Source organism: Phyllobates terribilis, unplaced genomic scaffold (genome assembly GCF_046119375.1).
Source record: "Phyllobates terribilis strain yellow unplaced genomic scaffold, ASM4611937v1 Scaffold_13__5_contigs__length_258822181, whole genome shotgun sequence".
Lineage (NCBI taxonomy): Eukaryota > Metazoa > Chordata > Amphibia > Anura > Dendrobatidae > Phyllobates > Phyllobates terribilis.
Window position 1 is genome coordinate 242,321,445 of NW_027362773.1, and position 128,541 is coordinate 242,449,985.

At 43.7% G+C, this 128,541-nt stretch overlaps 2 protein-coding genes across 3 annotated transcripts; one reads left to right on the forward strand and one right to left on the reverse strand.

Moving 5' to 3' along the window:
• Positions 1–48,907: 48,907 nt before the first annotated feature.
• On the reverse strand, positions 48,908–93,754 carry NOD2 (nucleotide binding oligomerization domain containing 2). Its single transcript, XM_073659357.1, has 12 exons — positions 93,452–93,754; positions 73,552–74,065; positions 71,383–71,491; positions 65,150–66,947; positions 60,795–60,878; positions 57,130–57,213; positions 56,116–56,199; positions 55,937–56,020; positions 54,045–54,128; positions 52,490–52,573; positions 51,727–51,810; positions 48,908–50,525 (listed from the first exon to the last, which is right to left on the reverse strand). Exons 2-12 carry the CDS (start codon positions 74,008–74,010, stop codon positions 50,450–50,452), a joined length of 3,030 nt encoding a protein of 1,009 aa, XP_073515458.1. The 5' UTR covers positions 74,011–74,065; positions 93,452–93,754; the 3' UTR covers positions 48,908–50,449.
• A 1,846-nt stretch (positions 93,755–95,600) lies between these two features.
• SNX20 (sorting nexin 20) lies at positions 95,601–113,837 on the forward strand. Of its 2 annotated transcripts, none has more exons than XM_073659358.1 (4): positions 95,601–95,759; positions 100,396–100,689; positions 102,500–102,648; positions 105,855–113,837. In XM_073659358.1, exons 1-4 carry the CDS (start codon positions 95,750–95,752, stop codon positions 106,533–106,535), a joined length of 1,134 nt encoding a protein of 377 aa, XP_073515459.1. In that variant the 5' UTR covers positions 95,601–95,749; the 3' UTR covers positions 106,536–113,837. The 2 variants fall into 2 exon arrangements, with proteins under 2 accessions (XP_073515459.1, XP_073515460.1); XM_073659359.1 differs by lacking the exon at positions 95,601–95,759 and adding an exon at positions 100,176–100,298.
• Positions 113,838–128,541: the final 14,704 nt, after the last annotated feature.

The following is a 128,541-nucleotide window of genomic DNA, read 5'->3' on the forward strand; positions in this document are numbered from 1 at the left end:
GGTCTCTTTCCTGAGAGGGGAGCGACTTCGCCCCAACCTCCATCGGTTCTCCGCCGTCAGAACAGATTTTCTGGGGACTAGGACCTGGCATTACATGAGTCTTTACCTCATTCTGTCTAAATCTCAGTCTCCTATCCACACGAACAGCTAATTGCATGGCATCCTGCAGAGTCTCAGGTGCGGGGAATGCAATTAGCAAATCCTTAACCCTTTCACTCAGACCAGCAAGAAATAGACATTTCAGAGCTGAATCATTCCATTTAACTTCTGAGGCCCATCTTCTGAAGTGTGTGAAATCATTTTCAACATCACCTGACCCCTGATTCAAACGCCTGAGTTCTGCCTCAGCAGATGAGATTCGATCAGGATCGTCATATAATAGCCCCATAGAAGAAATAAATTCTTCTACAGACCTTAAACATGGATCATTAGGTTGGAGAGAAAAGGCCCACCCCTGTGGTTCTTTGCACAAAAGTGACATAATAAAACCAATGCGCTGTGATTCATTCCCAAAGGACATTGGTCTCAAACGAAAATATAACAAACAAGCATTTTTAAAGGAAAAAAAATCTTGCTGTTTACCATAAAAAACACCAGGCAGTCCTACCTTGGGTTCCACAAAATGCGCTTCAGAACAGCTACTCACGTGTTTCTGGAACTTGGCTACCTCCAGAGACAATCCCTGCAGGCATTGAGCCAAATCCTGGACGGAAACCATACTGATCCCCGAATTTCTTTTCTTTTAGTTTTTTTTGGAGCTGGACTTACTGTTATGATCTGCAACATGTACTAAGTAAAGATAAGGGAAACTGTCCCTACGTTAAAACTAAGCTGAATCCCTACGATGTAGCGGGCTGCCTGTTCCTAGCGAACAGACCCGCCTAAGTCCTCGGCTAGTTTGAACGAAGACCTATAGCATAAGGGGAGGGGTCCCTAAGAGAACTAAGGACTGGGACAAAAATGGAACACCTCCTAAACAGAGAAGTTGTTGCAGAACACAAAAAGACAAACAGACAAAAAAAGTACTAGAGGTCCCAGAAGGACAAAACGAACTGACAGAGAAAGGCACAGATGCACCTGGCTAGAGAAACAGTCAAACACTGAAGTCCAGCACAGTCAAAAGGGCGGAGCTGGAATACAAAAGGCAGATGGTCACGTGACCGCAAAACACAAGATGGAAAAAACAAACAGGAGGGTTCTAACACATTTATGGGGGAAATATATCCCTAAAGGTGGTCAACCCTTTTTAAGGGGTTGTCCACTACTGCACAATGCACTCTTAAAAGCTACAGTACCCCAAATAAAAAAGAAAATGTGTAAGGGGTCCAGGACAACTGATTGTCAGGGGAGATGTCGATCGGGCATTTCCAAAATCAGACTGCCGACAGCTTTTTTCTGCCGGAGATAAACCACCAGCAAAGATGTCAGCTGTCGTCTTTCTCATAGTGAACACAGGAGCACTCAACCGAATGAATGTTCAAATGGCCAAATGATCGGCAGAACCATCAGTTGACTGACAGCCATCTAATGTGTATGGTTGTCTTTTGCCATGTTTGGTTATACTTGCTTGGATCCACATGGTATAATGCTAAATAATTGTTTTGTATTGTAGAGCACTATGGAATTGAATGGAATCTGTCAGCCAGTTGAATCCCTTTTAACCGTTCTTATGCTCATACATGTCATTGAAAGATAAATACATGGATATTTTTTTATTTACTACCTATTGTGTTATGTAGCGCTGCTGCAGGCGTCCCTGCGTGGTATCCCCTTCCCCCTCCATGCAGGGACACCGACTTATTCACTGCACCTGTCCTCAGAGCGGTCCCCCAGCGTGCTCCTGCCTTCTGTCACTTCCTGTATGCCCATCGCACTGTGTCTCTGCGGTGCCCCTGGTGCGCACGTGCTCCCCTGCTCTTAAAGGGGCGGCGCACACATGGTAAATGCCCCCAGCTAACAGATTGGAGGCATTTAGTAATGTGTTTCACCTGCAAGGTGTCTCCCAGCTTATAGCTGGGAGGAATCTTGTATATAAGGTACCCTATCCTATAGTTATGTTAGGTTTTTTATGTGCAATTGTATGTTACTAGGTCCCTGTTCCTAGTCTGTTAAACTTATCCTGTATCCTGAGTCCCTTAGTTCTGTCTAGTTTGCCTGTGTTCCCATGACCGCTTCAGCAGTGTCCATATCCTAAGACCGTATCTGCAGGACCTGTCTGCCACCCTGTGGGCTGAATACCCAGGTCTGAACTCTGAACCTGTCCCAGTGGCCGTCCTGTCTGCACAGTCTGAACCTGTCCCAGTGGCCGTCCTGTCTGCACAGTCTGAACCTGTCCCAGTGGCCGTCCTATCTGCATACTCTGAATCTGTCCCAGTTGCCGTCCTGTCTCTGCACAGTCTGAACCTGTTCCATTGGCCATCCTGTCTCTGCACAGTCTGAACCTGTCCCATTGGCCGTCCTGTCTCTGCACAGTCTGAACCTGTCCCAGTGGCCGTCCTGTCTGCACGGTCTGAACCTGTCCCAGTGGCCATCCTGTCTGCACGGTCTGAACCTGTCCCAGTTGCCGTCCTGTCTGCATACTCTGAACCTGTCCCAGTGGCCGTCCTGCCTTATTGAGAATCTGAAGTATTGTCTTTGCCTGTTGGGGTCAGCAGCTACTGTCGGACGCCTCCCTGGAGTGGCACCTGGCAGCTACCAGCCGCACAAGCCTGACCTCACCACTAGAGGCTCCAGTGAACACCAAGGTAGCTGCTTAGTTATGCCCCCTCCAGGGTAAGTCCGGTCTGTGGTACAGTGGGACCATGAACCACTTGCGTCACCTAGGAGTGTAACACGTTATTTCAGAGAAATCCACGATTTTTCAATATGGAAATGAGGCGTTAGATGCCTCATCCCGCCCAGAGCACCTAACGGAAGTCGGTCTTCCAAGGTCATTTACATCCTTAATGCCTGCCTCCCTTTTATTAATTGATAGCTGAGCAGGAGATCTCCCAGTGACTCTACACCCAAAGGTGTAAGTTGATGCGAGCAGGCTCGAGATTTCCTGACCGACATCAGCTATCAATCAACCTAGAGAGACAGGAGCCGAGGATATAAATGACCTGGGGAGGCAGACTGTTGTTAGGTGCTCTGGGTGGTATGAAGCACCTACCACCTCATTTGCATGTTGATATAATAGTGGATTTCTATGGAATATTGCAATGGACGGCAAATAGAAAGGTATCTCTGAAGATCTTTCAATGACCTACATGAGCATGGGGTTAAAATTGCTGGGATCTGTCAAAGCAGATGTACAGGACAGTGTAAAATCTTTTCAAAGACACTTATTTTTGTCCCTGTCTGTTGCTCCCTTACTGTGAAATTTGTCTTTTACTCATATAAAAATGATCAAATTAGCCTCGCAAGTGCACTAAAAGCCGCATCAGTGCACTAAAGTCTGTATAAGTGCACTAAAGGCCGTATCAGTGCACTAAAGTCTGTATCAGTGCACTAAAGGCCGTGTCAGTGCACTAAAGTCTGTATCAGAGCACTAAAGGCCATATCAGTGCATTAAAGTCTGTATAAGTGCACTAAAGACCATATCAGTGCACTAAAGTCTGTATAAGTGCACTAAAGGCCATATCAGTGCATTAAAGTCTGTATAAGTGCACTAAAGGCCGTATCAGTGCACTAAAGTCTGTATAAGTGTACTAAAGGCCATATCAGTGCACTAAAGTCTGTATAAGTGTACTAAAGGCCGTATCAGTGCACTAAAGGCCGTATCAGTGCACTAAAGTCTGTATAAGTGCACTAAAGGCCGTATCAGTGCACTAAAGTCTGTATCAGTGCATTAAAGGCCGTATCAGTGCACTAAAGTCTGTATAAGTGCACTAAAGGCCATATCAGTGCATTAAAGTCTGTATAAGCGCACTAAAGGCCGTATCAGTGCACTAAAGTCTGTATAAGTGCACTAAAGGCTGTATCAGTACACTAAAGGCCGTATCAGTGCACTAAAGTCTGTATAAGTGCACTAAAGGCCGTATCAGTGCACTAAAGGCCGTATCAGTGCACTAAAGTCTGTATAAGTGCACTAAAGGCCGTATCAGTGCATTTGCATTCTCCGTTCCTTTTCACTCCTCCCCGCCGGCCCCACTTCTTGATTGATAATAGAGACAGAGGCTCTGCTGGACAATTTCACTTCTACCCTCCACTGTCAATCAAAAAGTATAGGACGGCTCCGACAGGGAGAAAAGGAGCTGAGGTCTTGATTCTTGTTTGACAATGTAGACAGAGGTTCTGCTGCACAATGTCACTTTTGCCTCCACTGTCAATCAAAAAGTGTAGGATGGCGCCGGCAGGGAGAAGTGAAAAAGAGCTGAGATCTGCAAGTGCACTCATATGCCCACCAGTGAACTTGCAAAGCTAATTTGCATTTGAATAAAAGACAAATTTCCCAACAAGGGAGCACCAGATAGTGACAAAACAAGTACTATTGGAAAGGTTCTACACTCCCCTCGCCTGCAGTACCTTTTCTAACCTAGAACAAATGTTACCGTCAGATTCCCTTTAAGGGCTTTTTTAAAAATATATAATAATATTAATACCAGAAGAGTACACATAAGTAGAAGCAGCTACATTTAGAAACATTTGGTTCATCATCCAATATCATATGTCAGTCGTCTTAAAAAGAAAATTCTGGTATCACATTGGAATTCTTAGGACATTTCTGAACCGGTGATGTCAGCATATAAACAATTCCTGAACAAATGTCTGGAATCACTTGTGAGATCGCAGGTTATTGCTATATATGGGATTTTAGGCAGGCATCAAGTGACTAAGAATTAAGTCACCGGCTAACAAACAATAGGAGACCCTAATCGACATAGGACTGCACCCAACCCATCAGAGACTGAGCGCTTCCCTTCTGACATGTTATGCATTTTCTGCATCATAGATTGAATTGCATTTATACTGAGGAATACATTTCAAACAGAATGAATCACATCCATCAGAAACAACATTTTCCCAAATGAACAAGAGGTTCTTAGTAACATTTTGATTACAATTGTGTAAGTCCACTGCTGTGGTTTATTTAGCTTTACAAGTCACGCCAGAATGGCTTGATAATAGAGATGATCGAATTCTTTGAACTGAAAATTCACCAGATTTGGTTAATGTTTCCAAACAAAAATTGATTTACAGCGAATTTCTACAATTGTCCTGAAAATGTGGACTCTTAGGACTTTATCCAGTCCCTTTCAAGCACTTGATACACAGCCTTAGTAATGTCAAAGTGGGTAAACGGATGGATTGGTAACCATTCTTCACTGCTGTTTTGTCACTTTCTTCAATATATTCAGAGTTTTTTTGGCCTTTTCCCCCTATTGCTAAGCTGAGAGCTGTGATATACTCTCACTAAATAGATTCACCTGAAAATGATTGCTGTGCTACATTCCCTGCCTTGACTTTTATACAGGCTATGATAGGCTGTGCTATACTACAATATGTAATGAGCTACACTATGTGATTTTCAATACTGTGTAATGGTTGTGCTATACTATATGATGTGATAGCTGCAAGGCATTATGGGGAAGCCCGCCCAGTCGCATCCAAGGTCATGCAGACCTTCTCTGGCTGATGCAATCTTCTGCATTGTATAAAATAGCCACAAGCATTTTTGGTGAATCACAAATACTTTGAGTTCCTAAAAATTCCCTAAAACTAATTTGATTAGCATCAAATCCATTTACTCACCTCTACTTTATGATTCTCTTTGAACATTTTTTTCGCCTTATAATAAATTGAACCTTATCTGATTTGTTAAGTACAAACAGGGGTGCAGATCCCCCTTTTTGGGCTGTGCATTATGTTTCTATTGCTTTCCACGGGCAGGTGTGCGAAGAGTCAGGACCTAGTCCTGCTCTGCTCTCATCTATATTGAGGTCTGCTGACACATAGTGAGGTTTAATACTAGACAAAAGACCGTCCTGATTAGGGTCACCTTGTCGTGGTGGGATGGCTTTTATGCTTTCTACGGGCAGGTGTGTGAATAGTCAGGACCTGGTCCTGCTCTTCTCTCATCTATATTGAGGCCTGCTGACACATAGAGAGGTTTAATACTAGAAATAAGACCGTCTCGATTGGGGTCACCCTGTCGCGGTGGGATGGCTTTTATGCTTTTTTGATCAAATTAGTGTTAACTAAGTACCCTATATTATTTACATGTACTATTACTATTTATTTATTTACTTAGTACAGGGTATTTGCTCATTTTGTTTTTTTATCTTGGGTCCTGCCTGTTAAATGGCCACAGTGTGAATGTGTGCCTACACATTGCACGTACACCAACATATGTTCCAGCTCATTTCTTTGGCATAGTTACAAATTGTTTGTAGCATCAAAATGGAACCACCATATTATTAATACCAATTTATTAGAAAATAAAGGAGAAAACTTGCTTTATATATTTTAAATTCTGCACCAGCTACATCTACACTGGTCCATGTCATTTCAGGGTTAGAGGTGTTAGGTATTGGAAGGAGAGTATGATAAAATAAAATACACATTCTCCATAAATCTGTAATTTCACATTTTTCCAATCTGTTTTTTTTATATACTTTACAGTGAAAAAAAATTGTGATATAATATTACTGATAATATTCCTATTTTCTACAAATTTTATAGCAAATTCCAGCTAAGATAAAGAATACGTTGGTGATCAAGAAAAGAGCTGAAAATCGTTCTCAAGTGACAGTAGAGGTACAATCACTACAAATGCCTGTGTCCCATGAATGATTCATGATCTATTTTCTTTTCTTCTGGATCTCTGGTTTCACTGACTAATGAAATATAAATGGCAATGCCCGTGTCCAGATCTAAATATGACATTAGAGGCTTCGTCTCGTCCGAGGCCAGTGCAGTACAACAGAACGTTCTGCATGGCAGAATCTGCTGACAGATATTAGCTGCTAGCCTATTGTATTTCTTTTTATGAGGTAATTGAAAACAAATAATTGTTGTTAAGCAGAAGTTATAATTATTAGGATTTTCTAAGACTTTGAATTGTCAATTTTCTAAAAATTTAGACGCGGGCTCTGGCGCTGAGCCCGCATCTTTACCGGCACATAACAACAGATCTGATCAGCTGTCATGTGCCCCTTACAGCCACGGGAGGAATCGCGATCCACCTGCGGCTGTTAAAGTGTTAAATGCCGCTCTCAATCTCAGTCAGACAGCAGCATTTAACATGGCCATGCCGGAAGCGCTTCACTACTCCCGGCCATCATATGATCGCGATGGATTAGCATGACAACCTAGGGTCTGCAGGAGACCCCTGTGGTTGTCATAGCCAATCTGCTTTGAGCGCTGCCCCGTGGCCGCCGCTCATAGCTGATGAGCATTTCTGCAACACATAGCAAGGCTGAAGCCCTGCTGTATGTAGCACAAGCGATCAGACAATCGCAGCTTCTAGTCTCCCATAGAGACTATTGAAGCAATAAAAAGCGTAAAAAAATGTTTTTAAAAATATAAAAAAATGTAAAAAATAAAAGTTAAAATCACCCCCCTTTTGCCCCATTCAAAATAAAACAATAGAAAATAAATAGCAAATACACATATTTGGTATTGTCGCATTCAGAATCGCCCGATCTATCAATATAAAAAAGGATTTAGTTCGATCGGTAAACGCCGCAACGAGAAACAAAATCAAAGCGCCAGAATTACGAGTTTTTGGTCGCCGCAACTTTAATATAAAATGCAATAACGGGCAATCAAACCATCGTTTCTAACCCAAAATGGTATAAATAAAAACGTCAGCTCAGCGCGCAAAAAATAAGCCCTCACCCAGCTCCATATCCCGAAAAATTGTGACGTTACGGGCCTCGGAAAATGGCTCCATTTTTTGGGGTTTTTACAAGCTTTAGATTTTTTTTTCACCACTTAACTGAAAAAAAGAACCTATACATGTTTGGTGTCTACAAACTCGTAATGACCTGGAGAATCATAATGGCAGGGCAGTTTTAGGATTTAGTGAACATGGTAAAAAATAAAATAAAATAATGTGGAATCTCACTGCACTTGGAATTTTTTTTACAGTTTTCCAGCACATTACATGGTAAAATCAATGGTGTTGTTCAAAACTACAAGTCGTCCTGCAAAAAACAAGCCCTCACATGGCTATATTGACGAAAAAAATTAAAAAATGATGGCTCTTGGAAAAAGGGGAGCAAAAAAGCGGAAAATGGCCCAGGGGTGAAGGGGTTAAAATAAAAAATGTTGTGAACACAGAAGAAGCCATGACTTTTTGACATGGCCACGTCAGCATATAGCTCATTTCAGCCAGCCCACGACAATTTGAAACATATTTAGAGCAGCAGTAAAGCTCACAAAAAATAGCGAAAAGAAACTTGTATTTCGGTTATTTCAGCCCTGACAGTAAACTTCAAATTTTTGTTAGCAACAATAACATTTTTCATTGTAAAAATTGTAAAATTTATTTTCAACGGCACAAAGACAGTATGGCCTATGAAGAATAAATCGTTTTAAATGGGTTGTCCGGTCTTCTGATAAAAGTCTGCAGTTATTCTATGCGACTGCATGCTTCTGAATCCTTACAGCGTACACCGCACTTGTATTCAATCATATTGAATGAGGCTGCGCACGTCTAGTCAGAATATAACCTGAAGTATGCACTTGCTGTAAGGACTGTGAAGTCTGTAGTCCATTGCAGACTTTTGTCGTAGGAGTAGACAACTCCTTTAACAAACCATTCCAAAAAAAAAAAACTTTGGGGATGAGCAAGTGTTTGGTTGTTGCTTGGAAAATGAAGAAGCAATAGCTTTTTAACTTGCCTTCCAAAAATTATCCCTTTTTGTTGATCAGCAACAGGTTGGTTGTTTGGAAAATGAAGAAGCAATGGCTTTTTAACATGCCTTCCAAAAATAATCCCTTTTTGTTGATCAGCAACAGGTTGGTTGTTTGGAAAATGAAGAAGCAATAGCTTTTTAAAATGCCTTCCAAAAATAATCCCTTTTTGTTGATCAGCAACAGGTTGGTTGTTTGGAAAATAAAGAAGCAATGACTTTTATAAAGCCATCCAGAAAATACCCCTTTTTTGAGAGCAATATCAAGTTTCTAATACAGTATTTACCCTATGAAGGGTAGAATTCCCAGCAGCAGTATAGTATACATATAAAACTTAATGGCAGGCATAGGGCCAGCACTGGCAGAAGCAGCACAGAATAGAAATAACTGATGGGTAGGCAGGAGATGCCCAGCTGTGTAAGGGATTCAGCACTTGGAGCAGTGGAACAGTATAGTATAGTATAGTATACCATAGTATAGTATAGTATAGTATAGTAGAACATAATAGATAGGCAGGCAGATGCTATTGCCAATCTAATCATTGGCATCAGCTGTAGGTGAATGAAAGTTGGCAATGATCCATGCCTGATTCATTTATTCACACTTGCAGAGAACAGTAAGGTCTGCTTGAGCATGACAAAGCCACCATCCACCCTGAATATTTCCTACATAGGAGGCTGGGCAAGATATTTTTACCCATGGCAAGCTGGGCAAGTTTGTGCCACTTGTCCAATATGTTTAGCCATAAATGCATGTGATCAGGGCTCAGGGTATTTTCCAAAGAAAGGATACAGCCCATGCATGACTGAACCTGGCTGTTGAGATAGTGCATCTCTGTTTTCTCAATGCGTCAGGTTGGCGCAATGACAGATAAAACATCTGATCCATCATTTCATTTGTAGTGTAATCGCTGCTGCCTCAGCTACTTGTTGTAGCCCTAGCAATGGCACAGGCTGTGGAGTGTTGGCGCTGCGGAGAGGTCTCTCCTTGTTAGACATGCATTCGGTAGGTGTCGGCCAAAGCCGTCGATATCGGCAGGTTCGGCCAACCTAAGTCGTATGGCCAGCTTAAAAGGACAAGCCCTTACCGCACATCATAGGAAATGGATTTTTCCTCTCCTAGCAGGGATGTGACCATAAGGGCTTTGGATACCTTATTGTCACTGGACAACCCCTTTAACCTAGGCTACTGAACCAGAACCAATGTATCACTGCCTCGAAAGAAAACCATGAGTGGAATACAATCTCATACTTGTCTGAGCAGTGTGGCTGCTCAGTAGCTCAATGTCCAGGGACCTGTGTGGCTGCTGCATGGACCTTTGCACATACAGTACAGACCAAAAGTTTGAACACACCTTCTCATTTAAAGATTTTTCTGTATTTTCATGACTATGAAAATTGTACATTCACACTGAAGGCATCACAACTATGAATTAACACATGTGGAATTATATACTTAACAAAAAAGTGTGAAATAACTGAAAATATGTCTTATATTCTAGGTTCTTCAAAGTAGCCACCTTTTGCTTTGATGACTGCTTTGCACACTCTTGGCATTCTCTTGATGAGCTTCAAGAGGTAGTCACCGGAAATGGTCTTCCAACAATCTTGAAGGAGTTCCCAGAGATGCTTAGCACTTGTTGGCCCTTTTGCCTTCACTCTGATGTGTTAATTCATAGTTTTGATGCCTTCAGTGTGAATGTACAATTTTCAAAGTCATGAAAATACAGAAAAATCTTTAAATGAGAAGGTGTGTCTAAGCTTTTGGTCTGTACTGTATGACTAAAGGCAGATACTGTATAGGTATGCCAAGAGGTGTGCTGTGCTTTGCGAGTAGACCCAAGATAAGCCAGAATGAGAGATGAAGATTTATGTCTTCTTGTTACATTTTGATCATTTTATCCTGATATTTGTTCTCCACTCAGATAACGTTTAGCATGTATATAGGCATTTGACCTGTCAGCAAAAGGATTTGTATTATGCATCCATTCTCATTGTTGGTAACAAATATCAGTTTTAGGGGCAAACATCTACCCCAAGGGGCCACGCGAATGTGACGTTTGCACTAACACAAGTTCAGGGGCTAGGGATGGTAGGTCCAGCCATGGTAAAAGGAGAGGAGCTGCGATTGGACAGTCTTTGCATGTATTAGAACTTTCAATGAATAAGTTTAGACTTCCAATACTTTTCCAATACTTCCTTTTGATCTAGTCAAGGAAGAAGACTATCCTCCTGACAGCTCTATTCTCATGACTAGTCAATAGCATAGATAACAGGGCCTACCTTTCAAGGTTATATTTAAGGTTGTCATGCCATGTTCTTCATGAAGAGAAATGTATGTCAATCTTGTTTCTATTGACTTATTGCAATGTGAAAAATTTGGTGAAAGGTTCTCTTTAAAGAAGTTTTCCTAAAGTTGCCAGTTATAGAGTTATCCTTTAACCTTAGGACGAGGAATACCTTGTTTATCGCTCGGTGTTCAACATTTGGGACCCACAGTGATTTCAAGAACAAGGCTCCAGAACCCATGACTGAAGATGCGCAAGCTCAGTCTCCTCTCCATTTACTGCCTTGGGACCAGAAAAAGCCTAGCACAGCGAATGGATATTTTTTTTTGCACTCCCATTTTCAAGGGAGCAGAGGCCAAACATGTGCACCTCTGACCCATTTGTTCTTGAGGTTCAGGAGCCCTGAGCTTGGGATTGCTGTGGTTTCAGTAGTTGGACCCTTGGCAGTTAGCAAGTTATTTTCTATGCTATGGATAGGGGGTAACTTGTGATTTGGGGAAAAAATCTTTAAAGAGTAACTATACTTTCAAGTAACTCTTCAGAATAAGTTGTCCTGTGTGTGTACATTAGGAATAATACAATATCTGGTCATTGTATGACTTGTATCCTGCATTTTTACCAATTTTTCCTTCTCTGCTACCTCTTAATTTCCAGTTGACTCAGAGCTGTTGGGAGGAGACAAGATATCTGCCATACACATTACACAGAGATAGATTTGTGCTCTTCATTCCTTTGTTAGTGCACAGACAAAAGCAGCAAAATGGTGAACAATATACTCCAGCACTAAGCTATGTGGATGTGAATCAAGCTCTGATGTGAAGTAAAAGACTTGTTAGCATGCTCAGCACCATCTTTTTGTGTTTCCTCTGCCTGTTTCTGCTCCCTGCTCCTCATCACTCCCCTCTACATAGAGTTTAATGGGCTCTGTAACCTGACACCTCACTGTGATGACAGTCAGACAAATTTTAGCTGTTTTTTTTAAGAGTGGATAATAAGTTCAAGAGGAAGGGAAGAAGTGGCTGTTAAGTGGAAAAGGAAACAGATTTCTCTGATACGTTTCTTACAGTCACTTTTACTGATTGATTTATGCCAAGTTTGTTGAAAGCACAGTTCCCATTTGAGCAAATACAGGGAAGAACTATGATAAAAGTGCAACTGCAGGGCTAAAAGAAAAGAAGACATGACACGTGTTCAGTTTACAGCAAAGCAGAACAATGGGCATACTATTGTGTTTCCAAATATACCATTATATGTGGGTGTGTATGTCATGCAAAGAGCAGGAAACACAACAGTTCAAACATTATTATCTCTCGCAATTGTCCGTGGGCAGAACATATTAAACGAAACCTTATGAAATCTTTATAGTTTTCCGGAGCTCATTCTTATATATAATATATTTATTTATTTTAGTCTCACACAGTAAATATAGAAGTGCAAAAAGAAATCAGGGAAACTATAAAGATTTCATAAGTTTTTTTTTTAAATGTTATGACATGGACAATTGTGAGAGATAATAATCTTTGAACTGTTGTGTCGCCTGTTCTATGCTTGAAACTGTATCTCTTATTTAACTTTCACAATAATCTCTCGTGTTTGCTCTTGAGGAATAATACTGTCACTGACCGTTATCTGACTTGCATCCTGCATTCCTACTAGATTTCACCTCTATGGGCTCTAATTCTTATTTAATCTGTCTCTGAGCTAGTAGGTAGAGATTCGGTACTATGATGCTTCCCATACACTGTGTGGACATGACGACCTCTGCTATCCTGTTTATATGTAACAGATGTTCAGCAGCAGCATGGAGATCATTATATAGCAGTACTCAGCATTGCAGCTGTGACTCCAGCACTGGGGCGAGGTGAAACACATAAATGGGTTTTCAATTTATAATTTTTAAATGCCTATTTGCTTGTTTGCACGGCCTGACTGGCCATCTGGTAATTCTGGCAATTGCTAGATGGGCTGGTACCTACACTGGGCTGCTGTGTCGCTTGGTGTCTCCTGGTATCTTCCGCTGCGTAGGGATCAATGCCGCACCACTTCTCCCACGAGACATCCTTTTCTTCACATTCATGTTATACATGTGAAGATGAAAGAGGAGATGACGCCTCAGCCAGTCAGTATGATCATTACCTACTGCCAGCAGGAACCCTCCCCCAATCCAACTGGTGAGAAGGACTTTTTCCCGGTGTGCGGGAGGACGTATTAGGTGAAACGCTTGTCCTATGATCTGTCCAGTAGCTCGTGCCTCTGATCTGCTGCTCCCATCTTGCTACACATGATCTTCAGCGTGCGAGCCATGGTGCATGATGTCACTGCCATGTTCCTCCAGTCAGGGGCACACCAACGTCATCTGCCAGCCTCTGATTGGCCAGCAGTGTATATTACAGCGATATGTCCACCCCTGCCATTACTGATCCCTGTGGCACCCCACTGTTAACTATGACCCAATCTGAGTGTGTTCCATTATAACCAATTGTTAACCCAGTTACACATATTTCCCCTGGTCCCATTGCACTCATTTTATCTACTAACCTTTTGTGTTGCACCGTATCAAATGCCTTTGAAAAGTCCAAATAGACAACATCCACTGTTTCCCTGGTCCAGTCTAGATCTTATCTCCTCATAGAAGCTGATCAGATTACTTTGAAGGACAGATCCCTCATAAACATATGTCGATATTGGGAAATTACGTTATTCTTATTGAGAAACTCCAGGATAACATCTTAGAAACCCTGAAAGATGTTGCCCACTGGAGAGGTTATACTTACCAGCCTATAAATTCCAGGCTCAGATGTTGTCCCCTTCTTGAACATTGGTAGCACATTTGCTATGCGGCTGTAACGCTGGTGGGTGAATTTGTAACGCTGGTGGATGTGGACCACTGTGCCACGGGCCGGGCTTACCCTGGAAGGGCATTACAAGGTGTCTACTACCAGAGGAGGACAGGTTGGGCTCTTGGTATGGTTTTTAGAGATGCAGTTGTGACTTCTTTTCTCTATTTTTGCACAATAAAGTATTGCTTATAGGCCACGGCCCCACTATCAGTATTTGGTCAGTATTCGTTCAGTATTTTTTCTCAGGAGTGGGAGCCAAAAGAAAGTGTGGAACAATCAGAGAAAAGGTATAAAAGAAACAAGTCACCAATTCTGCATTTATCACCCACTCCTGGTTTTGGCTCCCACTCCTGAGAAAAAATACTGACCAAATACTGATAGTGGGGCCGTGGCCTTAATAGAAGATTCTGATGCTGTACCAGTTTTTTGCTTCTGCCTACCTCTGGTCGCATTTCAAGTCTCCGTGCATGGATTTTATGGCCGAGCTGACTTTTTTCTGCCTTTTTGATTATATACATGTTATCCACTTTGCTGGAACTGTAATATTAGCCTAGGTGAGTGCTCCTCATACTCAGATACAGCAGCTGGTTGTAAGTGAGGTGAGGATAAAGAGGCGGTTATCATAAAAGTGATTATATGTTGCACAGTCTTTCCTGGGGAGGGTGAGGAAAGTACAATTTTTTTTTTTAAAATGGCAACGGGGGACAGGGTTTTTTGAAACCGGAAAACTCCTTTAATGCTGGTAACCTCTGCTGCTTCGTTGCAACTCACACTGTCAGATCAGTCAGTAAGGATTTAGGGCACTTTTACATGGTGATTGTGATGATACAGAGTAAAATCTTAATAAGATTGACGTTTAGATTTGTTAAGTCAAGAGAATACACTACTGTGTTTAAATTACATTATTGTGGTTAAATTGTCTTGTACATGTTTTTGTATTTCTAAAGGTCAGACCAGTATTTGTCTAACCCTGATTGCGGTCTCCTCTTGGAAACAATGTTGTTAGCTAATATGCTAATTGTACTAAAAGTCAGCTATTTACAACAGCCCCTGTGATACCAACTATGTAAATAGATTAGCTCAATAATAACTGAGCCCTGCACCTTTACCTCTTACCTGTGCCTGATGACCTCACACAGATGTAAATATAAACAGGGATGTCTGTAGTGCTGGAGACAGAATGAGTCTTGGGACAGAGATTCAGAAAAGACTTTACAATGAGAATGAGAGACATCCTTCAAGAAAGTAGATGGATTGCATGGCATCCAAAGAGACACAGATTTGTATTCTACATGATTCTAGCCTAAGGGTATGGCCCTGACTGGAAAGATTCGGATCTGCTCCATTGACCATCAGAGAGACATGAATAGTGTTGAGCCACCCCCGTAGTGTTCGAGTTCGGTTCGGTTCGTCGAACACCCTTGTGTTCGCCGAACTGTTTGTTGAACTGTTCGTCGAACACCTTTGAACACCGTTAAAACCAATGGCAGGCAAACAAAAACACATAGAAACACAAAGAAAACACCTTCAAAGGTGTCCAAAAGCTGACAAACTGCTCAGAAGACATAACTAACACATGGAAACTTGACAAGTACATATAGTCATGCGAAAAGAAAAGAGGTGGAGGAGTAAAAGGAGGGGGAGACACAGATATAGGCATGTCGTGCCCTTCTAAAATCCAAAAAGTGAGAAGCCGACACGGCCAGTCCGTTCCTGCCCGTGCCACCTCCGTGTCGCCGGGTTTGTGCCAGAGCCGCGGTGGACCCTGACGGCCAGCCCCCCTCTCCCAATACTGGTGCCTGTCCGCTGGTGGGTCGAGCGAGCCCCCCTGTGGTGGAGGCAGCGCTAAGCTTTTTAATTTAAATTGTCTCTCTAATTTGAATGAATACACTTTAAATCCTTTTACAAGGATCTATTGAAGGGCAAGTCTCATGCCAGCAGCCGCGTAATTCCAGCTCCAGTAGCGTCCACTAAAGCTGCTGCAGTTAAAAAGCTTTTATAAGGATCGAGCTCGGCTGTCCACCGCAAGGCGTCCTACCGCCAGTCCCAGCCCCTATGCCTTGGGGTGCCTCCTGATGCTCTTCACTGAGTATCCCGTGGTCCCGAAGCATTTTCTTTGAAAAAATTAAGTGTCCAAACTACAGGTGGTGTAGCTTGCTTAACAGCCGGGATAATCCGCTGACTAGCAGACACTGCTACTAGGCACAAAGTATTTCCTGGGCTAAATGCAGTTAAAAATTTGTAATTAGATACTCTCGTTGGATGCTGAGAAAGCATTCCATAGAGTCTCCTGGCACGCCATATATTATTCTCTTAAAAAGCTTGGGGTAGGGGTCTAGGGGACCCTTTTATAGCCAAAATCACGGCCCTGTATCGCAATACGTCACCTAGGCTGAAGATAAATGGAACTGTAGCACCCCGAGGGCTCGGTTGCTACAGAGGTATTGCACCTCACCCAGAGGTGTGATATCTCACTCTCAGGTAAGGATGGAGTGTGGATCAGGACCCGACACCTGCATGCATTACACCACATTGCCGTGGGGCAGGGCGACCAATATGCCCCTGAGATGGGCACGACAGTCCTTTTCCCTGGCTGGAGTGGGGGGAGGGAACACTGAGGAAGGGGAACCCTGTAGTGCAGGAGCAGGGAGGAAGCAGTTCCTGGGTGCATTGAGAAGGGAGTATAAAAGGTGGGCACCATCTTAGTTCAGTGCAGAGAAGTCTGAGCAGAAGTGACAGGGAGCAGGGGCTCTGCATGAGCTCTGCTCCGGAGGCGGGCCTAGTAACAGAGGCCCAGGCCTGGAAGAGGGAGAAGGAAGGAAGAGGAGCGGAGAAGGCTCCAGGAACGAGGAACGAAGGGATCCCAGGGGTGTGGACGGGCGAGTCGCCACCGCACGCCCGAATCCACCTGCGTGGAGGGGTCAGGCCCGGGGGCGTACATAGGAATCATGGGGCCCCATAGCAGAAGCTTTAATTGCCCCCCCCCCCCCCAAAAAAAATGTAAATAATTGTCGGGGTCACCAAAGATCAGATCTCACAACTTTCCATCCTTTACATAGTAATTTTCCTCCTGCTGACGTCCTAGATCTCTCTTTCATTGCCCCCATAAAGTGTGATGCCAATAAAAGGGCCCCCCAAACACAGTATGAAACCCCCATGGTGAATTCCCCCACATGCACAGTATAATGACCCTACTGTACCCCACCTCAACTCCCAGGGTAAAGTATGCTGACCTCAACACAGTATGATCCCCCAACTGTTTGCCGCTAGAGAGGATGGTACATAATAAGGGAGCGTGTTATACATAATAAAAGAGGAAACTATATAACTAAGGATGGCACTATACATAAGTGAGTACATTATATACTAAGGGATTGTGCTATACATAATAAGTGAGTGCACTATATACTAAGGGACTGTGCTATACATAATAAGTGAGTACACTATATACTAAAGGACTGTGCTATACATAATAAGGCTACATTCCTGTATCCGTGTGCAGTGTCGGTGTGCTGCCCTGTTTTACTGACGCATTGAGCTCGTCCTATTCTTATCCTCAAAATCTGATCAGAACAGGACATTCTCTGACCCTCTTAGATCTCATTCTCAGATCCGTGATTTTCATGGATGTGTGAATGAATCTATAAACCTGTACGAGTCTGTGGACCATCCGATAAAAAGATCTGGCAGCACACGGACATTTCACACAAATGTGAGAATGTGGCTTAAAGGATTTTATAAATAACATTATCACTCCAAGTCACACAGTGCAGATACAGAATAATATTTACATCCAGGCACTTACCGCTAACGTCTCATCTGATCAGAGCCGGTTTCTGCTGCTTCTTCTCCATCTGGTCAGACCTTCATGTCCACATCTCCCAGCCACGACTCGTCTTGTCACGATGATCTCCAGCCTAGAAAATAACAAGGTCACATATTGTATGCATACATGTGTCTCCCCCACTCTGCGTCCTCAACTACAGATATGTAACCCCCCCCAATTAATATACTATTAGCCACTTAGTAATCAAAATATAAAGTGATAAGCAGCACTGTGCCCCCCATTAACCATAATCTGCACCGGCCAGTCTCTGTGACTCTCCCCAATTAACTGTAAGGCTATGTGCACATGGAAAATATACAAGGCTTTACAGTACAAGCAAAGTGAAACCCCCATAATTGCTCTCTCCAAGCACCCCCATCATTGCTCTCTCCCAGCACCCTCGTCATTGCTCTCTTCCAGCACCCCCGTCATTGCTCTCTCTCACCACCTCCATCATTGCTCTCTCTCAGCACCCGCATCATTACTCTCTCCCAGCACCCCCGTCATTGCTCTGTCCCAGCACCCCCATCGTTGCTCTGTCCCAGCACCTCCATCGTTGCTCTGTCCCAGCACCCTCATCGTTGCTCTCTCCCAGCACCCCATCATTGCTCTCTCTCAGCACCCGCATCATTGCTGTGTCCCATCACCCCCATCATTGCTCTCTCCCAGTGTGGCGCCCCGAGGGCTCGGTTACCACAGGGGTATTGCACCTCCACCAGAGGTGTGATATTCCACTCCCAGGTAAGGATGGAGTGTGGACCAGGGCTCAGTTAGCTGCATACACACACTCACCCCATTTCCGGGGGACAGCTCGACGGTGCTCCCATTTATGCAGGCACAACTGACCATGTCCCTGGCTGGAGTGGGGAGGGGGGAGAGAACCTAGTGATGTAGGAGCAGAAGGGGACGGTTTCTGGAGCATAGTAAGGAGCTCATTGGGTGCAGGTCACCTGAGCTCAGACACAGAGAAGCAGATAAAAGGTGGGAGCCATCTTTAGAGTGGGGTTCAGTTCAGTCAGTGAGTTCAGAAGGAAGAGAGAGCTGACAGGGAGCCGAGGCTCAGCCTGAGCTCAGCTCCACGAGGCAGGCCTGGAGAGAAGGCTGGGGCCAGAGAAGAGAAGAAAGAGAAGGCAGGAAAGAGGAGAGACAGAGGAGTAGAAAGGCTCCAGAAACAAGAAGGCAGAAGGGACCCTAAGAGAGCAGAACGGACAGCAACCGTTGCAAACCCGCGTTATATCGGGTGAAGGGTCAGGCTGTGGAAGGGTACCGGATTCCCAAGTTGGTGGAGGTAAATTATCCCTCAGCCAAGAACCGGAGGTCGTGATCATTTATTGGTGCGACCCCCCGCCAAACCTGCTAGGAAGGCACCATATAGGATAGCGGGAAGCGGAGGCCAACGCTTACCCGGCACGGTCCGCGGTAGCTGGACAGAAGTTTGGTCACTGGTGGGGCACGAGAGTCCAGAGAAAGGACAGAAGGGGGTCCTGTGCCATACTCCTGAACTGCCTGGGGGTTGACCGAGCTCCTCACCTGGTGGACGCAGCACGACTTGGGCAGTCATTGATGACAGAAGTGACTTGGATAACAACTGTGAGTAAAAACCCTGGACTGCACCATTGAACTCAGTGTGATCTTTGCTGCGCCTGCACCATCACCCCCAGCATCCACCTACACTGCCCTGAGGCTACATTCTTCCCGTGGGGAGTTATCCTATCCCTGTGCTGCACACCAACACCAGCCTCAGCAGTCTGACCGCAATCCACGGGTGGCGTAGTCGGACATTCAAAACACTGATAAATGGACTGCCACAATTTGGTCTGACCACCCTGAGCCACGGGATCGGGTTGCCACTACTACCCCCAGCATCGTACAGAAGCCCGGTTCCGGGTACCCCACGGCCCAGGGGGCGAGTCACTAGCCCCCATCATTGCTCTGTCCCAGCACCCCCATCATTGCTCTGTCCCAGCACCTCCATCATTGCTTCTCCCAGCACTCCCATCATTGCTCTCTCCCAGCACCCCCATCATTGCGCTCTCCCAGCACCCCCATCATTTCCTCTCAGCACCCCCATCATTTCTCTGTCCCAGCACCTCCATCTTTGCTCTCTCCCAGCCCCAAATCATTGCTCTCTCCCAGCCCCCCACCATTGCTCTGTCCCAGCACCCCCATCATTGCTCTCCCCTTCCCCACCATTGCTCTCCCCAGCTCTATCAGCCCCATTATTGCTCTTCCCAGCCCCATCATTCCTGTCCCCAGCCCCATTATTGCTCTTCCCAGCCCCATCAGCCCCATTATTGCTCTTCCCAGCCCCATCATTCCTCTCCCCAGCCCCATCAGCCCCATTATTGCTCTCACCAGCCCCATCATCCCATCATTCCTCTCCCCAGCTCCATCAACTCCATTATTCCTCTCCCCAGCCCCATCAGCCCCATTATTGCTCACCTCACCCCACCATCCCATCATTGCTCTCCTCAGCCCCACCATCCCCATCATTGCTCTCCCCAGACCCATCATTGCTCTGCCTAGTCCCATCATCCCATTATTCCTCTCCCCAGCTCCATCAACCCCATTATTCCTCTCCCCAGCCCCATTATTGCTCTTCCCAGCCCCATGAATCCCATTATTCCTATCCCAAGCCCCATCATTCCTCTCGCCAGCCTCATCAGCCCCATTATTGCTCTCCCCAGCCCCATCAACCCCATTATTCCTCTCCCAGCCCCATCAGCCCCATTATTGCTCTCCCCAGCCCCATCAACCCCATTATTCCTCTCCCCAGCCCCATCAACCCCATTATTCCTCTCCCCAGCCCCATCAGCCCTCTCCCCAGGCCCAATATTTCTCTCCCCAGCCCCATCATAGCTCTCCCCAGTCCCATCAGCCCCATTATTGCTCTTCCCAGTCCCATCATTCCTCTCCCCAGCCCCACCATCCCCACCATTGCTCTCCCCCCACCTCCCCTCCCCAGCATTTCAGTAAAAAAAAAATAAAAAAAAAACAACAACAACTTACCTCAGCTCGCTCCCCTGCAGCAGCATCCTCCTGGTTGCCGGCAGCTTTCTTCCTGACCCAGGCGTGCGCTGCATGATGACGTCATCAAGCTGCGCGCGCCTGGGTCAGGGAGGAAGCAGAGGACGAACCCTCCAGCTCCGCTGCTATTCTCCTCCTGACCGCAGCGGAGCTGCAGGGATCGCTCCCTGACCGCCGCGTGCAGGAAGCAGCTGCACCTTGCGGGCCCCTTGGTGCAGCTGCATTGTGGAGACCCAGCGTAGCTGCACCGGCGGCGGTATGTCCACCCCTGGACTGCTATGGGGCCCCCCGGCTCACGGGCCCCATAGCAGTCGCGTGGTCTGCCGCCATTGGCGGTACGCCACTGGTCAGGCCAAAGAGGGAGACCGGTCCCCGAAACTAGTGGAGGCGGGAAACGACCCTCAGCTAGAAACCGGAGGCTGTGACATTTTATATGGCGCAGCCCCTCGCTACACCCGCTAGGAGGGCAGCACATAGGGTCAGGGAAACTGGCGCCAAGTTAACCAAGAGGAGGCCCGAGGCAGCCGGACAGAAGGGTTGGTAAGAAAGGCCAGATAAAGGACACACAAAGGGGGTCCTGTGAAGCGCTCCAAAGTTATCTGGGAGTTGTCTGAGCCCCTCACCTGGTGAGCACAGTATGACGTGGGCAGCCGTTACCTGCCGAAGTGGTCTGGATTATAAGAACTGTGAGTAAAGGCCCTGGACTGCATCACTGACTCCGTGTCGTTACTGCTGCTGCCCTGCACCATCACCCCCATCCTCCGCATACACTGCCCTGAGGCTATACTCCTCCCGTGGGGAGTTATGCTACGCTCTGCTGCACCCACAACACCAGCCTCAGCGGTCTGCCCTGCAGCGGCGGTGCAGTCTGACCGCAATCCACGGGTGGCGTAGTCGGACATTTAAACATCAAAACCACATAAATAGTTCCGCCACTGGTTTGACCGCCCTGAGCCACGGAACCGGGTCGCCGCCACGGAGACTACAACCACCAGCATCCACCAAAAAGGGTCCGGCTCCGGATGTCCCAAGGCCCAGGGGGCGCGTCAGAACATTTTCATCACCTTTCATAATCACCAATGGGACAAGGCAGGGATGTCCTCTGTCCCCTCTCTTATACATCCTAGTGACGGAGCACCTGCTCTCATCAATTCGCCATAACCCCAATATTAGGTGGATTGAGGTGGGAGGCACTGAGTACAAGTGCTCTCTATTTGCTGATGATGTCCTAGTATATATCACTCAATCACATATATCCATCCCTGCTGTTATGGCTGAAATAGATCACTTTGTTACATGGTCAAATTTTAAAATCAATACAGCGAAGTCTGAGGCCCTCGATGTCTCCCTCCCCAAATCCATACAGGATTCCATCCAGTCCAACTTTCCCTTTGCCTGGCCCTCACAGGGTATCAAATTCTTAGGAATTCCTATTCATAGAGACCTCTCCCGTCTATGTTATCTTAATTTTGGGCCCTTTATTGAACAACTCCATACAGACCACGGTTGTCAAGTTAGAACTGTAAGATTCACTACGTGAACCACTGGTGTTTTGTGGAAAAGCACTTGTATACTGTGTTCCAAATTATTATGCAAAAAGTGTTTAGGAGTGATAAGGGAAGAATTTGTTTGTTTGTCAGTTAAACTCATTGATGGTGATGTGTGTCAGGGCTCTTTATATCACTGTAAGCAATTGCAGACACCTGTGCTAATTAGTTTGGCAGGTGTGTCCAATGAACGGCAGGACTACTTAAGAAGGCTGTCCCACATTATTAAGCAGCCTACATTTTCTGCCAAAATGGGAAAGAAAAAGGATGTGTCGGCTGCTGAGAAGCAACAAATTGTGGAGTGTTTAGGTCAAGGCATGACTACAATCAACATTGTGCGATGATCAGGATGAAGTGTTTTGGCAATCAAGAAGTATGTAGCTGATTCACAGTACACACGTGTGCGTGCTGATAAGGGCAAATTGAGGACTCTTTCCTACAGGCAATTACGTCAGGTTAAAAGAGCAGCGGCAAAAAAGCCTTGTCATTGCAGCAGACAAGTTTTTAAAGCTGCTGGTGCCTCCAACGTCCCCCGAACAACAAGATGCAGGGTCCTTCAGAGGTTTGCAGCTGTGCGTAAGCCATCCTGTCGACCTCCTCTATCCACTGCACACAAGCAGAAACGGCTCCAGTGGGCCAAACAATACATGAAGACTGACTTCAAAACTGTTTTGTTCACGGATGAGTGCCATGCAACGCTCGATGGTCCAGATGGATGGAGTGGAGGATGGCTGGTTGATGGACACCCCACGCAAACACGGCTACAGCGCCAACAAGGAGGAGGTGGAGTAATGTTTTGGGCTGGAATCATGGGGAGAGAGATTGTCGGCCCCTTTAGGATCCCTGAAGGGGTAAAGATGAACTCCATAATGTATGTGGAGTTTCTCAAACAGCACTTCCTGCCATGGTTCAAGAAGAAGAACCGTGTATTCCACAGCAACATCATTTTCATGCATGATAATGCACCGTCTCATGCTGCACATAACACATCTGCATCTCTGGCTGATATGGGCATAAAAGGGGACAAACTTATGGTGTGACCCCCATGCTCCCCTGACCTCTACCCCATTCAGAACCTCTGGAGCATCATCAAAAGGAGAGTCTATGATGGCGGGAGGCAGTTCACATCTAAGCAACAGCTCTAGGAGGGTATTCTGTCCTCATGCAAAACAATTGAAGCAGAAACCATCCAAAACCTGACAAATTCAATGGATGAGAGAGTTCAGAAGCTCCTTTCGAACAAGGGGTCCTATGTGCAAATGTAACATAACCTAGAATAAAGTTTTGAGTTGAAAACTGTTTGATTTCAGTTTCTAATAACCTGCTAATGCTTATAATTTCAAAAATGACCATTTTTTTGGTCTTTATTAAAATGAAAAGGTTGATCGAAGAGTGTGGGGGATCTAAGAGTGTGGCAACCCAGTAGTCAGGATTACTTCGAATTCTGACAATCTGAGGGTCATGTTGCAGGTAGTGCAGAAAGAAGGCACTTATGTGTCTTGCGCATCTCGGAGCCCCAAAATTATTTTCCAGGCTAGATGCAGCTAAAAATTATTATTAATTTTAAATCTGGTGGAGCTTAGTATAGATGGCCTAATAGAATCAGTACTGCACACTGCTACAAAGCCCAAATTATTTTACAGCCAAGATACAGATAAACATGATTAGTAATTTGAAAGCTTAAAATGGTTGGTGAGGTGATTTTAACCAATCATCAAGCTTTTACTCTCCCCAGGATGACACAGGGGTAGAAAAGTCGTTTCAGATCCATGATTTGTTCATCTTTATGAACGTGAGTCTGTCTACATTATCAGTGGAGAGCCGCGTGCGCTTATCTGTCAGCACACCACCAGCAGCGCTGAACACACGTTCAGACAGAACGCTGGATTCGGGGCATGACAAGATCTCCAAGGCGTAAGTGGCGAGCTCCGGCCATTTATCCAGATTGGAAGCCCAAAAAGAGCAAGGGTCCAGTGACACAGTCATGGCTTCAATGTTTACTTGGAGATACTCCTGTACCATCGTCTCTAGGCGTTGACTATGTGTCAGACTTCTTGTCTCCTGTGGCCTTGCAAAGGATGGGCTAAAAAAGTGGTGAAATGATTCCGCAAAATTGATGTTACCAGCAGATACTGTGTTTCTGTTACGGTTTGAGTGCTGAACACTCGACAGTCCCACGGTTGGCAAGTTGGAACTGTGAGATTCACTACGTGCACCACTGGTGTTTTGTGGAAAAGCACATGTAAGATTCTGCAACAGTCTCTGCTGATACTCCTGCATGCGTGCATCCCTTTCTATGGCAGGAATAATTTCTGCAAATTTACTTTTGTACCGGGGATCTAACAGTGTGTCAACCCAGTAGTCAGGATTATTTCTAATTCTCACAATTTGAGGGTCATGTTGCAGGTAGTACAGCAAGAAGGCACTCATGTGTCTTGCGCATCCAGGAGCACCAAGTCCCTGTTGTGTTGGTGGCGAGGTAACAATCATGCTTCCTTCCTCTGTCCTCTCCCCCCAACCTCGCACAACAGAAATGTGATCAAGGTCTCCCTCATCTGATGAGTCTTCCATCAGTTCGTCCTCCACTTCTTTCTGGGCTCCTGCACCTTCCTCACTAGTTTGGCTGCTACCATGCGCCCTGGTAAAACCATCTCCCCCACCCTCACATTCCTGCCGCCTTGGTGCTGCCGACCTTCTGGACCTTGCAGATGTTAGCCCTTCCGCATACAACTCCTCCTCCTCTACTTCCTCCACCTCCTCTTGTGCCACCACCTGACTCCGAATTCTGTTTAACACGTGCTCCAGCATGTAAATCACCGGAATAGTCATGCTGATAATGGCATCGTCAGCACTAAACATCTTCCTCGCCATTTCAAAACTGTGCAGAAGGGTGCATAGGTCCCTGATCTGAGACCACTCCTCCATCGTGATTTGCCCCACCTCTGGATCTCGTTGGCCCAGGCTATACGTCAGAACGTATTGCACCAGGGCTTGTCGGTGCTGCCACAGTCGCTGCAACATGTGCAGAGTTGAATTCCACCGGGTAGGCACATCGCATTTTAGCCGGTGAAGTGGCAGACCCAACGACTTCTGTAGAGATGTAATTCGCTGAGCTGCGGGATGCGAACGGCGGAAGTGAGCACACAGCGACTGTGCCCTCTGCAGAAGGCCATCTAGTCTGGGATAGTGGGCTAAAAATTGCTGGACAACCAGGTTCAACACATGAGCCATACAAGGCACGTGTGTGACATTGCCCCGGCGAAGGGCCGCACCCAGGTTTGCAGCATTGTCGCACACGGCCTTCCCTGGTTTCAGGTCCAGTGGAGACAACCATTCATGAAATTGGTTCTCCAGAGCTGACCACAACTCCTCAGCTGTGTGACTCACATTTCCCAGACATTTCAAAGTAAAAACCGCCTGATGACGTTGAGCCCTACTGCCAGCATAGTAAGGAGGTGTGCTGGATCCCTTCTGCGCAGTTAGAAAGCTTGTGGCATGACCAGACAGGCTTTGGGTGCAGGTGGAGGACCGAGAGGAGGTCGAGGAGGCAGAAGCAGTGGAGGAACTTTGAGATAAAGAGGATTGACGCACAACTCGTGGGGACGGCAAGACTTGGACAGCAGCCCCTTGTCCTGCTGTCACCATAGTTACCGAGTGCCCAGTCAGCGACATGTAACGCCCCTGTCCATGCCTACTCGTCCAAGTGTCTGTGGTGAAATGCACCCTGTCACATACAGAGTTTCTCAAAGAAGCGGTGATGTTGTGTGCGACATGCTGGTGGAGCGCAGGCACACCTTTCTTTGAGAAGTAGTGCCGACTGGGCATCTGGTACTGGGGCACTGCGACAGACATAAGGTCTCGAAAATCCTCTGCCAAGAGCTTGCAGATGGTGAAATTCAACCTCTTAGCTTTCTCATGGCTAGGAGGAAATGGTCTTTTACTTGTCAACATCTGAGGGACCGAGGGCTGGCTGTTGTGCTTAGACGGGGTTGATAAGGGTGTCCCCGGCAAACTGCCGGTCTGTGAGGAAGATGCAGGCGGACATGTTAGGTTGCCTTGATCCAAAGGTGGTGCTATCGATGTCGGACAGCGCTCAACACCAGCTGGTGTTACCACCTCCAAAGAAAATGATGACCTGCCAATCACGCTGGCTGTTGCGGGTAAAGAGGTGACAGGTCTGCGTCCCAAAACAGGTGTGACTCCTGTGCCCCCAGTCACAGAGGATGAAGAGGCCGCAGATGCACAAGATGGGGCAGATGGCGCTTGGCCCGACCGGCTAGGCCGCATTGTAGCACAGTGAGCTTCCCACTGCAACTTATGCTTCATGTTCATGTGCCGGTTCATGCATGAAGTACTCAAACTATGTATTTTTTGGCCTCTACTTAGCTTTTGTTGACAAATGTTACAGATAACACGAGTTGGGTCATCTTTATCGATCTGAAAAAATGCCCAGGCTATGCAAGGCTTAGCACCCATGCGACGTGAAGAGCCACCACGACTTGTAGTCAGAGGCAGAGTTGTGTTTGAGGATGCAGTTGTTGACGTGCTTCCAGTACTACGTCTCCGTCCAGGAAGGCGCAACCTGACCTCGTCGTCACTAGCATCCTCCTCCACCTCCTCTGCTGACCTCATCTCTTGGCTGACTGTGGGTTGACAGTAAGTGGGATCTCCAACCTCATCATCATCACGCTGTGTGTTATCACACCCGTCCTCCTCAGAGCCAACCTGTTCCTGCCCTGACAAAAAACTAAAGTTGTCGCTCCAATCAGGTATTTGAGTCTCATCATCGTCTTCCTCATTGTCTCCACCAACAGGAGTTACAGTTTGGGAATGAGGGTCTACATTATGGTCAGAACCTTCTGCGTCTGGTCCTGGATCCGACTCATAAAGATTCTGGGCATCAGTGCAGATCATTTCCTCGTCTGGATTCACAGAAGCGCTGGAGTCGACCTCTGATTCCCAGGCTATAGTATGAGTAAACAGATCTGCAGACTCAACCATCTGTTCTACCTCATACTCAGACGGGCAGCTGGAGATTTGGGAGCTGTGAGGAAGCAAGTGCGATTGGGGTGACACCTTTGAGGACTGGAGTATTTGTGATGTTGAAGTTGATGTGGAGGAGAGCCCACTTAAAGGAGCACTTGATATCCGTTGAAGCACCTGCTGATTTTGTGCCTCATCTGGAATTTGTAGCGATTGGCGTGGCCGTAAGAAAGGGATCTTATCACATTGTCCGCTAAAAGAAGTAGACATTTTAGTTTGGCTGGAAGATGGTCTTTCTTCTGCAGATGTTACTGTTGCTTTAACACCTACCCCACGGACACAACCTTTTTTCCCCTTCCCAACACGCCTATTCCCCTTTCCACCAGCAGCAGGCCTTTTTCCACTCATTTTGATGGTTAACTAATTCACAACTCTGGAGTTGTTTGCACAAAAAAACAATGGATGGGAACCGAGCAGAGCTGAGTGGCCAAACTGTGGTATTAGGCCAAAACTATCGTCTGGGTTAGATGCAGAAAAAAATTATTTTGAATTTGCAACCTGATGGAGGTCAGTATAGATGGACTAATAGAACAAGTCCCACACACTGCTAGAAGGCCAAATATTTTTTCAGAGTTAGATGCAGAAAAAAATTATTTTTAATTTGCAACCTAATGGAGGTCAGTATAGATGGACTAATAGAACAAGTCCCACACACTGCTAGAAGGGCAAATATATTTTCAGAGCTAGATGCAGATAAAAAATATTTTTAATTTGCAACCTGATGGAGGTCAGTATAGATGGACTAATAGAACAAGTCCCACACACTGCTAGAAGCCCAAATATTTTTTCAGAGCTAGATGCAGATAAAAAAAATGTTTAATTTGCAACCTGATGGAGGTCAGTATAGATGGACCAATAGAACAAGTCCCACACACTGCTAGAAGGCCAAATATTTTTTCAGAGCTAGATGCAGAAAAAAATTATATACAATTTGCAACCTGATGGAGGTCGGTATAGATGGACTAATAGACCAAGTCCCACACACTGCTAGAAGCCAAATATTTTTTCAGAGCTAGATGCAGAAAAAAATTATATTCAATTTGCAACCTGATGGAGGTCAGTATAGATGGACTAATAGACCAAGTCCCACACACTGCTAGAAGCCCAAATATTTTTTCACAGCTAGATGCAGAAAAAAATTATATTCAATTTGCAACCTGATGGAGGTCAGTATAGATGGACTAATAGAACAAGTCCCACACACTGCTAGAAGCCCAAATATTTTTTCAGAGCTAGATGCAGATACAAATTATTTTTAATTTGCAACCTGATGGAGGTCAGTATAGATGGACTAATAGAACAAGTCCCACACACTGCTAGAAGGCCAAATATTTTTTCAGAACTAGATGCAGAAAAAAATTATATTCAATTTGCAACCTGATGGAGGTCAGTATAGATGGACTAATAGAACAAGTCCCACACACTGCTAGAAGCCCAAATATTTTTTCAGAGCTAGATGCAGAAAAAAATTATATTCAATTTGCAACCTGATGGAGGTCAGTATAGATGGACTAATAGAACAAGTCCCACACACTGCTAGAAGCCCAAATATTTTTTCAGAGCTAGATGCAGATAAAAATTATTTTTAATTTGCAACCTGATGGAGGTCAGTATAGATGGACTAATAGAACAAGTCCCACACACTGCTAGAAGCCCAAATATTTTTTCAGAGCTAGATGCAGATAAAAATTATTTTTAATTTGCAACCTGATGGAGGTCAGTATAGATGGACTAATAGAACAAGTCCCACACACTGCTAGAAGGCCAAATATTTTTTCAGAGCTAGATGCAGAAAAAAATTATATTCAATTTGCAACCTGATGGAGGTCAGTATAGATGGACTAATAGACCAAGTCCCACACACTGCTAGAAGCCCAAAAATTTTTTATGAGCTAGATGCAGAAAAAAATTATATTCAATTTGCAACCTGATGGAGGTCAGTATAGATGGACTAATAGAACAAGTCCCACACACTGCTTGAAGCCCAAATATTTTTTCAGAGCTAGATGCAGATAAAAATAATTTTTAATTTGCAACCTGATGGAGGTCAGTATAGATGGACTAATAGAACAAGTCCCACACACTGCTAGAAGCCCAAATATTTTTTCAGAGCTAGATGCAGATAAAAATTATTTTTAATTTGCAACCTGATGGAGGTCAGTATAGATGGACTAATAGAACAAGTCTCACACACTGCTAGAAGCCCAAATATTTTTTCAGAGCTAGATGCAGATAAAAATAATTTTTAATTTGCAACCTGATGGAGGTCAGTATAGATGGACTAATAGAACAAGTCCCACACACTGCTAGAAGGCCAAATATTTTTTCAGAGCTAGATGCAGATAAAAAATATTTTTAATTTGCAACCTGATGGAGGTCAGTATAGATGGACTAATAGAACAAGTCCCACACACTGCTAGAAGCCCAAATATTTTTTCACAGCTAGATGCAGAAAAAAATTATATACAATTTGCAACCTGATGGAGGTCGGTATAGATGGACTAATAGACCAAGTCCCACACACTGCTAGAAGCCAAATATTTTTTCAGATCTAGATGCAGAAAAAAATTATATTCAATTTGCAACCTGATGGAGGTCAGTGTAGATGGACTAATAGACCAAGTCCCAGACACTGCTAGAAGCCCAAATATTTTTTCACAGCTAGATGCAGAAAAAAATTATATTCAATTTGCAACCTGATGGAGGTCAGTATAGATGGACTAATAGAACAAGTCCCACACACTGCTAGAAGCCCAAATATTTTTTCAGAGCTAGATGCAGATACAAATTATTTTTAATTTGCAACCTGATGGAGGTCAGTATAGATGGACTAATAGAACAAGTCCCACACACTGCTAGAAGGCCAAATATTTTTTCAGAACTAGATGCAGAAAAAAATTATATTCAATTTGCAACCTGATGGAGGTCAGTATAGATGGACTAATAGAAAAAGTCCCACACACTGCTAGAAGCCCAAATATTTTTTCAGAGCTAGATGCAGAAAAAAATTATATTCAATTTGCAACCTGATGGAGGTCAGTATAGATGGACTAATAGAACAAGTCCCACACACTGCTAGAAGCCCAAATATTTTTTCAGAGCTAGATGCAGATAAAAATTATTTTTAATTTGCAACCTGATGGAGGTCAGTATAGATGGACTAATAGAACAAGTCCCACACACTGCTAGAAGGCCAAATATTTTTTCAGAGCTAGATGCAGAAAAAAATTATATTCAATTTGCAACCTGATGGAGGTCAGTATAGATGGACTAATAGACCAAGTCCCACACACTGCTAGAAGCCCAAAATTTTTTTATGACCTAGATGCAGAAAAAAATTATATTCAATTTGCAACCTGATGGAGGTCAGTATAGATGGACTAATAGAACAAGTCCCACACACTGCTAGAAGCCCAAATATTTTTTCAGAGCTAGATGCAGATAAAAATAATTTTTAATTTGCAACCTGATGGAGGTCAGTATAGATGGACTAATAGAACAAGTCCCACACACTGCTAGAAGGCCAAATATTTTTTCAGAGCTAGATGCAGAAAAAAATTATATTCAATTTGCAACCTGATGGAGGTCAGTATAGATGGACTAATAGACCAAGTCCCACACACTGCTAGAAGCCGAAATATTTTTTCAGTGCTAGATGCAGAAAAAAATTATATTCAATTTGCAACCTGATGGAGGTCAGTATAGATGGACAAATAGACCAAGTCCCACACACTGCTAGAAGCCCAAATATTTTTTCAGAGCTAGATGCAGATAAAAATTATTTTTAATTTTCAACCTGATGGAGGTCAGTATAGATGGTCTAATAGACCAAGTCCCACACACTGCTAGAAGCCCAAATGTTTTTCAGAGCTAGATGCAGAAAAAAATTATATTCAATTTGCAACCTGATGGAGGTCAGTATAAATGGACTAATAGAACAAGTCCCACACACTGCTAGAAGCCCAAATATTTTTTCAGAGCTAGATGCAGAAAAAAATTATATTCAATTTGCAGCCTGATGGAGGTCAGTATAGATGGACTAATAGACCAAGTCTCACACACTGCTAGAAGACCAAATATTTTTTCAGAGCTAGATGCAGAAAAAAATTATATTCAATTTGCAACCTGATGGAGGTCAGTATAGATGGACTAATAGACCAAGTCCCACACACTGCTAGAAGCCCAAATATTTTTTCAGAGCTAGATGCAGAAAAAAATTATATTCAATTTGCAACCTGATGGAGGTCAGTATAAATGGACTAATAGAACAAGTCCCACACACTGCTAGAAGGCCAAATATTTTTTCAGAGCTAGATGCAGCTAAAAATTATTTTTAATTTGCAACCTGATGGAGGTCAGTATAGATGGACTAATACAACAAGTCCCACACACTGCTAGAAGGGCAAATATTTTTTCAGAGCTAGATGCAGACAAAAAAATATTTTTAATTTGCAACCTGATGGAGGTCAGTATAGATGGACTAATAGAACAAGTCCCACACACTGCTAGAAGCCCAAATATTTTTTCAGAGCTAGATGCAGAAAAAAATTATATTCAATTTGCAACCTGATGGAGGTCAGTATAGATGGACTAATAGACCAAGTCCCACACACTTCTAGAAGCCCAAATATTTTTTCAGAGCTAGATGCAGATAAAAATTATTTTTAATTTGCAACCTGATGGAGGTCAGTATAGATGGTCTAATAGAACAAGTCCCACACACTGCTAGAAGCCCAAATATTTTTTCAGAGCTAGATGCAGAAAAAAATTATATTAAATTTGCAACCTGATGGAGGTCAGTATAGATGGACTAATAGACCAAGTCCCACACACTGCTAGAAGCCCAAATATTTTTTCAGAGCTAGATGCAGAAAAAAATTATATTCAATTTGCAACCTGATGGAGGTCAGTATAGATGGACTAATAGACCAAGTCCCACACACTGCTAGAAGCCAAAATATTTTTTCAGAGCTAGATGCAGAAAAAAATTATATTCAATTTGCAACCTGATGGAGGTCAGTATAGATGGACTAATAGAATAAGTCCCACACACTGCTAGAAGCCCAAATATTTTTTCAGAGCTAGATGCAGATAAAAATTATTTTTAATTTGCAACCTGATGGAGGTCAGTATAGATGGACTAATAGAACAAGTCCCACACACTGCTTGAAGCCCAAATATTTTTTCAGAGCTAGATGCAGAAAAAAATTATATTCAATTTGCAACCTGATGGAGGTCAGTATAGATGGACTAATAGACCAAGTCCCACACACTGCTAGAAGCCCAGATATTTTTTCAGAGCTAGATGCAGAAAAAAATTATATTCAATTTGCAACCTGATGGAGGTCTGTATAGATGGACTAATAGAACAAGTCCCACACACTGCTAGAAGCCCAAATATTTTTTCAGAGCTAGATGCAGAAAAAAATTATATTCAATTTGCAACCTGATGGAGGTCAGTATAGATGGACTAATAGACCAAGTCCCACACACTGCTAGAAGCCCAAATATTTTTTCAGAGCTAGATGCAGAAAAAAATTATATTCAATTTGCAACCTGATGGAGGTCAGTATAGATAGACTAATAGAACAAGTCCCGCACACTGCTAGAAGCCCAAATATTTTTTCAGAGCTAGATGCAGATAAAAATTATTTTTAATTTGCAACCTGATAGAGGTCAGTATAGATGGACTAATAGAACAAGTCCCACACACTGCTAGAAGCCCAAATATTTTTTCAGTGCTAGATGCAGAAAAAAATTATATTCAATTTGCAACCTGATGGAGGTCAGTATAGATGGACTAATAGACCAAGTCCCACACACTGCTAGAAGCCCAAATATTTTTTCAGAGCTAGATGCAGAAAAAAATTATATTTAATTTGCAACCTGATGGAGGTCAGTATAGATGGACTAATAGACCAAGTCCCACACACTGCTAGAAGCCAAAATATTTTTTCAGAGCTAGATGCAGAAAAAAATGATATTCAATTTGCAACCTGATGGAGGTCAGTATAGATGGACTAATAGAACAAGTCCCACACACTGCTAGAAGCCCAAATATTTTTTCAGAGCTAGATGCAGATAAAAATTATTTTTAATTTGCAACCTGATGGAGGTCAGTATAGATGGACTAATAGAACAAGTCCCACACATTGCTTGAAACCCAAATATTTTTTCAGAGCTAGATGTAGAAAAAAATGATATTCAATTTGCAACCTGATGGAGGTCAGTATAGATGGACTAATAGACCAAGTCCCATACACTGCTAGAAGCCCAAATATTTTTTCAGAGCTACATGCAGAAAAAAATTATATTCAATTTGCAACCTGATGGAGGTCAGTATAGATGGACTAATAGACCAAGTCCCACACACTGCTAGAAGCCCAAATATTTTTTCAGAGCTAGATGCAGAAAAAAATTATATTCAATTTGCAACCTGATGGAGGTCAGTATAGATGGACTAATAGACCAAGTCCCACACACTGCTAGAAGCCCAAATATTTTTTCAGAGCTAGATGCAGAAAAAAATTATATTCAATTTGCAACCTAATGGAGGTCAGTATAGATGGACTAATAGAACAAGTCCCACACACTGCTAGAAGCCCAAATATTTTTTCAGAGCTAAATGCAGATAAAAATTATTTTTAATTTGCAACCTGATGGAGGTCAGTATAGATGGACTAATAGAACAAGTCCCACACACTGCTAGAAGGCCAAATATTTTTTCAGAGCTAGATGCAGAAAAAAATTATATTCAATTTGCAACCTGATGGAGGTCAGTATAGATGGACTAATAGACCAAGTCCCACACACTGCTAGAAGCCCAAATATTTTTTCAGAGCTAGATGCAGAAAAAAATTATATTCAATTTGCAACCTGATGGAGGTTATTATAGATGGACTAATAGAACAAGTCCCACACACTGCTAGAAGCCGAAATATTTTTTCAGAGCTAGATGCAGATAAAAATTATTTTTAATTTGGAACCTGATGGAGGTCAGTATAGATGGACTAATAGAACAAGTCCCACACACTGCTAGAAGCCCAAATATTTTTTCAGTGCTAGATGCAGAAAAAAATTATATTCAATTTGCAACCTGATGGAGGTCAGTATAGATGGACTAATAGACCAAGTCCCACACACTGCTAGAAGCCCAAATATTTTTTCAGAGCTAGATGCAGAAAAAAATTATATTCAATTTGCAACCTGATGGAGGTCAGTATAGATGGACTAATAGACCAAGTCCCACACACTGCTAGAAGCCCAAATATTTTTTCAGAGCTAGATGCAGAAAAAAATTATATTCAATTTGCAACCTGATGGAGGTCAGTATAGATGGACTAATAGACCAAGTCCCACACACTGCTAGAAGCCCAAATATTTTTTCAGAGCTAGATGCAGAAAAAAATTATACTCAATTTGCAACCTGATGGAGGTCAGTATAGATGGACTAATAGACCAAGTCCCACACACTGCTAGAAGCCCAAATATTTTTTCAGAGCTAAATGCAGATAAAAATTATTTTTAATTTGCAACCTGATGGAGGTCAGTATAGATGGACTAATAGAACAAGTCCCACACACTGCTAGAAGGCCAAATATTTTTTCAGAGCTAGATGCAGAAAAAAATTATATTCAATTTGCAACCTGATGGAGGTCAGTATAGATGGACTAATAGACCAAGTCCCACACACTGCTAGAAGCCCAAATATTTTTTCAGAGCTAGATGCAGAAAAAAATTATATTCAATTTGCAACCTGATGGAGGTTATTATAGATGGACTAATAGAACAAGTCCCACACACTGCTAGAAGCCGAAATATTTTTTCAGAGCTAGATGCAGATAAAAATTATTTTTAATTTGCAACCTGATGGAGGTCAGTATAGATGGACTAATAGAACAAGTCCCACACACTGCTAGAAGCCCAAATATTTTTTCAGTGCTAGATGCAGAAAAAAATTATATTCAATTTGCAACCTGATGGAGGTCAGTATAGATGGACTAATAGACCAAGTCCCACACACTGCTAGAAGCCCAAATATTTTTTCAGAGCTAGATGCAGAAAAAAATTATATTCAATTTGCAACCTGATGGAGGTCAGTATAGATGGACTAATAGACCAAGTCCCACACACTGCTAGAAGCCCAAATATTTTTTCAGAGCTAGATGCAGAAAAAAATTATATTCAATTTGCAACCTGATGGAGGTCAGTATAGATGGACTAATAGACCAAGTCCCACACACTGCTAGAAGCCCAAATATTTTTTCAGAGCTAGATGCAGAAAAAAATTATATTCAATTTGCAACCTGATGGATGTCAGTATAGATAGACTAATAGAGAAAGTCCCACACACTGTTAGAAGCCCAAATATTTTTTCAGAGCTAGATGCAGATAAAAATTATTTTTAATCTGCAACCTGATGGAGGTCAGTATAGATGGACTAATAGAACACGTCCCACACACTGCTTGAAGCCCAAATATTTTTTCAGAGCTAGATGCAGAAAAAAATTATATTCAATTTGCAACGTGATGGAGGTCAGTATAGATGGACTAATAGACCAAGTCCCACACACTGCTAGAAGCCCAAATATTTTTTCAGAGCTAGATGCAGAAAAAAATTATATTCAATTTGCAACCTGATGGAGGTCAGTATAGATGGACTAATAGACCAAGTCCCACACACTGCTAGAAGCCCAAATATTTTTTCAGAGCTACATGCAGAAAAATATTATATTCAATTTGCAACCTGATGGAGGTCAGTATAGATGGACTAATAGACCAAGTCCCACACACTGCTAGAAGCCCAAATATTTTTTCAGAGCTAGATGCAGAAAAAAATTATATTCAATTTGCAACCTGATGGAGGTCAGTATAGATGGACTAATAGACCAAGTCCCACACACTGCTAGAAGCCCAAATATTTTTTCAGAGCTAGATGCAGAAAAAAATTATATTCAATTTGCAACCTGATGGAGGTCAGTATAGATGGACTAATAGACCAAGTCCCACACACTGCTAGAAGCCCAAATATTTTTTCAGAGCTAGATGCAGAAAAAAATTATATTCAATTTGCAACCTGATGGATGTCAGTATAGATGGACTAATAGAGAAAGTCCCACACACTGTTAGAAGCCCAAATATTTTTTCAGAGCTAGATGCAGATAAAAATTATTTTTAATCTGCAACCTGATGGAGGTCAGTATAGATGGACTAATAGAACACGTCCCACACACTGCTTGAAGCCCAAATATTTTTTCAGAGCTAGATGCAGAAAAAAATTATATTCAATTTGCAACGTGATGGAGGTCAGTATAGATGGACTAATAGACCAAGTCCCACACACTGCTAGAAGCCCAAATATTTTTTCAGAGCTAGATGCAGAAAAAAATTATATTCAATTTGCAACCTGATGGAGGTCAGTATAGATGGATTAATAGACCAAGTCCCACACACTGCTAGAAGCCCAAATATTTTTTCAGAGCTACATGCAGAAAAATATTATATTCAATTTGCAACCTGATGGAGGTCAGTATAGATGGACTAATAGAACAAGTCCCACACACTGCTAGAAGCCCAAATATTTTTTCAGAGCTAGATGCAGATAAAAAATATTTTTAATTTGCAACCTGATGGAGGTCAGTATAGATGGACTAATAGAACAAGTCCCACACACTGCTAGAAGCCCAAATATTTTTTCAGAGCTAGATGCAGAAAAAAATTATATTCAATTTGCAACCTGATGGAGGTCAGTATAGATGGACTAATAGACCAAGTCCCACACACTGCTAGAAGCCCAAATATTTTTCAGAGCTAGATGCAGAAAAAAATTATATTCAATTTGCAACCTGATGGAGGTCAGTATAGATGGACTAATAGACCAAGTCCCACACACTGCTAGAAGCCGAAATATTTTTTCAGAGCTAGATGCAGAAAAAAATTATATTCAATTTGCAAACTGATGGAGGTCAGTATAGATGGACTAATAGAATGATGCTATTCCCAAAAGGTTTTACTTCACTAGGTGCAGTAAAAAAATTGGTATTCTATACACAGGCGGTGTAGCTTGCAACACAGATAGGCTACTCCACTGACTAACACTCTCTGCAGTAGGCCAAAAAGGATTAGCTTTGCTAGATTTAGCCAAATGCTGTGAAAAAAACTTGCACAGCACTGGCACATACCTGCCTGGCAAAAACTGATAGGAACTGATGTAACTTAGTCCTGAAAAGGTCTGCAATTACAATTAGTCTTTTCTCCCAACCTATCTATTTAAGAGCACAGACCTACCTGATAAAAGTCGTAGGAAATGCTGTAACCTAGTCCTTAAAAGGACTGCAATCACAACTATTCCCTACTAGTGTTGAGCCACCCCCATAGTGTTCGGGTTCGGTTCGGTTCGTCGAACACCGGGATGTTCGAGGAACTGTTCGTCGAACTGTTCGTCGAACACCTTAGAACACCGTCGAACACCGTTAAAACCAATGGCAGGCAAACAAAAACACATAGAAACACATAGAAAACACCTGCAAAGGTGTCCAAAAGCTGACAAACTGCTCAGAAGACACTCTCTTTAAAAAAGCCGGCCGGCAAATTCAGCAGCGGCATACACCGGTACCTGACAATTTAGACAAGAAGGAATAGAGCATCACACATAGATTAGATAGATAGAAACATGTCAGTCACACATATAAGAAGCACAGTGACAGTGTTGGTTACTGCACTTGTCATTTAGTGTAAAGGATTTAGTAAAAAAAATATTAGTGTTTTCATGCACCGTCTCTTTAAAAAAGCCGGCCGGAAATTCAGCATCGGTACCCGACAATTTAGAACAGAAAGAATAGAGCTTCACACATAGATTAGATAGATAGAAACATGTCAGTCACATATATATGAAGTACAGTGACAGTGTTGGTTACTGCACTTGTCATTTAGTGTAAAGGATTTAGTAAAAAAAATATTAGTGTTTTCATGCACCGTCTCTTTAAAAAAGCCGGCCGGCAATTCAGCATCTGTACCCGACAATTTAGAACAGAAAGAATAGAGCTTCACACATAGATTAGATAGATAGAAACATGTCAGTCACATTTATAATAAGTACAGCGACAGTGTTGGTTACTGTACTTGTCATTTAGTGTTAAAATAAAGGATTTATTAAAATAAAAATTGGCGTGGGGTTCCCCGTAATTTTAGTCTCTAGCGGAGGTTAAGCAGACGGCTGGGGCAGAGGTTTGAAGCCTGGGAAGGGGGTAATACCCACGGAGCTTCCCAGGCTACTAATATCAGCCCCCAGCTGAATACCTAGCCTTTACTAGCTATTAAAATGGGGGACCCCTCAAAAAAAATGACGTGGGGTCCCCCCTATGTTAATAGCTAGCAAAGGCTAGGCAGACAGCTGGGGGCTGATATTAATAGCCCAGGAAGGGTGCCATGAATATTGGCCCCCTCCCAGGCTAGAAACACCAGCCGTCAGCCGCCCCAGAAATGGCGCATCCATAGGATGCGCCAATTCTGGCACTTAGCCTCACTCTTCCCACTGCCCTGTAGCGGTGGCAGTGGGGTAATAGGGTTGGGGTTGATGTCAGCTTATAACGCCTGCTGACATCAAGCCCAGGTTAGTAATGGAGAGGCGTCTATAAGACACCCCCATTACTAACCCCATAGTAAAAGTTAAAAAAAACACAAACACCCAGAATAAAGTCCTTTAATTTAAATAAACACACAATTCTTTATTGTTCTAAATTAAACCATGCTTACCATCACGCCCATTCCAGCTGAAGCCAACGATCTCCTGTAATAAAAATAAAATAATAAACCAACATCATCCTTACCTTTCGATGGTTCCCAGGACAGCTTCAGCTCTGCTACATCGAGATGACAGGCTGGACCTGCAGAACGCTGCCATCCAGCCTGTCATCCCGCAGACACTGAGAAGCGCAGGCATGCTTGCGCTCCACAGTGTCTCTCTGTGAGGGCATCCAGATGAGCCGAGTTAATGTCCAATGAACTCGGCTCACCTCATGCACGTCACTGACAGCGTGGGAAAATTCTCCTGCACTCAGCGCTTCAGCGTGGGAGAATTCTCACGCTGAAGCGCTGAGTGCAGGAGAATTTTCCCACGCTGTCAGTGACGTGCATGAGGTGAGCTGAGTTCATTGGACATGAGCTCACCTTATGCACGTCACCAACAGCGTGGGAGAATTCTCCTGCACTCAGCGCTTCAGCGTGAGAATTTTCCCACGCTGTCAGTGACGTGCATGAGGTGAGCCGAGTTCATTGGACATGACCTCGGCTCATCTGGATGCCGTCACAGAGAGACGCTGAGGAGCGCAAGCATGCCTGCGCTTCTCAGTGTCCGCGGGATGACAGGCTGGATGACAGCCTGTCATCTCGATGTAGCAGAGCTGAAGCTGTCGTGGGAACCATGGAAAGGTAAGGATGATGTTGCTTTATTATTTTTCTTTTATTGCAGGGGATCGTTGGCTTCAGCTGGAATGGGCGTGACGGTAAGTATGGTTTAATTTAGAACAATAAAGAATTGTGTCTTTATTTCAATTAAAGGACTTTATTCTGGGTGTTTGTGTTTTTTTTTAACTTTGACTATGGGGTTAGTAATGGGGGTGTCTTATAGACGCCTCTCCATTACTAACCTGGGCTTGATGTCAGCTGGCATTATAAGCTGACATCAACCCCAGCCCTATTACCCCACTGCCACCGCTACAGGGCAGTGGGAAGAGCGAGGCTAAGTGCCAGAATTGGCGCATCCTATGGATGTGCCATTTCTGGGGCGGCTGACGGCTGGTGTTTCTAGCCTGGGAGGGGGCCAATATTCATGGCACCCTTCCTGGGCTATTAATATCAGCCCCCAGCTGTCTGCCTAGCCTTTGCTAGCTATTAAAATAGCGGGGACCCCACGTCAATTTTTTGGGGGGTCCCCCATTTTAATAGCTAGTAAAAGCTAGGCATTCTGCTGGGGGCTGATATTAGTAGCCTGGGAAGCTCCATGGGTATTACCCCCTTCCCAGGCTTCAAACATCTGCCCCAGCCGTCTGCTTAACCTCCGCTAGAGCCTAAAATTAAGGGGAACCCCACGCTAATTTTTTTTTAAATAAATCCTTTATTTTAACACTAAATGACAAGTACAGTAATCAACACTGTCACTGTACTTCATATATATGTGACTGACATGTTTCTATCTATCTAATCTATGTGTGATGCTCTATTCCTTCCATTCTAAATTGTCGGGTACCACTGCTGAATTGCCGGCCGGCTTTTTTAAAGAGACGGTGCATGAAAACACTAATATTTTTTTTAATAAATCCTTTACACTAAATGGCAAGTACAGTAATCAACACTGTCACTGTACTTCTTATATATGTGACTGACATGTTTCTATCTATCTAATCTATGTGTGATGCTCTATTCCTTCCATTCTAAATTGTCGGGTACCGCTGCTGAATTGCCGCCGGCTTTTTTAAAGAGACGGTGCACGAAAACACTAATATTTTTTTTTATAAATCCTTTACACTAAATGACAAGTACAGTAATCAACACTGTCACTGTACTTCTTATATATGTGACTGACATGTTTCTATCTATCTAATCTATGTGTGAAGCTCTATTCTTTCGGTTCTAAATTGTCGGGTACCTGTGTACGCCGCTGCTGAATTGCCGGCTTTTCATGTTTCACTGTGAGCACAGTTCCCATCGATTTGGGCAATCACTCTAATGCCACAACCACCATGGCTGTGGCATTACAGTGAGTGGCAGACAATCCCTGCATGATTGGTGCTCTAAATAGCGCCAGACATGCAGGACACGCTTTTGGTGCACGAACAGTTATCGAACATAACCTCGAACAGCCGAATTTTTTTCAAATCGTTCGTGTTCGCCGAACGGCTCGAACACCGCCCAAAACAGCTCGAATTTGAGATTGGCGAACAGTTCGAGTCCAACAACGCTCATCTCTAGACATGAATACTTTTGGGGAGACCAGGAGATGACGAAGAAGTCACCTGGCCCCATGAATATGTTGGTTTGGGGTTGCTAGGAGGGACCCACTGAGCGCCTAGAGCCCATGGAGACATTTGAAGTTGCCAGGAGGGACCCACCGGTCGCCTTGCCACATGGAAACTCTCAGGGAGTCCAGGTTGGGACCCTCGGGTCTCCTGGCCTTGTACCTTGATGGACTGTTAGCTTCCTAAGCTTGCCGCTACCTTCTCTCTGTGGGGGCCCGCCAGAAGCGGGGGGCCACTGGTTGAGGTAGTCGGCCCTGGAAGTCTCTAAAGTCGCAGTTGTTCTATCCCAGGTGGGTGGAGAAGGAAGGGTGAGAGTGTGTAATGTTGTACCATCTTGGGTATTTGCTGGGACTGTTCTGTGTGTTTATTGTCAGCTTTGTGGTTCAATAAAGTATTGCCACACTGTTTTACCCTCACCCTGTGTTGTCTGAGTAGCGTGACGCCCACGGAAGACCCCAGGTCTTCACAGTGATATTTTGCATCAGTACTTGTTAGATGCCAGGAGTGGATCCAAAACACAGCAGCGGTGAAAGTGATTCAGTTATTATTTTTCTCTGTGTTTGTTCCCCTCTGGTTTTTAGCCTACAAATACTGATGTAAATTACTGCCCAAAATACTCACTGTGTGAATGAGGCGAGGATACTGCTTGTAATACTGTAATATCAGTCCTTATTCCGAGGATGAGTGCACACTTGCAGGTGCTGTGCTGTAATGTTTGTCTTTTCTGCTCAGTCATACCCCCCAGAGCAGGGGCAACCCTTGGGGCAAAACTGCGGCCGGCAGATGTGCAGACATATGACTCAGTGATATGTAATGGACCCCGTCTCCCAAATAAAATGAATCAGACAAAAGCACAGAAAATAAATACACAAAGCATTGCAATTAGGTGTCAAACATTCTCAACTTTACTTAAATTCACATGACACCAAAAATAGCACAACCCCCGACTCACAAAGAGTCATCCTCCAGCACTCAGGAGAGGAAAAACCCCTGTGGAGGAAACCTCTAGGGAACCATGGCTGGAGGATTGCCCTTCCCTTGAGCTTAGAGAGTTAGTGCCGATACATAACAGATGTAACTGCAGAATTTTAGGATTTGTACATTTTACCAAATTTACAGAGAACGACATAACAAATTTAGAATATAAATGTGATAAACTGGATGTGGGAGAGATCTGTCTGCAATATCTGTCACCACATTGACTGCTAGAACAAATTTGGTTGATCTGATTGCCCAGGTGGATGAACCATTTCTCCCTTACAGATCCAAATATCCCCTCCCCCATTCTCCCCCCTCCAAATTTAACACCCATTAAAGTCATAGACCGGTCCATGAACTCCCAAAGGACAGCATCTCTATGTAGAGGGTAACAGAAGGAGATCCTGTGCTGTGGACCTCCCTCTGTTACCGTCTCATGCCCTGGGGGCGCCTAAAGCAGACACCCCCATTCCCTGCTAGAACCTCCAAATTACACTAAGGTCGGCACATTACTTGGGGTGGTCAAGCTCTAGGTCCTCAGGCGCATCAGTAATGGCACTGATCATGGCAGTGTGCACTTCTTTTATGGAATCTTCTTTATGACGTGGTTATGACCTCATAACAGTTGTCATGGTTACTACAGGGGCTATTACTGATGTAGGGTCCAAGTGTTAACCCTTTTTCATCATTGGTAATTCTCTTTCATTATAGAGGCAAATAACTGCACTTGTTACCAAGCAGGAGCCTTATCATTATGGTTACCCCTATGCACCATAAGAAATAGAGATCAAACGTGCAAGTGTTTCAGGAGTGTTTTTGTACTTTTTAGATCCAGAGATTGGGTTTATAACTACACTTTACAAAGAAAAAAGTTAAGAGAAAATTACTTGTAAAATAATATTATAGGGAATTGCATTTCAAGCATTTTCCTAATGTACATTCTACATAGTTACATAATTATATAGGTTGAAAAAAGACCTAGGACCATAAAGTTTAAACTATCTTCATAGTTATACATTTTCTATTGCTAGATTCACTGGTCTACAAAAAAAAAATAATAATTTTTCTGGCATGGACTTTAAGAACAATTTTAGACTAATTTGAGGGTGCTGAATTCAAATCTGATCTTATAAGTTCTCTATCACATCACGTTTTTGCGCTATAGGTATATAGCCCATTTTCATGAATTCCATGAAAAATATAAGTATTGTATGAAAAGTGCCGGTTTATACGGTTCACTAAGGTAAATTTAGTTTTCATTTAGTCTCCCAATAAATGTGAGAATATCTTTGTTTTCTTTGAAAATGCATAATTCCCATTTGTTATGATAAGAAAGTAAAAAAACAGTTTTCAACGTACACAGCAGTCGTGTGCAGGTACTGTTTTATTTATTGAAATTTTTAATGAATTTTGATATTTATTGTTTTTATTCTACTGGTTTTCTGTTTTTTGTTTGTGAATCAATACCTAAGGTGTGTGGGGGGAGGGACAGAAATTCAATCGCCTCTACATCTCGCAGAAGACAGTGCTCAAATGATCCAAATATTTTTTGTTACATCTGTGGAAACTTTACTGTGAAGACTCAGAGGCGCAACATTACTGACTTTGTTAAGAGGGTGTATTTTGCGTACTTCAAAGTAAAACTTGGAGACCAAGACACGCATTGGGCTCCTCACAAAGTGTGCAAAACCTGTATTGAGAGCTTGAGATCATGGTCTCAAGGAAAGAATGCTAAACTTCAGTTTGGAGTTCCTATGGTTTGGAGAGAACCAAGCAATCATTTAGAAGACTGCTATTTCTGCCTTGTCGATGTAAAAGGTTTCAATAAGAAAAACAAGCAATATTTGCAATACCCGAGTATCCCTTCAGCTATTCGACCAGTTGCCCATAGTGAAGATATACCTGTTCCAAAATTTACTGCGCTTCCAGAAAATGTTAACACAGATCTCTCCTCACATTGTTATACTGATGAAGAAGACAGTCCGGATATTTTTCAGCCATTTGATGAAGATTGTGACAAACCAATTCTGTTTACTCAGTCTGCTTTGAATGATCTGGTTAGAGTTCTTTATCTACCAAAAGAGTCTGCTGAACTATTGGCTTCAAGACTACAAGAGAATCGAATGTTGAAACCCGGTACAAGTGTCTCATTTTATCGTAGCAGGGAAGCAGAACTGCGGAAGTACTTCCATTCAGATCGCAAGCTTGTCTATTGTACTGATGTTGAAGGGTTACTTCTCTTTATGGGACTTACAGCATATGATTCAAGGGATTGGAGGCTTTTTATTGATAGTTCCAAAAGAAGTTTCAAATGTGTTCTGTTACACAATGGAAATAAGTATGGCTCTGTACCAATAGGTCATTCTGTAAAACTTAAAGAAGAATATAAAAACATCAAGATTGTTTTAGAGAGGTTACAATATAATGTTCATGGGTGGTTAATTTGTGCTGATTTGAAAATGGTTAACTTTGTCTTTCCTCCCTTGCACATAAAACTTGGATTGATGAAGCAGTTCGTCAAAGCTCTCAATCACAGTGGAGAATGCTTTAACTATATATGTTCAACTTTTCCTGGTCTTAGTGAAGAGAAGAAAAAGGCTGGAATATTTGATGGACCTCAAATAAGAACACTTATGAGAGACCCAAACTTTATCACATCAATGAATGAGACAGAAGAAAAAGCTTGGAATGCGTTTTGTAATGTGGTGCAGAATTTTCTAGGGAATAAGAAAGCAGACAACTATGAAGAGATTGTGGAAGAGCTACTAATGAGTCTGGGAAATCTTGGATGTAGAATGAGTATCAAGATTCACTATTTACACAGCCATTTGGACTTTTTTCCAGAGAACCTTGGGGATGTGAGCGAGGAACAAGGGGAGCATTTTCATCAGGACATTAAAACAATGGAAGAACGGTATCAAGGCCGGTGGGACTCACATATGATGGCTGACTATTACTGGAACTTGATGAGAGACAACTCAGAAGCTGTACATCACAGATCAGCCAAGAAAAGAAAGTTCAAATAACTGCCATTTGCCATTCATCTGTGTGCCATATATATGTGTTTTTATATTTTGTAGTTTAATTCTGTAAGTATATTTGATTTGCTGTACATAGACTTTGTAATCTTTGTTATTCCTTGATTAAAAATATACAAAATGTAATTCCGAAAATCATGTGTTTTTATCAAAAAGCATTCGATAGGAGTAATTTTCATCAAAAATTGAAAATATCTCGAAATCCTGATGTGATAGCCAAAAACGGAGTTCGTATTTGTAATCAGCAGCCAAAATTGACTTAAAATATGTTTTAAAACCTTTTGCCAGAAAAATTGCATTGACCAGTGAATTATTTATAACTCATAACGTCGTGTTTTGTTAAAGTATCCAGCCCTTTTTTAAATGCTTCTATAGTGTCGGCCATTACTACCTCTTGTGCTCGGCTATTCCACAGTCTGACTGCTCTAACTGTAAAGAACCCGTCTTTCTACCATGTTGTAGCTAAGATACAAGACATACTTGTAAGGAGAGATGAAAAAGGTAATCGGGGATGACAAATAAATATACTGAGGAACTCTATATAACATAAAATATAAGCAAAAAAAGAAAGGAAAGAATGGCTGCACATCTGTTCTTGGATATATTGTAACCATGACCGGTAGAATGAGCTCAGCGAGTCCAAACAGTAAGGAGATAAGACCATACAATGGCCCACGGACCGAAAAAGCAAGACTCCCTAAAGTAAGACTGTGTTCACATGTCGAGTAATCATCATTTAGAGCGGATCCAGCAGCAATTCATTAACAAAAGTTGTGCAGACATACAGTGCCTTGTGAAAGTATTTGGCCCCCTTGAACTTTTCTACCCTTTGCCTCATTTCTGGCTTCAAACATAAAGATATAAAGTTCAAATTTTTGGGGGAAGAATCAACAACAAGTGGGACACAATCGTGAAGTGGAACGAAATTTATTGGATATTTTAAACTTTTTAAAAAAATTAAAAACTGAAAAGTGGGGAGTGCTATATTGTGGCTTTCTTCTTGCCACTCTAGCATAAAGGCCAGATTTGTGCAGTGTAGGACTGATTGTTTTCCTATGGACAGACTCTCCCCCCTGAGCTGTAGATCTCTGCAGTTCATCCAGAGTGATCATGGGCCTTTTGGCTGCATCTCTGATCAGTCTTCTCCTTGTTCGAGATGAAAGTTTGAGGGACGGCTGGTTCTTGGTAGATTTGCAGTGGTCTGATACTCTTTCCATTTCAATATGATCGCTTGCACAGTGCTCCTTGAGATGTTTAAAACTTGGGAAATCTTTTTGTATCCAAATCCGGCTTTAAACTTCGCCACAACAGTATCTCGGACCTGCCTGGTGTGTTCCTTGGTCTTCATGATGCTCTCTGCACTTGAAACAGAACCCTGAGACTATCACAGAGCAGGTGCATTTATACAGCGCCATCACAGCCATGACTTTACTTGCTGTCAGGTTCTCCTTAAGGTGCATTTACCCTTTACTGACCACAGCTGTTAAAGGGGTTTTTCACCCCAAAGGAAACTTTCAGCAAGCAGTACAGCTTCCGGAATAACTGACAGTGCACACTATATACAATGTTAGGATTTGAATTACGAAATGTGCACTATATACAATGTTAGGATTCGGCTCTGCTTGTCGGTCGGTTGTCACTGCAGGAATGTGATTTGTGCTATTTGTGGTCGTGTTCTGAAGAGATTTTCTTCTGCTTCACTCAGCAGAACATTGAGAGAAGATGATGAGAATCTAGTAACTGCAACTGTATGAATCACATAATTACAGTTACATGACATAGCGGTGGAAAGCCGTAATAACGGCTGCAGTCGGCCGGTGTAAACGCATCTTTCTCCTGTTCGAGATAATTGTTGAAGTCAGTATCTAGTAAAGATAACAGCCCATAGTCTGCAGTGATTACTGGTAATGATTCGGCGCGGGTATGTGCACACCATAAGTATTTGCTGCAGACATTTCTGCACCAAAAACGTGTCGCTTGGCTTGTTGCCTTGATATTGCTGCGGTTTATATGAGATTTTTTTCCCGTTCTTTAGAAAGGGTGAAAAATGCTGTAAGAAAAGATGCTGCTGACATGAAACTGCTCCAAATCTGCAAGGAGAAAATAAACTGCTTTTCCATGAGATTTCAGACCTCTCATTCACTTTTCTGGTTCTATCAAACAGCATTTTGGGATCACCAAGCTCTATATTACAAATATGTCCGTCCCTCCCATTGAAAGAAATTAACATTTTCCTGGAAGGAAATTTCTATTCTACATTACATCAATTCAGTTTTGTCTTTTGATGATAAAGTGAAGTTTACAGCAATTTATGTTTAAAAAATGTGACATATACAGAAATCAACCAAACTCACGTGTGCAGAAATATTTCACATTCACCACGCACCGGGTGGGCCTGTGCACTCTCAAATGCCAGGGATGAGTTTCACTTCCAGTCTGGCCCTGCTCGTTTGTGTTACAAATAAGAAATTCAGCATTACAACCCTCTCTCCCTCCAGTGATCCCACTCCGTTGTTGGTCTTGCATTCGTTTGACAGGCTGCAGCGTTGATGTCATAACAGCATGTGATCATTGCAGCCAGTCACTGTGCTAAGTAGATCCGTTGATGTAGAAGGTATGAGTCTCTGGGTGATTGTCTGCAGGGATCACAAGTGCAGATGTTAGGGAGGAGAGCTCATTCAGGATGCAGATAGGCTGTAAAGCACCTGATTATTCATGAGTTGTATGATGGAAAATCAGTCCAGGAGTGAGGCTGTGCTGATACATGAGAGCTAGTGAAGACAGCAGCCTGCCTACTGGACACAAGGACTTCAAGCATATATTACTGGTAGGGATATGCCCACAAGAGAAAATCTGAAATAAGGAGCAGGTTACAAACTGCTTATCAGGAAGTCTGAAAAGAAATATAGGAATTAACATTGCAGTGAACCCTAAAGCAAACTTTTGACAAGCAGCGTAGGTTGCTGTAATATAGACACTATTAGGTTCGGCTCTGCTATCCGGTTTGACCAGTCATTACATGACTGCAAGTATGCCATTTGTGGATATGCAATAATTGCTCTAACCAGATAGCAAGGCCAAATCCTAACAGTGTGTATATTACATACTGTTAATGTGCAGGAAGCTGCACTGCTTGATGACAATTTCCCCTATGGTACAAAAAAAAAACCTGTAAGAAAAAATAACATTTCAATCTTTTATGGAATAGTATTGGGGGTTACAACATAGCTATTGGCACTAGGCACCCAAGACCATGTCGTCGACCCTTTTAAAGTTTGAGTTTACAGTATATAATTTCATATTTATAACGTTTCTTAATACACATTCCATTGCAAACATGTACGACTCATAGATATAATGGATGGATTTCAATTTAGAGTCACAATATGAGCTTATACTGAAGTCCATGTGATGCCTTCATGTGTTCTCTAAAAAGCAAGACACAGGAAACATGTCTCTGGTTAACTTCCTGTGGGTTTATTAATACACGGCATAAACTCCAGCATTTTTACACAAAAATAAACAAGTCCTCTCCGGGATAACGGGAAAACAAAAAGACAAAGTATAGCACAGTTCATAGGTGAGCGGGTTTCACCTGCTCTCGGTATCACAAACAGTCCAACAAAATCCTTCTGTGGAGCTCTCTGGCTTCCACTCACCGTCTGGAGACTTCCTCCTCCAGACCAGAGAAAAAAAAACAGGGACTGATCATTTAACCTTGCTCTGCCACACCCTGAGGTGGAGATATGGTGAATGACTTCCCTCCCGTCTATGTCATTCACAAAAAAAACTCCCTTTGAACTTGTTGGTTTAACCTCGCAACATATAACATGCTGGAAGAAAGTGTAGGTTTAATTCACTGAGGCAAGAAGCCGTAGTGAAACATACCTCCCCTCACATATATCACCAGTGACTTTGTCATATGTACAACATAAAAGCCAAGCATCTGTGAGAAATCCGGAGATTATATGAAGGGTGTATTCTGTATATATGCAGAAATATACAAGTTTCAGGATATGTAGTCTGTGAAAAAGAAACTAACGCCCTCCAATCATATGAGTTGGCTGTCAGCGGAACGATGCTTTGACCGATCGACAGCCATCTCCATACAACGGAGCGCTCATGCGGCCAAGCAGTCCCATGTTCTCTCTGAGAAAGGCACCGACTGACATCTTTGCCAATAGCTTATCTCCGGGAGAACAAAACAATTGGAAGTCCAAAAGTGGGCATGCCCAATGGAAATGTCTACCAACGATGAGTTGGCTGGAGCACCCATGCACATTAGAGCGCCGGCTGAACACATTGATATTGGCTTGGTAGTCTAATGTGTAAGGGGGGGTCTTAAATTGCAGCAAGGGTAACATAGCAGATTACATGTACAGTAACGTTACCATCATACATGCAACATACAATGTATGAAACCCAACAAGACCATTGTCTAACATTCATAAATTTACAGTTTAGCAAATTGTTAGGTTTATGTCTTACTTTTGCCAATGAGCTTTACCCAAAGAGAAAACATTTTTTTAGGCTTTGATGGCACATTACTAGGATATTCCACCATCTTACCACTCCGTTTTAGTGATCACTCGTATCACAGCAGCCAGACCCCTCCTAGCAGTCTCCTATCAAACTCTTCGGCCAACAAACTTCTTTAAGTATCTAACTGATTTATTTCTTTTTCTGCCTACTAATAATATATCCATAAATGATCATGTGCCACAAAATTGTGAGTTGCTAAATTACTAAGTACTGTAATTCTTAAAATAAATATATTATAAACACTTTGAAAGTGCTTCCAAGCGAGGCATATTTTTGTATTTTTTTTATTTTTAATTTTTTGTTTTAGTATCAGTAGTCATTATTTCTGAAATTCCCAATTTTGAGACCTCTAGAACTATGAAGGTCTAATCCTAATCATAACAACTGAGGGAGTCACCACAAGAGGCACATCAAGGAGCCCAAGAAAGTCCTGCTGTATCTGCTTGTAGTTTTTCGATAAGTTGATTATCCTTTAAGATATAGTCGCTCCAGCTTTTCAAATGTTTCCTGTTCTTCAACTGTGAGTTTATTTCCTTTCATCCTAGCGAGAACAAACACACAAAATCACAGATTGATTAGTTCAATGCATTCGAAGAATCATCATGGAAGCCAGAGTCAGATCTCCCCTAAGATCATGCACATCACATTTTTCAGATTTCGATTTTTAAAATAATTAGAAAACTGTGTATCATTTCCTTTACGCTTCACAAATACTTGCTACTTTGTGATGGTGTATCAAATAAAATCCCAATAAAATACATTTAAGTTTGTGGGTGTAACGGGAAAAAATGTGGAAAAGTTGAAGGGTATGAATATTTTTTCAAGGGGCTGTATATCCTGTGATACCACAATGATTGCAAGCACCAGCACATGTTCCATTTAAAGGGAGGTTTTTGTCAGGAGGTTTTTGCTATGTAATTTGAGAGCAGCATGATGTAGAGACAGAGACCCTGATTCCAGGGATGTGTCACTTACTGGGCTATGATTCCATCACAACTGATGCTCCCCTGGAATCAGGGTCTCTGCCCCTAAATCATGCTGCTGTCAAATTGTATAGCAAAAACCTGCTAACATATTCCCTTTAAACATTGCTTCTAGAGATTGACAGCAGCATTTAAATGGTTACCAGTAGTAGTGGGATCTTAGAGAGACAGATGCCGGCTATTTAATGTAGCCGGTATCTGCCACGTGTAGAGAATTCAGCTCCTGAGCCTTCTCCACACGCGATCACCCCCACAATCACTGACATGTATGTGACATTAGGTAATTTTCTGATGATGGCTTCCCTTTAAAAGAAGTGTAGTTGACAGTTCAACACTGTCAATCAATGCAATGAGGGGCAGAGCAGGCCATAAAGCTCACAGAGGAGTGCCACTCCAGACCTCTAAAATTACTTTATCTTTTTTTGTCTTCTATTCTAATTATCCAACTGGCTACCAGGTGGCCTGTCTAGTTTAAACTCTCAAGATGTGTTGTACTATAAGGTAAAAAGTACTTTGGGCAGAAGAAAGAGCTCTGGAGAAGGGTGTGGAGCACATCTTGTTTACCTGTCTAGTTCTCCATTTACAATTTACCATTATTTACGCCCCCGATCGATCTATTACAAATGGTTCCATCTGAAGAGCGATCTACCTGTGTAACAACCTGTTAAAGGATCAATGAGCTGTAAATATCTACTGATCGGCAGTCGTTTACTGCCACGGGTCGGGTGGTGTAAATGCACCTTCAGGTACGTAACTTACCAGATGGCAGTGATAACGTTGTTGGACGTCAGTGCTTCAACTAGGGCAGACACGCCAGTTTTACTGAAATCATTGTTAGAAAGTCTAGAAAAATAAAAACAGAAAATTGTATGAGTTAAAGCACCACTCCACTTTATTTTTTTTTATTGCACCTCTGGAGTGGTGCTTTAAATATGATTCCCCTGCCCCCTGCCGCCGCCTTCATCCGTTTCCAGCGCTTTTCCCATCGGTCTCCGATGAAAAGTGACCTGCCGATACTTCCAGTGTTTCATGGAGCGTGCCGGAGGTCACTTTTCAGTACATCTCTATGAAAGCCTCGTTCTGGCTTTGTTTCGGCTCTCATAGACTTGCATTGAGTTCCTGTGACGTAACTTCTGGCTTCTGGTCAGTGAAAAGTTACAGGCACAAGATGGCACCGCGGGACCGGAGTGGCGTCAGTAAAAGGTGAAGCTGCCAGAAGGTGAGTATAAGAACTGGTGCAGGGGACTTACATTTAAAGCGCCACTCCAGCACTGAAAAAAACAAACGCTGGAGTGGTGCTTTAAGTGGAAGCATACATGAATGTTAGTGTAATACTTTCATGCTATCTTTGACTGAAAGCATCCATTTAGCCCAATTTTTGTATAATATGCTTTATATAAGTATCTTTATTTAGCTGGCTCTCTTCTACTGCACACATGAGAAGTATACATAGAGCACAGAGACGTTAATCACACATTTATTAGGACTTCACTGAATATGACTTTACTGAAAATATTCTTACTTTAAAACCTTCAAGGCCTGGTTTTTCTTAAGACTCTCTGCTATCAGAATGGCGTCACTATCCTGAAGTTTGTTGTCATCCAGCCTGCAAGATATAATAGGAAAATCTCTAAAAATATTTCTATATAGGTTGTTAAAGAAGACCTGTCACCAGGTCAAAAGTTGCCAAAATCTTGCTTTTATTTCTTTCCTGCTGCTCCCCTGAATATTCATTTTTTTTATCCAAAAATATGGGCCATTTTATTTAGTGCTAGTTTTAATGGTCTTTACTAAAGGGGCATGGCTCACAGGATCCTCGGAGGCAGGTCTTTAGGCGGCTTTGTATCATTACCCTGTTAGTTACACCCCTTTGTAAAGAGCATAAAAAGTAACACTAAATAAAAAGGCTCAAATCTCTAAAACTGTATGGTGGATAAAAAAAAAAGCAAAATACTCAGGGGAGCAGCAGGAATAAGATCAGAGCAAAAACTGGTCACTTTTGACCTTGTGACAGGTCCTCTTTAAAGGGAACTTGTTAGGTCAGAATTCCCTATGTAAGTAAAAGTAGAGTTATAATTAGTGTACAGATCATTTCAGTGTAATTGCTATCAGTCAGTGGTGGAACTAGAAAATAATATTATAATCGCACATACCGTATCCGCCCCAATGAATGAAACGGAACGGCGCTGTGAGATAATAATGTTATTTTCTGGTTCCACCACTGATCAATACCTGATACACTGCCATCATCTGGATGGTAATTATAACCCCAGTCTGCTCTGTCATTCCATACATTTGAAATACAGACCTCACAGCTTCTCCAAGTCCTCTGCTGGTCTCAGAACCTCCTAACTCTCTAACCTCTCTGTCCACAGAACATCTAACCTTTGCATTGTTGGAAGAGGAGTGGCACAAGATCATATATTCTGAAAAATTCTGCATGTTCTGGATGGTGGCATCAATAGAAACAATAAATCATTCAAATAAATCATAAAGTGGTCAAAACCCCCCTAGTACATATTGGGGATACAGAGGTAACAGTCACAATCAAGGCCTGAAGGGTCCATTCTGCTACTTAGGAAGACACTAGTGTCACTTAGTAGGAGGAGACCCTGTCTCGGATTTTGCACTGTTTTTTTTTAGAACCCGCTGTGTATCTTTAAAAAAAGAAGATTCCATGTCTAATTTGTATTTTGACTCTCCAGAATTAATAACCACTGAAAAAAATAAGTTTAGATGTGGTATCACAATGCTGTCCTGTAAAATACGAATTCTAGCAATATTTCTAATCTCTATTTCTTTGACCTAAAAATGGTAAAAAAAAAATTTCAAATGTTGGCCATTTTATGGAAGAGGAGGAACTCGGTGACTTTTCATATGGTGTCTTAGTAGGGTGCTCTATTATTGAGGGTGTTCTCCCCTGCAAACAACATTATCCCTCAATATTACGGCACCTGATGGGATAAAACATGCCATGTATGAAATAGAACTATGGCAGGAACCCTAAGACTTCCATAAGTGACGTACTTTGGCACCATAGAGGTGTATTATGGTGACCTTACCGTAATAACACTTACCATAGTTCCTCCAGAGCTGTGTTCCTCTCCAACATGTCAGCCAGGGCTTCTCCACCAACACTTCCTATGTTGTTTCCCACCAAACTGAAAATTAAAAGAAATAACTGGTTAGAATTGGAATAAAATAGAACTTAGAATTGTCATAGAATATTTTTATCGGATGAATTTATTGATCTCTAAATCTGTGAACACCTTGATGAATCAGAACCTTAGCCTTACGTGATTTATCTTCCCTTTATACCAACTTAAATCATGTAAAACACATCCAGGCAATCCCTAATTTTCTGTCTTCTGAGCTGACAACAAATAGCGTCCTCTGCTGAGTCAATATCTTTATATTGCTTGCTGAACTTTAAATTTAGCCCTGGGTTACAAAGTTTTTGCAATGTTGCTAATCTTTTTGTGTCGATACAGTTCTGTGAAAAAGGTTTAGGCAATACTGGAAGGTAAGAATGTTATCAAAAATAGAAGTGTTAATACTTGATTTTTAACAAAATGCCAAGTGAATGAACAAAAGAATAATCTAAAAATCAATATTTTCTCTTTGCCTACAGAACAGTAATAAAACTTCAGTTCTTCTAGGTACACTTTCACACAGTTTTTGAAGGATCTCAGTAGAGAGGTTGTTCCAAACATCTTGGAGAACTAACCACAGATCTTCTGTGGGTGTCACTTGCACAAATCCTTCTGTCTTTTCATGTAATCCCTGACAGACTCAATGATGTTGAGATCAGGGCTTTGTGGGGCCATATCATCACCTCCAGGACTCCTTGTTCTTCTTTAAACTGAAGATAGTTCTTATTGACATTGGCTGTATGTTTGGGGTCATTGTTCTGCTACAGAATAAATTTGGATCAAATCAGACTTCTCCCTGGTGGCATTGCATAATGGATAAGTATCTCCCTGTATTTCTCAGCATTGAGGACGCCAATAATCCTGACCAAATCCCCAACTTCATTAGCTCAATTGTTGCCCTCTCAATTCATTATTGTACAGCCGTCCAGCAAATTGCCTTCTGTTACAGCCATCTATTTGTAATTTTGACTCATCAATCCAGAACTCCTACTGCCATGTTTCTGCACCCCAGTTCCTATGTCTTTGTCCATAGAGTAGTCACTTAAATTCGACATTAAAAAAAGCTATGATTTTTGGCCACAATTCTTCTATGAAGACCACTTCTAACCAGACTTCTTTAGACAGTAGCTAGGTCCCACAGGTGACTGCCAATTTTGATCTGAGTAGGACAACTTCCAATTTTGAAGGAAAGTAAGCAAGATGTGTCTTTCATCTGTTTCACTAAGTTTCCTTGGCTGACCACTTCATCTATGGTCCTCGCACAGAGCCCTGATCTCAACATCATCCAGTCTGTCAAGGATTACATGAAGAGACAGAAGATTTGCAGAAGCGATATCCACAGAAGATCTGTGATTAGTTCTCCAAGATGTTTGGAACTTGCCTGAGAAGTTCCTTCAAAAACAGTCTGCTAGTATTCCTTCCTAGAAGAATTGATGCTGTTTTGAAGGCAAAGGGAGTTCACATCAAATATTGATTCGATTTCTCTCTTCCACTCATTCACTTTGCATTTTGTTCAGTGATAAAAATAAACTGTTAACACTTCTATTTTGGAAAAAATTCTTACTTTGCAGCATTTTTTTCACATCTGCTTAAAAGTTTTGCCCAGTGCTGTAAATCTCTATATAAAATGGAGATCAAATATAAATATATACTGCCTGTCTACAGGAAATGGTGGTCATAATCTGGAGATATCATTGGCATGACAGTTTCCTCACATCTAAAAACACAGGGATGGAATATAATATTTGGAAATGATCCTTTATAAATTTTGCTTATGTACAATCATATTTTATTGGTACAGAATATGCAATAATTACCTGAGCCATATCAAGCTTTTGTTATCCTGCAGGGCATCTGCAATCGCTTTTGCCCCGGTATCGCCCACCTGATTCCCCCAGAGTCTGAAAAATATAACATTTGATTATCTAAGTGATGTTCTCAACCAGAAAAAAATAGAAAAAATGCCAAATCCATTAATGATGATGTCTTTACTCACCCTAGAAATTGAATTGATTTATTTTCACGTAGGCCACCTGCTAATTTCTGTCCACCAATAGCAGTAATTAAGTTATTACCAAGCCTATGGGAAAAAATGTACATGATTTTGTGGTTTCTAAAACTTTTATGGCAGTAGTACAATGCATTCCCAATGTGTTTTTTCCATGATTTTCTAAAAACACAGTAAAATCGGCACATTTTTGCTGCGTTTTTGGAAAATAGAGTCCAAATAAACATCTCACGAATGAATTGTTGTGAACATGGCTTAATACCTGATTTGAAAAGGGTGTATTTCACAATTCATATGTGGACCGCAATTTTTCAACTGACCGCGTGCGAACTTACAGTCTCTTTTGTGTCCATGAGGCTGTAAGTTCAGGTTGGGAGACCCGTGGTCAGTCCAGACCCTTGCGGTCGATATATGGACCATGAAAAAAACCTGTCTAAACCTGGCCTAACGCTGTTGTCTTCTTCTCTTTCAGAAGAGAAGTGCTTCCCTCCTTCTAAGGCACCTGACCAAGGTGTGAGTGCTACTCGACACCCCTTATATCTATGCCCTTGTGGCCCAGGACTTCATTAAATAAAAATAGACCTACAATAACCACTGCAGTGAAACCACTGAAATGTTGTATTACTTATTGGCCATTAAAAGGTCTGGTTCCACCTAAGGTAGAACTACTATAATAGGGTATCTCGAACCTCCCAATGAGACATATGTAGAAGGGGTTGTCTTACACTTCTTTTGAAATATCCCTGACCCCTCTGACTTTATGCAAATAAGGAGAAGGCCAATCTAAAACTATGAGTGTTTTTTAAATGGATCCTGATTGGGCGCTGCCAGGTACCCTAATGAATTTTAGCAAAGTTCAAGTTAATTTATTGGGTGTTAAATGTCCCTAAAGGCTCCATATAGAAACCTCGGCCAACCAACAAACGTGTAACTCTCAAACCTTTCCTGGTAGAAAAGAATCGAATATGTTAAATTCATTCTGCAAAACATTTTTTAATTTACCTTAAGGCCAGAAAGTTTTGCTTGTGCTTCAACATGTAAGCTATGGAGTCCATGCATTCATCCGTCAGTCTGTTGCTGAATAACCTACAACGACATACAACCTTGGTCAGGCAGGTACTCTATTAAGACGTAAGTTACTAGAGATCTTAAGTTTTCCCAAAGAAGATAAGAGACCATGGTTAGGTCACAGAATGCACTTATACAAAGTGCTCCCCATGTTTTATACATATATACAATGTTTTCACAAGAATACTGGAGCACAGGATGACCACAGGAACAAAAAGAGAAGCCCCCAGTAAGTCCTAAACTTGTACAAAATGTGACCATACAGTGGTGATCTTTGTCATCTGTTATGACTGATTTCAACCACTGTCTACTGTGTGGCCATTTCTGGCATCTCCATATATCTGTCACTGATGTGTCAGATGTGACAGACAATCGCTCTGCAGCTGGCTGCAGAAGTTCACTTCGTTTGGCATTACAGACACCTTCATAAATCCTTCTGACCCTCCTGCTCTGATTTACACCCTGGCCTGGGTGTTTAAATAGTTTCACTTTGCTGCAGGGAGGTGGCGGTGATATTCACATATTCCCTTTTGAAGGCTTGGAGTTATAGCTGTCAGCTTACTTCCTCTTTGGTGCTTTGGAGGATGTTTGGTGTAATCTCTGTGAAGTCTGCTCAAGCTAAGTGTTCCCTTCTGTCTTTGTCTCGCTTTATGTCTTTAGTTTATAGTGGGGACTGACCAGTGCCCACCCCCCTCCCTATCCAGGGCCAAGCAGCTAGGGTTTTACAGGCCCTAGGAATCCTGTTTGGCGATTGGTGTGGAACCAATATAGGGACAGTAGGGAAGGTAGGGTGTCATTATATTAGCCTAGGGGTCTCCACTCCCTTTCCCTAGAGTCTGGGCTCTCTCCCACTCACCCCTTCATGTTTCACTTACTCTTTCCTACACAGTGTGTGACAATATCAGTAGCATTGAGTTTTTTTTGACTACTTTCAATTAAAGAGACTGGTAAAAAGTAGAAGTAGTGGAGAAGTAGCCATGCAATTGTGCTGGTATTTTCATTGTAGCTTATGGGAGTATTAACACTCAGGCGTTTCAGTAACATTTTTAATGATACCCTATTGCAAAAATGCTTTTTAATTAAAAAAATATATGCATTTAGGTAAAAAAATGTCATCAGATATGTTGTTATCTTTTAAAAAAAAGGTAGGTTTACATGATCATATATTTGAGCCAGTGTAACTATTGTGATGTTACAGTTATATGAAAAAGTTTGGGCACCCCTATTAATCTTAAGCTTAATGTTTTATAAAAATTGGTGTTTTTGCAACAGCTATTTCAGTTTGATATATGTAATAACTGTTGGACACAGTAATGCTTCTGCCTTGAAATGAGGTTTATTTTACTAACAGAAAATGTGCCATCTGCATTCAAACAAAATTTGACAGGTGCATAAGTATGGGTACCTCACCAGAAAAGTGACATTAATATTTAGTAGATCCTCCTTTTGCAAAAATAACAGCCTCTAGTCGCTTCCTGTAGCTTTTAATGATTTCCTGGATCCTGGATGAAGGTATTTTTGACCATTCTTCTTTACAAAACAATTCCAGTTCAGTTAAGTTTGATGGTCGCCGAGCATGGACAGCCCTCTTCAAATGATCCCACAGATGTTCAATGATATTCAGGTCTGGGGACTGGGATGGCCATTCCAGAACATTGTAATTGTTCCTCTGCATGAATACCTGAGTAGATTTGGAGCTGTGTTTTGGATCATTGTCTTGCTGAAAGATCCATCCCCTGCGTAACTTCAACTTTGTCACTGATTCTTGAACATTATTGTCAAGAATCTGCTGATACTGTGTGGAATCCATGCGTCCCTCAACTTTAACAAGATTCCCGGTGCCGGCATTGGCCACACAGCCCCAAAGCACGATGGACCCTCCACCAATAGTTCACTAAGTACCCTATATTTAATATGCAACTTTGCTTTACATTTATATATAATGATGGTAGGGTATGAGATATATTTTTTGTCTTTTGTAGGTTTTGCAAATTTTACTGTGGGTAGCAAGTGTTTTTCTTGGAATGCTGTGTTTTTTTGCAGCCATGCATAACGCCTTTTTGTATGACCAAACAACTCAATCTTGGTTTCTTCAGTCCACAGGACCTTCTTCCAAAAAGAAATTGGCTTCTCCAAATGTGCTTTTGCATACCTCAGCCGACTCTGTTTGTGGCGTGCTTGCAGAAACGGCTTCTTTTGCATCACTCTCCCATACAGCTTCTCCTTGTGCAAAGTGCGTTGTATAGTTGACCGATGCACAGTGACACCATCTGCAGCAAGTTGATGCTGCAGCTCTCTGGAGGTGGTCTGAGGATTGTCCTTGACTGATCTCACCATTCTTCTTCTCTGCCTTTTTGATGTTTTTCTTGGCCTGTCACTTCTGGCCTTAACAAGAACTGTCCCTGTGTTCTTCCATTTCCTTACTATGTTCCTCACAGTGGAAACTGACAGGTTAAATCGCTGAGACAGCTTTTTGTATCCTTCCCCTGAACAACTATGTTGAATAATCTTTGTTTTCAGATCATTTGACAGTTGTTTTGAGGAGCCCATGATGGCACTCTTCAGAGGAGATTCAAACAAGAGAACAACTTGCAAGTGGCCACTTTAAGTAGCTTTTCTCATGATTGCATACACCTGGCTATGAAGTTCAAAGCTCAATGAGGTTACAAAACCAAAAAAAGTGCTTTAGTAAGTCAGTAAAAAGTAGGTAGGAGTATTTAAAACAAGAAAATGATAAGGGTGCCCATACTTATGCACCTGTCAAATTTTGTTTGAATGCAGATTGCACATTTTCTGTTAGTACAATAAACCTCATTTCAAGGCAGAAACATTACTGTGTCCAACAGTTATTACATATATCAAACTGAAATAGCTGTTGCAAAAACACCAATTTTTATAAAACATTAAGCTTAAGATTAATAGGGGTGCCCAAACTTTTTCATATAACTGTATGTTATAGAGCAGGAGAAGCTCAATAGATTGATGTTAATTATTGTGGGAAAAGATTCAGTAGAACTTGTATATCATTTAGTTAAATCCCTGCTTTTTTTGGGCTTAGGAGTCCAGTGGGCAGTCCTAATCAGTGATTGGCAGCTGTCTCTGTGTGCATGCGTCTCCTGCTCTATATCATCATGTCCATAGATTGCACAGCATTTTCAAGCTGACGGGATCCATTTAAATACATATCAAAGTCAATATTTATTTTATCTTGACAACCAAGAAGTACCAAGGGCCGACCGATCGTGTTACATTTCCGTGTATGATACGGTTCATTCAAAATATTGTTTGATTTTTTCATGAACCTTGTAAAAAAGCATGATGATGTTGATGAATGATTTGTTTTTAGCTTTTTTGCATGAATTTAAACAATATTCTGCCCTCGAAAAGCCATTAGTAGAAATGTTTCTTTATTTTTTCCTATAAAACAAAAAAAACAAAAAACAAAAAAATTATCCCTAAGGCTATTCTGATGTCGGGAATTTCCATTCTATCTATATGTCCATACAATTCTAGGATCTCCATCCCATTATGGCCCATTGCCCATTAGTTGTCTTAGCCGATCACAGTGATGTTAGTCACATCCCTTCATGTGTACATACGCAATCTTCTGGAAGTTCGGCCATTGGGGAACTTGCTCCATGATTCTGCAGAGCCCCTTGTCAGTAACGTTGTTGTCTCTCAAACTATAAGAAGAAAATATTGTTTTTTAGCTAATTTGGATTTACCATACTTTATGATTTAAAGGTGACCTACTGGCTTTAGAAACCATGTCAGCTAAAGTATGTAAGAACATTAGTAAACCCCACCGGTCACTACATAAAGAGGTGTCACTCTCAAGGCCTTCCTAAGCTCCTGACCTAAAGATATCTCAGCTCATAGTGCAGTGCCCCTTTAAGAGGAACTTGTCATGTCAATTACTGTCTCTGATCTGCAGGCAGGGTGTTATAGAGCAGGAGGAGCTGGTCAGATTGATATTTTTGTTGGAAAAGTTTCAGTAAAACTTACATTTTATTAATTTAAATCCCTGGTGTTTGTATGTATGAGTCCAGGGGGAGGTCCTATCAGTCTTCCCTGTATAACTGAGCATGCAGAGATAGCTGTCAATCACTAGTAGGACCACACTCTGGACACATTCATACAGACACCAGGGATTTAAATCAATAGAATACAAGATAAACTGAAACTTTTTCAACAAACTTATACATCATCCTACTCTATAACATGCTGCCCACTAATTGGACTGCATATGCAATGTGACTAGTCTAGTGATTAGTGGGGGGGCTTACTGCTGACAATACAATTTACTCCCAGTTAAAGGTTTATTCCCTAAATTTTATATTATCTCCAATTCATAAGATAAGGAAAAATGTATTGATCGCGGAGGGTCTGATCCTGAGATCAGGGCTCTGGAAACCAGGAACTGGGCTCTGCGGAGCTCCATCTTGAATAGACTGGAGGTGCGAACTCTATTCACTGCCTATGGGACTGATGGAAAATATGAGTTCTGTGCTCTGCTTTCTGCAGCAGTCGTATAGACAATGAATAGAGATACGCACCTCCGGTTCATTCATGACGGCCTTCACAGGTCCCAGTTTTGTTCATTTTTCTGGACAAAATGAACATTATTCCTCCCAGCAGCGTTCGGGCTTCAGTCATGGGGATGGCGCCGGCGCGGGTTCAGTCCATGCTCTATGTATAGAGATCAGAGGCTGTAACCGCCCCCCCCCCGGCCCTGACTGACGGTCGGCCCTAAGAAAGAACAAGCCGTCAGTCAGTGCCGGGGGGAGCGGTTACAGCCTCTGTTCTCTATACACAGAGCGGTGACTGAACCCACACTGACGCCCCCCTATGACTGAAAGCCAAACACTCTCAGGAGGAATAATGTTCATTTTCTCCCAGCGGCGGGCTCTCAGTTCGGTTGCCAGGTTCAGAACACTATTAACCTGCAGATTATCACCATATCTGCAGATTAATAGCATTTTTTCACATGATCTGTTCCCTTTAACTTACAATCTATCTTCACTACCTTTGGCATGCACAGAGACTTACGCATGTTAGGACCAATAATAAAAGAAGCCAATCCTAACCTATCATTATGTCTTTGGATTAAAAGGCTGATGAAACTCCTGTAATTACAGGCAAATTATAAAGAAACTCTATTTTTCTGGACAGATTTAAAGGGAATATATTGTTGGAAAAATTACCTTTTATTTAAATCAGGTTTTTATGGTAAATATATAGTTTTTTACATTTTCTTTGGTGATTTGACATCTTTTTATGTATATTTTAAACAATCCTGGAACTATGTAGTTTTTGCACTAGTCACCAAACCCTATGACTGACCAATACTGATCTGTAGTAGTCACTTCTTGTCAGTTATGTCACTATCATTACAGTCAGGATTGCAATAAAAGGTAACACATCTATTAAAATACAGGACACAAAATAGGTTATGGACACAGCTCATGTCTCTACACAAGCATGACCACAACTCTATCCCATTGAAACCTTCTCCAGACTACTGTTTTGACATGTCCATGTGCATGCTGTAAAGCTGAGCATTGAACTGCTGTTCATAGAGGATACAGCCACCCAGGACAAATGGCTACCTCTATGATCATGTACAGAAAAACATACAAAAAATAGAAAATATAAATAGGTTAGAAAAATGTATATACAGTACAGTGCAAAAATGCTGAGAAACATAGGTAGATATTTATCCACCATGCAATACCATCAGGGAGGCGTCTGATTGGCTCCAAATTTATTCTGCAGCTGAACAAGGGCCACAAACCTACAGCCAAAGTCCTCAAGAAACATCTTCAGTGTAAAGAAAAATAAGAATTCCTGAAAGTAATAATATTGTTACAAGCACGCCGCCCAAGTTCAGATAGGGGTGAGACCGGTTACATGAATTCATTGGAATCCTGGGGGAACCGTTACTCAGGGTGACCATAGGCTGCAGCTTCTCTCAGGCACACGATAGATTCAGTTGCTGACCAGACACATCTGACAAGAGTTTTCATAAACGGTAGAACAGTAACATTTAATGAGGCACGGCCAGTGCAATGCAAATGTCTCTTTGAGCAACAGGCTCCAGTAATAACAGTACAGTCTCCTTTGCAGCACAGCAGTACAGTCTATTATCCGGTAGCACACTACAGCAAAGTTTTAATTCATAAACAACCACAGGCTTTTCCTTCACAAGGACTCAATAGTACACAGCATGCTTTATCCTGCATGGAGATGGAGGGGGGGGGGGGACGAAGGGTGTGATGAGGGAGATGATCTCTGTCAGGCTTCCTTCCAGTCCTTATCTTCCTGGCCGATAATACTCCACACAGTTAGCTCAGGGAGTCTAACTGATCTTTGTTTAGCTTCCCTCCTGACCTGAATTCTGTTCCCTTGACTTCTGTGAGATACAGGTCATAAGCCACCTTTCTCTTCGGCTCCAGTCAGACAGTAAACAACTTCCTCACAATCCCCCTGGGGCTCTGCTAAAACACTCCCCTTCTCGTGACTGTGTTACTTCTAATAGTTGCTGAATGCTTTTAAAGCAACAGCACTACTTCTGCATGTCACAATATGACCCCACAAAGCTCTGATCTCAACATTTTAGAGTATGTGTGGGATTACATGAAAAGACAGAAGGAATTGCACAAACCTTCATCTGTGGTTAGTTGTGATGAGCGAACGTGATCAGATAAGGGGTTAACCAAGCATGATCGGGTGTTATCCTAGTATTTTCAGCGTGCTCGTATATTATGTTTGAGTCCGTGCGTCTGCATGATTTGCGGCTGTTTGATAGCCTCAACACATGCAGGGATTGATTGTTCGTTGCGGAATCCTCACACATGTTGAGACTGTCTAACAGCCGCAAATCATGCAGACGCAGGGATTCAAGCATAATATACGAGCATGCCGATGATACTCGGATAACACCCGAGCATGCTCAGTTAACCCCTTATCCGAGCATGCTCGCTCATTACTAGTTGTTAGTTTTCCAAGATGTTTGGAACAAACTCTCTGCTGAGTTCCTTCAAAAATTGTTGCAAGTGTACCTAGAAGAACTGATGCTTTGATGCTCTTCTGTAGATAAAGAGCGGTAACGCCAAATATTGATTTTAGATTTTTTTTTTTTCTGTTCATGCACTTTGCATTTTATTAACTGATAAAAATAAACTATTAACACTTCTATTTTATAAAGCATTTTTATCCTGCAATACTTTTTCCACACCTGCCTAAAATTTTTGAACAGTACCGTTCGTCATTGATTGATTTTCGGGGGTTTAGGTAATAAGATTGATTTTGCACAGTAAAGTATGACATTGATTAGTTTTAGGTAATAAGAAAAAAATATAGGTAATACATTTCCTTTTGATCTGTGATTTGCTTATGTGTATTTACAGATAAGCACCAAATATTTTAGGATGTGAGCGTATGGGGAACATTGATGGTGGTGAGGTCAATATTTATACAATAGGAAACATTTCTCCTTGTGAAGAGTGACATGCCGTTGTAAGGAGACTTATAAACCATGCAATGATCCTCTGGGAAATTAAATATGCAAATTGCCTCTCCAAAGAAGAAGAAGACTTGAACTCTAGTGCCATCTATTGGAAGTTTTCAATCCTAAAATTTAATATCGACTCTATAACAAGCCTTGTCACGTGACTTAGGGTAAAAGCCAAACTACAATCTCTATTTGCAGACACGTGTTTCAGGGTGTTGCCCCTCCTCAGTGCAAAGAAAGAGGCTGTTTAGAGATTCAGCTTTAGCTTTATCTTAAGTTATATGGTAAGGCTCGTTAAAGAGTCGATATTGACTTTTAGGATTGCTACTTCCTATAGGTGGCACTAGAGTTCTAGTCCTCTTCCTCTCTGAAGAGGCAATTTACATACAGTAGGAAATTGCAATGAACATATTAAGCAAACATAATTGCAACAGAACTTACTATAGAGCATGGCACTTCTGAAGGCAGGGCATCAACTGCTCAATTCCCATGTCACCAACTGAATTGTGATCCAACTGGATGCCAACTGCTTTCTTTAGATGTTTCAGTACATATGCCAATGCGGTGCATTCTGCAGGACCAATCCCACAGTAGGTCATCTTCAAGTGATCAACATCTAGATCTTGCACAGCCTTCACAGACAATGTCATGTCTTGTAATTCATAAATGCACTTTATAAGCCAGACAAAATCTGGCATAGCATGCATGCTTTTCTTCTCATCCTTCAAAGCAGGTGGTATAGAATTAAAGTGCTTCTGGATACCTTTGGCCAAACATCCTTTAATTATTTTACATTTCCTGGGAAGTTTTCTTGGCTGCCATGAATCGACCAGATTGTTGTAAAGTGCATTCGAGAACAGACCTGCTGCAAATGTTGCAGTGATCTGGAGATTTCTCATTTCTATGTTACGTAGAGGAGGTTTCCATTGTCTATGTAGGATGGGCTGTAAACAAAATTGAGAAATTCTCTGTAGACTTCCACAAGATTCACTTGTTGGCTTTCTTTTCCATTTAAACAACTGTCGGAGTAAGGATGAGTCCACATCATCGTTCATTATCATACATAGTGCTGCAAAAAAGCACTGTAACGTAATATGAAGAAATTCATAATAATGGGATGAAACTTGGTTTTCATTTGAAAAATTCCTTGAAAGAACAAGAAACCCTAAGGATAAGTCCTTCTCGGTAAGCCCTTCCTTTGAAACATCATGGTAAGAAAATACATATAATCCTTGGCAGAGTCCATTAAGTGCCAGTTTTCCAAGGTGTCTGATGGAATCTACATGTTTAGAGAGAATATTCTCTGCTCCTTTCAAGTTTGTTGATGAATGGAGGAGGAAATGTTTAAGCGTTAGGACATACATATCAGTCATGGTCTGTGGAGTTTTGCTACCACAGCTTATCAGTTGCTTATGACACTTTGAAGCAATCCAGCAGAACACAGGAATATTGCACAGTCCATGCAGTGAAGAATTGGCTTTCACCAAACTAATGATGTCTCCTGCCGTTTCTGGGTTTCTGTGGTGTTTCTTAATGAAAAGCTCAATCCCTTCTTCAGAAAACCCTTTTAAGTGCAGCTCTTTCCTAACATATTTCCTTAGACTTACGTTCACAACATCGGGTCTGCTGGTGACCACTTTTATACAATCTTTCATCAGATTTCCTTGAATGAGGTTGAAGACCAGATCTGCCATACTTGTTGGTTCAGTAGGAGAGCAGTGTTTACTGTCATCCGTGAAAGCAAATCTGAACTCATCGAATCCATCAAAAGTGATGAGGACCTGCCTTGGATTGTCCAGAATGTACTGGAAGATTTCATCCTGAAGCTGATCCGGTGGCCAGCAGCACTGCTCATACAGAAGTGTTTTTAATGACATTGGCTTGGTAATACGGCACAGCCTCCTACATGTGAACGGAAAAATGAAGCAGAAGTTTTGGAATGCTTGCCCATCGGCCCAGAGATGTTGGATTTGTTGTTGCAATGTACTTTTACCGCTCCCAGCATCTCCAAGTATGAGAACTGTATCTGCATTATCATTAACAAGGCCTTGGGCATTAAATATGCTGAGGAGATCCTGGTTTTGGGACCCCTGAATATTGTCTGAATTTTTTGGTATCTCCAGAATATTGTCAGTGTAAATGTGCTCCAAATGCATGTTCTCCGATCCATCATACGTGCTGAGGAACTTTGACTGGGCCGATATTGTGTTCTTCAGTTTAGCTTGATATGCTAAACAAACTAAAAGAAAATAGAAAGACAAATTAACTTTTGTATTTTTGTATTATTATGGAATTTTTCTTGTTTCTCCTTTATTTAAGGGGATGACCTTAAAGGGGGTCAACCGATTTTACATTTTAATACGTCAAAGGGTTGCTTTTCTTAAAAATGAAAAGAGCATTATTACTTGTATTTTACTGCTCCACCAATGACTTTGTCTGCTGCTTACCTCCTGTATTTGTTGACATGGCTGTAGAGGAGACGTCACGATGAGAGCACGTGACCACTGCACCCAGTCACTGGACTAAGCTATCCAGTGCTGTGTACTCTGACATCACCACTGAGCCCAGCTATTAGCTCATGTGCTGTAAATTCGACCTGTCACTGGTGAAGCCATATCAACGAGGACCAGCGGTAAGCAGCAGAGAGGCAATGCTATAGCAACAGGGGGTAAGTAATGATGCTTCTGTTATTTTTAAACGGCAACTGTCAGTAACTACTATGCCCCCAAATCATTTATGTGACTGTATAGCCATTTAAAAGGTAAGCTAGTTGATCCCTTTATGATCCCAAAATAATGCGCCAGTAGCGAAAAATTGTGTTTGAAATTCTGTATACAGGTGCTTCTCACAAAATTAGAATATCCTCAAAAATGTAATTTATTTCAGTTCTTCAATACAAAAAGTGAAACTCATGTATTATATAGAGTCATTACAAACAGAGTGATCTATTTCAAGTGTTTATTTCTGTTAATGTTGATGATTATGGCTTACAGCCAATGAAAACACAAAAGTCATTATCTCAGTAAATTAGAATACTTTATAACACCAGCTTGAAAAATGTTTTTAAAATCCAAAATGTTGGCTTACTGAAATGTATGTTCAGTAAATGCACTCAATACTTGGTCGGGGCTCCTTTTGCATCAATTACTGCATCAATGCGGCGTGGCATGGAGGCGATCAGCCTGTGGCACTGCTGAGGTGTTATGGAAGCCCAGGTTGCTTTGATAGCAGCCTTCAGCTCGTCTGCATTGTTGGGTCTGGTGTCTCATCTTCCTCTTGACAATACCTGACAAGGTCAGGCGAGTTTTCTGGCCAATCAAGCACAGTGATACTGTTGTTTTTAAACCAGGTATTGGCACTTTTGGCAGTGTGGACAGGGGCCAAGTTCTGCTGGAGAATTAAATTTCCATCTGCAGAAAGCTTGTCAGCAGAGGGAAGCATGAAGTGCTCTAAAATTTCCTGGTAGACGGCTGCGCTGACTTTGGTCTTGATAAAACACAGTGCACCTACACCAGCAGATGACATGGCTCCCCAAACCATCAATGATTGTGGAAACTTCACACTAGACCTCAAGCAGCTTGGATTGTCGCCTCTCCACTCTTCCTCCAGACTCTGGGACCTTGATTTCAAAATAAAATGCAAAATTTACTTTCATCTGAAAACACCACCTTGGGCCACTGAGCAACTGTCCAGGTCTTTTTCTCCTTGGCCCAGGTAAGATACTTCTGGCGTTGTCTATTGTTCATGAGTGGCTTGATACAAGGAATGAAACTTGTAGCTCATGTCCTGGATACGTCTGTGTGTGGTGGCTCTTGAAGCAATGACTCCAGTAGCAGTCCACTCCTTGTGAATCTCCACCAAATTTTTGAATGGCCTTTTCTTAACAATCCTTTCAAGGCTGCCGTTATCTCAGTTGCTTGTGCACCTTTTTCTACTACACTTTTTCCTTCCACTCAACTTTCCGTTAATATGCTTGGATACAGCACTCTGTGAACAGCCAGCTTCTTTAGCAATGACCTTTTGTGGCTAAACCCTCCTTGTGGAGTGTGTCAATGACTGCCTTCTGGACATCTGTCAAGTCAGCAGTCTTCCCCATGATTGTGGTGCCTACTGAAACAGACTAAGGGACCTTTTTAAACGCTTTGGAAGCCTTTGTAGGTTTTTTTTTTTAATTATTCTAATTTACTGAGATAATGACTTTTGTGTTTTCATTGGCTGTAATCCATAATCATCAACATTAACAGAAATAAACACTTGAAATAGATCACTCGGTTTGTAATGACTCTATATAATATATGAGTTGCACTTTTTGTATTGAAGAGCTGAAATAAATTTAATTTTTGGTGATATTCTAATTTTGTGAGAAGCACCTGTATATGTGTTTGTCAGTGCATTGGGGCGTGGTGATTCACTTGCAACTCATCAGCCTCACGCTGATTTCCCTGCCATGTATAAAGCCAACAACTGATGGCACTTCCAATACAAGAAATAGGTGTGAACAGGTGCTTACTAGGAGCCGCTACCTCCATAAAATGCTAACAAACAAAGCAGCACACTGCAACGCTAAGAATGCGAACATGAAATATATGAAATATGAATAGCATTACTGCTCTAGAAAATAGAAATAAATGAGAAATCTTAGCGCATAAATTGGCCAATTCATGTGTACCTGGTAGCCGCGATAATGCATTTCTCAAAGTACCATGACCCAATCAATGTGAATACCTTTTAATAGCAGTAGGATTTTACTTTCCCAAACATAAGCAGACAGATGTCCCTTAGAGAGGTATTCACATTGGTAGGGTCCTGGTACTTTGAGAAACGCCTTATCGCGGCTACCCGGTACACATGAATTGGCCAATTTATGCGCTAAGATTTCTCATTTATTTCTATTTTCTAGAGCAGTAATGCTATTCATATTTCATATATTTCATGTTCGCATTCTTAGCGTTGCAGTGTGCTGCTTTGTTTGTTAGTAGAGCCAACAACTGTCAACCCACCAGAAGAGGGTGGTACTAGGCAGGAAATACAGCTCGAGGCTGAGAGGCTGTAAGTGCATCGTCATGCCCCAATGCACTTCCAGATTCATATAATGTGTCAAGATAACTCTACTAATAAAACTAGTGGTATAGGTCCTAGAAAAATAATAAACAAAAATTTACCTGTCTTGTAGTAATTCGATCTGCTAGTGATGAAAAATCAAGCTTTCTGTCATGCCAGTGACTCGCATGGTTTGTAAGCGCTGTCCTACTCACTGCCTGCACCACTCTGCCCCTCCCAGTGTCACACCAACTCACGGAGCTGCCTCCTGCAACACTTCTAGCACTTCTGCATCCTCCTGTTGCTATAGAGAGGCGCGGCCAGACTCTGCTGGAATTTAAAACCACTGTGTCCTGCAGAGTTTTGCTTCTCTGGCCTATCCCTTGCCAGCAGTATATATATTAGGCAGCTCCTCCTTCCACATCTTGCCTGAGTTTAGGTCCTAGTTGCAGTGCATCACTAGTTCCCTGTCAAGGAGCTTTATTATTAAGACTCTTCTATTTCCCACCTGGCTTGTTTACTTGTTTTGTCTGACCTCACTGCTCCTGACCCTGGCTTCGTATTTCGAACTTGTGCTGTCTGCCCCAACCTCGGACAATTTGACCATGTCTCTGTCTTTGCCATCTGTGCCTCATATTTTGCCTTTGACTCATTGGTCAGCCCTGGAGTGTCTCCTGGTGACTACCCTAACAACCATGCCTATCCATCAGAAGCTCTAGTGAAGACCAGGTAGTCACTTAGTTATGCTCCTCCAAGGTAAGCTCGGCCAATGGCGCAGTGGATCCACACCCACTGCCGTCACACTTTTCTGGAAATGCATTGGGGGTATCAATATTCTTGCAGCTTCAAATCTTTATTTCTCAGTATTGGTACATTACTACAAGACATGTATTTTTTTTGTTGTCCTAAGACCATACTATTAGTCTAATTAGTAAAATTGTTCAGACAGATTCCCTTTGAAGAGCGTTAACAAATACCTAGGGTTTTATTATTGTAAACTGTATGAAAATCCAGATTATGAGAATTGATTTTTGATCTAACAGGGCAGACGCTATTCGCAAGGCTTGGCTCCTTAAATGCGTAGGGGTCAAGGTACAGAGTTTGTGCTTACATATAAACTTTCACAGACTGGATAACGACACAGTTTACATTACAAAATTTGGAAACAAATATTATTGTCCTTTTAACCTATAAATAAAATTCCCCTTTCCTATAGGTTTTAGCCAACAGATATGACAAGTTATCACTTAGCACGTATGAATACATAACAGAATCATAATTCACGATACAGAAGAGGAAGTCAATTTCTGTGAAACACAAATCATGTGGATTCATAAGAAAGTCTGGTAGATGTGGTAAAAAATTCAAGGAAGTCTAAACATTGGTTAAGAATAGTGATTTGATGTCTATTGTAGGAAAAAGCTTGAAAGTTTTTTTTTTGCCTTTTTCTATTCCTCTTAGTCATGAAGAATAGGAGGGTTTTTCCATTACTTTTCTCTACCCTACTAGCCCCAATGGCTTACAATGGACCAAGCACGTCTGAAAAATGATATTCCGAGAAACATTGTTTTTCAGTTTTACACTGGTGACCAACATAAAGTCACAATACAAAAAAAGAAGAGACCCTCACTTACCATCAGCAACTTGTCCGACTAGCCCTTGGCCCAAACTTTGAATGAATTCTATTAAGTATCTTGCTGGTTCATTTCCCTTCAACCGGAGGAGATCAAGGAGTCTTCTTGCCTTGAAAAACCAAAAACACAACGAAACACATTATAATATAAGAAAGGCAAAAGGCCAAACAGTAGCGAAATGATAAAAAAATCTTCCTCCTTTATTGAGACAAATCTTAAAAGATAAAGAACTTGTCTGCTTTTCACAGTCTCTTCTTGATAGAAGGGTAGAAAATGAAGCTGATCACAATGTGTCCTGCGGTGGTGCCTCCTTCTGATCAGTTGTAATCCAAAGGAGAAACATTCAACAAGTGATTATTTCTTCTGTGGCACCACCACAGGAGAAATGAAGAATTACATGTTTCTAATTCCACCTGGAATCTGCCTGAAAAAGGTACAGCAAAAGCTCAACAAAAACTAACATAATGCACAGCAATGTCCAAACCTTATTACCATGCACATGTTCTGTCCTTTGTCTCTTCTTTTACCCTCATCAGAGTTCGGAAACCTTGAAGTGCTTGAAAGAAGTAAAATGTTCATTTTACTCTCTATACTTGAAACTACAGAAAGAATATGCTGGAGGTGGATCAACCTAAAAACAACTCAAAGGACGCTGGCAAATGTGCAGGAAAACAATTGCCGGCATTTTCCTGAAGCATTTTTCATCGGAAAACTCGGTGGCTATGCTGGCATCTTGAAGACGCTATGTACACATGCCCTAACATTATGAGTTTTTTTGAGGACTTTTTGGAGCAGAAACTGAGTGGAAACTCTCCAAATCCTTGTCAAAGTCTCAAAACTTCTCAAAAACTTAGCATTTCTGTTCAGTTTCAAATTAAAAAACTCAGCAAAAAGACTCAGTGTGAACATATGGCGTGCGTTTGTGTTGGGTTATTTTTTTTTGCGTGACGAGCTGACATTTTTATTCCATTTTGTGGTTCATATAATAGTTTGATTATTTTCTATTGCATGTATTTGGGGTGTTATGGCCACTGATAAAATATTATTTTATCTTTTTTCCCCCCATGGGTTAATTTAATATTTTGATAGATCATACTGTAAGTGGAGTGATTATTCAAATTTGCATTTTTTTCGCTGTTATAATTTTGTTGTTATATGTTGTTATAATTTAAAAAAAAAATCTTTATACTTTATTTTTCATTTCTCTTTGGTGACTTGAATCATTTGATCACTTGTTCAATGCTACTGTTTTTCAATATAGAGAAGAAAGATAGCATTCTTCTATGAAGCCCAGCCACAGGATGGGCTTCACAGGAGGATTCAAATGTTAGCCATGGGGGCATTCAGCAGGCCTTAGACTGCCATGATAACCCAAAGGCACCCCGCAACTCTGTCTTGTCATTTAAATGCCACAATCACTGATTGGAAGGAGATACTGGCTGTGTAATACAGCTGGCTTTTGCTGGGTATGTTGCAGGCTCGGCTCCTGAGCCTGCTCCATACATGAGAACCTGCCATACATTATTGCATACTAATAAGTCATATCAAGAAGGGATTAAAAGGGGTATTCAAGTTTCACAAATACACCTTAATTTTTGTATATTATTAAAAAGTTTTAATTCTAATTATAGAATAATATTTTATTATTTTAATACATCTTTTCTGTATCAATTCCTCATGGTTTTCAAGGGTTTTCAAAATGATTGCTTGCAGTGATTCAATAGAGCTTTCATTGTCAATGAGGTTGTCCCAACTTAGCAAGTTATTACTCATCTACAGGATAGGTGACAACTTGCTGATGGCTGAACATTCCCAATCCGAGAGTCCCGTAGACAATTAATAGGATACTATTGCTCATGGGCGGCCATTGCTCCATATAAACAGGACACTTCACAGCCCCGTTCTCGGGATGTTACAAGACAGAGCTCTGCTGCTGTAAGTAGCTCTGCACCCGTCTGTCCATCACACGACCTGGACACATTTGTAGCCATTTTTAAACAATGATGATTCCAAATGAGTGACAGCAAACAGAGATCATGGAAACTGCGATAAAGGTTGGAAAACTTGTAGTATTTCATATGATGTAAGGCAGGATGAGATTTACATAATCATATAATAATCTAATTTACATCTATTATTTTACAGGTAAATTTGCAATTATCAAGTCACCTTCTGCGATGTTGAGTATATAGGCAGCTGTAAATGCTCAATGTCCATCTGCGTGACATAGCGATGCGCCAAAAGTTGTTGAAAAAGTGTATTTATATAGTTATGGATAAATCGAATAATTCTTGGTCGCTCCTTTTGTAGATACTGAGATGCTTTAGAGAGGTCCTCAGGAGGCTGCAGAACAAGGTGGTCTTCTGGAGGAGTTTTCTCAACTTCATGTAAAACATCCAAAAACTGTTTACATGCGATTTCACCTTTGCAGGTCACAGCGTCCAGGAGGCTCCTAACCAGAGCAGACAAGGGTTGACTGACAAGGCTCAGTTCTTCATAGTCTTCCCAATTAAGGACATTTTGAGAAAGAAGATGGTCAAGCACAAATTCATATTTCTCCACTGACCCTCCAGCCAATGTAGACACCAAGTGACCTCTGTTAGTCTGGACAGTCTGCAGTGAGCTCATCCCACATTCTGATTATGGAGGAGTATTCTGTATCCAGTATAGAAGCGATAAAATCCTAAAAAGACACAAAAAGAGGCATAAACTGTCATGAGTTATTGTGTGCTAAAACTTGGTGGGAATAATTGCTACACTTTGTACTACATAGACCCAGTTTCGTAATCTGTCTCATTTATTTATTTTTTTTTTGATTTTTTACTTGTGCATCTATTTCTTTTCCCGAATTACCTTACTTTTTATTTTTTTGTTAAAATCGGTGGATTCATTTTTGGGCATTATTTTTTTGTTCTTTGACTTCAATAGGTAACAAATGCAACTACAGTAATGATGTCAAAGCTATTTTCTTGCTACAGTCCATTGAAAAGTTTACTTACTCAGCTCAGAAATTACTCAGCAGGTTTGGACATTCTCTTGGGTTCATAGTATCCCTCAACCTGTCCCCACTCCCACTCCGTCACCATGTAGAACGTAAAGCTATACTGGTTGAACTGGTTCTCTCCTCTACTTTACTTTCCAGCTCATTCCTGGGTTATTTAGCAGAAATCTTATAAGAACCTTATGAGCAGCGCCATTTATAACTCTGGTATGACTTTTTTGCTACATGACTGTCAGCTAAAAGTTGAACTTTATGTTTTTGTTGCCAGCTGTTTATTACGGTACTCCTGTATGATATATGCAATTATTCTATAGATCTTCTTGTAAGCGTCCTGTCACCTGTGATTTATGTTCCATATCTGTGACCGCAGTACGGCAATGCTAGAGTGCGACATAATGAAAGTGAATGTGATCAAGTGCAAAACACAACTGCTGAATTTCTTGCAGGACGTGTTGTGACCATATTCACTTTTATTTTGTTGCAGTGTAGCTTTTTCATACTACTACGATACTAGCAGTTTAATCAGGACCAGGGTGTGCCGGGGTGGCATCCATTGGCCTTCTGTCCAGAGTAATTACCTGGCTATATAACCAGCTCTCTGCCCTAGAATGCTGCCAGTTGTAGCTTTTCTCCTTGTCTGGAATTCTGATCTTTGCTGCTTGACCTTGGATTTGCCTTGACCATCCGTTTGCCTAGCCCCTTTGTCGTGATCTGCTACCTTCTTGGAATTATGACCTCAGACTGTACCCTTACTACGCTTTGGTCTCACCTCTCTGTCTATGACATACTCTCTTCGCTTTTAACCTCAGACCTCTTGACTACCCAGCCTTGTGGCTTGTCCTTGAGTAGTGGCTATGGTCACAAGTGCCAATAGATGGCAAGAGACATACAAACAAAATAAAAACCCTGCATGGTGCACCGTTGTATATTTCTCTAGATGTAAGTGTCCACTTACACTTACATGCTCTTCTACTAGAAGTGATCCCTCCAGCCACCAAAGCAAAAGTCATAGAAGAAAACTGGGACACAGTGGCCCCAACTCACCATTGCTCTTGTGCCTTTTCTCTGCAGTAAATTAGTTCTAAAGATATATTGACACCAAAGTATTTTTGATCCGAGTGTTGTCCATTAAAGAAAAATGGCATCGCATGGACTAATATTATTCTATCGTGCTGTTCAGATGACAGTTTCCTTATACAGACTGATGGTCTAGCCTCTTCTGTATTTTAGAGATGACCCATTGAAGTCTACCGGTGCGCGAAAAGAAAAAAATGGATCACTCATATAGGGTCCGATTTTTATGGGTACATCGTAATTATTACCATAGAAAACTGTTTTTGCTATTGTAAATTTTATTCACTGCTAAATTATAAAAACGGATGTCATACGGATGCAAAAAAACAGACCGAGAATACAGATGAATTATCGTAGGTTTATTCTAGTTGAAAATAGTCGATTTTTTTATATGCGCTTGTGAACTTATTTAATAGTGACTTTTATGCTTTATTCACTATTTCAGCTACCATTACTTGTTTTCATCTGTTTATATTTTTGTTGAACAGTGGGGCCATGGTTTTTCTTATCCAGATGCTAAAATTGGGCACAATTGTACTTTAATACACTACTGGAGTATATAATCTGTAAAAAAATTTTTTGCACAGTTGAAGACTAAAGTGTAACTTTTTGCTGTAACGTGGTATGTAATTCTACATAGGTCTCAAATTTCTGAATGAGATGGGTGCGTAAAGCTGTCAAACCAGCTAAACAAGCTCTGTATTTCCAATACATTGGATGTGATATGGATGGAAACGTTGTGTAATTGGCAATCCTTTAAATTCTAATCATTATAAAGGGGCAGAATAGTTCATTTTTCATGATGAACCAAAGAATTTAGAGGGGCTGTCCAGTGAAAAAAGTTATTACCTATACACAGGATTGGTGGAGGTCCAACCGCTGGGATGTGCATCGATCGGCAGGACGGGGAACGTTTAGCCCTGTAAGAATGGCGTGGTAGTGCACATGCTTGACCAGCACTCCATCCCAAAGTATCCCGTTCTGCCAATCGGTCTGGATCCCATTGGTGGGATCCACCGATCAGCAAGTTATTGGCGGATGGGTGATATTTTGTCTTCACCGGCAAACCCTTTTAAAGTGACTCTTGTAAGGCAGCACTAGTCATCATAATGGGGAATACTCGCAGCATCGGGTAAATCAAAGCACACCAGCAATGTCCTTCCGGTATTTCTTAATGCTGCAGTTTATTACACTTCATAAACCACAGTTCACACAGTCCATCTTAGTCCGCCACCGGCATGTTTACACACTTAACATCCGGGAGTCTCTCAAGTAGCAGACAGGCCCAAGTGGCCCAAATAACAGCCTGCAGCAAGGTAATAAAATAGCAATGTCCATATTAATGTCCACATAACACAGGGTATTACCTTTGCCGGGTTTAGCTGTCTCAGTCCATTACTCCGCCACCACTGTGGCTTTGCGGCTTCCCAGGTAGGGGTCTCCAGCCGTCGTTCCCTCAAAGGCCACTGACATGTGGACTGCTTACTTTCACCACACCAGACTTCTTGACCATCACCTGCATGGCTCGACCATTTCTCCCAACGAGCTTCCTCACCAGAACATGAGGCACCCGGATGACCTCTTCACGCATACTGTGAGCTTTCCTCATCAACTCCAGTTGTCTAACGGCTTGTTCCGTCTTCAACCGGAGAAACCGCTTCGTGCGAATACATCGCCAGTGCATGTCACTTAGGATAGCCACCCTCTTCATTGTGACTTCGGTCGTGGACAGGACCACCAGCTGTTTAGCTTCTGAGGTCAAGTACACCTTACAGGCTCCCACGGCCTTCTTAAACTCCTCATGCACGGACTCACTGGTGCATTCTTCCCTCAAATCCTCGGGTATATCTATGAGGCACTTGTACCGAGACGTTTCGGTCTCACCAGTGGTTTCCAGACGATCAATCAACTCAGGTTTCAGGGACATCTGACCTCCAGCTTCTTCACCCTGTATGCTTTCCCTGAGTTGACTCACAGCTACAACTCCACGAATTTCCGTCTTGACCACTTCAATCTCATATTTATCTGTGGTTAACACTCTCTTAGCTCTCCTCAGGTCCACCTTCTCATGGTATAAGGGAGTGAGTGCAACGTGTTCGCCCTTTTCCTTCTCCAAGAAGGCCTCGTTCACTGAGTGATACTTTTGAGCCCGGAAACTTCTTCCTCTAGCTCCGCCACTCGCCTCTCAGCGGCCCGTCTCTGAAGCTCTTCCTGCTTCAACTGCTCTTCCAGCAGCAGAGCTCTCTCAGACCTCTCCGTCTCCAATGCGCCCACTCGGCTCTCAATAGCCAGTCTCTCACGCTTCTCTTGCGTCCACTGGGTTTGTAGCAACTCCTTGAGCTGCTTGATCTCGGCTTCGACATCCACCGAACCCTCCGAGCCCACATCACTCGAGGAGGTATCTGCTTCATACCTCCCATCACCAGCGGTCAACTCCTGGCCCTGGTCTGTGGTTTTTCCGATGGACTCCTCCATCCTCTCTCACTCAGCTTCCATCTTGCTGACTGTTTCCTTAAGGTACGTCTCCGCCTTCTGGAGAGTATCACAGGACATCTGTAGCTCCTTCACCTGAGCTTCCAGATCTAGGGTCTTTCCCCGGAGATCATCATTCTCCTCACGGGTGTCTAGCAGAGTGGTCTCAACCACTTGGCGCACTTGCTCTGCACCCGCCTTATCCTCCTCTAGTTTTTTCTTCACCTTGAGGAGATCCTCATAATCTCTCTTACACTGTTGCAGTTCCCTACTGCGTTCACCACACTCCTTCTTGGAGTCACACAGCTCCTGGTTGAGCTGTTTGCGCAGTCGTTCTAGGATTTGTTCGCGTCCAGAAACACCATCCTGCCGCGCCTCCGTCTCAAGCTTCAACTGCAAAACCTCTTCCTTGATTTTGCGGCGGTCCTCCTTAATTGCGTAGAACATTTCTTTCCACTGGTTAATTTCCACGTGGCTTTGCTCCACGTCTCGCTGACAGTTCCTCATAAGCTGGTGTATTTTCTGCTGTTCAGACTCCAGGATCAACTGGTCTGAGGACACGTTCCCCAGGTTTTCACATAATTGCTGCACGTCACTCTGACCCTGCTGGCCGATAGGCTCCAGCTCTTGGTCACGACTGGCCGCCTCCTCTTTCAGGGCTGTCAGATCCTTCTGACTCGGTACCGTACCGGAGGTTGCTACTGGCAACGTCACCTCCTCTTCTACCTCTAATGGAGGATCCACACTTGAAGCAAAGGCACACAGTACTACATTCTCTTTATTTTAATTTTCAGCCAAGTCTACAGGAGCAACCTTTTTGTGGCCCTTGCGCCGTCTACGAGATGGGGACTTTCTCACCTCGTCTAGCCCCTCCTGACTGACCTCTCCTTCTACTTTCGTAGTGTCACCGTCAGCTACGGGGTCTGTGTTACTCCCCATGGTGTTGTGGACTAACAGGTCACCTCCCACTTTGACATCACCCCCCTTCTACTGGAGCTACCCCATTATCAACGGTCACATTGTCATTTTTAGGAGGTACCAACCCACCACCAGTAATTTTTTTTTATTTTCTATCCTCCACGCTGTTTTGAACAACCGCCCCTTTTTTAGACTCTGCCCCCTTTTTAACAACCACACCGGCAGGGGAATTTTTACAAGAAAAATCAGCAATAGTCTTAGGACTTAGTTCACAACAGCTCTTACCACCTCCCCGGGCACTCTGGGACAACACTGGCGCCCCCGGAGAGTTCATAGAATGGTCCACTGCCACCATTCTATACTGTGCCCACGGCTCCTGTGGTTCCTGCACCATATCCAGTTTCATGTCCAGTAGACGTTTCTCAAATACCTGCTCCGGTTTTAACAGGCACTTTAATCGCTCTAATCGCTCAATAGCTTCAGACTCAGTTGCTGCTCCTTTCACAGCCATTTTTATCTGCTCCTGCATTTCCTCAGGACACTATTCACACACCACACACCGCTCTCCCCGGAAAAATTTTCGTGGCCCCGCCGAGCCACAGCAAAACCGGATTGAATGCGACGCCAATCTTCGCAACCTCACCGAGTTGCAGCCAGATGCTTTAATCTACACTCGTCCTGTGCCGTTGCCCCTAGCAACCGGGCTGTCGTTGCCACTAGCAACCGGGCTGCAGTTGCCCGCATTCTCGAACCATATGTAAGGCAGCACTAGTCATCATAATGGGGAATACTCGCTGCACCGGGTAAATCAAAGCACACCAGCAATGTCCTTCCGGTATTTCACAATGCTGCAGTTTATTACACTTTATAAACCACAGTTCACACAGTCCATCTTAGTCCGCCACCGGCATGTTTACACACTTAACATCCGGGAGTCTCTCAAGTAGCAGACAGGCCCAAGTGGCCCAAGTAACAGCCTGCAGCAAGGTAATAAAATAGCAATGTCCATATTAATGTCCACATAACACAGGGTATTACCTTTGCCGGGTTTAGCTGTCTCAGTCCATTACTCCGCCACCACTGTGGCTTTGCGGCTTCCCAGGTAGGGGTCTCCAGCCGTCGTTCCCTCAAAGGCCACTGACATCCACACAGGATCCAGGCTCTGCCTTTCAGGACTCTTACTCAAGCCTCTGCCTTCGAAGGCCACTAGCATCCACACAGTATGCAGGCTTTGCCTTTCAGGCACCAGGCTTCACTCGGCCTCACTAGGCCTCACACGGTCGGTGTCCCACACACACGGGAACAGGCCTTACGCCTCTCTCACAGAACACACCTGTCTCCCATCAAGCAGGGTTTATATATGCATCCCGTGCACGCACACACACACACACACATACTGACAGGACCTTGCTGATGTCACAGTCATGTGATCAGACAGACATTCTGTGCGCGCAGGACCTGTGCTATGTCACAGTCATGTGACCAGTCACCTGAGGGGGAAGGTACATGGTCAGGTAAAACACATCCTGGACCATTACCGTAATGCCAGCAAGTCGCTGCATTACACTCTTTGCTAACTGTTTCACCATACTGAAGCAATAGTAGGTTGTGACTGTTCCCTTCATTTCCTCAGACACTCTGGGCCGATTCATCATTTGCATTCACATTTTTTTGGTTTTTGGTCACATGATATTCCTTGACGTATTTTGCACCAAATTCTTAAAAACAGCCTGCGTGGTTCTTGAATTTTGCTCAAAATAAAAAATGTTCTTTGTTTTTGTCCTCTACCTTTTTTGCACCATTTTGAAGCAGAAAGCCGCTTGTTTCATTAAAATGTGGCAAAAATTACAGGCGTAAATAAAAGGGGACTGGAGTATATTTGCGTCAAAATTTTGCAACTTTTTAAAAAGCTGCAATTGATGAATCAGCTGGATATATCTGGAAACTCAGAAATGCATTGGATTTTTACCATTGATTTCTTTCATTACAATGCAGAGTGAAATTGCCTGCTTAATTCGGCAGCATGATCGAAATTAATATTGTTGTATGGCTTTTTAGGATGCTTTTGCAGCGCAATTTTTACATAATGTGAACTTTTTGCAAGCCAGTCTAAATGAAAAGTGTGCTGAAGTAAGGGCTCATGCCCGTTATTGATTTTCTCATATGAGAAAATCAGTCCGAATTTTATTAGTGTTTATGATCAGAGTTTCATCAGACTTTGTTCCGAGTTTCATCAGTTTTTCTCTAAAAAGAACAACTAAAAAAAAGTTTCCCCTATCAATCAGTCTGTGAAAAATGGGCAGCACTCGGATGGCATCAGAGTGCCATCCATTTTTTCCATGGACTCATAGATGTTCATTGCCTAGATTGATCCAATGATTGGATCAACATTGAACATGTCTCCGTGATTTTGCACGAACCACTCGGTCTGTAATAAATCATGCACTTGTGAATGAACCCATAGACTATCTTAGATACAAATACTATCCGTGAAAAAAACATGGGTAGCTCTCGTACGCGAAAAACTGACGTGTGAATGAGCACCAAGATGTGCCAAATTAATTGAAAAGCGTGCACTTCTTTATGAATTTTTTCACATCTTTCAAAAACTTGGCCTAGACTGGTATAAAAATGCCGAAAGTCACAATATTTCCTTCTCAACTACGTGTTGCACAGAAATGTTACGGCATTTCAAACAGTTATGTTACGGCATTTCAAACAGTTCAGCGTTTTTTCACCCATAGGAAGTAATGGGTGGTGAAAAAAAAATGCATCAAAAACACGTCAAAGCGTTTTTGATGCCAAAATAGAATGGGGTATTTTTTTTTCACAGAACTTGATGTGCATGCATAAAAAGAGACAGAAGGACAGTGAAAAAAACGCATCAAAAAAAGCACCAAACCTGCAAGAAAAATCCTGAACAAAATGCCCTTGAAGATCAGGTTTTGCTGCAGCAAATTGACTAAAAAAAAACATGATGTGTGACATGGGCGTACCCACTGTGGGGCGGGGGGGGCAGCTGCCCCCCCCTAGAAGCAGGGACGCACGCCGCACACCAGGGTCGGCGTCAGCACCCGGGCAAATGCCGGGGCCCTGAGCAGGCCGGGGGGCCCCTCACCGTCAGCGCCCACTCCCCCCCGCTTGCTCAGGGCCCCGGCACCTGGCAGAATACTTACCCCTCCCCGTGCCTCCGCAGCAGCTCCTGCATCCTCCGTGGCTGCTGCACTATGACGTCTCAGGTCATAGGGCGCGGTGACGTCTTTACACCGCGCTCTCTCCTGAGCCTTCACAGCGCAGAGCGGGATGAGGCCAGCGACACTGAAGTCCGGAACAGCGGCAGCAGGTGAAACGTGAGGTGAGTATTTGATTTTTTTTTTTATTGTATGGAGGCCTGTGGCAGTATAAGGGAGGGGGGTGAGGTGGGTGTGTGTGACATCCTGCATGGGGCATTAGAAGGGGGGGGTGTGACATCCTGCATGGGGCATTAGAAGGGGGGGGTGTGACATCCTGCATAGGGCATTATAAGGGAGGGTGTGTGTGTGACATCCTGCATGGGGCATTATAAGGGGGGGGGTGACATCCTGCATGGGGCATTATAAGGGGGGGTGCGTGTGACATCCTGCATGGGGCATTATAGGGGGGTTGACATCCTGCATGGGGCATTATAAGGGGGGGTGACATCCTGCATGGGGCATTATAAGGGGGGGTGACATCCTGCATGGGGCATTATAGGGGGGGTGACATCCTGCATGGGGCATTATAAGGGAGGGGGTGTGTGTGACATCCTGCATGGGGCATTATAAGGGGGGGTGACATCCTTCATGGGGCATTATAAGGGAGGGGGGTGACATCCTGCATGGGGCATTATAAGGGGTGGGGTGTGTGTGACATCCTGCATGGGGCATTATAAGGGAAGGGGTGTGTGTGACATCCTGCATGGGGCATTATAAGGGAGGGGGGTGAGGTGGGGGTGTGTGACATCCTGCATGGGGCATTATAAGGGGGGGTGTGTGTGTGACATCCTGCATGGGGCATTATAAGGGAGGGGGTGTGTGTGACATCCTGCATGGGGCACTATAAGGGAGGAGGTGTGTGTGACATCCTGCATGGGGCATTATAAGGGAGGGGGTGTGTGTGACATCCTGCATGGGGCATTATAAGGGGGGTGACATCCTTCATGGGGCATTATAAGGGAGGGGGGTGACATCCTGCATGGGGCATTATAAGGGGTGGGGTGTGTGTAACATCCTGCATGGGGCATTATAAGGGAAGGGGTGTGTGTGACATCCTGCATGGGGCATTATAAGGGAGGGGGGTGAGGTGGGGGTGTGTGACATCCTGCATGGGGCATTATAAGGGAGGGGGTGTGTGTGACATCCTGCATGGGCCATTATAAGGGAGGAGGTGTGTGTGACATCCTGCATGGGGCATTATAAGGGGGGGTGACATCCTGCATGGGGCATTATAAGGGGGGGTGTGTGTGACATCCTGCATGGGGCATTATAAGGGGGGGTGTGTGTGACATCCTGCATGGGGCAATATAAGGGAGGGGGGTGACATCCTGCATGGGGCATTATAAGGAAGGGGGGTGTCATCCTGCATGGGGCATTATAAGGGAGGGGGGCTGTGACATCCTGCATGGGGCATTATAAGGGAGGGGGGTGTGTGACATCCTGCATGGGGCATTATAAGGGAGGGCATGTGTGACATCCTGCATGGGGCATTATTAGGAAGGGGGTGTGTGTGTCATCCTGCATGGGGCATTATAAGGGGGGTTGACATCCTACATGGGGCATTATATGGGGGGGAACAGCCTGCATGGGGCATTATGTGGGGGGGAACAGCCTGCGTGGGGCATTATGTTGGGGGGAACAGCCTGCATGAGGCATTATGTGTGGGGAACAGCCTGCATGGAGCATTATATGGGGGCTAGTATTCTGTATGGAGCGTTATATGGGGGCCAGTATTCTGTATGGAGCGTTATATGGGGGCCAGTATCCTGTATGGAGCGTTATATGGGAGCCAGTATTCTGTATGGAGCATTATATGGGGGCCAGTATCCTGCATGGAGCGTTATATGGGGGCCAGTATCCTGTATGGAGCGTTATATGGGGACCAGTATCCTGTATGGGGCATTTTATGGGGGCCAGTATTCTGTATGGAGCATTATAAGGGGGTCAGTATACTGTAGAGCGTTATATGGGGGCCAGTATTCCGTATGGAGCATTATATGGGGGCCAGTATTCTGTATGAAGCGTTATATGGGGGCCAGTATTCCGTATGGAGCGTTATATGGGGGCCAGTATTCCGTATGGAATGTTATATGGGGGACAGTATTCCGTATGGAGTGTTATATGGGGACCAGTATCCTGTATGGAGCATTTTATGGGGGCCAGTATACTGTGTGGAGCGATTCACCGGTTTCTGAGCTATTGTGTAATTTACAATAGATATCACTCATGTAATGTAAGAAGTGAAATCTTTGCCTTCTACTATATATATATTTCTCTGCGGTATCTGTGCATCATGGCTTGCCCCCCCCCCCCCCTAGTTTTGATCCTGGGTACGCCCATGATGTGTGAACAATTCCTTAGTGTTACTTTCTCCAAAGTTAATTTTAACAGAACTCCGCTGCTCTGGAGATCCCCTGCTGTCTTTTACTTTGCTATAGTATTTGTTTAAATGGTAAAGGGACAGATGAAAACACAAAAACATCTCTTCTGGACTAGATACGTTATCTAATGGAACATGCCACGAGATGTTTGATTTGTACAGAATCCATCAATAAAATTTTTCATATATCTCCTTATGAAATCTAAGAAAAATCAGGGTACAGGAAAGGTCACATTCTCCTCCATGGCAGCCCGATTAGTTTGATATGTGACATATAACCTAATGTTTACTGTGCTAATTTTAAGAATTCTTCTGTTTTTCAGTAGGTGGAAAGTTTGATTAACCTGTTAATAAAATTCTTCAACTAACTGGATATTTTGTTGAAAAGTCTCTTGGTTTCTGTAAGACAATGTTTGTGTTTTACATTATGTCACATTGTCATGCTTCTCTATTGTAATTTTACATATTTGTGTTATTGATACAAACTAATGTTTATTTTTTTAATAATAAAAAAGTAGAATACTTTTATAGACCAATATACCATAGTTACCATATTAGCTTATAATAAAATTTATATCTGTTGTACATCAATACACGGACGTAATAAAATGCCATAGCTGGGAGGCACTGGTGGATGCAGACAGAAAAGGGCCCCAGTGCAAGAACAATATATGGGCCCTTTGCAGCCCCTAAAAATGCAAAATTGCACCTACTTTGGAAGTAGAAATGGGCTCCCCTACCTCTTGAGCCCCTGTGCGGCCGCACAGGTTGCACCAATGATATGTCTGTCCCTGCTGGGAGGGACAGATGGGGAGCTTGTCCTCAACCCTCTCAGGTACAGATGTGGAAGTGGGTGTCTCTACATCTTGTCTTCCCTTTTCCTTTTCTCTTGAGTTACATCAACCATATCCTACAGTCTAGGACTAGAGTCCAGTGTGCGGATATGTCCTCTGGTCATGGCTGCTTCTTCTCCTCCACTGCTGAGTGTGAACAATTCCATGTGAAATGTAATGTAAGTGTAGCACCCTGAGGATTCGGCTGCTACAAGGGTATTGCACCTCAAGCCAGAGGTGTAGTATTCCACTCCCGGGTAAGGATGGAGTGTGGAACTGAGCTCAGTTAGCTGCATGCACTACACACATCCCATTTCCGAGGGACAGACCGATGGTACTCCCACTAGAGAAATGTGCAGGTACGACAGTGTCTGTTCCTGGCTGGAGTGGGAGGGGGGTGGAACATCCCAGTAGTGTAGGGGCAGATAGGGGGAGCAGCCTGGGTAAAGCTAGGAGCTCATTGGGTGCTGGTCACCTGAGCTCACACATAGAGGGAGTATATAAGGTGGGAACCATCTTAGATCAGGGTCAGTCTGTGAGACGTCAGTCTTTTGTAGAGGTTTGGTCAGTCTGAGAGAGCCTGAGAAGCAGAGAGAGAGGAGAAAGAAGGACCCAGAAGGGGAAGAAGAGGGAACTCCAAGAACCCAAAATTAGATCAGAGGGTGAAGAGTTGGCAACAGGGTACCGGATCCCAAGCTGGTGGAGGCTACAGCACACCTTAGCCAGAGACCGGAGGTCGTGGGCAGGATCTGCCACGACCACCCACTAAATCCACCCGGAAGGCAAACCAAGAATAGGGTCAGGGAACCCAGAGACAAGGGTTTACCAACAAGAGGCCCGAGGAAGCCGGACTTAGGTGGATCCCTGGTGGGGAAGGCCAGAGAGAAGGACAAGTCAGAAAGGGAGCTCAGGACCACGCTCCAGAATCACCTGGGGGTTGGCCGAGTCCAAGACCTGGTGGACGCAGCACGGCTCGGGCGGTCACTTAAGGCCAGAGTGACCACAAGAACAGCAGTAAGTAAAAACCCTGAACTGCACAGCCCGGCTCGGAGTCTTCTTAACATCCACACTGCACCACCACTACCACCATCCTCTACACCTGACCCCCTGAGGCTATACCCCTCCCGTTGGGGGTTATACTACCGCAGCTGCACACACACCACCAGCCTCAGCGGACCATCTTGCAGCGGCGGCCTTTTGACCGCAAATCAACGGGTGGCGTAGTCGACACAAAGAACACTAATAACATCTGTAAGGACTGCCACACACTGAGCTTGACACCCTGGGCACGGACCGGGTCACCGCCACTCGGAGACTACAACCCCCATCTGATCCGGCTCCGGGTATCCCCCTAACAACATGGCCCAGGGGGCGCGTCAACTTTGGCGTAGTCGGCAGGATAACGTGCCCGCAACAACCGGGTACTGCGTGCCTGAAGAAAAGTTCACCGTTACCTCAAAAAGAAGTCTCCCGCCGGTTCCGGAGGGTCCCCGCCAACGGACCCCATCACAGGTCGTTTCCCGCCGGTTGTCCGCCATTGGCAGCTTTTTCCCGCCATCCATGGAGTTTCCCGCCACTGGGAGACGATTCCCGCCATTTCCAGGGATTTCCCGCCTTGGAAGAGCGGACGCCATTATGGGCGTGCCAGAGGGTGGCAAGAGGCCACCTCCCATCGTGGGCCAGGTCGAAGAATGGCGCCAAAAGCGGAAACCGCGCCCACCAACAGAGACTGTGATGCTGGAAGTGTCCATCAGCGTAAGAGAACTGCCCCTGGAACTGACAATCACAAAGTTGCCCCGGGACCACCCTCAATGTGGGCGGAGACAGAACAAGAGAGCAAAGATGGGTGTCGCCTGGAGCAGTCTGGAGAGAGCGCACCCGGAGACAAGACGTCTGGAAGAGAGTCCAGAGAAAGCGTACCCGGAGATGGAGGGAGAGACAGGCAGCACCGACCCAGTGGTCAGGAGCCTGCTGCAAGCAACAACCCCACTAGGCTTAGTGGAGATCCTGGCACAGCTCCCCCGAGACCGGGAGTGTGCACAGACCGCGCTGGAGGGCCTCGCACGGAGGATGGCCCGGGTGCAGCGGGAGACGTTGGCGGAGTGGAGCCGAGAGATGGCCCAGCAGACCGGAACCCGTCAGCGGAGCACGCCGCCCGAGACGAGGAGACAGACCGCCTCTGAGGATGGCGCAGGAGGAATGAAGGCAGGAGACGGCGCCGAGAAGGGAGCTGAACGGACGGAGGCAGGTAAAGGGGACGTCTCTACCCCGAGCCGAGAAACCGTGTACCTGCCCCAGCTCCCCGTCGCAGAGCCCGAAGTTCCCCCTGCCGTGCCCGTCGCTGCATCGTCACCGCCGCCGACTAGGCCTCAACCGGAAACCGCGGCCGCGACCCCTGTGACGTCACACGCCTCGACCCTGAGCGCGACCAAACAGGAAATACCATCGGCCTGGTCGCAAGGCCTAGTACCTCCGGGCGCCGCAATACCAACAGCGCCCCCTACCTCCGCGGAGCCACCGGCCTGGTCGCAGGGCCGAGTAACCCAGGGCGCCGCCGTTCTTACGGTGCCCTTTGCCTTTAGGGTGCCCCAAGCTTGGTCGCAAGGCCTGGTCAACCCGGGCGCCGCTACCATCAACGCGCCCTCAACATCTAGAGTGCCGCACCTGGGTGAAGACCTGTTCGCCCAGCATACGTGCCCGGATGGGCAGCCCTTTGTATGGCCCCAGGAGTACATTCAGCTGGAACTCCAGAGAGCAAGGCCCATGTGCGAGCCCCTGATTCCGGCTCCGAAGCCTGTAAAGAGGACCTCACCCCCGCTGGAGGAGGCACAGTTTGAGTGGGACCCCACCGGAGAAGACCTCATGGGGTTCACTCAGGAGACTCGGGCGGCCGCAGCGGAGCGTGCAGAGTGCTGCCGGCAGCAGCTCGAGGTCTTCGAGAAGGAGCGGAGAGAGAGGCGGGTCCGGGAACAGCAAGCACAGATAAGGAGCGCGGAGCAGAAGAGCCGGACCAGGAGGAACCCCCGTGCAGCTCATGGTCCCCGTACCACCGGGACTGTGATAAAATTCAACCTGCAGCATGGGTGGGGCTTTATTAGAGACCATCAGACCCCCGGCGACGTCTTTGTAACCCGCAGAGACGTAGAAAGCCATCTGCCGGAGGGACACAGAGGTCGTGACCTGTACGTAGGGGACGAGGTCACCTTCACCCGGCACAAGTGTGCCAAAGGACCCTACGCCCTCCATGTGCATCGCCTGACGGAGGAGGAGCTGCGGTGTGAGGAGGAGCAAGAGGACCCGGACGGGTCTGAAGAATCTAAAGAAGGAGCAGGAGGACGCCGTCGTTGAAGTACGGTAGAGAGAGACTGTATAAAGTTGCCCGTCGGGGTACCAAGCTAGTTAAAATATAGTCCCCGTTGGGACCAGCCAATTGAACTGAATCCCGTGTGTCCCTATTCCCACTGACCGAGGACTGAGAGCGGTCATTCCTCCCTAATACCTGGCCGAGGACTGAGAGCGGCCATATTTCCCTTGTATATAGTTGCGCTTTTTAAGGCGCCCCCTACCGGTTTTATAGGAAACTGTTTTCTTCCAAGAGAGACTGTCGCACTTTACCCGATCACAAGTCGCACCGTGGCCGGAGGAACAAGAATGTTATTTATGAAAAGTTTTATATGAAAAGTTTATTGCTGATGATATCTATATGATGTTTTCTATGTTTATGTTTATGAAAAAAATTGTATGTTTTGGATGTTTTTTGTATCTTACAGCCCGAGGACGTGCTGTGATTTACCAGGGGGGAATGTAGCACCCTGAGGATTCGGCTGCTACAGGGGTATTGCACCTCAAGCCAGAGGTGTAGTATTCCACTCCCGGGTAAGGATGGAGTGTGGAACTGAGCTCAGTTAGCTGCATGCACTACACACATCCCATTTCCGAGGGACAGACCGATGGTACTCCCACTAGAGAAATGTGCAGGTACGACAGTGTCTGTTCCTGGCTGGAGTGGGAGGGGGGTGGAACATCCCAGTAGTGTAGGGGCAGATAGGGGGAGCAGCCTGGGTAAAGCTAGGAGCTCATTGGGTGCTGGTCACCTGAGCTCACACATAGAGGGAGTATATAAGGTGGGAACCATCTTAGATCAGGGTCAGTCTGTGAGACGTCAGTCTTTTGTAGAGGTTTGGTCAGTCTGAGAGAGCCTGAGAAGCAGAGAGAGAGGAGAAAGAAGGACCCAGAAGGGGAAGAAGAGGGAACTCCAAGAACCCAAAATTAGATCAGAGGGTGAAGAGTTGGCAACAGGGTACCGGATCCCAAGCTGGTGGAGGCTACAGCACACCTTAGCCAGAGACCGGAGGTCATGGGCAGGATCTGCCACGACCACCCACTAAATCCACCCGGAAGGCAAACCAAGAATAGGGTCAGGGAACCCAGAGACAAGGGTTTACCAACAAGAGGCCCGAGGAAGCCGGACTTAGGTGGATCCCTGGTGGGGAAGGCCAGAGAGAAGGACAAGTCAGAAAGGGAGCTCAGGACCACGCTCCAGAATCACCTGGGGGTTGGCCGAGTCCAAGACCTGGTGGACGCAGCACGGCTCGGGCGGTCACTTAAGGCCAGAGTGACCACAAGAACAGCAGTAAGTAAAAACCCTGAACTGCACAGCCCGGCTCGGAGTCTTCTTAACATCCACACTGCACCACCACTACCACCATCCTCTACACCTGACCCCCTGAGGCTATACCCCTCCCGTTGGGGGTTATACTACCGCAGCTGCACACACACCACCAGCCTCAGCGGACCATCTTGCAGCGGCGGCCTTTTGACCGCAAATCAACGGGTGGCGTAGTCGACACAAAGAACACTAATAACATCTGTAAGGACTGCCACACACTGAGCTTGACACCCTGGGCACGGACCGGGTCACCGCCACTCGGAGACTACAACCCCCATCTGATCCGGCTCCGGGTATCCCCCTAACAACATGGCCCAGGGGGCGCGTCATAAGTATATGTGATGTGTGTAACTATATGTGTGTAATAAGGTATAATGTGAATATATGTGTGTAATGTGTATCAATATGTGTGTAATGTGTACTATGTATGTGTATTGTGTATACCGTCTATGTGTTTGTGTAATCAATGTATGTGTGTAATGTGTATGAATATGTGTGTAATGTGTACTATGTGTGTGTACACGTGTATTGTGTATACAGTGTGTGTTTATGTATGTGTATGATACTGCAGTACTATGTATATGTATGCCATATTAGCAGTAACATATTTATGTGCAACATAGCTGCACATATTTTACATTACATTTTAATGGGAAAATTTCAGTGAAAGAGGCATTCCCCTCTCAATGAGTGATGACATATTACAAATTACTGTGACATTATGTCACTTTAATAATTGCTGGGGGGCTAATCTCTAGCTCCTTTAAAGAAGACCTGTCACTTACCATTAATGCGAAATTTTTGTACATGATGTAAATGCCGCTGTTCTTCTGAATCTGTGTTGTTTTTATTTTGTTCCTATGTTTTTCCATTCTCGAGTTACGTTCCCCTATTCCCTGTATAATAATCACTTCTGGTTATCTAAGTTGATTTGTTCCTCAAGTAGACTCCCATACAGATGAGTTGAGGATTGTGCCCACTTGGTTTAAAAGACTAGATTTTCATACAGGGAAGAAGCGCTCAAATCTCAGGTCGTCCTGAAGAAGGAGTCGGTGGACTCTGAAACGTGTCGACAATAAACCTACATTTTTACCTACCACTGTTTTTGTTGTGACTCCAGCAGAGCACAAAAACACTTAAAATCCTGATAATTTAATCTAAGGAATGGAAAAGAGCAAGAACAAAATAATAGCACAGTCAGATTCAGGTGAACGGCGGCATTTACACCAGATAAAAATATACATATTTATGGCAAGTGACAGGTCCACAATTTACATATTTGTGTTTATAAATTCATCAACATTGAAATTACAACACCACGAAGAAAAAGTCATGGATTTATGGAAATCACAGTATACACAGACAGGTTAATATGCAAATGATGAAACATTTTAAACCCAATTTTTCAAATGTCTCAATTGGTTCAGTACCAAGTATCAGCGCCATGACAGAAATACATGCACTTGCAGCCTCGGATGCTATCAGCGAGGTTAGACAACCAACAGAAGATTAGACCCCTAAAATATAACTTTTATTCGAATATGCTAAAAAGGACTCAGTAGTCACCATAACAACAAACACAAAAACAAGACAAAGTGCCAGGGAACAGGGATAAGTCACACATCAGTCAGGAAGGATTACGGGCTCTATCTGTCCCTATTTTGTCCCTAAATTCTCTCCCTTCCTGTCAGCGGAGGTTGGCACCCTAATTTTTGCTCCGTGGCGCCCCCGCTCAACATCGGTGTCCCTAATATCCCTGGTAAATCTCTATCTTTATATTTAAAAAACCACAATCGTGAGTAAAAGATAGAGAAAAGTGAACGTACAGATTAAGAAGCCGACAATTCATCATAGATATGCATTTAAGGAGACCCAAGTCTATATATTGCGACAACTGAGTCCTTTTTAGCATATTCGAATAAAAGTTATATTTTAGGGGTCTAATCTTCTGTTGGTTGTCTAGTTTTGCAATTGGGCCCCGCTTATACATTCCTTGTTCAGGTGTTTTATCAGCGAGGTTACTAATGGTTGTCTGAGGAATGTTCTGCCATGCTAAATACACTTGGGCAAATCATCAAGATCCACTGCTGGCAGCTCCTTTTGTAATTGCTGACCAATGATGTCCCAGATGTGCTTGATGGGAGACAAGTCTGGAGATGCTGCAGTACATGGCAGCACATTTAGGCCATATAGGCTGCTCACAGTAGCACGGACAACATAGGAAACTTTGGAGAAATATTCATATCACCATTCATTCTGTACTGCAAGTCAAATTACATGTCACATACGAAGCCTAAGGCATCAAGCAGTCTCTACACAAACCACCATAAGGTGTGTACTGTGTAATGGCTGTGTCTGACCGTGCAGGAACATGATCTGATCATACCACATCTCCTGGGCAGGGGAGGAAGCAAAAGAGTTTAAAGACATTACAGCACAGGATCACAGCTGTGTTTTCTGCAAGGTAAAGCATTTCCTTGCCTGTTTTTAAACAATGTTTTACCCCAAAGAAATAATCAGCTGTGATCCCATGCTGTAATGTCTGTATACTCTTTTGCTTCCTCCCCTGCCCAGGAGATGTGGTATGATCAGACCATGTTCCTGCACGGTCAGAGACAGCCATTACACACTACCCATCAGGGACACATTTATAAGATTATCTCAGCACAGGAACATTTTATTTAAATATATTCAATTGTGGAAATTATTATTATTCCAAGATCTATTGATTAAAATGAACTTTTGTTCGTGGGAAAATCCCTTTAACAGTTCGGAGTTCGTACCGGATAGTTAGTGTCTGGTGCTAAACTCCGAACATGAACTTCTCCAGGAAGTACGTTGCAATGTTCGAAGTTCCGGGGATGTCCGGAAGGAGAGAGAGAGTTTGGGTCCCCATTGTTTTCAATGGGGTTTTGGTTCTAGTTAAAGTTTGGGTACAGTTCTGGTACCCGAACTGAACTTTGGAATAAAGTTCAGATCAGGTACCAGAGCTCGAACTTCCATGGGTCCGCTCATCCCTACTTACATGTCTATCCACCCTGTGATTTCCATAATTCCATCTTGTTGTTGCAATTTCAATGCTGAGGAGTGTATGTATGTGGGAAAGGAATCTTTAGGACAATCATTTTTTACCTGTAGTTCTGAAATAATTGACCACTGGTGCTGAGGGTTATTTCACTTACCCTGATGGACTAGCCATGGGCTAAAACAGTGCAAAAGAGTACAAGGCAACAGACATAAAAAATATGTCTACAAATAATATACAAAGTAAAAACATTGAGTATACGATATGTAATATCGCCGTACTCCATAATGCAATTATGATATAGCAAGAACAAAAATAGAGAAGTATCGAGCTCTGATACAAGGAACATTTCACCAACTTACAGAATACCGCAAATTCCTGGTATCTGCACTTTTGCTGCAACAACAACTATCACATACATTACAGTGTAGATAACCTGAGCTCACATAATACATTTTACCTACCAGCGTACGTCTAGAAGGCTCCAACTTTATCTCAAAAGACACTGATCAGATCTGTGAGTCTTTCCATCCGAGTGTAATAGAAGCGAATAGTTAGCAGGACGTGTCCGGCCCCTCCTATGTCTATACACGCTTCCTTTGTTACATACTTCTACTTACTCTACCTCTCATACTCTGCTGAATCACCTCCTCGCTGTGATCACTAGAGTTGGTTTCATTTGTTTTTGGGGAAAAACCTTTCTGTTCCCCAAATTCTTACACAGATTTAAAATAACAAACTGAGCTGTTACTCGCCCTCCCCAGTGCCAGCGATGCTGAACTTTCTGCAACAAGTAAACTTGCACATGTGAGGATTCCCTAACAAACAGGCTATCTCTGCATGTGATGAGGCTGACTAACAGTCATAAATCATGCAGACGCAGGGACTCGAACTTAATATACGAGCACGCCGAAGATACTCGGAAAGCACCCGAGCATGTGTGGCGCCCCTGAGGGTTCAGTCGCCACAGAGGTACTGCACCTCACCCAGAGGTGTGGTGTCTCCCTTCTCTCAGGTAAGATGGGAGTGCTGCACGGAACCCCAAAACACCTGCATCCAACACTACACTGCTCCAGGCCGGCTGGAGGGGCAGCATGCAGAGCGCAGCTGCTGAGCCCTGACCCTGGCTGGAGTGGGGGGAACCCAAAGGTAGGGGGAACCAGTAGTGGATGTGGATGGAGGAAGTAGTTAGAGGGAGCACTTTAGTAGGAGTATAAATAGGGAAGCCATCTTAGGGTGGCAGTTCAGTGAGATCAGAGTCAGGGAGCAGTTCAGAAGAACAGTCCGGGAGCAGAGTCTCATTAGGAGATCTGCTCCACAAGTAGGGCCAGGTCAGAAGGCTCCGGAGGGGAGCAGGGAGTAGGCTCCGTTCTACAGAAAGGATCCCAGGGGTACGGCGCGTGCAGGGCGGCACCCGTACGCCCCGCATCTGTCAGAAGACAGAGGGATCGCTGCGGCATTCTAATCCCCAGGAGGGTCAAGTAGGTCCCGGACCCGTCGTACAGGAAGGACTTCAGAGCACCCGAGCGGGATTGAGAATGGGCGGCGCAGAGCAGGAGGGGGAAGGACCAGAGTAAAGACGGTCAAAATAGGAACACGAGAAAGTGGGGTTCTGCCAGGTATTCCCAAGTTGCCTGAGGAAGGATTGAACCTCTGCCTGGTGAACGCAGCGCAAAGCGGGAGGCCTTTACCTGTATAGTGCACCTGTGAAGTGTCTAAAGAACTGTGAGTAAAATCTTGGATGACTGCACTGCACTGCCCCTGTCCATTCTTCATTGGCACTATCATTCCCCCTGCACTACAATGCCCAGCGCGACCCACTCTCTTCTACTACACTGCCTTGAGGCCTGCTCCACCTGTGGGGAGCCGTCCCATCACAAGCTGCCCTTACATCTGCCTCAGAGGACTGTTGCAGCGCTGGTGATCCTCACCAGGTACCCAAGGTGGCGTCACGAACTGTCCAAATCCCCCATATACATATCCCCCTTTTGAGTGATCGCCCTGGGCCACGGACCGGGCCAGCCACCGTGATATCCCCCGGCAACCAGAGGCCCGGCTGCCGAGTACCCCACGGCTCTGGGGGCGCGTCACATGTTCGGCAAAAGGGTTAAACGAGCACGCTTGCTCATCACTTCTGTGCATGTATGGCATAAGATAGGACGATTTGTATGGATCGGGCAGTTGCAATTAGAGCTAACGGTGGTCGCATTGGTTTAACCCCTTAGCTGTCATGGTGAAGAGTGACATTGACATCTAAGGGGTTGTGGTTGCCCCCACAACACATTCATGGGAGCCCAATGGGTTGATTGATGTCCCAATTTGGATCTTGACTTTAGGGCAATAGATTTCTATGTACAAGACTGTGTCTGAGGGCAATAATGGGGTCCAGCTATTTTTTGTTATGCTAATCGTCATTTTTCTGGAAAAATTATTTCCTGTGAAGGCCCTAAATGCTTCCAAGGATCCTAACGTATGCTGCTATTTCCTATAATTGTTGCTTTTCACAATGGAAATTTGTAAGTTTTACACAATGGACGTGCGGTTGGGCCTCTGGCAGCTGGCAGGCAGCACTTGTTTAGGCTGTATGAGACGTAGCTGCTGGGTAAACACCCAGGCGAAACAAAAGGGAACAAGAACTATCACTTCCTTCTTCGTAGAGTTTAAGTCTGCAGCCGAAATACTCTCTGGCCTCTTCCCTCCACACCAAGCAATGTGACATCGGAGATTTGGTGATCACATAGGAATATTATTTTGCATTCTCTATGGCAAAAGGTATGTGCAATATTATCTGATCATCTATCCTCTTGTTGTGTAACGGGAAGCTGTATATGTCCCCACGTCATATTCTAGTGTGCTCTTCTGGTGAGTGTAGCACTCTACTTCCAGCTTTAGCTCAGTACTATGGATCAGAGACGCTTACTGCCTGATCACTAGTGGACACATTTATCTAATAGAACTATTTTAAAAACCACAATTACATTTTGCCACCATGTAAGTTACAAGTTGGAGCTCGGTTCTGTGACCTTCATGCAAATAAAACTTTACAACTTTTTGAACTTAGTATTCAGAGACAAAAGGGACAGACGCTTTATTAATCATGACAGTCACTTTTTAGTTGGGTTGCACCATGCATTTATTTATAGAGGAAGGAGAGACAGAAAACTATTTTGTCACACCTCAGGTCATTGTCTATGGATGTCAGCGCCCAACGTACATTGCTAATTAAGTGACAGGGAAATAATATAGTACAAATTAATATAATAAATTGTTATCTTATTCCGTATCAATATATATTAGTCAGTTCTATATTCCAGCTTGGTCTGAGTGAACAACTGTGTCGTCATACTGTCATTTTTTTTTTTGCAAAATTGGTGCAAATGGTTGGGCATAAATTATTAATTTTGAAAAAGTGATACTGTCGTAAAATGGCACAATATGGCTCCGTCATGTCACAGCATCCTTAGGGGGGTAAGTCCCCACTATGAGTTTTCGGCGAGTTTTTGGCGCTGAGCTAAAATGCATCATCTTACAGTTCCAGCAAAGTTGATAGGATTTATAGAAATCTCCTGCCCACTGTGTGTTTTTAAACTTGTGTAAACTGACCTGCGGTGCGTGTCCCAAATCTGCACCAAATCAACATCTCTTATGGGAACACTAAGTTTTATGTGCTGATTTTCCCCATAGACTTGCATTACAAAATCCGCAGGTACAAAGTGCACATGTGTTTTTAGTGCGTTTCTGCTGCAGACACGCATGGGAAACATAATCCGCACATAAAGTTTTATCAAAGTTAAATACCAAAAAATGTCAAAGACAAAGCACCGTTGTTTATGACATAAAACCCCAAAAAGACAGAAAACCTACAGCACTAAAAACATCAAAATGCAAGTAATTAATTTATCTAATAGGTGCATAAAATCTAATATGAAAAACTCACCAAATACTCATCGCGGGAAGGTAGCCATAGGCTATGTTCACACATGTTGGGTTTTTCAGCGTCACAAATCTGCAGCAAAACCTAATCTCTGGCAGGAAATCAGCTGCGTCAAAAACGCAGGTTTTGCTGCTGTTTTTTTATGCGTTTTTTGATGCATTTTTTCAGTGTTTTTTTCACTGTCCTTCTGTCTCTATTTATGCATGTGCATAAAGTTCTGTGAAAAAAAGAACCCCATTAAAAAATGATGAAAAAACGCTGAAAAAAACGCTGATGCAAATTTTGGAGCGTTTTTTTCACCACCCATTACATCGTATGGGTGAAAAAACGCTGAAAGAAGTGACATTCTCTATTTTCCAGAAACCCAACCAAGGCACAAAAAAAAAATGATGTGTGAACAGAGAATTCTGGTTTCTCACAGACTTTGCTGGTACTGCAAAATGCAGCTGAAATTTGCATAAAATCTGCAGCAAAAAAACACTGAAAAACCCAACATGTGTGAACATAACCTTAGAGTGGAGTCAGTGAGGGTAACAGTACTGCGCTTATACTACTACTACCCCTCTCTGACTTCTGTCTTGAAGATTTTTTTTAGTGGAGAGTGTGGAGAGCGAAGTGCCTGCTGTGAGGGAGTGAGTGATCAAAGTGCTGCTGACAGCTGTCACTGGCTCTGCTGAACCTTCTCCTTGTAAAAAACAAATGGGGGGCTTCTGGAGAGGAGAAGGAGAGAGAACACTTGTTGTCACGTCCTCCCACCCACCTCCTTCAACTTGTCCTTGGCATTATTGGCAACAATCTATTGATGGGAATCTGTCAAATTCTTTTTGCTACCATCTGAGAGCAGCATGATGCTGATTCCAGCGATGTATCACTTACTAGGCTGCTTGCTGCAGTTTTGATGCAATCACAGTTTTATCTGCTGCAAATCTAGCAGTTCTCTGAATGCTGAGCCCTGTATAACCCCGCCCACACCACTGATTGGTAGTTTTCTGTGTACACTGTGAATAGGCAGAAAGCAGCAAATCAGTGGTGGGGGTGTTATTATACAGAGCTCATGAATATGGAGGACTACCGGGCAGCAGGGTTACTAGCCCTCTAGTGATAATCTCCTGCTGATGAAACAGTGATTTTATCAAAACTAAATCAAGCAGCCCAGTAAGTGACACATCACTGGAATCAGGGTCTCTGTCTTTACATTATGTTTCCTTCAGATTAAGTGGCTAAAATCTGGTGACAGGTCCCTTTATCCCATTCAATTAATGCACAGCAATAGGAACTAGCACTAAACATTCAGTGTTGTACATTTATAGCTACATCAAGTTGATACATCAACTGTATCCGCCTGATTACTTGGTGGAGGTGGTGTATTTGACAGCTATTATCATGTTTCTGGTCTCTTTTAATAAAATACACTGCACTCTGAAGTTGCCTGCATCTCAGCAAGTTAAAGGAGATTTCCGGTTATAGAAAACGGCCTGCCCATCCTTAGGATACACCATTAATAAAACATTGTTAAGAGTCGAAATCTTGGCACCCTACCAATCAGCAGATTTAGGCTGTGTGCCCATTATGCATTTTTTAAGCGTTTCCGCAGTGGCAATTCCGCCGCAGAAACACTTAAAAAATGCTTGGTAGAAGGTCTGCCATGTTCCCCAATGATAATCTGCATGTGCTATTCACATGCTGCGGAAATTTCCACTGCGGATTATCATTGCGGAAAAATCTGCAGCACTACCAATTATTTTGCGGACACGCAGCGTAATTGCCGCCATTGACTTGCATTGAATCGCTTAATATCCGCATGACTACATGTGCACATGCGGATATGAAGCGATTCAATGTGCGGATGGTACCCGGGTCTGGAGAAGAGGAGACTGTCCTCCAGACCCGGGTACCATAGTACCTGTAAAAAAAAAGAATTTAAAATAAAAAAAACATTATACTCACCTTCTGATGGCCCGCGGTCTTCTCTCCGGTATGTCTTGGCTCCCCGGTGGCTCGTGATGGAGTAAAAGGACCTTCCATGACGTCATTCAGTCATGTGACAGGTCACGTGACCGCTGACGTCGGCGGTCGCGTGACCTGTCACATGACTGAATGATGTCATAGAAGGTCCTTTTACACAACCGCGAGACACCGGGGAGACTGGACGCATCGGATAAGGAGATCGGGGGCCATCGGAAGGTGAGTATATGTTTTTTTTTTATTTTTTACCATTTTTATTCTTTTTTTTAACTAACTTGGTCACACTATATAAAATCCATGCCGTTTGCATGGAATTATATAGTGTGACCAAGTTGTCAAGCACTTTTTCAAGTGATGCTAAAATCGCTTGGAAAGCGCTTGACACCCCCATGCAGAAATGTATGTGAAGAACGCTTGACAAACGCTTCTACCTGGCAGGAAAAACGCATGTAAAATCCGCACACGTTTTTTCTGCCAGGGAGATGCAGAAACGCTCAGGAAAAATCCGAAGCATTTCTGCATCGTGGGCACATAGCCTTAGGTTAAATTCTAGGCACCAGAGAACAATACCAAAATTCCCCATATTTCATGGTCCAGGACTCGATGAACAAGGACAAAAGTGTAAAAAACAAATCAATGACAAAAATGCTATCTTAAAGGGAACCTGTCACCAAGTTTTTGCCACCTAATCTGAAAGAAACATAATGTAAAGACAGAGACCCTGATTCTAGTGATGTGTCACTTACTGGGCTGCTTGATTTAATTTTGAGAAAATCAGTTTCAACCAGCAGGAGATTATCGCCAGAGGACTAGAAAACCTGCTGCCATGTAGTCCTTCATATTTATGAGCTCTGTATAACCCAGCATCCACCACTGATTGGCTGTGTTCTGCCTATGCGCAGTGTACACAGAAAGCTGTCAATCAGTGGTGTGGGCGGGGTTACACAGAGCTCAGCATTAGAGAACACAATGATTTTATCAAAACAGCAGCAAGTAGCCCAGTAAGTGATACATTGCTGGAATCAGTCTCTCTGCTTCTCTTCTGCTCTCAGATGGGGTAGCAAAAAACCTGTTGACAGATTCTCTTAAAGGTCCCAAAATTTTACATCATCAGTATGTCAGTAAATTATACCGAGAGAGAGCTGGGGGAAGGGTATGTCAATAAAACTCCTGAGGAAGCAACAGAGGTGACAAGACCAGTGATAAAGGTTATAGATCATAAATCTCACACAATAAACACTTGTTTCTTCTGCTTTCCTTTAACTGATTGGTGATTCAGGACCTTTATCATACAACCATATAGTGAGCACAGGTGAAAACAGACACAATTTGCTAAACCTGATCACAGGCAGACCTGCCATTCTTACAGCACTGAGATCGTTCTACGTCCTGGACATCAGTCACCATTACTGGTATTACAACCGCTTAGTTTGCTTTCTGACAGATATGGAACGATACCATTAGCCTCGTCCTTCCGTGACATATTTAAAACAATTTTGTCTTACTTAGTTAAGAGAAGTATGCATGAACGATCTGAGGAAAATGGTGAAATATGTGGTCTATCAACCTTACCAGAAGAAGAAGAACATTCTGAGAAGGAAGCAGGTCTAACGGATAAGACCAGAACGCCACGAAGCCATTCAGATATGCGGGTTTCATACAGGGACATCATGAATGCTGAAAGCTCCCGGGAGGATATCCATGTAATAAGTGATTCTCCGGCCTTACCAGAAGAAGCCGAGTGTTCCCAGACAAAAAGAAGTGAAGTGAATAAGGAAAATCCACAAAGGGACAACCCCTCAGGTGACTGATTTCATCTAGCAACCTTCTCTATTATAATAATACTGTTTTGATTATTCTATAGTCGATTCATTTAGTATTTTCTAACATTTGTCGAAACTTTTAAAAATTACGTTGAATTCCAGTTACAGCAAGAAAAAATAGGAACCTTTATTCTCTACTCCCAGAATTTAAAAATCTTGTCTGATAATGTGATGTGATGGAGCAATACAGGGCAGTCAGGGTATGCTCACATGGAGAATTTTTCACATAAAAAGGCCTTATAAACTGCCTTCCATTTCCGCAGGTTATACCTGAAAAACACAGTCCACAGCCACAAGGATTAACCCCATTAAATGGGATCAGCTTCAGATTTCTGATGCAGATTCTACAGCAGATTTTTCCAATGTAAAACGTTTCAGCAGGATTTTGCTAAGTAAACTACAGGCATTGTCATGTTGGGGCTGCTGCACTGATTAAAATGAAACCTGAGGTGAAGAAATCCATCTTGTGGTTCTTGTGTAATCAGTGTTTGCAGTGTTGAGTCAATGATATGCCCGTGCTCTGGGGTATGACTGTAGGCAGGGTCTTATCCTGGTGCTCTAGGCAGATCAGCAAGTAAAGTCCTGACCACAGGCCGCCCCGAAGCACAAGTATGTTCCTCGTCATAGAGACAGCCAGAGACAGAGAGACAAAGACAGGTAATTATTAGTGATGAGCGAGCACTAAAATGCTGTGGTGCTCGAAGCTCGGGTCGAGCACCTTGGAATACTCGGGTGCTCGACCCGAGCAACGAGCCCAATGTAAGTCTATGGGAAACTCGAGCATTTTTCTGGTGGTCCCCCCGGCGGTCTGCAGAAGGTCAAAAATTGCCCAAATCGATGGGAACGGTGCTCAATTAAACGTCATTCAGGCAGAATATATAGGCAGACAGGCAGGCAGGGTATATAGGAGGGTGCATGAAAAACATAGCAGGGCACTTGGAACACACTAGTGCCCTCCGATTTTCATGCACCCGTCTCTTTAAAAAAGCTGGCCGGCAATTCATCAGCGGCATACACCGGTACCCGACAATTTAGAACAGAAAGAATAGAGCATCACACATAGATTAGATAGATAGAAACATGTCAGTCACATATATAATAAGTACAGTGATAGTGTTGGTTACTGTACTTGCTATTTAGTGTTAAAATAAAGGATTTATTAAAAAAAATAATAGTCTTTTTGTATCTTTAAAAAAGCTGGCCGGCAATTCATCAGCAGCATACACTGGTACCAGACAATTTAGAACAGAAAGAATAGAGCATCACACATAGATTAGATAGATAGAAACATGTCAGTCACATATATAATAAGTACAGTGACAGTGTTGGTTACTGTACTTGTCATTTAGTGTAAAGGATTTATTTAAAAAAATAATAGTGTTTTCATGCACCGTCTCTGTAGCTGACTTACTGGAGCAGCGGCTAATGGGAGAATATTTAATTCTCAATGTAGCTGCTCGCTTCCAGTCATCAGGGCAATGCAGGGAGGCTGTCAGTCAAAGTACCAGGGACTGATGACAGCCGAGCTCACTGTGTAGTGAGGTGACTGTAACCACTCCCTGCCATGCCCTAATGACTGGAAGCAAGTGGCTGCAGGGCTGGCTACACAGCATTTAAATGCTCTTGCCCTGCAGATTAACCCTATATGTGTATGTAAATAGTGTTCTTCACCTGCCAGAGTCCCTTTCAACTGATTTGAATATGCATTAACTCAAAATAATGAGTTGGTTGTGTTACTCATTACATTGTCAAATAGCAAAATATCTGAGTTAATTTTTTTTGATCACTAGGTAGCAGGTCTACACGTCACCATCACCTTATGACTACAAGAGAACTTCAGCTTTACTGGAAGGAAGAGAAATACAAAGGAAAACCAGTTAAACTTCTTTTTCAGATCCAGTCCACCCGCATAGCTGAGGATTTTCTTTCTAAATTTGTGGTAAGGCAATCTATTGTAATAATTGTGGAATTAAAGCAGTGATATCCAGGCTGTTTCAGGTGGAAGGCTCTTAAAGGAATGTGAACTTTTTTCAGAAAATGAACTTTTGTCTATATTTATTTATTTTATTCACTTATATAGCGCCATTAACTCCATAGCGCTTTACAGACATTATCGGCACTGTCCCCATTGGGGCTCACAATCTAGATTCCCTATCAGTATGTCTTTGGAGTGTGGGAGGAAACCGGAGATCCCAGAGGAAACCCACACAAACATGTGGAGAACATACAAACTCCTTGCAGATGTTGTCCTGGGTGGGATTTGAACCCAGGACTTCAGCGCTGCGGCTAACCACTGAGCCACCGTGCTTTCCTTATATCTGTTTTTTTGTGTTACATGTAAATTAAAAAAACATTTTGACAACGTTTTTATTTTCATATCACGATCTTTATTTAAAAAAAAAAACAAAATTGTAATCTTACAATTTTCTTGCCAGACACTGGGGCTTTTTTAGACTCCTACTTCCTGTCCTTCCTGTACTTAACATTAACATAAAAAGCCTAATTTAAACATTAGGTCAGATTCTGATAACACATTTCCTCTAAATGGTATGCACTTGTATAAATATGCCATTTTTCTGTATGACCACCTTACCCCTGTGTCCTTCCAGGAGGAGTTTTCAGCAGGCTCCTTATCAACAGAGGCAGTATTACAATGATGGCTAACACCTCTATGCACAGCTGATAACACAGAATCCATCAATCACCATAGGTGATGTCAGAACTCTTGGTTCTCAAGTCCTTAGACAGTTCTCTTCTCCTCTTTCTGTTCTTCATGCGAAGATTGAGTCATCTCCCTTTTTATCTGGTTTCAGGTGTGATTTTCATATTGCCCACACCTGTTACTTGCCACAGGTGTGTTTAAACATGAACATCACAAGCTTGAAGCAAACTTGTTTACCCACAATTTAGGAAAGGTGCCAACAATTTTTTCCAGCCCATTTTTGTTTTTTTTATGTAAAATTATGTCTAATTTGCCTTTTTTCTCATTTTTTTGTGTTTTCCAATACACACAAAGGAAATAAACAGGTGTATAACAAAACATGTGTAATTGCAATATTTTTTTGGGAGAGGTACTTCATTTTCTGACACAATTTCAAGGGTGCCAACACTTTTGGCCATAACTGTATGTACTTAACATTAACATAAAAAGCCTGATTTAAACATTAGGTCAGATTCTGATAACACATTTCCTCTAAATGGTATGCACTTGTATAAATATGCCATTTTTCCGTATGACCACCTTACCCCTGTTACTTCTTACAATCACATCACTGCAATATCTAACCAGAGAGAGAAATATTGAGAAATATCACATTTCTGATCTGCCTCCTGATATTGCATGTGATTTTGGATGGTAATCTGAAGGTTAGTTCATTGTTGCCTGCTGTTTTGACAGAGTCCTTCAAAATGAATAATGATAGCAATTGTCACTTGCTTATGTGAGAGCCCCTGTAAGAAGAAAGAACAACGGAAAACTTCTTTTTATAGCCACGTTCTAGAGTTCCCCACTGTATTTCCATCTTTTTTATTGACTACCTACACAATCACGCAGTTCATCCTGACAATGAAACAGGAGAGGAGTGTAAGAGAGATTTTAGCAAGTTAAGATCATTTTGAACCCCTTAACAAAAAGAGTGTTTCTGTCCTAAGTCATTTATTACTATTTAACACTTTTTTAAACAACTTTTTTCTTTACTTTTTTAATTCTCTCATGGGTGATGTGTACAAAAATTCAAACTATTTTTTGTTATTTAATCTTATAGTTTCAGTTACATGGTGGCTTTAACAGCAATTATTTTTTTCAAGTCATTCACATTTTATCTGATTGTTTTTATTTTTGTAGTTGTGAAAGCACGGGGTCTTCCGTGAATATAACACTACTCAGACAACACATGGCGAGGGTAAAACAGTGTGGCAATACTTTATTAAACCACAAAACAGGCAATAAACAGAGAGAACAGTCCCAGCAAATACCCAAGATGGTACAACATTATACAGTCTCACCCTTCCTCTCCGCCCGCCTGGGATAGAACAGCTGCGACCTTGCGACTTCCAGGGCCAACTACCTCAATCAGTAGCCCCCATTTTTGCTGGGCCCCCACAGAGAGAAGGTAGCGGCAAGCTTAGGAAGCTAGCAGTCCATCGAGGTACAAGGCCAGAAGACTCGAGGGTCCCACTCTGGCCTCTCCGAGAATTTCCATGGGGCCTGATGACCGGCTGGTCCCGATCTGGCTTCTCCGAATGTCTCCATGGGTTCCAGGCAACCGGAGGGTCCCACCTGGCAACCCCAAACAACATATCCATGGGGCCAGGTTACTTCATCGTCCCAACCTGGTCTCTTCAAATGTATACATGGGTTCTCTGATGGTCAATGGAGCAGATCCGTATCTTTCCAGTCAGGGCTATATACCCTTAGGCCGGAATCATGTAGAATCCAAATCTGTGTCTCTTTGGATGGAGCCGCCATGCCATTCATCTACTGTCCTGAAGGATGTCTCTCATTGTCGTTGTAAAGTCTTTCTGATTCTCCTTGATTTTCCTTGCAGCACTACAGACATCCCCGTTTATATTTACATCTATGTAAGGTCATCATTCACAGGTCAAGGGTCAGGGATGAAGGTGAAAGTGCCTCATGACTCATTGTTTGAGCACTTAATCAACTTGCACTTGCAAGTTTGTATCCATCCTGCTCTTTAAATAAACATCTAGCTGGCTTAGTACAATAGTCATTAGCATATTAACAAACATCATTGTTTCCAAATGAAGAGAAGTCAACATTCAATTTTATACACATAATAGTATGTCCTTCTTGTCCAGCCACAGAAATACACATATATTTACAAGTCAACACAAAGATAATAGTGTATTTCTCTTGGATTAACAAATCTAATTGTCTGGCTGATTAAGATTATAAGCTGTGTCGTCACAGTCAGTGATCATATGATTCATTAATTCACTACATAGCATTCATTGAGCACAAAGTAGGTTGGAACAGAAAAGGCAGACGCAACTATAAATGGCTTCTGTCTTTTCCTGAGGATCCATGTTAGATTACAGGCTTATTAATCCATAATACTCATTTGCTGGATGTCTTTTTCTTATATTTGCCCTTCTTTATTGTTATATTCCAATTCTTCTTTGCAGATGTACCAGATTGTAATAATCAAAACAGGAAGTTTTGATGGAAAGAAAGTCTTCATCGAGAGAAGATATTCTGACTTCGAACGTCTTCACCGGAATTTGCTAAAAAACTTTAAGGAGGAAATGGAGGATGTATTGTTTCCTAAGAAACTCCTGATGGGAAACCTCACTGAAGAGATGATCAGGAAAAGGATGATGGCCCTTAAAGACTATCTTGGAGAAATATATGCTATAAGATGTGTAAGAAAGTCCCAGAAATTTATTGAGTTTTTCATTGAGCCAGAGCTGGAAGAAGGATACTGCTGCATACGAGGAGGAGAGTATAGTGCAGCTATGAGGATCTTTCAGCAAGTTACCTATCTACAAGAAAAGTTGGTTGAACATTGCCCTACATTAATGGTGCCATCTTTGTGTGCATTAGTTGTATGCCACAGAGATATGAACGAATCAGAAATGGCTTATGAGGTTGGGATGAAAGCAGTAGAACTTCTAGAGAAGCACACAACACACAGATACTATATGCCGTTATTAGACACGTTGGTTTCTTTGGCTTTCAAGATAGGCAAAGAATACATGGCTTTACGGGAAAAGTTGCAGATAAATGAAATGAAGGTGAGAAGAACTTTTGACTATGAAATCCCTACTCTAAAGGAGCTTGTGGTACAAGAGTATGTTAAGGATTAAATCAATCAATCAAAATCCATGAAATTGATTAACAAAAACAAAAAGAAAGAAAAAAATCTGAAATCTTGCAGTTTTTAAACTGACTATTGAGCTTCATGGCAGACTGACACCTGCTGTTCTGTAGAGGTCTCTTCATTAACATCACAAGCGGAATTACAATGATGGGATGTAAAGCTGGAGGCAGCAAACACTAGTGTGGATAGATCATATCCTTTGGGTCTTGTTCACATCATTTTTGGGGCTCTATTAAAGTTTATTGGAGACTGTGATGGAAGCCACTGTTAGGCATAATTATAAGTGGTAACCACAATGCAGTGATGGATCCATCATACGACGGATACCAACACATGACTGTGGTCTATTGGGATCCGCTAAGGTGTCTGTGACATAATCTGTGACGGAGGCAGGTGTGAACATAGCCTTATTACTATCACATCTAAGACTTCTTTTTGACACTTTGAATAATTCTAAGACTTTTTTGACAGTTTTATCACCTACACATGAACCTTTTCCATCTCTCCTAGATCCTTGCAATTGAGAGTCTAAAACTGGATTCCAAGTTAAAGAGGATCTGTCAACAGATCAAAGTAATCTTGTCTTTGCTCTTAATTCTGTCCCGCTGTTCCCCTGAACATACAGTTCCAGAGATATGGGACTCTTTATTTAGTTTAAAATTTTATGGACTTTATGAAATGGGCGTGGCTCACGGGGTAATTATGCAGAGCATTTTGAAGACATGCCCCTAGAGACCCCTATGAGCCATGCCCCCTTGGTAAAGACAATAGAAATTAGCATTAAGTAAAAAAGCCCATATCTCTGGAGCCATATGGAGGATTTAAAAAAAGAAAAAAAAAAAATACTCAGGGGAGCAGCGGGAACAAAATAAGAGCAATAACTTGACACTTTTAATCTGATAATAGACCCTCTTTAAGATGTGGTTTAGATTCATAGAGGGCCAGTGTTACACTGGGATCACAGGTTTTAGGATTTCTTTTGTACACTATCAAATCTCTATTCTATGTAATCCGGAAATATAGTGAAAGGAGTAGTGTCTGGCCCGTTTGATGTGTGTTTCTGGCCGGGACCCTGACAGCAGTACTGACTGTACTGCATGATGCCTGCCCTGGCCATCTGAGTCGGTCCTAAAAGTCCTTGAATGATGATATCAAAGGTGGTTTTGTGGTGACTACAGTAACCTAGCACAGAGTTTCACAAAAGGAATTGGCCCTAGGGGAAGGAACCAAGAGCAAGCATCGGAGCCTGGATGGGTAAGTAGCAGGCTGGAGGCTAGTAGAGGCATCTAGCCGTCAGGCCTGGGGGTCCCTCATGCAGGGGATGGTTGCATCTGATGTGCCCCCAGGGCCGTCGGGTACTCGGCAGCTGGGCCTCTGGGTGCCAGATGACGGGGAGTATCACAGTGGCTGGCCCCGTCTGTGGCCCAGGGCGGTCACTCAAAAGGGGGGAATATATTATAGGGGATTTTGGAAAGTTTGTGACGCCACCTGTGGTGTCTGGTGAGGATCACCAGCGCTCCAACAGTCCTCTGAGGCAGATGTTAGGGCAGCTTGTGATGGGACGGCTCCCCACAGGTGGAGCATGCCTCCGGGCAGTGTAGTAGAAGAGAGTGGGTCGCGCTGGCCGTCGTGGTGCAGGGGGAACGATGGCGCCGATGAAGAATGGATGGAGGCAGTGTAGTGCAGTCATCCAAGATTTTACTCACAGTTCTTTAGACACCTCACAGGTGCACTATATAGGTAAAGGCCTACCGCGTCGCGCTGCGTTCACCAGGCAGAGGTTCAATCCTTCCTCAGGCAACTTGGGAATACTTGGCAGAACCCCACTTTCTCGTGTTCCTATTTTGACCGTCTTTACTCTGGTCCTTCTCCCTCCTGCTCTGCGCTGCCCACTCTCAATCCCGCTCGCGTGCTCTGGGGTCCTTCCTGTACGTCAAATCCGGGACCTACTTGACCCTGCTGGGATTAGAATGCCGCAGCGATCCCTCCGTCTTCTGACAGATGCGGGGCGTACGGGTGCCATCCTGCACGCGCTGTACCCCATGGGATTCTTTCTGTAGAATGGAGCCTACTCCCTGCTCCCCTCCGGGGCCTTCTGACCTGGCCCTACTTGCGGAGCAGATCTCCTTATGAGACTCTGCTCCCGGACTGTTCTTCTGAACCGTCCCGAGCTGTTCCTCTGAACAGCTCCCTAGAACTATCCACTCAACTAACCTGCCACCCTAAGATGGCTTCCCTGTTTATACTCCTACAAAGTGCTCCCTCTAACTACTTCCTCCACCCACACCCACTACTGGTTCCCCCTACCTTTGGGTTCCCCCCACTCCAGCCAGGGTCAGGGCTCAGCAGCTGCGCTCTGCATGTTGCCCCTCCAGACGGCCTGGAGCAGTGTAGTGTTGGATGCAGGTGTTTTGGGGGTTCCGTGCAGCACTCCCATCTTACCTGAGAGAAGGGAGACACCACACCTCTGGGTGAGGTGCAGTACCTCTGTGGCGACTGAACCCTCAGGGGCGCCACACATCCCTTCACACTGGGCCCACAATTCAGTAGTGTAATTTCAGCTGTTGGTACTGCTCTGTAATTATGTGTATGTGTATTACTTATCTATGGTGTGTGCTGAGCTTGTCTAATGTTAGTATTCGATGATCGTATTTACTTTTCTATGTGTGTTGAGCTTGTTTAAAGAGTACTTGTCGAGTAACTTTTCAGAAAAGACTAACTTCTGTATACATGTGGAATAACACCATTTCTGGCCAGTACAAGACTTATAGCCAGCATTTTTTTGTTAGTTTTCTCCTCTGTAGGCTCCTTCTCTAATGTTCAGTTTTCTCTGAGCTAGTGGATGTAGACTCACTGCTGTGACATCTCCTATACAGACTACACACAGAGAGTAGTAATAGCAGCAGGGAGGACATTATACTTCAGTATGCAACTGTGTGGCTGTGAATCCAGTACTGGAGTAAGCAACACAGTTGGTTGTAAGTGCAACTCAATCTGCCTGTGCCTGCCCCTGTCTGATCGTCTCTCCATAGAGTATAATAGGAGCTGTAACCTGATTCCTCAGTGCACTGGTAGTCCATCTTGCTTTATCCATCTTGATTTGATCAAGGTGGATTTGAGGTTTTTTTTTTTCAGAATGGATGGTGAGTTCAAGATGTGTGTGTGGGGGAAGCTCACATATGGAGAGAGAAACATAATTATCGGATAAAATATAGTTTCTTATATTCGCGTGTACTACTGATTTATGCATAGTCTTTTGAAATAACAATGACCATTAAATGTTTTTTTACGTTTGTCTGATTTTAATATCTGAAGATTGTATACTATGCTTGTCTGTTGTTGTCACGCAAGGTGTGGGAAAGGCTAAGTGCAACACGACGGGAAGAGGGGGAGGAAGCCCAAACACTAGGGAAAAGGGGAGTGGAAACCCCTAGGCAGATCTAATATCACCCTGCCTACCCTACCATCACTATATTGTTTCCACACCAATCGCCGAGCAGGACCCTAAACCCTGTATGTCCCTAGAGCTTGGCCCTAGATAGGGAGGGGTGAGTACTGGTCAGGCCCCACTACAAACTAAAGTCAACAAGGTAGACTAGCAAAGGGGATTAACTTAGCTTGAGAAGACACCAGAGGAGTAATGCCAACTGTCATCCAAGGGCACCAGAGAAGAAGCCAGCCAACAGCTTGTGCTCCAAGCATGCACAAGAGTACATAGAAGTATCACCGGCAATTGCCTGGAGCAAACTAAGAGTTTTTAACTCTCATGCAAAGGTGTGTCAAAGCAGCAGAAGGGAGGTCACCGCTGGGTCTTAAAGGACAAAGGATTAAGAAGGTGTCTGCAATGCCAAGCGCAGTGACCTACTACAGCCAGATCCCGAGTGACTGTCTGTTACACCTGACACAGCCATGACAGTTGTGTTTCTGATACAGTATGTATGCTGGGCTTGTCATATGTGTGTGCTACACTTCCATACTTGTCATTGCATGCTCTCCCAAAATGTCAGTGAGACTCATGGAAAAAGGTAAGCTCCAGAATTACTGTTCTTCTCTGTGGGACCTTGGCCCTTATTTGGCCCACTCTTCTGCTTTACATCTCTGCTCCTGTTCCAAACCTCCAGGTATTGATGTGGCATCTTGACCATTCTCTGCCAAAATGCTCCACTGGTCAGCAGCCTACTCCATGGACCCAACCCAGGGGCCTCTATTTAGATCTCTGTAAAGGGGCTAGAAGGTGATGGCCAGGGCAACCCCTGGGATCTGGTTGACAGAGTGGCTAGCGCAAAGCCTGTCCATGGAATCCTTGTTAAGACCTGCCAGGCTACCATGCATAGAGTCCCGGGACAATCCCGATCCCTGCATGGGGATTAATTGGTGAGGGTCAGATTTTCTCTGGGATCTGCTAAATAAAGTGGCTTGTCCAAAGTCTGGACATGGAAGCCCTATTAAGAACTGCCAGGTTTCCCCTTACAGTTCACCCTTACAACAGGATGTCTTATGTTTGCAAAACACAGTGCAACTGTCACGAGTGTGTGAGATGTGACAGACAGTCGCCCTGCAGTTGGTTGCAGAAGATCTCTTCATTTGGCATTACAGACACCTTCTTAGTTGTTTCACTCTAGGACCCAGCAGCTACCTCCCTCCTGCTCTAATTGACACCCAGGTCTGGATGTTTAAATAGTTTCACTTTGCTACAGGGCGGTGCCTGTGATATTCTCATGTTTCCTTGTGAAAGCTTGGAGCGAGTGCAGTTTGTTTGCTTCCTCTCTGGTGCTAAGAGGACGTGTATGTTATCTCTCTGAAGTAGGCCCAAGCTAAGTTATCTTTCCCCGGTGTCTCTCTACCTTGTTGTCTTTAGTTGTTAGTAGGGACCAACTAGTGTTCATCCCCCCTTTCTTATCCAGGGCCTGAGGAAGATAGCTTCTGCTATCGAAATGTGTTGTGGCGTTAGCGAGCGTATTAAACAATAAAAGGTTTATGTGTTATAACTTTAATCCCCTGTCTAGTTGTTCTAGCGCTTCCCTAACACCGCACATTTCTTTCTTTCTTGATCTCTCTGAAGTCGGCTCAAGCTAAGTTATCTTTCCCCCTTGTCTCTCTACCTTGTTGTCTTTAGTTAGTGGGGATCAACTAGTGTTCATCCCCCCCTTCCTTATCCAGGGCCAAATGCTAGGGAAATACAGGGATAGGTTCCTGTGCGTCGATTAGTGAAGAACCAATATAGGAACAGTAGGGGAGACAGGGTGATATTAGATCATCGTAGGAGGTCTCCACTCTCCCCTTTCCCTAGTGTCTGGGCTCCCTTCCCCTCTTCCCTTTGTGTTGCACTTAGTCTTTCTCTCACCTTGCGTGACAGCAACACTCAAAGTATAATTCTGGTAGTTATGGAATAATAATTCTCTAAACTTCAACATGTCTCTTACCTAGCCCATAGTTCACCCACTTCGTCTTTGCCACCCACCGACTTGTTTCACAGTGGCCGTACACTTGCCGGATGCACAGTATCACACAGCCTGGGCTAAAATTCTTCTCCAAGTTTGCCACCAGGAACCATTGTCTGACATTAGCAGCAAACAGGGTGGACTGGAAGAAACCCAATCTATACTCTAAATACAATGTTTTTTACTCTCAACATGCCAAAGCATTATTGAATGTCTCTAAAGAACTGGTAAGCAATCAATCAGACGAAGTTGACCATAGGTTATGTTGGTATTGCAGGGTAGTTTCATGGTTAAGCTTTGCTAGAAGGGTTTACATATACTGTTTCCTAGAGGGGTTCATGAAATGGTATGAAACAAGCTTTAAAATGATAATTTTCCCAGTGATAGTCAAGCATGTCCCCCGACACTTCATTAATTGTCTATAGGACAGCAAGAGATCTTTGGGGGGTCCCAGCAATCAGCAAAATACCACCTGTTCTGCTAATAGATGATAACATTTATTTTTTAGAGGACAGTATAATCATATCTACCACTAGGTGGTGACAAACCATAAGGCATTACTAATGGAAACACATTCTGTTACCGTCTAAGACCAATGTAGTGTACATTATTAAGACTGGTGTAGGAGCCGTAAAAATAGTACCGAAGATGCACTTTCCATACTTTCCCCTGTGAAAGCCTTTCCCATATTACTGTAATAAGACTTAAAGTCCCGTAAACTCTTTTAAGGTTTTCGCATGAAGTTGTATGATGGACATGTAAAATATTTAAGTCAATATGTGAAATTAGTGAAGGTTACAGTCACAATTGCTAGTACAAAAACTATGGCAAAACTTGCATTGAGAAACCATACATATGTATATGCCATTTGATTTCCATTGTCCAGGGTAGTCTCCTTTAACCCCTTCCCAACAAGGCAATTTTACATTTTTGCACATTCGTTTTTTCTTCACTTTCTTCAAAGAGTAGCAACTTTTTATTTTTCCATTGATATAGTCATATGAGGGTTTGTTTTTTGCTGGATGGATGTACTTTAGAATGACACCATTCATTTTATCTTGTGGCGTACAGGAAAATGGGAGAAAAATTTCAAGTGCAGAGACGTTGCGGAAAAAAGCACAATTCCACCATTGTTTTTTGGGTTTTGCTTATACAGCGTTCATTCTAAAATAAGAAAAACTAGCAATATGATTCTACACACCTGTTATGGGTGTGTCAGAGGTGACAGACAGTCGCCCTGCAGTGGTTTGCATGAGATCTCTATGTTTGGCAATGCAGACAGCTGCCTAGATAGGAGGCTGTGTTTAGGATCCAGCAACTACCTCCCTTTAGTCTGGGAGTATATATACCTGGTGTGTCTAGGTGGGCGTCAACGGTTATGCTCATTTCTACTTGGAACTTGGCTGAAGCAGCAACACGTCCTCTCTGGAGTCTTGAGGCCGTGTACCCTGTTGTAGTTTCTTCTAAAGCTAAGTTGTGATTCCCCTGTGTTGTCTTCCCCTTTTGTCTTTAGAGTGCTAGCGGAGGTTGACTAGTACTCATTTCCTTCCACCTCTAGCTATAGCCTTACGCCAGTGATAGTAGGGTGAGGCACATGATCGGCGACAGCTGCGGATGCTGTATAGGGACGTTAGGGAGAGACAGGGTGACGCTAGTCCAGATTAGGAGGTCACCTCTTCCCCCTTTCCCTAGTGTCTGGGCTCCCTTTCCCCTCTGTGTTGCACTCACACCTGGCGTGACTACACCTTTTACTTTAATGGCTTGATAAAGGCCCTGTGTGGCCGAAACGTCACATGTAAGGTTTTTTTGTGTACATTGTTATCAATAAAGTGACTATATGAAGGAGATCCTCTGATGCCCTGGTTTCCTGGATTTGGTGAAAAAAATGTGCTGTTTGTTAAAAAAAATGTAACTTGTGTCGCCATTTTTCGAGATCCGTAATGTTTTAATTTTTCAGTTAATGGAACTGTGTGGAGGATTGGGGTTTTTTTGCACCTTGAGCTGACTTTTTTAGAACATTTTGAGGTAGGTACAACGTTCTGATCTCTTCCAAATTAAATTTTTTTGCAATGCCGCAAATCTGCCATTTAGATTTTTTATTCTCATTACAGTGTTTACGGATCAGGTTAATTGATTTTATATTTTGGACTTTTACATTCATGGAGATACTACATGTGTATGTTAAAAAAATATTATTTGTTAATTTGTAATGGGTGGAAAGAGGGGTGATTGAATTTTTATTATTCTTCCAATATTTTTTTTAAAAAAAAATTTTTTCCTATATTTTGTAGTCCAATTGTGGAACTTGAACCAGTGATTTCCTGATTTCTTATGCCATGTACTTCAATAACACAATATAGCATTATATAGTAAGAATCATAGTCTCCTATCAACTCCAGCCAGGCTGATTGTTTTTTCGGGAGCACCATCATGACAACCATCAGACCACTGGCTGTCGTGGCAATCCACCGGCTGCTAGAACATTATGCCCCCTAGACCATGCGCTGTAAATGATTAACAGCCATTAGCGGAGCTCCGTTCCTTCATCTGTCTCTAAGGCTATTAGAGACAGATGATGGCTGAATAACACAGCCATCACCTTCTGGGAAAAATGCGGACTCAGTTGTTGAGCATGCTTCAAAAAGGGGACCAAATATATAACTTAATAGTACGTTATATGTCAGAAGGGAGATATAGAGGACTTATCAGTTATCACTACATCAAAAGTGGGCAGTTTTTGCTCTTATTTTATTCTTGCTTTTCCCATGAGTAAAAGCCTTTTTTATTTAGGTTGCCTAATGTGTTCATTTTTACAGTCTTTATCAAAATCCTAGGCCTTTGGTGTCTAATTAGACTCTCTATGGATTCATGTATTTGATTTCCTATCCAGATAAGACTTTTCATTAGAGGGTAAAGGAACCATCTTCATTAAAGCATTATGATCTACAGAAAATGGCAACAAATAACGAAAGACTGACCATCATTTCCAAACAGAAAACAGGTGTGTACAGGTGCAAACTAAAAGTAGCCATCTCCATACAATGGGGAAAATAAGTATTTGATACACTGCTGATTTTGCAAGTTTTCCCACCTACAAAGAATGGAGAGGTCTGTAATTTTTATCGTAGGTACAATTCAACTGTGAGAGACAAAATCTAAAAATAAAACCAGAAAATCACATTATATGATTTTTAAATAATTAAATTGCATTTTATTGCATGAAGTAAGTACAGTGGGGGAAATAGGTATTTGATCCCTTGCTGTTTTTGTAAGTTTGCCCACTGACAAAGACATGAACAGTCTGTAATTTTAAGGGTAGGTTAATTTTAATATAGAGATAGAATATAAAAAAAAAAATCAAGAAAATCACATTGTATAAATTAGATACATTTTTTGCATTTTGCAGTGAGAAATAAGTATTTGATCCCCTTCAAACCATTATGAGTTCTGGCTCCTACAGACCAGTTAGACGCTCTAATCAACTCGTTACCTGCATTAAAGACAGCTGTCTTACATAGTCACCTGTATAAAAGACTCCTGTCCACAGTCTCAGTTAATCAGTCAGACTCTAACCTCTACAACATGGGCAAGACCAAAGAGCTTTCTAAGGATGTCAGGGACAAGATCATAGACCTGAACAAAGCTGGAATGGGCTACAAAACCATAAGTAAGACTCTGGGTGAGAAGGAGACAACTGTTGGTGCAATAGTAAGAAAATGGAAGAAATACAAAATGTCTGTTAATCGACATCGATCTGGGGCACCATGCAAAATCTCATCTCGTGGGGTATCCTTGATCATGAGGGAGGTGAGAGATCAGCCTAAAACTACACGGGGGGAACTTGTTAATGATCTCAAGGCAGCTGTGACCACAGTCACCAAGAAAACCATTGGTAACACATTACACCTTAAAGGTTTAAAATCCTGCAGTGCCTGCAAGGTCCCCCTGCTCAAGAAGGCACATGTGCAGGTCCGTCTGAAGTTTGCCAATGATATTCTATCTCTCAATGTTAAAATTAACCTACCCTTAAAATTATATAGACTGTTCACGTCTTTGTCAAAAACAAAAACAGCAAGGGATCAAAAACGTATTTCCCCCACTGTATTTGATCACGTACCAACCAGCAAGAATTCTGGCTCTCACCTGTTAGTTTTTCTTAAAGAACCCCTCCTACTCTGCACTCATTACCTATTTTAATTGCACCTGTTTGAACTCGTTACTTGTGTAAAAGACACCTGTCTATACACTCAATCACACTGAAATCTCTCCTCCATGGCCAAGACCAAAGAGCTGTCTAAGGAAGGACATAAGGGACAAAATTGTAGACCTGTACAAGGCTGGGATGGACTACAGGACAATAGGCAAGCAGCTTGGTGAGAAGGCAACAACTGTTGGCACAATTATTAGAAAATGGAAAAAACAGAAGGTGACAGTTAATCTTCCTCGGTCTGGGGCTCCATACAAGATCTTGCCTTGCGGGGTAATGATGATTCTGAGAAAGGTCAGGAATCAGCCCAGAACTACACAGGAGGACTTGGACAATGACCTGAAGAGAGCTGGGACCACAGTCTCAAACATTTCTGTTAGTAACACACTATGATGTCATGGATAAAAATCCTGCAGGGCATGCACAGTCCCCCTGATCACGGCAGCACATGTCCAGGGCCATTTGAAGTACACCAATAACCATCTAGATGATCCAGAGGCGGCATGGGAGAAGGTCACGTGGTCAGATGAGACCAAAATAGAACTTTTTGGTATCAACTCCACTCGCTGTGTTTGGAAGAAGAAGAAGGATGAGTACAGCTCAGAGAACACCATCCCAACCATGAAGCATGGTGAGGGAAACATCATACTTTGGGGGTGCTTTTCTGCAGCGGGGACAGGACGACTGCACCGTATTGAAGAGAGGATGGATGGGGTCATGTATCGCGTGATTTTGGCCAACAACCTCCTTCCCTCAGTAAGAGCATTGAAGATGGGTCTTGGCTGGGTCTTCCAGGATTGAATGACCTGAAACACACACACTAAGGAGTGGCTCCGTAAGAAGCATTTCAAGGTGCTGGAGTGGCCGAGCCAGTCTCCAGACCTGAACCCAATAGAAAATCTTTGGAGGGAGCTGAAACTCAATGTTGCCCAATGACAGCTCCGAAACCTGAAAGATCTGGAGAAGATCTGTATGGAGGAGTGGGCCAAAATCCCTGCTGCAGTGTGTGCAAAGTTAGTCAAAACTACAGAAAACATCTGACCTCTGTAATTGCAAACAAAGGTTTCTATACCAAATATTAAGTTCTGTTTTTGTATCGTATCAAATACTTATTTCATGCAATAAAATGCAAATTAATTATGTAAAAATCATACAATGTGATTTGCTGTACTTATTTCATGCAATAAAATGCAAATTAATTCTGTAAAAATCATACAATGTGATTTGCTGGATTTTCTTTTTAAGTTTCTGTCTCTCACAGGTGAAGTGTACCTATGATAAAAATTACAGACCTCTCCATTCTTTGTAGATGGGAAAACTAGCAAAATCAGCAGTGTATCAAATACTTATTTCCCCACTGTATATAACCAACAAATAAAGCTGCACTCTGTAGCGCTATAGCATTAAAACATGAAATATGAATGGCATTACTGCTCTAGATAATAGGAAAAATTTAAAAGACTCTCTGACTGTGCACTCCACCCTTCAGCCCCTGACACTTTTAATCATAGCAGGATCATATCTACTCACATAATTGTAGGCTTCAGCCTAGGAAAGGATTCACATTAGATAGGTTCCCAGCAATGAGAATCACCATATCGCAGCTGCTGGGTGTTACTCTCATGCTCAGACTGTTAAGCTTGAGCGTGGATCGTGGATCCACTGTGCCACGGACTGGACTTACTCCGGAGTGGTGTAACTAAGCAGCTAACTTGGTATTAGTGGTGAGGTCAGGCTTGAGTGGCAGGTAGCTACCAGTTACCACTCCAGGGCGACGTCCAACAGTAGCAGCTGACCCCCAAGGGGACAGGGAGTTGACAGAAACAGCAGGGATGCAGGTGGGTTCAGCAGGTATTCTAATTGGTACAGCTGATTCACAGGGAGGCAGGTACTAGCAGATATGGCTGGTATGCAGACAGGCATGTGCGGGCAGGCACTGCTGATATGCAAACAGGAAGGTGCTGGGGGGCACAGCTAATATACAGGAAAGTAGGTGCAGGCAAGCATGGCTGATATACAGGCAGGAAGGATCCAGTTCAGACTGGACGAACAGTAATGGCTTCAGGAAGAACTGGGTCTCTCACAGGTGAAGTGTACCTATGATAAAAATTACAGACCTCTCCATTCAGTTTTTGTCTCGTGACGCCACCTGTGGTTCCTGGTAATGGGTACCGGCGCTGCTGCAGACCTCCGGGGGTGATGAGATGGCAGCTGGGATGTTTCTGCTCCCCACAGGTGGAGCGGGCCCCCGGGGCAGTGTTGATGGTAATGCTGGGCGTTGTAGTGCAGGCGCGGTAGCGTGATGGAAATAACTGACAGAGACAGTGGAGTGCAGTCATCCGAGTTTACTCACAGTTCTTTTAGGTTCCTCGGGTACACTGTCCAGGTGTCAGACTCCCGCGTCGCACTGCGTTTGCCAGGCAGGGGTTCAGCACTCCTTTAGGTAGTTTAGAAGCACTTAACAGGACCCCCTTTCTTATGTTCCTTCCTTGACCGACTTCACACGCTGGGTCTTCTCCCTCCTGCCCTGCGCTCCCCACACACAGTCCCGATCGGGTGCTCTGAAGTTCCTTCTGGGCAACCTGAAGCTCCCGGACCTATTGATGCCCTTCACGGCGACTAGGGTGCCATCCTGCACTCACCGTACCCCCTGGAATCCCTTCCGTTCCCGGACCATTCCTCCCTTGCTCCCATTCCTCTCCTGGGCCTCTCCCACTAGGCCCACAATGGAGCAGAGCTCCTGAAGAGACTCTGCTCCCCTCCTCTCCTTACTACTCACTGACTGAACTGCACTGCTTAACTAAGATGGCTTCCCTTTATATATCTATTCTCTAAGTGCTCCCCTGTTCTACGTCCTCCACCCACACCCACTACTTGTTCCCCCTCACTTTGGTTCCCCCCACTCCAGCCAGGAACAGTGCAGCAGAAGAAGTGCATAATGCCCTTCCAGCCGGCCTGGAGTAGTGTAGTGTTGAGTGCAGGTGTTGGGGTCCCGGGCAGTACTTCCTCCTTACCTGAGAGAAGGAGATACCACACCACTGGGTGAGGTGCAGTACCTCTGTAGCGACTGAACCCTCAGGGGCGCCACAAATACACCTTGATTTTTCCTGGACTTTACTGTAATGATATCCTGTTATAAACTACTATATGGTGGCCCGATTCTATCGCATCGGGTATTCTAGAATATGTATGCGGCCGACCGGGCGCAATCAGCAGAGCGTTGTTTAAATTTGGCGCCAAAATCGCTGATTGGTCGCGGTTGCCGGCCGCGACCAATGAGCAAAACGGTGTTTAAATCTGGCGGCAATATCGGTGATTGGTCGCAGGTAGCGACTGCGACCAATCAGCGAACTGTGTTAGTGAGGACCGGAGAGCTTGTTTAAATTTGGCGCTAAAATCGCTGATTAGTCGCGACAGCGACCAATCAGCAAAACGGTGTTAAAATTTGGCGCCAATATCGCTGATTGGTCGCGGGCGGCGGTCACGACCTATCAGCAGAGCGGTGTTTAAATTTGGCGCCAATAATGCAGATTGGTCGCAGCCGGCAGTCGCGACCAGTCAGCAGAGAGGTGTTTAAATTTGGTTCTAATATCGCTGATTGGTCGCGGCCGGCAACTGCGACCAATCAGCAGAGGGGTGATTACATTTGGCGCCAATATCGCTGACTGGTCGCGGCTGGTGGCTGCGACCAATCAACAGAGCGTTGTTTAAATTTGGCGCCAATCTCGCTGATTGGTCGCGGCTGGCGGCCGCTACCAATCAGCAGAGCATTGTTTAAATTTCGCGCCAATCTCGCTGATTGGTCGCGGCTGGCCGGCGGCCGCTACAAATCAGCAGAGCGTTGTTTAAATTTCGCGCCAATCTAGCTGATTGGTCGCGGCTGGCGGCCGTGACCAATCAGCAGAGCGGTGTTTAAATTTTGCGCCAAAATCGCTGATTGGTCGCGGCCGCCGGCCGCGACCAATCAGCGAGCCGTATTACTGATGACCGGGCAGCGGCGCCGTCCCTCCCTTCACACTTGCCGGCGGGAGATCAGCAGCCCGACGGTAGCTGCATGGAGGTCAGCGGCGCCGCCCATAGGGGTACTTGTGCTGCCAGCAGCGGGGAGATGAGCGGCTAGCGCTGCTCATCTCCCGGCTGCATCGCCGCTAACTTTAGTCCGGCAGATGAGCAGCTAACGGCCGCCATCTTTTTCTGAAATCCCGCGTCGCTGATTGGCTGCGGCCGGACCAATCAGCGACGTGGGATTTCCTGGACAGACAGACAGACGGGATAAGACGATTATATATATAGATGCTAGACCTCTAATGTGGTTTGTTATGCAACATTTGGGTTAGTGCAGTATGTCCGTGTTAGCATTTGGTTATTAGCTATATGCACAGCTATGGTGGGCTCTGACCGCAGGATAATTTGTCTGACATAGATTGTATAACAGTCATATAACAAAGAGTGCAGTTTTTGCAGGACATTATTATTTCTGTATATGATCAATTCGCCACTATTATATTTCATGCATGTAACTAAGTTACAGTAGGGTGTTGGTTGTACTGTGGAGTGTTGTCCAAAATTAGTGGTTTGGCTACCTTTCATTTGCCATCTTATTTTGTGTGTAATCCCCATTACCTCTCATCAGATTAGGGCCTAGCAGGGATTGTTGGGGAGAGTCGTTGAGGAGCGGGGGGCGCCATTGGCGTCTCAAGAGGGCGCCAATCTCCGCTGACAGTGGCCAGTGTAGGGTAATCTTCCCCCCACCGCCGATATTATCCTGTTTGGGGTTCATACTGGGTATGGTCAAAATGTGACATGCAAAAGTAGTGCTGTTGCAGAGTGTTACATGCAGAAGTAGTGCTGTTGCTTTAAAAGTATTCAGCAACTATTAGATGTAACACAAGCACAGGAGACAGGAAGTGTTGTGCTCCAGAAGCATCCAGCAACTAGAGGGGTTAACACAGTCACAGGAGAAGGGGAGTGTTTTAGCAGAGTCCTAGGGGGATTGTGGGGAAGTTGTTTACTGTCAGGCCTGAGCGGAACAGAAAGGTGGCTTATGATCTGTATCTCACAGAAGGCAAGTGAAAAGGATTCAAGTCAGGAGTGAAGCTAAGCACAGGTCAGGTAGAGTTCCTGAACTAGCAGTGTAGAGTATTGTCAGGCAGAAAGATAAGGACTGGAAGAAATGGTGTCACAGGGATCATCTCCCTCAGCAAACCCTCCCACCTCCTCCATCGCACTGTGCTGTAAGGAATGCTGTGTTCATTAATGTGCCTTTGCATTAGAACTGTGCTGACTTGTAATACTGGAAAGACTGCGAACTGCTGTGCTGCTAAGAAAAGTGTACTGTTTGTCACTGGAGCCTGTTGCTCATAAGACTTAATTTGCACTGGCTGAGCTGCTTCTTATTAACTGTTCTACCGTTTATGAGGACTCTTGTCAAGTGTGTTTGGTCAGTAAGTGAAACAACCTACGTGTCTGTGCCTGAGGGTCAATACTCCTGTGTGCCTGAGAGAAGCTGCAGCACATGGTCTATGGTCGCTCTAAGTAACGGTTTCCCCAGGATTCCAAAAAATTCATGTAACCTGTCTCGCCCCTATCTGTACCTAGTGGTGTGCGTGTAACAAATTTGTTTTTTGAGGGAATTTTTTGCATTGCTTTAATTTTTTAATTGATATAAATAAACAGTGTTTTATGTGTATGATCTGTGAGTTTGGCTACTAGCAACCTATTTCATAAAATGTACAGCCTCATTTTGCTGAATATTTAAAAATTAATCCCAAACGGTTTACTTCACGTTAATGGCTGCACAATTTATACAAAAGCATGCAACCATTAAAAGTTTTAACAAGCAATTTGCATTTAACGAGGTTGTCCACTGCATTTACATTGATGACTTATCCTCTGGATAAGTCATCAATGTCTGATCGGTTTGGGCGCAACACCTTGCACCCCCACTCCTCTATGTTCCAGTGGCTACCAGAAGTGCTCAGTTATGGAGCTGCTGTGGCACCCTGCTACCACAGGTACCACAGGACCCAAAAGGGTGCATGGACGGACTTCTCCACAGGAGGCCCTCACTACAAACAGACACCTCCACCCTTCCACCTCAGACCACCAGAGGGAGCCCTGTTAGGGATATAAAAACTGGCGGGTGGAGTCAGTTAGGGAGTAGTCGTCAGTCATTCAGTCAGAGAGTGTGCTGACACTGAGAGCAGTGAAGACGCAGAATGTCTGCTGCTGTACTGAGGGCCCCGAGTGTGGCCGAGGTAAGGAGAGAGAGAAGAGAGGAGTTAAGGGGGCAGAGGAGCATCTGAAGCTCACCCCAAGACACAAGCCGGACACCGGGTCCGCGCCTACAAGGTCCTCTACACCCAGTAGGGACAACCGGCATACCAGGAGGCTTCCAGACCCCTGGTCATCCTGAAGCTGCCATCAATTACAGGACTAGGAACCACAAAGGCCCCGGCGTCCATGGGATAGTGGTTGCCAGAGAAAAGTCCTACTACCAAGCAGTCAGGTGAGAGAGCAAAACAATATAGAAGCTATGCCAAGTTCCTGGCTGGCCACAAGCTTAGAGAGAGGAAGACACGGACCAGGAGGCCTACAACCCGCTCACTGGGGAGAGTTCTGAAGTGCACCCTTCCTATTAAGTACCCTGGACCCTACCTGCCGCTACACCAGTAAAGGTACTGAAGCGAATCCCTTGTGTGCGTTTCCGTCATCCCCCTGACCCGACAGGGTCACCCCTCACCTGCATCCCTTCCGTCAACCCTGCCCCGGGGGCCCGCTCCGTCTGTGGTGAGCAGAAACATCCCAGCTGCCATCCCATCACCCCCAGAGGTCTGCAGCAGCGCCGGTATTCATTACCGGGAACCACAGGTGGCGTCACGAGATGAACTGTTAACAAAAACCCCCTTTTAAAGAGTGACCCCAGAGGAAGGGCCCGGGAGCCGACTGCCATGACATCCTACAAAGAAGGTAAAGGCCTGGGTACCGAATCCCCCATATCCCCCTGGGCGAGTCAGCTCTTCCTGGCGTCACGAACAGGATTTCGTGCCCATTGCCACCGGGTACTGTGTGCCGTATTTGAACTGTGTTTTAACTGTGGTGAACATTGCCGCCAATACCACGTCACCGCGCAGAAAGAAGAGGGGCGTAACCGTGGGAACCAGAGAGGCATGACTGTTGGTAGCGCGCGAAGCTCGAGCCCCGCCTCGCGGTCTGATGCAGCACCAGGAAGCATCAGGTCCTGGAACGAGACCATGATCTGCGGAGCTGCGGCCTACCTGATAAAAGCAAAGAAGGTAGGCTACGGTTTACTAAGGGGGCGCAACCATGGCCGATGACCAGCAAGACGCCGGAGCACCAGTCAACTCTCTCGATGCTCAACTAGCGCCCGGCGCTGCTCAGGCCGGAGCGGCCGCCCCACCAGCAGGGGTCGTGACCCCAGTGATACCCATGGCCCTGCGGTACGTCCCCGGAGCGAAATGGCTTCCCCAGTATGACGGCAAACCAGACACCCTGTCTGGGTTCAAAAGGAAAATATGCGGTGTATTGGACATGTACTCAATGACTGGTAAACAGAGAGCCGCTGTTGTGCTGGGACAATTGACTGGTGCCGCAGAGCGGGAAGTTGAAACCTGGCCAGCCGCAGACCAGGAATCGGTATCTATTATATTCAAGAGACTGCAAACTGTCTTTGAAAACCGCACTGAGACAGATCTTCAGATGAGGTTCAACCACTGTACCCAGAAACCTGAGGACAGTATCCGGGACTATGCCTAGCGTTTACAAGAGGCCCTGCGGGCCCTGAAACAGATTAGCCCAGCTAGCATACATGATGAAGACAAAATGCTGATAGAACAATTCATCCGGGGGTTAAGGTCCCAGGAGGAGAGCAGAACTGTACGGTGATGGGCCTTAGATCATCCCAATGCCACCGTTGACACGCTGAAGGACATGGCCTTCAGCCCCTGGAAACATCAGATACTGCTATCCAGCGTTACCAGGGTGGGGCCACCCCAATGGCCACAACACTCACTGCCACTTCATTAGCGGCTGAGACAAAAGTGCAAACAACGCCCCCTAGCGAGCTGGGCAGCCTGCGCTCTGAAGTGCTTCAGCTAAGTAAAACCCTGACCACTGTCCTGAGCGCCCTGCAGCTACAAGCGGAGCCCGAGCCGGATGGAAGGATCCTACTCGCCGACAGTCCGGAGAATGTCCCCTGGATGAGGAGAAGAAGGAGGACAATGCCACCCCGTGGGAGGGCCAACGACCAACGTCGCCCTCCAGGAGAACTCATCTGCTACCGTTGCCACAAGACAGGCCACACCGCGCGGATCTGTCCTTTAAACGGGTAAACCCTGGGGCCAAGGGCTGACACCCAGGAGTAGATCAACCAGGCCCATCAAGCTGGTACGACCGGTTTGTAGGAGGAAGGCCTTTCCTGTCCATCGTGCTGGACGGCATAGCAACACCTGCACTACTGGACACCGGCTCACAGGTAACCATCATACCTGATGTCCTCTACAAAAGGTACTGGTCCATAGATGAACTCCACCTGCCAGCCCCAAATCTCTCTGTGTATGCCTCCAATGGCCTTCCTCTTAACCTGGTAGGGGTTAAAGACGTGACAGTGAAGGTGGGGAGAGTGGAACTAAAGGACCAAGGACTGATTGTCATAGAATCTAACCCTGGTGATACAAATCCTTATATGATACTTGATACAAATGTTGTTGGTAACTGTTTGGGAGAAGTGTTGTTTTTACTCCAACAGATTGCTGACACCGCCAAACCAGGGCAGAGGAAGGTGCTCCAGAAGGAAATTCGCGCCCTCCTGTACCAGCAACAGGTAAAGCTAAAAGGTGGTGAGATTGGTAATGTACGGGTGACAGACCGGATACCCATTGTGATTCCCCCAATGAGTGAAATTCTGATTTGGTGTAGGTCAGCAATAGGTCTCAAGGGACGGAACTACCAGGCGATAGTAGAGCCCATCAACTCAGTGCACAGACCTACACTCCTAACTGCTAGAGGGGTAGTTGATGTACGCAATGGAAGGGTACCCGTACGCCTCCTAAATTGTGGGGAGGAGGAAGTTAAATTGCCACGATATGCCACTGTTGCCAGACTGTATACTATGAATAATGATGCCATTCACACAGTGGAGTCCTTGACCCCACCGGATACAGTGGAGGACAATGACTCCGAAGCTCAGCTGGAGGAATGGTGTCAACAGCTCCATGTTGGGACTGACGCCACTCCTGTCCATCAGAAACACGGTGTTTACAGAGTGGTTCAGGAATATGAGCAGGTGTTTAGTAAACACCCACTTGATTTTGGAAGGGTTAAAGGGGTACAACACCACATACCCACTGGTAGCCATTCACCCATTAAGGAGCGTTACAGACCCATACCACCAGCACATTACCAAAAAGCCAAAGAAATGTTGCATGACATGAAAAAGGCAGGGGTAATAAGGGATAGCTGTAGCCCCTGGGCAGCTCACCTGGTCCTGGTCAGAAAGAAGGACGGTAGCATGAGGATGTGTGTAGATTACAGACAAATTAATCGAATAACACATAAAGATACATACCCTTTGCCCCGTATAGAGGAATCCCTGGCTGCACTAAAATCTGCCAATTATTTCTCTACATTGGATCTCACTAGCAGGTACTGGCAAGTCTCTGTTGCTGAAGAAGACCGGGAGAAGACAGCCTTCACCACCCCGATGGGATTATGCGAATTCAACAGCATGCCATTTGGACTCTGCAACGCACCCGGAACGTTCCAGAGGTTGATGGAGTGTTGCTTGGGACACCGGAACTTTGAGACAGTGCTACTATACCTGGATGACGTTATCGTGTACTCGAGGACGTATGAAGACCATCTAAAGCACCTGGCGGAGGTATTTGAGGCATTGTCCCGGTATGGGATGAAACTAAAACCTTCCAAGTGCCACCTGCTCAAACAGAAGGTTCAGTACCTGGGACACGTGGTCAGCTCAGAGGGAGTAGCACCAGACCCGGAAAAGGTCACTGCCATCCAGAAGTGGCCTGAACCAAGGAACATCAAAGAAGTACGTCAATTTCTGGGACTGGTCAGTTACTACAGGAGGTTCATTAAGGACTATACCAAAAAGGCAGCACCTTTACAAGATCTCCTAGTAGGACAGTCCAAAGAGGTAAAAGTCCCCCATTCCAGTGGGGCAAAGAGCAGACTGAGTCCTTTGCGTCAATGAAGGAAGTCCTAACCGGTGAGGAAATCCTGGCTTACCCCGACTACGGCCAACCTTTCCTGTTGTACACCGACGCCAGCAATGAGGGACTGGGAGCTGTGTTGTCCCAGAAGCAAAACGGCAGAGAAAAGGTAATTGCCTATGCCAGTAGGAAGCTTCGTCCTACTGAGAGGAACCCGGAGAATTACAGTTCCTTCAAGCTGGAGTTCCTGGCCTTGGTCTGGGCTATCACTGAAAGATTCAAGCATTACTTAGCCTCAACTAAATTCACAGCCTTTACCGACAATAACCCCTTGACACACCTGGAGACAGCCAGGTTGGGAGCCATGGAACACCGTTGGGTGGCCAGATTGTCGAATTACCAGTTCACAATCAAGTACCGGGCAGGTCACAAGAACACCAATTCTGATGCCCTGTCAAGAATGCCCCACCATTCGGACATCGAGGATGAAGTGGATGACCTAGAAGAAATTGAATTACCTGCTTTCCACAGAAGCGGAATGGTCCACGAGCAACACGCCTCCAAAAGACGTCATGGTAAGATGCTAAATCCTTTACCTCATCACAGTTGGAAGGAGACCCAGGACAGTGACCCGGTTGTCAGCCTCATCAAAGGACTGATAACCCAAGAAGGTTCTCACCTGGAGAAGGATGCTCCTCCACAAGCCAAACACCTGTGGAATGAGAGAAGCCGGCTGTTCATCTACAGAGAAAAGCTGTACAGAAGGTATGTCAACCCCAGAACCCATGAAATGGTGTGGCAGATTGTTGTACCCAGGACGGATATCCAGATGGTGTTAGAGGCCTACCACGACCAAGCAGGTCACTTTGGCTGGAAGAAGCTGGAAACCCTGCTGAAGGACCGATTCTATTGGGTTGGAATGCGGAGTTCCATAGAAAGGTGGTGCCGGAATTGTGGGCCCTGTAGCCTCAGAAGGAAAGACTATGGCAGCCAGAAAGCACCCTTGCAGTCCATCAAAACTACCCAACCCCTGGAGATTGTCGCTCTGGATCACGTCAAACTGCCGCCCAGCAGATCAGGCTATTCCTATGCCCTAACCATGTTGGATCACTATTCCCGGTTCCTGGTGGTAGCCCCCGTCAAGGATCTGACAGCAGAAACTGCAACAAGAACGTTTCAAGCCTACTTCTGCAGACCCCATGGATATCCGGACAAGGTGCTAACAGATCAAGGCCCTGCTTTTGAAGCTGAGTTTTTCAAGGAATTCTGTCACCTGTATGGATGCAAGAAGATCCGGACTACGCCATATCATCCGCAAACCAAAGGTATGTGCGAGAAAATGAATAACATTGTTATAGACCTGTTAAAAACCCTACCTTTGGAAGAGAGGAACCAGTGGCCAGAAAAATTACCTGACCTAGTGGACCTGTATAACCACATACCTGTGAGTTCTACTAATTGTACCCCAGCGTACCTCATGAGAGCAAGACCTGGAAAATTGCCCATGGACCTAGAGCTCGGAGTGGTAGAACCTGCTGCAGATACGTCCACTGAAGATTGAGACACAAGTCGGCAAGAGCAGTACATGAAAGTACAGGCCTGTGTCGAAGACAGTCTAAACAAGGTGAGGGAAAGACAAGAAGATCAGTATAACAAGAACGCGGCAGCAGAACCCTTGGCACCCGGAGAGATAGTGCTAAAGCGGAAAAGAAGAGGTCACAAGCTCGATGACCAGTGGGAACGAAAGCCCTACACAGTGTTGAATTCTAAATTTGACAACACCAAAACCTGCCTGATCAGCAAGGATGGAGGTAAAACAACCGCAACAGTCTCAAGAGATCACTTGAAATTGTGCCCAGGCCTACAGAAGACACAGGAGAAAGAAACACCTCTTGTAATACCGGAGAAACCCAAGGAAGATGTAGTTCATACCGTCCTAGGAGACTTCCCCGCGGACTGGCATCAACTCGATGGAGCAGTTATCATACCAGTGATAGACTTCTGTCAACCACCAGAAGAGCCTCCACCACAAGAAGAACCTGTGTGCGCCCTAGCAGAACCTGCTCAGGAACAGGAATAGTCCCCAGTAAACAGTGTACTTGCCAGTCCCATAGAGAGATTGAGGCAGTTTTATAATCTACCCACACGTAGAAC

Coding starts and splice junctions, on each gene's coding strand:
- SNX20 (XM_073659358.1), top strand. Junction 100,690..102,499: donor ACAAAGGGACAACCCCTCAG/GTGACTGATTTC, acceptor TTTGATCACTAG/GTAGCAGGTCTACACGTCAC. Junction 102,649..105,854: donor ATTTTCTTTCTAAATTTGTG/GTAAGGCAATCT, acceptor TCTTCTTTGCAG/ATGTACCAGATTGTAATAAT.
- NOD2 (XM_073659357.1), bottom strand. CDS start 74,010: ATGAGCTCACTGCAGACTGTCCAGACTAACAGAGGTCACTTGGTGTCT. Junction 57,214..60,794: donor CCGAACTTCCAGAAGATTGC/GTATGTACACAT, acceptor ATGTCGTTGTAG/GTTATTCAGCAACAGACTGA. Junction 54,129..55,936: donor AAAAGCTTGATATGGCTCAG/GTAATTATTGCA, acceptor TTTAATTTTCAG/TTTGGTGGGAAACAACATAG.